Genomic DNA, 144,179 nt, shown 5'->3' on the forward strand with positions numbered 1-144,179 from the left:
CAATTGGTGGACTTGGCTCTTTCTATAGGGCCACCCTCAAACTTTTTGCCTTCACCCTCTTATTTTCTCGACCTGTTTTTGTAGACTTTAAGGACTCTCTGCACTTTACCATTGCTAACCAGTGCTGAAGTTCTCTCTCCTTTAAACATGGCAACATTGGCTTACACCCAATTGGCACATTTCATTTACTTGTAAGTCCCTAGTAATATGGCAAAACATGTGCAGGGGCTGTCAATTAAATGCTGCAGGTGGGCCTGCAGCACTAATTGCGCAACTCACTTAAGTAGCATTTTAAGCATGTTGCAGTCCATCCATTGCAGTCTGTAGCGCAGTTTTAAGCTGCCATTTGGATTCGGCAAAATAAACCTTTTGACAGTCCCAAGCCTTCCTTGTTAATACATATAAGTCACTCTTTTAAGTTAGGCAATAAGCAGCCCATAGCGAAGGGTGCACTGGATTTAAAAAGTGGGCATTACAGAAATGGGGTTACCCAATTGGGCCTGGACCTGGGTGTAGTCATCGATGCCTACGAGAAGCTGACAGTTGCAGCACAAGCCTTGATAATCTTAGCCTTGATGAGGAGAGTCCCATTAAATTGGACCTACCTCCCACTTTCAGATTCACCTTCCTGGGACGTACAGATACCATATCAGTGATCTACTACACTGGCCCTCCTAGAAATTGGATTCAACGTAGTCCGTGAATCACCGAGGGGGGTAATCTACAGCCCTACCAAGAATTCTGGGTGGCCCCATCTCTGTCCAGATGAAGACCCTCACGACCAAGGTCTAACCTACCCATATGGCCCTAAGACGGGTCAAAACGTCAACGCCCATGTAAACATACGGCCTGGACCCCCATCTTTCATACCTAATGTGCCACATGGGAATATATATCCCGATGTACCGAATTATGTGAAAATATCATTTAAAATGCAACTTGTGGCCAGGTCACCAAGGACGGTGATTGATAACCAGTCCGCATTTTAGAACTGTATTATCTTTTATGTCACTACTCTAAATACCCTCCTTCCCTCACTGCTACACAGCAGTGCACTTTTCTCTCCTTGCATGTTCCTCCTTTGGGGCACCTAATTTCATATGTAATAACCATTAGTGTTAAGTATTATTAATTATTACTCTTTCACCAATTGCAATGAAAATAAATTGCGGTTGGACTCGGAATCTGGTTGTTGCTTTTTCCCTTATATCTTGAATAATGTATTGAATACTCTGAGCTGACTTGTTTTCCCTCAGCATCCTCTTAACTTAATGTACTAAATGTACTAAGTATTCCGATTGATTTTGCAATTAAATAAGGTTTTGGACTATTGTTTATTGTACCGGATTTAAAACGTGAACATTTACTTTTAACCTTAACATGTCTGGGTAGTGAAAGGCTCTTAAATTCATTTTTCACGGCTTCAAGCATATCATTGGGTTACTTTACTACATTTAATAAGTGATAAGTTTCTATTGGGAGCAAGTAGAAATATTGAGTTTGGTGTCTAAAGAATTGGAATTTAAAACATCTTAAATATGGATTTTAATTCACAATTCTGAAAATGGAGTTGTTAGAAAGTTGGCATTTTCTTGTCCTAACCATTTCATGCCTGCAGCCTGCATCCTGGGTCACATGACTAAATGTAGCTGGCAGTTGGCCTTTGTGTATTGTTTCCAGACAGTGAGACAAAAGAGGAATAGGTGTTCGCAGGATGGGGCTACTCTGACTTGATGAGGGGTAGGAGCTGTCTCCAACCACACTTGCAAATCACAAAGGCTCTGCTTGAGTGTGAGGAAAAGTGTTCTTCTGATCGGCATTATTTGTACCGGGAGTCTATTGCTTTTTCATTGCCATCTCGTGTCAAACACTTCCACATGATCCACCTGGTCTTTTCTGCTGTTGCCTGAGGAAAAAGTAACTAACACGACAACAGTCATCTTGCAGCCTGCATTTCTGTCCAGGAACTGTCGCACACCCAACCCCCCCGTTCTTTGCAGTTCAACTGAAAGCCACAAGACGCTCACACCCTGAGTAAATGATTTGTTTTCCATCTCCTGCTCCCAGCCTGGTAAACATCCTTGACACCGTGATCAGGTTATCTAGACAATGGTCTGACTGCTGGGCCTTGATCAGGGTGATTAAACAATGACTTGAAAGACCAGGCTTTGATCACGGTGATTGAACAATGACCTGAAAGACTGAGCCTTGATCAAGCCAAGTGAACAATGATTTGTGTACCAAGCCTTGACCAGGTCACCATCTACAAACGTCGTCTGGATCTGGTTATCAACTGCAAACACTGCCCTGATTGAACAATGAACTAACAGCCAAAAGACTGGAATGAAAAAGTATGAAAGGCTTGTGAGCTGCGGAGTAAAGCAGCAGCCTCCTCTGTTTTGTTTCTGATTAGCTTGGGACTCTGTTCCATAGCCCGGGCTATTTGAATGATTCTGGGTTCCTCCTGCAGACGAAGATCCTGTGTCTCCTTTTACTACGTATGAAGGGTATGGAAGGCTAGGGTGGTTCCCCCGCCGCCGAGACCCAGTAAGTGGGTTATTCCGGTTCTTCAAGTGCACTCACAAAGGGTTTAACACTTGCCTTTTGTGACCACAGACCGTCTGGGACCATGGGCAGGGAGGCAGGGAATTCCAATCACTGGAAGCCTCGAGAAACTTCTCCAACCTCAAAGTGGGCACCAGTTATAACCAATGTACCTTTGGACTCAACTTTTCAGTACACCTCTAGACATGTGGAAGACTCAGAAAGACTTCTGGGCTGCTCCGCAAGAAGGGCTGCTATGCTGTTGCTCTGTTGTCCTGCTTCCTGAGTGAGAAGGACTGTACCTGCATCTTGAACCCAGGACCACCCAGGTGACTCCAAGGGCTAGGTGGATGGTTTCCTGCTCAGAGCCTCAGGGACAGAAAAGGCTCCAACCACCTTTAACTTAGCAGCAGCACTCTGTCAGCTGGGAGTCCTACCCCTCGAGTGGTGGCACCTGTGTCCTGGATCCTTGGGAGTGGGCCTGAAAGGTGCTCTGCCAGCCCAGCTGTGGTTCTGTGGGCAGAACCGACGCAGTGCAATGCATCTCCTCTCAGCTCCACTTTGGAGATGCTGCTGCATGACACATCATCAAGGCAGGGTGTCTCATTGCAGCCCACAGCTCTCATAACCACTGCTGTGCAACTCATCCTTGATGCAGGCCTTCGCATCGTATGCGCCTCGTTGGGGGCATTCTCAACAACAATGCAGAACTTCGCATCTCAGCCCTGCAGGTTCCTCGGAACCTCCGCAGCATGACACATCCTCGACTCAGGACGTTGCATTGCAAGCCCCTCGTCGATGACATCTTTGTCAACAATGCAGCACCGCAGCTCCCAAAGAACTGTCAATGCACAACTCTTCCTCAGCGCTGGATCTTGCAATGCTCATGAAACCAGGATTTAAGGGACTTACAGCCTGATTCATCAAGCTTAATTGCGCTCGCAAAGCAAAACGGGAGAATGATGAATCAGGCTGTAAGTTCAGCGGTTCTAACCTGGTCCCTTTACTCGGCCCGTGCTTCATCGTAGCCGGCCTGAACCTTTGACTTTGTGCCGGTCCAGCGCTTTGTTCTGCTAGGTATAATTTTTACTTAAAACTTTAACAGTGCATAAGTCCAGTTCTACTGATTGGATTTTTGACGTTCTTGTCTCAAATAGTTTTGTTTAATTTTACTCTATTTTTCTAAAATGTGTGGGATATTCCTTGTGTTGTGTTTTCACTTTATTACTGTTTGAAAAGCTGCATTGTTATGCTATGTTATGTGAATTTGCAGAGCACGGCTAATCACCGTGAGGGTATTCAGGCGTGGAGTAGGGCAGGTCTGAGGGGGGAGGAGGAGATCATGCTTGCTTCGTCTGGAAGTGCTATGTCTTGAGGTTCCTTCGGAAGTCCATGAGGGAGGAGAGGTTCAGAGGTGTTTCGGGAACTTGTTCCAGGTCTTGGCTGAAAGTTATGAGAAGGAGCGATATCCACTTCTTGTCTTCTTGATGCAAGGGAGGTGTAATCTTGCCTGGGACGCAGATCGAATGTATATAGTGGGTTGGTAGAAGTTGAAGCGGTGGTTGAGGTAAGCTGATAAACTGTCTTCAACTGTATCTGTGAGTGCTGCACTGAACCATTTCTTGTTTGATTGAAAACTATTGATTTCTTTAGTGGAGCATACAGAGTTATTTGTTGAAGTTGCTTTGGGCTTTGTTTTGCATGTTTATTCCTGGGAAAAGTGTGTTTGTGAAATTGGTAAAGGAAGCTGAACTGCTGAGAGAAGTGAGGTTGACGAGACAGGGTGCTGCGCTGGGATTAGTCGGTTGGTGTTGGGACACGGTGAGATTGGTTGTCCACATCATAGAGTGCCACACTGGTATTGCCTGTTGACGCCGAATGAGAACGGTGGGTAAAGAAATGATATTCCTAAAGGTTTTACAAGATTGAAAATACCTATTTGAAAGGGAGAAGAGGCACCACCTGAAGACACGCTTGGCGAAGAACGTGGGCCTTCACACATGTATTTCGCTTAACCATTGGCATAAGATCTCTGAGAAAGAAGGTGCATTAATGTTTCCATGATATGGCACATTTAATTTAAGAATGATTTAAAATCTGAGAAAGATACTATATGAAATGAAGCCACTTCCTAGACCCGCACAGTACGAATCACGTAATGCTTGGGAGCTAGACGATCATGATAGGCAGAAGGAGAAATATCAGGGACGAGCAAGAAAGACAGTGCATACTTGGGCCGATGCTAGGTAGCATTCAGAACAAAAGAAGTGGAGAACTGATATGATAGAGGGAGCTAAGCTGTACCCTGTATTGACAAGCAAAAAAGGAGAGAAAGGAAAGGAAGAGAAGGAGAAAAAGAAAAAGGGGGAAAGGGCAGAAAATGTAGAGAGTGAAGATGTAGCATGTAATAGCTATTTTAGTGACTATCATTTGAGTGTGCTTTTCCCAGAGAGTCCACCTCCATACAATGAGGCGCAAGTAGAGCGAGTGATTGGTGGGGGCATCAGTGTAAACCTTGGAGTAGCTACCGCACCAGTTAACACAAATCCTAATCAGATGGGAGAAAGCACAGGGATGAATACTATTTACCCTATTGTTTTGAATGTCACAGATGCATTTACGGTACCAGTTACTATTGGCCACAAAGTTCCCCTGTATAAACCTGGATCGACTGGAAACACATCACATACTTTGGATGTTCCTACTGAAATGGGTACCACAGGTAACACTCCTGTGGACCCGAGAATGGGAAGATATCCTCAATTTCCTCTAGTCCTGGCTCAAGAGAGCACGAAATTCTGACATGTCTATTTGAACTTCTTCTATGAGTGTTAGTTACTGAACTCCCAGAGAAGGGATAACGTTTAATGCCCCTGTAGCGCAGACGGGTCTTGTTGCTCAAGGATTTGAAATTTGGCTTAAGGATTTAGTATGAACCGCAAGAGAAGGTGCAAGTTCAGGACAAAGCAAAGAGCTAATTGTGTCCCCAGTGAGAGAAAATGCAGCGGATGTGGCAAATGTAAAACTAGAACTGGATGAAATGATAATTGGAAAGTTTGATTTGTCCCAATTAGATAGCTACCAAGAGAGTGAACTTGTGTACATGTGTAAAGATGTTAGTAGATGTGAAGGACAGACTCATGAAAGGTTATTAGAATTAGCTCAGAAGTATGAGGTCGATTTGAGTAGGTTTAGGAATTTGCAGAAGAGTAACTATGTATACTTTGACGTGAATAATATCACTAGTCTGAGAACACCAGGAATAAGCTTGCTGATTAAGGAGCTAATTAGTACCTTATGAAAATGTAGTGAGCTAGATAAATGGGAAGGCAGTGGGTGAAAAAGAAAGAGCAAAAGATACTTAGAGGAGAACTATCTCTCTCCACAGTGGAGGGAGAGGGCTGTACAACATATCTGTTAAGAGAAGTGCCTGGTGGAAGTTATGTCTATGTACCTTGGAGTAAAAGTGATCTTGCATTAATTCACAAAAGATTTCCCCAAATTAAGAGAGAAACCAGTGGAATGGTATATGCAGGTTGAGCGATTTATGAAGATTTTAACGGCCTATTCTTCTACTACCCTTGATCCCATAGCTGCAGTGCTGCTTGGATGCCTTAAGGCAGTGGCCACCACCAGTGTCAGTATTGAGAGGTGTGAAAGCATTATAATGGGTCATTCCTTGAATGTCTTTGTGACAAATTTGGTAGAAATATTGTTGACCCATACCCAGACAAAGGGGCATATTATCAAGGGGGTTTATCTCCGCTTTTTTGGCTTTAAAAGCCAAGAAAGCGGAGATAAAATTATCTCCCTATTACCTAGCTGTCGCTAACACCAGTTAGCGACAGCTAGTAGGAGATAGTGACCATCTTGGGCCCCACTTTGCATGTCAGTGATATTTATCACTAATGACATGCAAAGTGGGCGTGCCAAGATGTTAGCGACTGGAAACAGTCGCTAACATCGCTATCTCCTATTACCAACTTTTGGAGATATTCACGCTAAGCGCGAATATCTCCAAAAGCTAACACCTGCCCTGAGCAGTTCTTAGCCATGTTATCCAATGGGAGGTGGATAACATGGCTAAGAGCATTAGCTCGGTAATGCATGAATATCGCTGACTTTTCAGCGATATTCATGCATTGCGGCCGTTTTTTATCGCATTTGCGATAAACCTTGGTAATACCAAGGTTTATCTGCGATAAACCTTGGTAATACCAAGGTTTATCTGCGATAAAAATCGCCGCAGCTCAGCGGTAAAATTTTGTCTCTAACCAAGCAATAGCGATAATTATCGCTATTGCTTGGTAATATGCCCCAGAGTACCTTGCAAATAGCCGTTTCACCAGATATGAGCATATTATTCTGGCAGTGGATAACATGATATTAGCGCATTGTGCCACTCTAAGCATGACTGTCTCGATGTTTCTGAAGTAACCACCAAGCTGAGACCAGATATTGAAGATGAGCCACTGCCTGAGTCTGATTTGTGCTGTTTGGTGAAGGATCTTGTCTTCGAGACAATGCAGGAAATTTGAGAGCTGCATATGCAGTTTGCACAGTATCAGGTATGATTGAAGCTATCAGGCTTCAAGGAGTAACTTCAGCTCAAGTGGCTACATTTATCGCTCTTACTAGGGCGTGCTGTGTTTCTGCATAGTCGAGAGTAACAATTGTCACTGATCGTCAGTATGGCTTTGGTGTCGTTCATGATTTCAGACAGTTATAGTCACAGAAAGTTTTCATGACCTCTTCAGGTTCCCCCATAAGAAATTGAGAAGATGTAAAAAGGCTACTTGAAGCTCTACAGCTGCCTGCCTAGATTGCGGTCGTGAATTGTTCTGCACAACGTAGTTGAGATGACTATGTGACGGTCGGTAACAGTTACACTGACGAATTTGGATATTACTGTGCCCATGGTGCTTGTACATTCAATGGCGAGTACTGCAACAAATCAGCAGATGAGACCAATCACAACCTTTTGTTAACCACAGCTAATACATGGGAGGAGGTTAAGAGATTACATGGAAAAGTGACAGAGTCAGAACAGCAAAGTTGGGTCAGAGTAGGTTGTGTTCAAAGAGATGATGACATTTGGGTTTCGGCAGATGGAAGACCTGTGTTTTCAGATATGCTATTGCCCCCAATGGCTAGACATTACCATGGCCCTGCTCTCATAGGGAGGAATGCCATGATGGGCTTGTTCTGGCAGGCATGGTTTAATTCCAGGTTAAGGTTGATGGCTGAAGGTCTGTGTCACAGATGTGTTGTCTGTCAACTGATAAACGTAGGGAAGAGAACTGCAGTATCACTGAGTCACATAGGGAGATCAGAAGGTCCATTCAAAAGGATGCTGTTAGACTTTATTGGGATACCTGTGTGCAATGTGCTGGGGATTGTATGCATCTTTTCACGTTGGGCCAAAGCTTACCCGACCAGAAGAAATGACAGTCTCAGAGTAACAACGTTTTCGTTGAGGGAGTCAATACACAGATTCCGGTTCCCGACTTCTCTGGAGTCAGACTGAGGAACTCATATTAATAAGGAGGTTCTGAGAATGTTGTGCACTGCATTGCAAGTAGAGCAGAGACTACATTGTAGCTACTGTTCTGAGGCTTCAGGAATTTTAGAACATGTGAATGGCACACTGATATCCAGACCAGTCAATATGTGTGTGTTGTGAAGAGAGGCACAAGGGTCTAATTCATGTTTCTTTATTGGTTAGTAAATCACATCAGAAAGCCGTCAGCTTGTTAACCAGGACGCCGGTCCGCTCTGTCAACATTCCAGAGCGGGCGCCTGGCTGTCAGAATGGAATGTACCAACATGCAAAGAGGAAGGAGGGAGGGGTGAAAGGGGAAACAGGGAATAGGGTGAACAATGACCATGGTTACAACACATCATCCTCCTTAAGGGAGAAAACTGAAAAATGCTGGGTATATAATGATGGGGGTCCTGTGCTCCTATGACTTAAGTACTTGTGTCTATCTCATTATGTACTGTTTGTGCCACTGGGGAGAGGTCCTAAATCTGTCACTCCTTCTGTCTAATCTGATGTTTTCCCTGATGTCATCACCTCCCCCTCTTCTCATTGCTGTCCTGGGCTCTCCCCTTTCTGCTGGAACCACTCGATCATGACTCCACAGTCTACCATCATCCACCACCACAGAGTTTCTATTTGGTTGCTGGATGGTCTTGGGAGCAAAGAACTTGTTGCCTCCACTCCACAGTCTCTCTGGTTTCTTTACATAAACTCCTTGTCCTTCCTGAAATTCTCTCTCCTTCACCCCCCACTTCTTATCGTACCATTCCTTGTATTTCTGCTGACTGTCTACAATTCTCCTCTTGATCTCTTTGTGATCGGTCTCCTTTATTTGTTTTCTCCCCATCCAACTGGGAGTGAGTTTCGTGCCAGCTTTTCTTCCCCTCAACAACTCAAAGGGTGTGCATCCTGTAGTGGACTTCGGTGTGGTGTGGTATGCCCACAACATGTCCCTTATGGCTTCCTCAATGTTTTCCCCTGCTTGGTTGGCCAATTGTATGCACTCTTTCAGCATACGATTCACTCTTTCCACTTTCCCATTTGCTTTGGGACAATACAGCGGCGTGCGAACATGGGTCACCGAACAGTCTTTGAGGAAGTCCTTCATCTCTTCCGAGATCAGTTGTACGCCATTGTCTGTCACCAGTGTTGAGGGTATGCCTTCTAGTGTGAACACCTCTTTCAAGAAATCCACTATGACTTTGGTGCTCACATTGTGAACAGTCTTGCAGGTAATCCAGCTTGAAAAGTAGTCAACTAGGACCAATAAGTACTTGTCTTGAGGCCCTTTGCCATGGATAGGACCCGCTATGTCGAAGCCTAACTTGCTCCAAGGAACCTCCGGAACTTCAACTGGTGACAAAGGTGCCCTCCTCGTGATCTTGGATTTGTCACTCAGGGCACACGCATAACAGTCACGCACCTTGTCCTCCATTTCTCTGTCCATGGTAGGAAACCAGTAGTCAGCACGAAGTCTGGCTTTGCACAAGCTTCTGCCTAGATGTCCCTCGTGAGCCAGCTCCACTACCTTACTTCTTAAAGCTTCTGGTGGGACCACTTTCCCTGATTTCAGTATTAGGTCACCTTCCACAGATAGATCCTCCCTCACGTTCCAATACGGCTGGATCTCTGTCTCCATGTCTTTGCATTTCTTGGGCCATCCAGATAGTATATACCTCTTCACCTTCTTCATGACATCATCTCGTTCCATCTGGGTTTCCCTTGACGCTTTTTCCACTGCCGCTAGTCGCACTTCCAAGATTGAGCTACTCTTCATTTCCTCAACCACCTCTCCGTCTGCAGGTGCTCTTGATAGGAAGTCAGCAACTCTATTTTGTTGTCCAGGTATATAGGAGACCTTGAAGTTGTAAGCTTGTAGTCCCACTGCCCATTTAGCTATCCTAGGTGTCATGCTTTCCATATCCTTCTTGGTGAACAGTGAGACCAGGGGTTTATGGTCGGTTTGCACTTCAAACGGAATACCCCAAATGAAAAACTTGTAGTGACAGATGGCCCAATAGACAGCTAGGGCCTCTTTCTCTATGGTGGAGTAATTCTTCTCCGATACTGTGAGGGTTCTTGATGCGAAGGCTACCACGTTCATCTGGTTGCCCTCTCTCTGTGCAAGCGTTGCCCCTATGCCTTTGTTGCTGGCGTCCGTAGATATGATGGTTACACCATTGGGATCAAACTTCCCTATATACGGGGCTTCAATGATAGCCTTCTTTATGCTCTTCATGGACACCTCCTGGTCTTTTCCCCATTCAAAAACACTGTCCTTCTTTATCAAGTCTCTTAATGGTTGCGACACCATAGCAAAATCCTTAATAAATTTAGCCATGTATTCTGCAAGACCTAGGAAGGACAGTATGTCCTCTTTACTCTTGGGAATGGGAGCATCCTCCACTGCCTTCACTAAGTCATGTTTGGGTTTGATGCCATCTTCAGATAGAGTGTGTCCCAGGTAATCCACCGAACTTACTCCTAGTTTGCATTTTGAAGGCTTCGTGGTGAAGCCCACCTCTTTCAACTTTTCCAACACTCTCCTAGCCATTTCATTGTGTTCCTCTTCGCAACCTCCAAAAATCAGGATGTCATCCTGGAAACAGATGGTGTTCCTACAGTCTTTTAACACATGTTGCATGACTCTTTGGAAAGCAGCAGCTGCCGATGCCAATCCGAAAGGCATTCTCTGAAACTTGAAATTTCCAAATGGGGTGGTGAACGCTGTCAGTATCTGGGAGTCCGGGTGAAGCTTGATTTGGTAATAGGCGGAGGATAGGTCCAGCACGCTAAAATACTTGGCACCCCTGATCGTGCTTAGCATTTCCCCTATCCTGGGAAGAGGGAACCTGTCCACAAGAATATTCGCATTGAGGTCCCTCAGGTCTACACAGAGTCTTATGCTGTTCCCTTTATCTTTGGCCATGATAACAATCGGGGCCAACCAGGCTGAACTCTCAATTTCTGTGATGACTCCCTCCTTAACCAGCCTCAGAAGTTCCTGCTGGAGAGGGTCTCTCATGCGCAAAGGTATAGACCTGGTCTTGTGCACTACAGGCACCGCCCCCTCCTTTAGCACAATCTTATGCATGTAGTTCTTAAATACCCCCAATCCATCACTGAACACTTCCTTAAACTCATCGGTGAGATTTTCTGATATACCTTCTGGGTCAATTAACAATACCTGCTCTTTGTTGTTTGGATCAAGTATGATTCCCAACTGCCTCTGATGTTTCCAGCTCAATAGGGTCGAGCCTCTCGTGGAAACATACACCTTTCCTACTGTGTGCCTATCTTTAAATGAGATTCTCATGGTTACCATTCCCTCAAGGGAGATCTTCCCTTTGTTGTAACCTTTGGGACTAATGTCTGGTGGCAACAATTTTACAGGATGATTAGCAAACTTATCTTCAAACACTTTCTTATCTACTAAAGTATAAGGGGAGCACGAATCAGCATACATACTAAACATCACTCCGTCAAGTAAGACATCACATTTGGGGTAAACATCATCATTATTATCTTCCTCATCCCCCACTTGAAAAATGTACGATTTTTCTCTTCCCTCTTCCTGGGGTGTCTCCTCGATAACATGCACTGCTCTGCCAGGTGCCTTACATACTTTGGAAAAATGCCCCCACCTGTTGCACTTTCTGCACTGTACATTCCTTGCAGGACACTTCCAGTTATTTGCCAAATGATTTGGACTGCCACATTTATAACACACAGTGGTACTGGGCTTGCTTCGATTAACCTCTTTACTCTTGTCCCCTACTTTACAAACCGTTTCACCCTCAGTACTAACCTTGCTCTCCCTGTTTGTACCCTCTGTAACTCTCATTTCCTTCATGCAACGTGCTGTGTGCTCTAAACCTTTAGCTATGTTTATTGCTTCCTCAAGATTGGGGTTCTTGGTAAGTAATTCCTCTTGTATCTTGGTTTCATTGGTGCACCTCACCAACTGGTCTCTTATTAGAGAGTCTGTGAGTTGACCAAACTCACATGTGGCTGACAAACCTCTCAACACAGCTACATAATTACTCACTTTCTCCTCCCTCTTCTGAACTCTCTTAAAAAACTTATGTCTTTCCATAACCACATTTATCTTCTCCTTAAAATGAGCCGCTAATTCTCTTAGCGTACTCTCATATACATTGACACCTTCCTCCACTTCCTCTTGCTCATCCTCAATAAATCTCCCAGTTATATCTTCATATATTTTCCTCCCATGTGTGCCCAAATTATGCAGCAATATGTGTTGTTTGCGTATATTTGTGTAGTTGCTGCCTCCAATTGCTATTAAGTAAGATTTGAAGATACCCTCCCACCTTCTCCAAGGGATTACTGGTTCCCCTAATTCATTAAGAAAAGGTGGGGGTTGGCTCATTCCTGCGCCTGCCATTGCCATAAAGTTCTTAAAATGCTTGTATTTCTAACTTTTCTCAATGAAGAAAAAACAAACAACAATACACAAAAAACGTGAAAATGACTCTATGCTACCAGTTGCTGTGTTTCTAAGCTGAATAACACACTTGTTTCCGCCTAAAAACATAAGAAAAAACCACACTTTCCTATATATTGCCACTGAATATGTGTACACTGGGGGAATGCAATTAACACAGAGGTTTATGCAGTCCTCTTTCTGCTTCCAAGGTCGATAAGTTTAGTCCAATGAGGTTGCCTGCTTTCCCTCCAACTGGCGGGAACTTCCTGTAGCGAAGCTTCCCCTCGAAATAATCCCTGTCAGGAAGAGGCCGCTCTGGAGCTGAGGTATACGGGCGTGCACTCCAATAGCTGCTGCCTCTCTCAACTCCACAACACTGCCCTTCCAAGTTCCCACATGAGAGCGAGAGACGAACAAGAGTCCACTGAGTCACCACGTATCCCTGAGTGAAGATACCGGTAAGCGCTCTGCCTCGCGCTATGTTTCAGTAAGCGCTCTGCCTCGCGCTATGTTTCAGTCAGCGCCGTTGGTTAATGCGCGCTTGAAAGCTTCCTGTAAAACCGATGATTCCCCCAAATCCTTTCAGAGCGTCGGTAGTTTAAATGCGCCGGAGAGCAATTCCCGGTGATGAATACAGGGCGCCTCACAGCAGGATCGCAGTAAAGATGGTTCCGCTAATCGCCCCTCAAACAACTTGAAAGTTAGCTGGTTTCAGTGAAGCTGCATGACGTGAGCTCTCCCTTCAAGTTCGCGGTATATGCCCGACCCGGCACACCAGTACTAACGATGACACACCACCCCTGACGCTTCAGTTTCGTTCACAGGCAACGCGATGCCCGACCTGGCAACCGATAATGTAACCAACCCTTCAAAGTTAATATCTCGCAAATGTCACTCCTAACCTCCTTACTTGTGAGGCTTAAACAGCAGTTGGTGACACCCAGCATCGGTCACTCGCTTCATCCTTAGTTTCACCGGCTCCGTTTAACTTCCTCCGTCAACAAGCATAAATCAATTCCAGGGAAACGGCAATGACTGTCCCTGGCCCAGTTTCCTTCTCCTCGTCGCCAAGAAATGTTGTGAAGAGAGGCACAAGGGTCTAATTCATGTTTCTTTATTGGTTAGTAAATCACATCAGAAAGCCGTCAGCTTGTTAACCAGGACGCCGGTCCGCTCTGTCAACATTCCAGAGCGGGCGCCTGGCTGTCAGAATGGAATGTACCAACATGCAAAGAGGAAGGAGGGAGGGGTGAAAGGGGAAACAGGGAATAGGGTGAACAATGACCATGGTTACAACAGTGTGTTTCAATGTCTTTGAAATGGCCTGATACGTTGCCTCTTGTATTGATGAGTCTTTGCAGTGTTCCTGATCGGAGGACAGGAATGTCTCCTCATGAAATAATCATGGGCAGAGCGATGAGAATGCCAGCTGTACCTGAGAATGCACATGTGAACATTACAGACAACATGATTCTTGATTACTGCAAAGGACTAGCTGACGTGGTGCATTCTGTGACTCATCAGGTTGGAGCCGCCACAGCCCTGCCACATCAGAAGCAGTGCCAACACCTCAGTCCCAGAAACTGGGTTCTGGTGAAGAAGCACGTCAGAAAAATGTGCTTAGAACCTCATGGTCTCCACTGAGACATTTTGGGGACAATGACCACCATTAAGTGTGGAGGTCTCCCCAACTGGGTGCACACTGCCCACATTTGCAGAGTTGTGTACCCCCTTGATGAAGTGACAGCATCTCTCCCATAAGTACCAGTTGTGACTGAAAGGAATCAGAAGCAGGTTAGACAAGCTGTGGAGGACCAACACGAGCTTGAAACAGCACACGTTCGGTCTGAGCAGGGGTCTTGATGATTCAACAGTTGACGCTGAGGCAGGAGGGTCTTGTCCTGTGATGTTGAATGAGCCAGATTCAAACCCTGACAAAAGATCTAGTTCTGTGGTAATGCGAGTGAGAACTGAAGAACTTTTTTCACATAGGCAAGAGAGAGAGAGAGCGGATCTGCCTGAGGAACATGTGCCATACACTATTCCAGAGGAAACTGAGGACTCTGACCGGAGTGACAGTGATGGAGGGCTGCACTCAGGAAATCAAAGAGAGCTAGAGCACCCTGTCAAAGTACTCTTTCCCTGAACGGACCTTCCTTACAATAACTGACCAAGAGAAAGAGTTTTTGGACCTGGAGGATAAAAGTGCAATTCCAACTGAACCTCCATGAATATCCACTCGTGGGAAACTGTGTTTTGACTTTACTTTGCCAAGGAATAGATTGACATGAATTATAATTAGTTTGACTTCTAGACTAAACTTTGAAATGTTCTTCTGACAATATAAATAGACTTTGTTGAAAATGACTAAAAAGAGTACTGTGGCCCAAGGCTACTGAAGGAGTGTAAGTTTGTCACTTAAAGTGTGTTCTGATAACTTTTTAAAAATTTTGAGAGTCACTTATTGTGTGTTGAATTACTTACCCCACTCCCCCTCCTGGCACTTGATTCTGGGCACTAGCCTGATCTTGGTCAGGCCGCGCAGCGGAGTTCAACGCTGCCGCGGAAGAATCACTTCTAACTATTGCCGCCATTCCGGCGTTCATTGAGGCCACGCCCCCTTCCTGAGGCCACGCCCATCGCCGAGCACACATAAGACGCTGAGTACAAGCGCCGGTTGATTCATTTTTAGTTCTCCTGAGGCGGACGCCGGGAGTGTGTTCTGATAACTTTTTAAAAATTTTGAGAGTCACTTATTGTGTGTTGTATTACTTACCCCTCTCCCCCTCCTGGCACTTGATTCTGGGCACTAGCCTGATCCTGGTCAGGCCGCGCAGCGGAGTTCAGCGCTGCCGCGGAAGAATCACTTCTAACTATTGCCGCCATTCCGGCGTTCATTGAGGCCACGCCCCCTTACCTCCGTCGTCCATAACTACAAATCATGTGCTTCTTCCGGAAGCGCAGCGGACGCGCCATTTGCGCGCCGAAGGCGCGCCTAAGGCAAGCCCGTCTGCGTCCGTCCGGGCCAAGGTAGCGCCGTGCGCCAGCTACGCTGCCTGTTTCGGTTTATCCGATCCTGAACAGCTACCTTCTGGACCCCCTTACTCAAGAGAGGCGCTTCTTCTTATTGGTAAGCACCATGCGGATAAAGGACAATTGCTTTGTCACACACGGCACTTCCACGAGTCGACTTTCTGAGTAATGATCTTTTAAAATGTGGGCTTCTGAATGTGAGGTCCTTACCTAGGCACAGCACAGAGATCCAGCTCCTGATTGAAACTCATGAATTAGATATTCTTTTCATGACGGAAACATGGACTCGTCCTGACTGTGCGGTGGACCCTGGATTTGCTTGTCCTCCTGGGTTTAAATTTCTCCACACTCCTAGACCGAGTGGAAGAGGCGGGGGGGTAGGTGTTATCTTCAGAGCAGCCTGCAGTATTAAAGTTGTGGTTTTAGGCCCCATTGCGGGCACAGAGCTTCTCGGCTTATCAATTCATGCCCACTCTGGTACTACGGTTACTGGGGTATTGTGCTATCGCCCGCCAGGGGCGTTTAGCCTCCAACAGCAACAAGCTTTACTGACTACCCTCACCGACATTGCCTTCTCTCACCATAAGCTGATTATCCTTGGGGACTTTAATCTCTGGCGCAACGGCGCCCTTGACTCAGGTCTCGGCAATTTATTCCAAACTTGTGAAAGTTTCGGCCTTCACCAGCTGGTGACCGGGGCAACCCACAAAGCTGGACACCTCTTAGATTTGTTATTCGCCGCTCCTCATCTGGTGATGATGGATGAAGCCTTACCTATGGAATGGACAGACCACTCACTGGTTTTATACACATGAACGGTGGTCTCCACAAGGTCCCTGCAACTACTAGGGATTTTAAGTGCAGAGATTGGAGGGTTCTCGCACGTCTGCACTCCCTTGGTAGGGTTTTCCACACTGACCAGTTTTTCAATGGGGAAAAGCAAATAGAAGACAATTATTCCTCTCTCTGTAGTGGCATCACAACTATCCTTGAGGCACATGCTCCGCTAAAAATACGTAGCTGTAAAGGTAAAGACTCTTCCCCCTGGTTTAATGACAACCTAAGATACCTAAAACTGGGATGTAAACAAGCGGAGAGAAGATGGAGACGGGATTACAACGAAACTTCTAAGGAGGTGTGGAAAAACAAGGTCATGATTTATAAGAATCAGATTAACAAATCTAAGGCAGAACACTACTCTTCTGTGATCTGCAATTCCACCAACGATTCTAGGAGCATTTTCAACATACTCAACAGTGTTACTAATCCTGAGTGCCCCAGAAACGCTATCGTCCCTTCCCAAGATCTGTGCGACAATCTTGCTGTATTTTTTAAGGATAAAATTGACCTTATCCTTAAGGACTTGAATACTCCAGATGGTGCTCTGTCCTCTGATACAGGATCTGGGCCTCCCGTGGCATGGGCGACTGGCCCAGTCATGGCAACAAAAGATTTGTTATGTGAGTTCCAGCCCCTGACATACGAGGCCTTTACGAAGCTAGCCAGAGGGATTTCCTCTGGGTCTCCTTTGGATCCTGTACCTCCTAAAATCTGGAAGGAATTCGAGGAAGAATTATTCCCCTCACTCCACCTTATATGTAACCAGTCTCTGGTGACTGGTACTGTTCCAGCTCAATGGAAACGGGTGTTAGTCTCTCCTTTGCTAAAAAAGCCCTCCCTGGATCCAGACTGCTCAAAAAATTATAGGCCCATTTCCCTTTTACCCTTCCCGGCCAAGATCGTCGAGCGTTTGGTTAGTAACACTCTTTCTAACCATCTGGAATGTCATCAACTACTGGATGGGGATCAATTCGGTTTCCGGCCTGCCCACGGAACCGAAACAGCTCTAATCACCGCTATGGACGAGCTTCAAAGGCGGGCAGACAGAAGGCAGGCAGCGTTTTTGATCCTGCTTGATATGTCTGCCGCCTTTGATACGGTGAATCATAAGATTCTGCTTAGGCGGCTGTCTGAGGCAGGAGTGAGAGGAACAGCGCTGCAGTGGTTCCAATCATTCCTGCAGGATAGGCAGCAGGCAGTATCCATGCCACCTTTTCAGTCAGCCTTTTCTTTAATATCACACGGGGTGCCCCAGGGCTCGGCAATTAGCCCGATTCTTTTTAATCTGTATCTCAGACCTTTGATCTCTCTTATTAAAAGCTTTAATATCAGGATTGTCAACTATGCTGACGACACGCAGATGATCCTCTCCTTAGAAGGGGAGGAATCTATATCTGTGGAGGTGCTCCACAACTGCCTGCGTGTCACGTCTCGGTGGCTAAAGGACAACTCCCTCCAATTTAATGCAGGGAAGACGGAGGTGCTCTTTAGCGCCGGAACCAAGATTTCCCGGCCATTCCCAAACAACTTTTGGCCCCCGGAAAATGGGTCCATAGTACGGCCGGTGGAATCAGTCCGCAATCTTGGGGTCATGATGGACCAAAGGCTCAGTATGGAGACGCACGTGCAAAAGGCGTCTGCCTGCTGCTTTGCCATTCTTCGATCCCTGAGGAAAGTCCTGCCTCTCCTACCTATCCATGCCCGTGCCCAAGTGGTAAGGTGTACCATCCTCAGCAGGTTGGACTATTGTAATGCCCTTCTGCTTGGTTCTCCTGGGTTCTTGTTGGATAGGCTCCAAAGGGTCCAATCCGCGGCGGCCAAATTGGCCTTAGGGCTTCCGCGAAGATCTCACGGGCCGTCCGCCCTGGGCAAACTTCACTGGCTGCCGGTCAGACAGAGGATACAATTCAAGGCCAATACAATTCAATTCATAGTCTTCAGGGCTCTCCATGGATCTGGCCCAGCCCCCTTGCAATCGAAGTTTGCCTGGTATTCTCCAACCAGACGACTTCGATCCTCAGATGCTAAGCTGGTAGTGGTCCCCAGATTCAGGAAGGTCCGAGCTGGTGGCAGATCCTTTGAGGTGGCAGCTGCTATACTTTGGAATACTCTCCCGGTTGAGATTAGACACATCACTGAACTCCTTCCTTTTAGAAAAATGATTAAAACCTGGCTATTTCCCAAGGTAACTGCCTGAAGCTGGCACTCCCTGTGTTCTTTTCCGCCTCCTCAGACCTTATCAGCGCCAGGATGCCTGCAATGGTGACAGCCGCGCTTTATAAGTTTGTTAAATAAATAATTAAATAATAAATAATAAAAGAACACAGAGAAGGGCTAAGCAAGACTTTGCAAATAATTCATCGCACATTATTCAAACTTTGTTTTGCCATTTGCACAGGTGGAAACTGATAGATAAGACTTTCCTGCTGTTCTTCTCTACCCAAAGGTCTGATTTCAGAAAAATTATGGAACCTAGTAATAACAATAGTAGACGTAGGTATATATTCAGAGGTGTGTTAATAGCTGTCATTTTTATACTGATTCTGCTGCTTGTAGGATTATACTCACCCATGTCCCCTAGTTTAACCGAGATTAGATCTAGAGTTAATGAGTCTTTTCATATGGACAAATATATGACATTAAAATGCAATCAATTGCAATGCATGGTTTTACATTGCAGTTTTTACAACGCATTTTTGAAAACTACCATTACAACGCATTCCATTACAATGCATACCATTACAACGCATAATATTTTTAGTGCAACAATAGAGTAACAGTTGGATAGCGTAGGGGTAACATTTACTATTCCCCCTCCAGTGAATGCAACAGTAGGGAAAGTGTTGGCTAGCGTAGGGGTAACAATAACTATTCCCACTCCAATGAGTGCAACAGTAGGGAAAGTGTTGGATTGCGTAGGGTTACAAATTACTATGCCCAACTACCCCAAAACCTATACCCACCCAAAAACTTAAAAATCTCCATTACTAACCTTATAATGCATTGTGATGGCATGCGTTGTAATGGCATGCATTGTATTGACATGCGTTGTAGTGGCATGCATTGTAATGGCATGCGATGTAAAGACACCTGTGTTGTAAAAGTTGCGTTGTAAAGGCATTGCGATGTAATGCCGACGTTGTAATGGACCTTTCCCATATGGACACTTTCAGTATAATTTTTGAATTATGATTTAATCTTTTTAGAAGTTCCCACAGTTGAGCATTTAAATCATCAACCCGAGTCAAAAAATATAGAGAGAGTTGAAAGATTCCTCAAAGCCATCATGAGACTAGACACTTTTACTGCTCATCAAAATAATTTGACTTGGTTCTTAACAGATGTAGGGAAAAATCTTTATAAATTCAGTTAAGGACAGAAGGAGCAGGATGGAATCTAAATCAAAGAAGATTAAAGTTGAATATCAGTGGGCTAGAAAGAAAGCTGAGCATCAAGTAGCCAGAAATCAAGCCACATTGAATCTAGATTGGAGTCACAAAGGTAAATGATTCATATTTAGGGAAAAGTCTACAGCTGACACAAAATTTCTGGGAAAGAGTGAATATGAACACTCCTTCAAAGCTAAAGGTCATTAGGAATCATCATTGGCAGGTAAAGATCCTGCTATTCCTGGAGTTTATTATGTCTGTGGAGTACATGCAAATTTTTGGTTGCCCAAAGGATTGTATAATACATGTTCTTTAGGTTTTCCCGAAAATTTAGTACGTGGAACATTTTGAGGACCCTGTGTGAGAGCAGAAGGATAGACCCAAAAGAGGAGCTAGTGCTGGAGAAGTAGTAGGAGATATTTTTGGTGCAATGACTACATCTGAAGGTGTGATTTTGAAATGACATCAAAATTAGAAAGTTGTCCACCATAGTAAATAAACCTTCCACCAGTACAGCAAGAGCTTTATTAGTTGTACATACTGAAATGTTTGCTGTAAGATCTGTGGTTTTGTAGAATCCTCTTGCTGTAGACATCCTCCTCGCAAAAGAGGGCAGAGTCTGTCAGCTGTTAAAGGTCAAACAATGTTGTATTTTCATCCCTAACAAAAGAAAAGATTTGAAGAAGTTTATCAAAAACATCTTAGATCTGAAGGGAGATTTGAAGGAGTTAGAAGCGACAGGTGCTTGGGAAGCAATCGAAAATGGATTTGATTCAGTAGGTAGATGGTTTGGAGATTTGGGAAGTGGATTAGTGGGATTCATCTTGAAGCCCCTAGTGATAATTGCTGTTTGTGCAATATTCCTGGTTTTGATCTTTAAGGGATATAAGAGCATACAAGCTAAGAGGGGAGCGAAAAGGAAGGGAGCAGATGTAGACTTAGAATAGAGCAAGAGTAAATACTACAATGGCCTTAAACATCTGGAGGAATCCAAACGAAAATGTATGAAGCCCATTAGGTTTTGATTGGTCTGTATCTGATTGTGATGTCTTGATTCGCCATCAGGGGGGAGATTGGAGCATCGTAATTTTAGCTCCTACCTTACACGTCTCTGAAGTGCAATATTTATGTTTACTTCGCACCATATATTCTGTGTGCCTAACTTTATTAATGACAAGAGAAATATTCAACTATATTACTGAAATGCATTCACTGTAGAAATTAGAGAATCATAAACTTGTGCACATTAATGTTTGATCTAACCACAAACTAAATGTTGTTATCATACATATTTACACTTATGTTTCAAATGATGTTGCTTTTTTAAAATTCATATTGAATCATTTATCTAAGTTACATTATACTGCTGCATTTATGATGAAGCTTTATGTGGCGATATAATTATGTGATTGATGTACTTATTTTAGTGTTCACCTAAGCTAATTTGACTAGGCCTGAATTTCGAAATCTATTTTTTCTTTGCTTTGCAAGGTTTCTCCTCCGCAGATGCTGCTACAAGGCTTTGTTAGCTAGAGAAAGGAGTAACATGATTTAGTGATAGTGAGGCCTGAGAAGAAAATCTTGGCAGAGATGTGAAGAACTAATATGTTGGACTATGTCGGACCGGGTTTGAGCTACTGGCGGTCCTTCCTGGAGCATTTGGAGTGCGCTTGTTGATACATGGGGGGGGGGGGGTGTTTTAGGGGGATAAAAGCAGATACTAAAATGTGATGCTGGTCGAATCCTGGGACAGGGGTACACAGAGCTATCTTCCTGGGAAGGAGGGTTCTGCAGCGCCGCCCAACCTCCGGGATGTGGGCTAAATGGCTGTGTATGGTGCCTCTGTTGTCTTTCAGGCTGTGTTGCAGCATGTGTAATGACTGGCCTCTGATGTGGTCTTGTTTCTAATTCTGCAATAAAAACACATTTAAAAAAAAAAAAATGAACTAATATGTTGGAGAAAGGTGTCTATTCATTATGTATCAGGAATGGTGTACTGTCCAAGGTCAAGTGAATGTTCAGGTTTCGTGGGATGGGAAGATTTGGGAATGTTGTCACTATGTAATGAATGAAATTAAATGGAATGAAGGATTTCTAAAGCGCGACATAACCCGGAGGTATCTAGGCGCTGAAAACACTAGAAGACAGTTATTTCAAGAGTAGAGTTACTGGTAGAGCCAGGTCTTTAGGCGCTTCCTAAATTGGAGCAGGTTGCATTAGTTTTTCAGGGAGGTGGGCAAGAAGTTCCAGAGTTTAGTGGTGCTATAGGAGAAGCTTTTGCCTCCCCATTTTGCTTTTGAAATCTTGGGGATGGCGAGGTTGCCAAAGTTAGCCGATCTTAGTGATCTGCCTGGGATGTAGGGTCTGAGGAGTTGTGATAGTTGTTGTGGACCCTTGCCGTGTAAGGCCTTAAATGTAATGCACAAGGCCTTAAACTGGATGCGCTTGCCGATGTGCAGCCAGTGTAGCTCTGCAAGAGCCTTAGAGGCTGAGGGAAAACGAGAGAGCCCAAGCAAAACTTTAGCTGCAGCATTTTGGGTAGTCTGCAATTTTTGTAGGCTACGTTTGCTTGCACTGGTCAGAAGGGTGTTGCAGTAGTCCAGTCTATAACCAATCAAGGCTGTGACCACTGTTTTCTTGAGCTGTAGTGGGATGAGCGGTAGTATCCTCCTCAAAATCTTGAGGATGAAAAAACATGTTGCTGTCGTATGGGTGAACTGGGGCTCGAAGGAGAACATGGATGGGTTGCCAAAAAGCATGACTTCTGTTTTTCAGGTGTTGAGTTTAAGACAGTTTGTCTGCATCCACTTCCCAGTATGACTTATACAGTTTTTAAACCAAGACACAGTCTCTACGGACAAACTATTAATAGACACTATGATTTGCGTGTCGTCCGCATAAAACACCAGCGTAAATCCAATTCTTTTTACAAATTTGGCCAATGGAGTGACATAAAGATTGAAAAGGGTGGGGCCCAGTGACGAGCCCTGAAGCACTCCATAGGGCAGTGTGAAGTCTGGGGAGACAAACGAGTCAAGTGCTATGGATTGTGTCCATGTTTGACAGGAAAGATCTGAGTAGGAGGAGTGCTTTATCCCTTATTCCCTGTGAGGCACAACGATCGACCAGTACGTCATGATTGACAGTATCGAAAGCCGCCGAGAGGTCTAAAAGTATCAGGGCAGCACTCCCACCTTTGTCAAGGGTTAGCCTAAGTTCCATACTGTGGTGGGCCCGGAAGCCAAATTGTGAATGATCTAGGATATCGCCTTCCATGAGGAAGGCGGAAAGTTCCTCATTTAGATATTTTTCTATGGTTTTAGCCGGGAACGGTATTTTAGAGATCGGTCTATATATAAATTTGGCTTTTTCAAGAGGGGCAATATGGAGGCTTTTTTCCAGTCAGTAGGAAAAGCCCCTGAAGAGATCATGGTGTTAAAAATGGGCCAAAGGGCAGGTCCCATGATTTCCGGGACTAGATTTTAGGAGGACAGGGTTCAAAGGGGGATCCTGACTTTATTAGGGAGATTAATTCAATAGTGCAATCAAGGGTGATTGGTGAAAACAGATAGGATGGTGATTGGAGGACTGGCTATGTTGGTTTGGTGGGATCTACTGTCCCAATAATTTGTATCAATAAGTGCAGGTGATTTGACTTGGGGGGTAAAGCTGTTGAAGACTTGGTTGACTTTAAGTTGAAAGGCATTTGCTAGCCTGTTACAAAAATTGCTGACTATTGCCCTGGCTTTGAATTTCAGGGAGCTTGGAGAGTTTTGTTTACCGTAGCAAACAATTCTTTTGCACAGACATTAGATGCTTCAATATTTTCTTTAATAAAGTCCGATTTGGCTTTAAGAATGAGCTGTTTATAGATGTGCATGGCCAGTTTGTGCTGTATGATCATTGTTGGCTAGTCTCCATTTCCTTTCTAGTTTTCTGCAGGTCTGCTTTTGCTCTTTTAGGGATTTATTGAACCAAGCTCCTGGTTAGGTACCATGTGGTTGAGGGGGCTAATTGTTGCACCACATGGTACATCCAGGAACGATAGTTTATAACTGCCTCATCTAGGTTTACCGGGGTACATTTATGTGAGCCTAGTAGTGTCTTACTAAGTTCATCTCTCTTAATTTTATGCCAAGGCCGGAAGCTAAAAGCTTTGTTTGATAAACCTGTGGATTCTTTGAGAGGTAGACAGATTTTAAACAGCACTTCTCTGTGATCTGACCAGATAAGTGGTAGGGTTTTATTCCATAGAAGGTTGGGATGGTCTGAAAAGATTCCATCCAGGCAGTGCCCTGACGAGTGGGTTGTTTCCTTAACCAGTTGATTGAGCCCTACACTGGCCATATGGTCTGGGAGGGCCTCTGTATCTATATCTGTAAAGTTTTTGATAGAGATCGCAGGTCACCCGACCAATAATTACAACTCTTAGGTTTCGGGCCCATATACTTCAATACACTATATACATTGATCAGATGACCTTACAATCTACTACCAATAATCATGGGTCCCTTTCGATTATTTCCAGTGTACCCGACTTACCATCCACTGTTACGGGTACCTATGACCACGATGGGTCAGGGAGCTAGCTGTAAAAGGAAAGGCAGGAGAAATACAAACCCAACATTAAATAACTTTGATATTTATCAAATGACCACGGACAACTGGGAAGTTTTAAGAATTTTATCTAGAAATCAGTTTCGGAAATTATAAGGTTTACAGTTAACAGGCAGTCAATAATCAAGATGACGGAAATCACATATCCATAAAGGAACAAAGTAAGGGCCAACATTTAGGTTTTCTAAATGATAGTGCGACAGGGAACACGCTAAAAATGGAACTTAAGAATAGACATCTTTAAAGGGGCAAGTTTATGCAATTATACATTTATACTACGGAAAACATATTTCAGAAATATGAAAGGGAAATTAGGAATCCTAAACAGCTATAATAAGAGTGAAAAGTGGAATACGCTATTACTCTAGAAAATTACTTCAGTCAGTTTTATATGAGAAAATTATAGACCACATCAGAAAATTGCAAACTGCAATGGAGAAAATGATTTCTAACAGGTAGGGTAACATAGGAACACGCTATGAAGTTAAATGCAAATGACTTTATGATAGGCAATGGTTGCGGAAAGCATGGAAAATTATCAAATGCAAAGGTATGTCTTTATTGAAGCAGAGACAGAAAATAGAAAGGTGCAGTTTAGAGTTTTCGGCAAGATATTTACCTAGACTGGTGTGAAAACCAACCCTGGCCACGGGTCAGTTAAGGGCAGGAAATACCCCCAGGAAGGTCAGTCATCAACGGGACAGCAGGTGCAGAATGGACACCCCAGGACAGGACAGGAAACCTAGATTAGGATCAGGACAGGACCTCCAAGGCACGACCAGCACCCGCAGTTCGGAAGCAACGCCTGCGCTCCACCCTCTCTGCGCTATCAGTCAGAACCCCGATTGGGTTAGCGAACTCCCCAGCAAAGTGCTCCGCCAGCACTTAAGGTTTAGTAAAACCTTTGAGTCTATGGTCAAATTCAGACAGAGTGCTCCGCAGCGCTCTGTATTCAGTCACCTATTGAGTGCGTTGGGTCAGTGACAGGTCAGCTATTCGGACAAGTCGGACAATTTCTCTAGCTGAACCTAGGCTAGATATACTATTTTGGGTCAGTGTACCACCCCCAAATGTTGCAAAGTGTCAGAATCCCCAATTTCGATTGGTCCTTTCGATTGGTCCTAAGGTAGGATGGGTTAACACACCAATCAGAACAGACTTTTCTAAGGCCCTATTTACATTTTTGGGTACCGCCTAGCGAGATTGGGGTTCCCATGAGAAGTCGCACAGAATACAATAGAAAATTATCATTGTAACAGTTTCAGAACAGTTAACTCCATCTTGCTGGGTCAGAGGTGGCTTTCACATGAGCATCTTGACTGTGGCTGCCAGCTGGCTGAGTTCCACTGTCCAAGGTTATTTCTTCCTTGGCGACGCGCACATGCGCGGAAGGGACCTTCAAGATGGCTCTCAGTACATTCAGACCCCCATTTCCCGCGATACATGAAAAGTAAGCGAAAACAAATTAAAACATAGAAATAAATGAATGTATTACATGTCATGATTTCACACTTCAGGTTTATCATCATAAAAATATACTATGCGATTAAGGGTAAGTGCTACACATAACGACACGATGAGCAACAGCACGAGCTTCACCTCGTTATCACATTAAGCAGCCATTTTATGGCTATTACGCATGCGCACCCTTTCCCTCCAGAACTACATCTACGTAAAGTCACGTGAGTATGACTAACGCATGCGCAGAAGCGAAAATTCAAGCAGCGGCCATTTTAGGTACAAGGGTTATTTGTATTAGTAGAACACATAGGCAAGCTTCACTAATACACACGCATATCAAAAATAAAGGAGATTAGTAAATGTACAGGAATTTATATAGCGCAAATCACCAAGCGGTTTCTAAGCGCTTGCTTAGGGAACCCGTCCTGGTATTCCCCTGTGAGATAACCCCGGCAGGGTATCCGCAAGGTGAAAGCCAGGCATCCCGCCGCGAGGGGCCGTTGTGGAGATTAAGCAAGCTATTGCCCAGAGTCGCAGAGTGTGAACCCGTGAATCGAGTAGGCACCGGAGCGAGAATTGTCGAGTCCATGGACATTTTACGACTCAAGACCCCGCCGAGCCGGGAATTGAACCCTGGTCCCGGGCTGACCTCTGCTTCCAGGTCTGCCTCCTCTAACCAGTGAGCCACACTTCTCCACGTACAATTTGTTTATAGGATTACAACAGATTCGAGGTTCATGACTCGAGCAAGTCGCGATGCGAAATCTTGCTCTATCAATCCCCTCTTTGATGATATTTACTATCATCACAAAATAACGGACCCAGATGCCAACTTTCTTTCACACTTTGTACAACTCTATCTCCTCCAACAGGCGATTCAGTTTCTCTTTCTCATTTTTGGTAGGGTGAGAATTTTTCACCTTTTTGTAAATCTGATTATTCATTTCTTCCAGTTCAAGCTCATCCGCACTCCGTTTCACACCTCTCGCATTCACTTGGTACTTCTTGTTGTGTTTGCGACATTTGCAACAGACTAATATGAGAAATAGGATAAAACCTATCACTCCAATTGGCATCAGTACCTTAAACAATAAGCTTTTACCTAAGCTAGCAAACCAATGACCTACATTGGAGAGACCATCAACCAGTCTCTTCCAGGCACTGTCAACCTCGAGTGGTTTGAGTTCCTTTTCCAAATTAGTAATATTTTTCACATATCTTTTGAGCTGTACACTTTTGTCCGGAATGTAAGTGCAACAATGTTGCGCCTTCAACATCCGGCAGACTCCGCCCTCTTTTGCTGATAAAGTGTCAAGAGCAAGTCTGTTCTGCAAAACCATTGATCTGATCGCAACCATTTCGGTATTGACCAGCAGAAATCCATGAGCCGTGTCAGTAGACAACACATCCACTATTGTGGATAATTTGCAAATTCTGTGAGTGTTCAGAACCACTCCCACTCCAGGTATCAGTGCACTAAAAATACTACCCATTATTTCACCTACGCTTTCTCTTTTGCTACGCACTAAGCCATTAGTATTTTCATTGCTTCCAGCAATTTCGTTCACATGGTATATTTTCGGGAAGACAATGCCAAAGTAGCAGCTTCCATACCAGTGATCCGGCAATTTGAAATAAGCCTTGTTTCCACATATATAATAAATTCCGGGAAACACAGGTTCTGACCCATTTTTGAAACCCCAACCTCCAATTACCTTGTAATTGTGTTCACATTGACTGGAACCAATGAAAATGTTATTATAATAACTAGTCTTCTCGCGATGAAGACAGAGTTTCCCTTTCTTTTCGAAATCCAGCAACAAAGCAGGCCCTGCCCCGCCATTTGAGGTGCTTTCCATGTCCTCAGCCCATTTTGGGGTTTTCTGTCTTTTGTCATTTGCCTTTCTTTGGAAACTCTCCCTTCTTTTCTCTGCCATGTTCAAAAATATTTTCTCTTGTTCATGTAATGAACAGGTCAAGTTGTCCCTGTGTGCGTCATTTAGGTCTATGGTACCTATAGTCAGAAAGTATTCTCCCATATAACGTGTAACGTCACTTTTAGTATGTACAGGATTCAGATTTCCACGTATAGGAAGTTCAGAAAATATCACGTCATTGTTAGAGTAATAGTACTGTAACGGTCCTCTTTTGTAAAATAAGCTTGCCAAAATACTACAGGAAATTCCATATGTCAGGGGCAGGTGATGGTAAGTCACGCCTTCAGCTACAGAAGTAGGTAGCTTCATGCAGACATAGCAATCTTCTATCTCCATAGTTTCTACATAATGTACTAACAGGTTTACGAAAACATTTAAATGAGTCTGGTTCTTAACTCCATGATAATGTAGTCCTCCTCATCTGATGCTTCTAAGTCTCGTTTTGTCTGTCTGAGTGCTTTTTCACGTCTTTCTACACTTCGTGTTGTCAGCTCTTCAGTGTCGGTAATCTGAGTAGAGTCAATATTAGTATTTTTGCTTACCATAAAAGGAATGAAAACTGTTAGTCCTATCCAAACTAATATAACTATAACTATACTACATATACATACTTTGCAGTATGTTTTGCAACAACTGCGGCTAGGTCTACCACTCACGTTTGAATCAGACATTTTGGCTCAGAAGAAGTTTTCAACCCCTCGTTGTGGCCTTGTCCAGGTATCTTTATGCTGTGCAATTTCACGGAGGTTCGTCCTCTTCCTCTGCAGAGTAATCAGCAATCGGTTCCCCGTCGCTTTCGTCAGTAATATCAAGTTCTTCAAAATTTTCCAAAACTAGGTATGTCCATTCAGGATCCTGGTATTTTTCGTTCAGTCTTTTTATTCGATCACTCCTTCTTTTGGAGCTTTCTCCAGCTTGCTCTGCTATTCGTATACTTTTTCTTCTGTCAGCAAGTTTCTCTTCTACTGTTTTTATTCTCAGCCTTAGTCTCTTAATGTATTTTGGTTCGATATTTTTCTTTTTCTTGAGTCTTTTGGCTGACACTGTGAGTTGACTTTCTTCTAATGCTCTTTTATTTTCATTGGTTTGTGGCACTTCTTCTGTCTCTTCCCTTCCTGTCTGACTAGTCCCAGGTCTTGTATCTATTTCTTCTGCCTGGTTTCTAAGCTGGCCTGGTTCAGGTGAATTTTGGGTTTGGCTTTCGAATGTCTCTGTTTCTGTGTCCTGAACACTTTCTTCTAATTCTATCTGATCCTGTTCAAGCACTTCGATCCCTTGATTTTCTTCTGCTCAAACTTTTACACTAGTCCTAGTCTGTCCCTTTTCGATTTCAGGAGTTAGTGGAGGTGTGTCAATCACCTGTTCTGTCCCTGTCTGACCTTCTTCTTCGTCCTCGGACTTGACGTGAATCTCAATGATCTGAGGGTCTTCGCCTGTGCCTATCTCGACCTCTCTATTCCACTCCCTATCTTCGTAGATTCGCTCTCTTGTTCTGATTGGGTCTTCAATGAGATCGATTATGGGCATCCAATCATCTTGGCTGGTGCTCGGTTGCTCATCATCAGCTACCTCCGGACCAACGTCTGCAGGACCCTCAGCTGGACTGGTGCTTGGCTGTACGTCATCAGCTACTTCAGGACCAACGTCTGCAGACCCCTCAGCCGGACAACCTTCAGCTCCAGGCTTCTTGTCTGGTATCACCTTCTGGGTATGGCTGGCATGGATGCACTTGGGAACGCCTGCACACTTCACCGCTGTCGTGGTCACCAGTATTATTTGGCGTTTTTCTCCCCACCTCGGTGCAAGGCAACTCGAACGAGTGTGCTTCTTGATTCTAACCCAGTCACCAGGAACCAATTTGTGAACTGGAGTTGTCGGGTTGGCGACGGCGTCTTCCCCAATCTGGCGAGAGATAGAACGCACTTGGTCACCCAGTTGCTTGCAGTACTCAAGTACCAAATCATCAGTAATGCTTAACAGTTTGTATCCTGGTACCCATGCTTGTCTCATCACTCTTCCCATTAGGATTTCATGGGGGCTCAGGCCTGTTTTCCGATCTGGAATACTTCTGAGTCCCATCAGAACAAGAGGCAAGGCAGTAATCCAATTCATTCCAGTTGAGTCACACATTTTTGCCAATCTTGATTTTATTGTGCCATTTATTTGCTCTACTACTCCAGAAGCCTCTGGACGATATGCACAGTGCAGCTTTTGTGTGATTCCGAATGCTTTACAGAGCTGATCGATTACCTCATTCTGAAAATGTTTGCCTCTATCTGATTCAATAGTGACTGGAACCCCGAACCTAGGTATCAATTCTCGCAGTAACAATTTGGCTACTGTTAAGGCATCACTCTGTGGGACAGGGTAAGCTTCCACCCATTTTGAAAATAGGCAGACAATGACAAGGACATATCTTTTTCCCTCGCAACGAGGCATGGTGATGAAGTCAATTTGTATTCTCACAAAGGGACCCCCTGATTTCCCAATTTTTCCCAGTTCAACTACTGTTCTCTTGCCAGCGTTAAACTGTTGACACGTCAAGCACCTCTGGCAAAGAGATTCTGCTACCTTCCTGAATTTCGGGTTGTACCAGGTCTGTTGAAATACCAGAACCATGGCATCCCTACCAATGTGTGATCCTTCATGTATCAATCTGGCCATAGGGGCAAGCAGGTGTCTAGGTGACACAGGCATACCATCTGGGCTCACAATGACACCATCCTCACGTCTTGGTCGACAACCAAGTTCCTTCCACTTCTCTTTCTCTTCCCAGGGCACAGCATGCTGCCATTCTCTCACTTCATCCCAGGTAGGCACTTCTTCAAACACCATAAGTTGGCAGCTGTTTCCAATCCCTCCCAGTCTGATATTTATTGACATGCGATCCTTAGCACATTGTTTTGCCACTCGATCAGCAAAATCATTTCCCAAAGATACAGGGTCAATGCCCTTTTTATGAGCAACACATTTGACCACTGCCAATTCTTTCGGTAATTGGATTGCCTCTAGAAGGTCTTGTATAACCTTTCCATTTCGAATGGGGGTACCTGATGAAGTCAGGAATTCTCTTTGTAGCCATAATTGGCCAAAGTCATGCACAACCCCATAACAGTACTGACTGTCAGTATACACTGTTATTTTTTTGTCTTTTCCCAATTTACAGGCTCTTATCAGAGCAATCAATTCGGCTATTTGTGCAGACTTTATTCCAAATAAACATGATGCTTCTTTAATGCTGTCTAAATTGACCACAGCATATGCAGCACTTAGGCCTACAAGTTCGTGTCTCATACATGAACCATCCACAAACCATTCTTCATCATGTTTGGGCAAAGGTGTTTCTTTAATGTCTGGACGTGGTTTAGTACTGAACTCTGTCAGGTTAATGCAGTCATGCTCATTTTCTCCCCCATCTTCCATAATCATTGAGTCAGGGAGTAGTGTGGCTGGGTTCAAAATATTACACTGAGTAATGGCCACATTTGCAGCACCCACGAGAATCCTCTCGTATTTAGTCAGCCGACTAGGGGTGAGATACTGAGTCTTGGTTCGGGTCAGTAAAATCACAACTGCATGCGGAACATACACAGTTACAGGATGTCCCATGACAATAGATTCACTCTGTTCTAAACTCGTGCAAGTTGCAGCTACTGCTTTCAGACACCCAGGTAATCCAGCAGCCACTGGATCCAAAGTGGCAGAAAAATATGCCACGGGTCGTCTGGTCAAGCCATGCTCCTGAGTTAGGACGGACAAAGCACAATTATCACGGGTGTCAAGAACAAGGCAAACTCCTTAGAGTAGTCAGGCATCCCTAAAGCAGGGGCTGTACACAGACAATCCCGTAATATAGTGAATGCTGTTAAGCTTTCATCATCCCATTCCACAGGGTCCGGTGCTCCTTTCTTTGTCATTTTTATCAAAGGCTTTGCATGGACTGCGAACCCCACAATCCATTGCCTGCAGTAACCTACTACTCCAAGGAACATTCTGACTTCTTTCTGAGTACGGGGTAACTGCATCTTTTGAATTATTCTGACTCTCTCTGATGTGACTTTTCTGATTCCCTTTTCTATCTGGTGCCCCAGGTATTTCACTGATTTTGAACAGAACTGCAATTTCTCAGGGGCCACTTTATGTCCCTTTTCACTTAGGTGATTCAGTAGGGCAATGGTGTCAATCACGCAATCCCTATGACTTTTGGACGCCACCAAGAGGTCGTCAATGTATTGCACCAAAACAGACTTTCTGGGTAAGACTAAAGATTCAAGGCATTTTTTCAAGATCTGATTAAAGATAGAGGGGCTTTCTGTGTACCCCTGGGGGACACGATTCCAGACATACACGTGACTGTTGAAAGCAAATGAGAAAAGAAATTTGCTGTCTGGATGTAATGGGATCGAAAAGAATGCGTGACATAGGTCTATCACAGTGAACCACTCAGCATCCCAGGGAATCTGATACAGGATCACTGCGGGGTTCGGGACAATAGGACAGCAAGGAACCACAATTTTGTTTACCTTTCTCAGGTCCTGCACTACTCTGTACTTGCCACTAGGTTTCTTGATTCCAATTATGGGGGAATTACACGGGCTACTCATCACTTCTTGTATGATGTTTGCTTCTAGCAATTTCTGTATTTCAATGGCAACTCCTGCTCTCACTTCAGCACTCATTCTGTAAGGCTTAGTATTTGGGTAAACTGCATTTTCCTTCATGGCTATTTGTATTGGGTCTACATTGGCTATTAATCCTATATCCTTTCCTGTAAAGTCCCATACTTCTGGTTTCACTGTCTGTTGGAGTTCTTCAGGTAAGTCCTGTATAGTCATTCGTTTAATTTCTGAGTCAGCTCTGACTAACATTAATTTGTAGATACCATCTTCATCTGGGGTCTGAATTTCGACGCCCTTTGGTGTGCAAAAGATAGTGCAGTTCATTTTGCACAGCAAATCACGTCCCAGTAAGTTCACTGGACTGGTATCACAGACGACAAATCGGTGCATTTCTTTGAAGTTCCCTATTGAGATCTCCATGGGCTCAGTAACTGGGGTACTAATCAATTGATTAGATACACCTACTACCTGGATTGCTTCTCCCGAGAGGGGTAGGTTTGGAACGTCCGCTGTTCTCACAGTAGAACGGGTAGCACCAGTGTCCAACAGAAAGGTGACATCATTTCCATCAACCTTTCCTTCAATGTATGGTCCTGACTGGTCTACCGGCAAGGAGGCGCCAAGTACACACTCCTTGTCCTCCCCTCTCAGGCCCCGTCAGTACTCGTCGTCACAGAAAAAAGTGTCATTTAACAAATATTGCGAAGTTGCTGCATTTCTGTTCTCATTGCCCCCCCAGATCTCTACGTCATCACCCTGCGGTGATTTTCCCTTAAAAGTTGGCTTTGGCGCTTGGGGTACTTGAATCGTTTTTACCTGCTGCTGGGTCTTTCTTGGCTTTTCATTCTGCGTCTGTGGAGTTAAATCAGGGGTTTGGGTATTATCAGGCTGTAAATACGGACACTCGTCTCTCCAATGTCCAACTTCCCCGCATTGGTGGCAGGGAAATTTCTTTTTGGCTTCCTCTCTGCTCATTTTCGCTCGTGGCTTTCCTCCACCCCCACCCCCAGGGCCTTGGTTCTGAGTAGTTTTATTTAACTTTTTCAATTGCTTCTCCTGCAGTTCAGCTAATTTTACCTGTGCCCACGTAACTTTCTCCTTCAGAGCCTTCTTCTTTTCTGCCATCTCGTCATCACAGTACTTTGCGTACCGTAGGACCTCGTCCATTTTCTTGGACTGCCAACAGATTTTGTTATCTTTTATCCACTGGCAAATTTCGGGTCTTAAACCGTTTACAAACCTGTAAATAAAATGCGTCATGTCCTTCATTTCAATGTTATCTATACCACTGTATGTTTTGAACACCTGCAACAGCCTTTCATAAAAGGAATGCACAGTCTCGTCCCTTTCCTGCGTGGTTCTATCTATCTTGGTCCAATCAGTTTCCTTTGCGGGCACTTTTAGCTTCAGATGCTGAATTACCTGATCATATTTTCTCATCACTTCTTTAGAGGGTTCTCCTGTTCTAGAATCCCTCGGGTATTCCTCACTAGGCCAAGCTATGGCTATTTTACACTCGGTCCACAAGTCTACCGGTACCACAATATCGAAGAACCCATCCAGATCCTTCCACAAGCATTTTTGCACTTTTACAAACCTCTCCACCTGTCTGTACCAATCCACAGGCTTCTCTCGTAATTTCGGGAAGTCATTAGTAAAGGACACAATATCCTGTCTGGACCATGGAACGTGCACATATTTTCCACCTGGCACTTCGCGCATAGGGTATAACTGTTCTGGGTTGTCAGCCTCTTTTAGAACGAATTCTGGGGTCGCCTGTTTGGATCTAGCCTCTTCTTTCTTTTTGGCCCACCTGGCTTTCCATCTTTCTACATCTCCCCATTTCTGCAACACTGTCAATAGTTCCTTGACCTGTGCCTTTTTCCCTGACACATTCAGGCTTTCCAAATCTTTGTCTGAAAAATCTGCTCTGTACGGTTTCTGCAAGGGTTTTGATTTAGAAATATCTATTCCCATGCTAGCAGCAGTGTCTGTCAATTTCTCATGAAGTACTCGGGCATTTCGGGTAAGACTTTTGCAAATTAACAACAGTTCTTCCTCAGAGTAAGTATTTAATCTGTCTAATCCTACATTTCCTTCCATTAATTCTTCTATTTCTACTCTCAATTTGTAGAGATCTAAAGGTTTAGTCTGCGGAGTTTGTTTTTCTAATTCTTGACTCCATCTTTCGATTTCCTCCGGAGTCATCGGAGTGACACTCTTAATACCCGAAGTCAATTCCATTTGAATCTCCCTCGTATTGAAAGGATTATGTATTTTTTGCATCCTTTTCCCTGTATTTCTAATGGGCAGATCCAATAGTGAGACTTCAGATTCGCACTCACTCGTCTGTTCATCTACGATTAAGGGTTCTGGTCTAGGTTGTGCTATGACTGGGGTAATGACTGGAGGTTTTGGACTCTCTTGCCGGTCCCCATACAACGGAACCACTGGTCCGATAGTTACTGGGATAGTCAAGGCTTCAGGGCTTGTATTCAACTGGGAGATTCTCTGAACTATCTCTGCTCTCTGTTTTGCTAGAGCTTCTCGCTCTTTTTCTTCCAATATTCTCTCTAAAGATTTGTCATGTAACACCTGCGGGGTCAGAGTGGGAGCATAACTCGGGGCAGTGGGATGCGTCTCACTTGGTCCTTCACCATAATTAGGTCTTGGGAACAAACTTCCTGTACCTAGGGATCTTGGTTCCCTTTCGTATGGAGGCTGTAAGAACGGTATTCCTGAACCTGAGGGTCTCGCCTCTCCTTCGTAGGGAGGTCTCGGGAAAAAGTCGCTTTCACGGGAGTATCTTGCATCCCCACTAGCTGGTATCCTTGGATAAATATCTCTTGAATCTACGGGACCTAAACTCTCGGTATAGGGAGGTATGAGGCAACCCCCTCCTACACTGGCAGATCTGGCCTCATCCCGGAGATGAAGTCTTCGGGAATTATCCCCCTCACTGGAAGGTCTATTTCTTTCATTATAAGGAGGCGGACTTCTCATAAATAGGTCATCTAACAATTCATCATCCGACTCCCCAATGGGCACCCAATGTTTGCACTTTTCTGTTTTCTTCTCCCCCTCAGGAGGACCACATGCGGGCATCATTGGAAACAGTCCCTCTACAATCATATTCTGTCTCCACTGTTTCATCTTTTTAGCTCAAGCTTCCTGCTTCAGCTTTGGATAAAATTTAGTTAACCCTTTATCCATTCGGGGCTTATCCCTTTCAAAAGGCTCGATTTCCCATTCCTCTAGTGCTTCGTACTGCGTTAATCTAGGTCTGGGATGTAAATCATTCATTCGGGTTCCCAGATTGAATAGAATCCTGCTGTTAAATGTACCTTCTAACGGAAAAGCCAATACTCCGTCATCTTTCGTGTATTCCGCCCAGTTCTCCAACCATACACATGTGTTGTACCCTTTATCGAACACCATGAAAGATGCGGGAGTGTTGGGTGGCAGTATGACAACACCTTCTCTAGTTTTAATCGGCTTGTCCTTTTTGAAATAATTCTTCACTTTGTTTACAAGAGACAATTTTCTCTTATTTCCGTACATAATGTCGTTTTTAACGCCTTTCCACTGATCGTTCTCAAATCCCATATGCCGTGGATCAGGTCTGGTATGCCGTCTATACGAATGCCACATACGATTTCTACGAGTGACTTTGTTTACAAAATCACTTCCAATCCAAGTGCGTCTTTTATTTTCGTGCGACCAATGGTCGCACAAATTCAAATAATTTCGACCAATGGGTGCGCGGCCTTTTCGCGAGACAGTTCTCACGCTTCGGCACTCACCCCTCCTTTACAATTCCAGCTCCGCTACACACCCGCTGCGTCTACCAATCCCAGCGCGGCACGGAGTGACGTCAGAGCCGCTTCGCGACTGACTCCCTCCTTTACAAGGTAACGGAAACTTTCTTTCTTTCTAAAGTGCTAGTGCTTGGTTATTTTACAACGAATACACATTCGCCACTGTGCTCAAGTGTCTAGACAGGAAAGAGTTTGTTTCACTGCAAGTAAACTACTTCCATTTACTTTTCACACACTACGGATAGATCCCTTCTGCCTATCCTTCACACAAGCATTGGAGAACCTGCTACTTCCCTAGACTCATCCACGTCTTTTCGGGATATATACTAAGTCTAAAGTTTCACCAGCGAACCCCTTTGCTTTCACCTAAGCTCCGATGAACCTGCTATTTTTCCGGAGTGACCCTTACTAGGTTATGTCACAAAAGGAATTTTGCCAATGAACCTCGTTGCTAACATTTATTCAATCATACATTCAGAAACCCTAGTTAGTGCTTCCAGTTCTGCCTAACCTGCACCAACTTTCCTTGAAAGCCAGTGACCTCAAAGCAAGTGGATTCAATTCACCACTCGCTATTCAATTTCCGACAACACAAAAAACGTTTTACAAACGAATGGATTAATACATATAATAGTATAATAACAAGAATAACGATTTTAAAACATTTCATAATTTTTCAAAGCAAACATTTCAAGTGAGTGATCAGATCACCCGAATTGCTTACTCTCGTTAGCAGCATCCAACTTAACTAGTCTAACTAGTCCTACCTATCCTCTAACTATTCCCTAACCATCCTCTGTGCTACCAGAAAATTACTGATAGAGATCGCAGGTCACCCGACCAATAATTACAACTCTTAGGTTTCGGGCCCATATACTTCAATACACTATATACATTGATCAGATGACCTTACAATCTACTACCAATAATCATGGGTCCCTTTCGATTATTTCCAGTGTACCCGACTTACCATCCACTGTTACGGGTACCTATGACCACGATGGGTCAGGGAGCTAGCTGTAAAAGGAAAGGCAGGAGAAATACAAACCCAACATTAAATAACTTTGATATTTATCAAATGACCACGGACAACTGGGAAGTTTTAAGAATTTTATCTAGAAATCAGTTTCGGAAATTATAAGGTTTACAGTTAACAGGCAGTCAATAATCAAGATGACGGAAATCACATATCCATAAAGGAACAAAGTAAGGGCCAACATTTAGGTTTTCCAAATGATAGTGCGACAGGGAACACGCTAAAAATGGAACTTAAGAATAGACATCTTTAAAGGGGCAAGTTTATGCAATTATACATTTATACTACGGAAAACATATTTCAGAAATATGAAAGGGAAATTAGGAATCCTAAACAGCTATAATAAGAGTGAAAAGTGGAATACGCTATAACTCTAGAAAATTACTTCAGTCAGTTTTATATGAGAAAATTATAGACCACATCAGAAAATTGCAAACTGCAATGGAGAAAATGATTTCTAAAAGGTAGGGTAACATAGGAACACGCTATGAAGTTAAATGCAAATGACTTTATGATAGGCAATGGTTGCGGAAAGCATGGAAAATTTATCATATGCAGAGGTATGTCTTTTATGAAGCAAAGACAGAAAATAGAAAGGTGCAGTTTAGAGTTTTCGGCAAGATATTTACCTAGACTGGTGTGAAAACCAACCCTGGCCACGGGTCAGTTAAGGGCAGGAAATACCCCCAGGAAGGACAGTCATCAACGGGACAGCAGGTGCAGAATGGACACCCCAGGACAGGACAGGAAACCCAGATTAGGATCAGGACAGGACCTCCAAGGCACGACCAGCACCCGCAGTTCGGAAGCAACGCCTGCGCTCCACCCTCTCTGCATCTATCAGTCAGAACCCCGATTGGGTTAGCGAACTCCCCAGCAAAGTGCTCCGCCAGCACTTAAGGTTTAGTAAAACCTTTGAGTCTATGGTCAAATTCAGACAGAGTGCTCCGCAGCGCTCTGTATTCAGTCACCTATTGAGTGCGTTGGGTCAGTGACAGGTCAGCTATTCGGACAAGTCGGACAATTTCTCTAGCTGAACCTAGGCTAGATATACTATTTTGGGTCAGTGTACCACCCCCAAATGTTGCAAAGTGTAAGAATCCCCAATTTCGATTGGTCCTAAGGTAGGATGGGTTAACACACCAATCAGAACAGACTTTTCTAAGGCCCTATTTAAATTTTTTGGTACCACCTAGCGAGATTGGGGTTCCCATGAGAAGTCGCACAGAATACAATAGAAAATTATCATTGTAACAGTTTCAGAACAGTTAACTCCATCTTGCTGGGGCAGAGGTGGCTTTCACATGAGCATCTTGACTGTGGCTGCCAGCTGGCTGAGTTCCACTGTCCAAGGTTATTTCTTCCTTGGCGACGCGCACATGCGCGGAAGGGACCTTCAAGATGGCTCTCAGTACATTCAGACCCCCATTTCCCGCGATACATGAAAAGTAAGCGAAAACAAATTAAAACATAGAAATAAATGAATGTATTACATGTCATGATTTCACACTTCAGGTTTATCATCATAAAAATATACTATGCGATTAAGGGTAAGTGCTACACATAACAACACTATGAGCAACAGCACGAGCTGCACCTCGTTATCACATTAAGCAGCCATTTTATGGCTATTACGCATGCGCACCCTTTCCCTCCAGAACTACATCTACGTAAAGTCACGGGAGTATGACTAACGCATGCGCAGAAGCGAAAATTCAAGCAGCGGCCATTTTAGGTACAAGGGTTATTTGTATTAGTAAAACACATAGGCAAGCTTCACTAATACACACGCATATCAAAAATAAAGGAGATTAGTAAAACGTACAATTTGTTTATAGGATTACAACAGATTCGAGGTTCATGACTCGAGCAAGTCGCGATGCGAAATCTTGCTCTATCATTTTCAAGATGAAAATTAAAATCACCAAGAAGGGTATAGTTGGGTAGTTTTGTTTTGGATTCTAGGACCTGGCCTATGGAGTTTAAAAAATTGGCTTTGGCTAGTGGTGGATAATAGATGAGAGTGCCATTAAAAGTGTTGTGGTTGTTGAGTTTGATTTTGAAGCTGGCTACTTCCCCTTCAGTAAAGTCGGAGATTGCATTAAACTTATTATTAAGAGTATTTATGGCTATGAGTGCTATCCCTCGCCCCCCGGCCTCTTTTCCCAGGTCTGTCTTTCCTATAGATATTAAAGCCGTTTGGGAGGGCTCTCAAGAGATCAGGTTCAGATGAGGAGTCGGCCCAGGTTTCTGTAATAAAGGCTATGTCAATAGCATGCTCCTCCATGAGGTCATGGAATGCTAGAGCATTTTTGATGAGAGATCTCTATTAATGAGTAAGCAGTGAGTTGTGTTCTGATTATTGTTAGGGTTTATGTACTATAAACGGGAAGGTCAATTCTGTTGTTTCCTGGAAAGGTGACATGATGACCAAGTACCGAAAATGTATCTGTGTGTTTTAATGAAAGAATACACTGTTAAAGTTTGGAGCAGATCCCTTTTGACTTTGAGAGGTACAGACATCTCTGCTTACCCTATTCTTGTGAGTGTAAAGCTATATGCAAAACATTTGTTTCCCTTTTAGAGGTTTTCTACCAAAATCCTCGCATTGCTGACACCTTCCTGCTTTACCTTCCTATTTCCTGAATACTCTTTTAGATTTCTGTTTGAACCATCCTCAATCTAAACTTAGAGCCCCGGATAGATGACTTTAAGTCTTTCGCCATTATACTTATGTGACTGTACTTGTCACACATTGATGCTATTGAGCAGGATTTACTTTGTCGACTAACGCTTCCTTTTGAATTCTGTATCTGAAAGATGCTCAATTTCTATTGATTTGAATTGATTACTAATTTGTAATAAACTAGGCTTGGGCATAAAACTCTGCTCTGCATGTGGAGATTGCAGAATCTGGGCATTCCGCGCTCCGCGGAGAAGCCCAGAGTTTCTGAATTCTGTCTTTCGAGCCCGAAGCGCATTTATTTTTCCGTTCACATGCTCAAGGTTAGTTTTGGCACCCATTCATGAGCGCCACAATACTGTCGGACTGCTTGGGAGCATGCACAAGACTTCGTGCTCCCTTGCTCTGTCAGCGATCTCCCCTGAGACTTTGCACTCACTCGCACGGCTTTCACCCACGATGATGCCAATCTAGTGCCGATCGCAAATGGAGCGCTTAAGCAGCGTTTGGGCTCAAGAGGCAGCTGGGAGGCTTTTGAAGTGGATTTGGAGTTTTTTTTGGGTGTGAGAAGCCTTTTTAAACTTTCTTTTCCAACAGGAAAGAAGTTCCCCAAAAACTTCAATTACCTGTTCCTCTCAAGCAGGCTCCTCCCAGTGCTATGTCCCTCTCCTGTTCACTTTTCGTTGAGATTTGGAGCTGGAAGGATCACTCTCTTTGGCTGCTGCAAACATACCATTAGATTTAAGGACTTTATATTTGAGATTTCACAATCAAAACTGGTGTTTAAGGGTGTTGTTTGATTGAGGGCATGTACCAGGATTTAGTTGTACTTTTATTTGATTTTTAAAATTCTTTTTTTTTTTTTATTGAGAAAATAAGGTGTAATTCCATTAAGATCCAATACATATTCACTTCATACATCTTAAAAAGATATAAAATTCATAATGTGCAATAAATTAGTCAACATTATACAATAACGATATAAATACAATCATTGCTCATAGAAAATTCATACTTCTATTATAAAAACATAGTTCAGCTTTAAAAACCTCCTTAATGATATGATCATACATCTTAGCTTTTCATTGGTTCCTCCATTTCTTCAGTGGTGCCCAGATTTTCCTACCGAATTCTTGCGCCCTCCTCCCCTTAAATTCATATAGACATGCCTCTAGATTATGCATACCTAACAACCTGGAGAGCCACATATAAGACGTGGGAGCGATGGTATCCTTCCACCCAGCAGATATAAGGATTCGTAATACCGCTACTGCAATAAACAATACTGCTTGGGTGTCATTCCCAACCTTGAGTTTATCATCTGTCCCTGTGAGAACCAAGGTAGGGGATAGGTCGATGTTAATACCTAGCAGCCCCCCAAAAACAGGGTTATCTCACTGCGTATTAAGGCCAAATTGGGACAATGATAAAACATATGCAGTAAATCTGCTGGACCTGTGTTACATTTAGGGCAATTATCGTCTTCTCTTAGCCCCCACCCATATAATTTTGCCGGGGTATAATAGAGGTTAAACAAAGTCTTATAATGTTGGGCCCTCAGATTTCACGCTCGAAATACTTTCTTACTTAGGAGTAGGGCTAGGTCTATGTCTACATCAGGGTCCCCCAATTTTTGCGCCCATGTGGCCTCTATTTTCTCCAGATAATCTGGAAGGCCAGGCAGCAAAAGATTGTAGGCTATACCTATCTTCTTTCCCCCTCTTTTTAAATATTCAACCAGTTGACTGTCTGGAGACAGCAGAATCTTTGGTCTAAGGGCCAATAGGGTTTGAACAATTTGTCCATATAAAAACCAGTGACTATCTGGGATCCCATATTTCTGCTGTATTTCACCAAAGCTGAGGATGACATCGGCTGTCATGATATCGCCCAGGCATATTATCCCCTGATCGCTCCATACAGTACAATACGCACTTCGGTTTTTAGAATTCATTGCGGTGGGTGGCCCAGAGTTTTAGTAGGGGCTTAGCTATTTTTTTGCATGTCATTTTTCTTCTTTTGTAAAGGAAAAATGCTGCACAGTTCAGTGCATTTTCTTAAATTTTTAATAAGTTTGCAATATTCATTTAATTCTCTATGCAGACTAGTCTGCCAATGGGCCTTCCAGCCAGTAGGCCCAGTACTAGTCATGGGTGCATGGAACAACTGTTTCTGTGGTGTCTGTTGACTTGAAACATCATTTAGGCCATGGATGACATTGGGTTACATTACAAAATGTGTTTTTATGGGCTATTTCAATTCTTTTCTGCAAACTGTGTATAGGTGGGCTAATTATATTTGATGCCTTTGGAGGGCATGTGTTGTTGTAAAATTACTTAGCCCCGTTAATTTTTGTTTTTGGTATTGCTGAATTAATGCTCTTCTTTCTGTATTATCAATCAATGCCTACTTTGTCTGGCCAGTGTGTGAGAGTGTTTGCCATAGACCGCCATTTGTCTTTGTTCTCCATGCCATGTGGCCAATGACCATTTTATATAGTCAGTGTCCATTGGCCTGCATGTATTCTTTGTTTGTGGCCATTGCCAGCTCCCATATTTGCAAAGTTCCAGCTCAGGAGAAGCAGAGAGGCAATTGATGACACACCCACCTACCTCTAGTTCTTCTTCAGGCATTGACAGTGGCGCAGTAAAAAAGTACTCCTCTCCAGTTTGGGACTTTTGTACAGTTAGCAAAGAGAGGGAGCACATTGCAGTATGCACTATTTGCCACACAAATGTTCATAGAGGTAAGCCTAATTCACATTATGGTACTGGAGGACAAACAACCCATATGAAAAATCACCACACAATCAAGTGGGAGGAGCTCCTTAAATAAATTGCTGAGCATGACCGTTGTGGAGAGGAGAGCCAGGGAACATCAGCTAAAGGTTCAATCATGGTGGAAGGTAATGATGAGGAAGAAGAAGGTGACATCTTCACACAGAGCAGCCCTGTTCCCAGCAGTGCACCAGTAGATACACCAACCTCTGTGACTTCACAATAGCACACGATTTTGCATGCCCACCACGACGCACATTGAGTGTACCACCACTACCACCTACTTCTTGAAAGACGCATATGTCAGTGACCTGAGAAAAGAAGACAATCCAGTCTACTATTACAGGTCTGTTTTGGCAGGAGAGGTCCTTTTAGCGGAACCACCCAACCGCATGTTTGTACAATGTCAAGCTGGCAAAAATGTTAGTGCTGGACCTCCTCTCTTCTTCTTTAGTGGAAGGACTGGTATTCTTAGAATTTTTGCCAGCCATCTGCCTGAAATGGAAGGCACCAAGTTGGACCTATTTTGCCAGATTTGCCTTTCCAGAGATGCATCACAATGTGCTGCGGTTGGATGACAAGCTTTGCAGCAAAGTGTTGTTCACGCCATCCACCTGAGGACAGACTTGTGGACCAATTGTCAGGTGACTGATTACACGTGCATCACTGCATGCACCATGGATCGCTTTTGCGGGTGTAAAGCAAAAGATATCTGCAAGTCTTGGCCTTGAAGAAAGCTTTAAGAGCATTCAATGGCATTCAACATTGCCGATGTTCACCATGGAGAAATCACATATAGCTGTAAACTTCTTGGAGGAATATGACAGCAAGGTGTATGAATAGCTGTGTCCCAGAGGAGTCAGAATTATATTTGTTGCCACGGACAATGGCAGTATTATAGTCAATGTCATTTCAGACGGAGGCTATTACAGGGTCCTGTGTTTGGCCCATTGTTTCAACCTGGTGGTGCAAAACTTCCTCAAAGAAGAAAACATAGTCAGCAACATACTGACCACCTGCAGATGAAATCTGCACTCATTTCAGCCAATCTTTTAAAGCCCGGAAGCAGTTGCAGATTATGCAGCATAATAATAGAGCACCAGTTAAAGTTGCACTAGAAAAATAGTGCTGCCTCCTCCTACTAAACAAAGATCACCTGGGTGGTGGCTCAGCAATGTAGCTGCCCAGCCTCTGCCATGGCGCTGGGTAGGTTACAAAAAAAAGGAAAAGGAAGGTAAAGGAAAGAAGAAAGAAATAAAGAAATAAAGGGGAATAAATAAAAAGTCACGAAAAACACAATTTGTTTTTCCAAAAATGCCAAATTAACAAACACAAAGACACAAACTAATATAGCAAATAAAAATAAGGGGTAGATTAGTTTTGAAGGTGGAGGATTACACAGATGAAAGAAAGATTAAATTTTAGGCCCAGCACCATAACAGAGAATAAGATGGCCGAGCCCATGCAGACTGTGTGGTGCCGTTCGTACGTGATTTGGAATGTGAGAGCGCACATGAGAACTGCGTGGTCCCATTCCCGTGTGATTTGGAACGCGAGAATCCACTCTGTGTGCGCATTGCAATGAAATGGGCGCTCTGGCAAGCTTCACCCACCAGCAGGGCTCTGAGTTGCGTGGCAGAGTTTTTTTGCAACTTCACAGAGTTCTGCATAGCGCAACTCTGCAAACTCCACCCAGGTTTTCTTTCGAACTGACCCCATAGCAGTGACCAACAACATCAGGATGACACTGGATGGTGGGGGGTTGATGATTCTGGTGCTGTTGGACTTATCCGCTGCCTTCGATACGGTGTCACATGAGGTGCTTCTCGGTCGTCTGAGGGATGTGGGATTAGGGGGTGTGGCTCTGTCATGGGTGGAGAGCTTTCTTTCAGGCCGCTCGCAAGAAGTCAGGTTGGGCTCCCACAAGTCCATCTCTAGGGAGCTCACCAAGGGAGTGCCACAGGGCTCGTGCCTAAGCCCCACATTATTTAATGTGTACGTGGCCCCCCTGGCTGACTTAGCGAGATCCTTTGGGTTCACCCCGGTGTCATATGCCGACGACACCCAACTTCTGTTCCCATTCCAAACCTTTACACCTGCACTAAAAAAATCGTTTGCAGATGGAATGAGGGCAGTATCAGAATGGATGGCCAAGAATTGCCTGCAGTGTAATGTAGGAAAAACGGAGGTAATGTTATTCGGGGAAGCAACGACACTATGGTCCCCCGAATGGTGGCCCCTGGAGTTGGGACCTGTTCCCAACCCTAAACAAACCGTTAAAAACTTGGGAGTGCTATTAGATCAAGCACTAACATTGAAAGATCATGTAAACCAAGTTGCCGGCACCTGTTTCCGTGCCATTGGACTGCTGAGAAGGGTATTTCCATACTTACCTGACAGCCACAGGAAGACACTGGTCCAGGCGTTAGTCATTAGCAGATTGGACTATTGTAACGGTCTTCTCCTATCATCTAATGAAGAACAACTTAACAAACTACAAATAGTCCAAAACACTGCGGCGAGGCTAGTCCTTAATGCCCCACCTAGGACTCCCTCCCGCCCTCTGCTGGCTAGACTCCACTGGCTTCCAGTACGGCAACGTGTTAAGTTTAAGATCCTCTACACCATTCACAAATGTCTGACAGGTACTGGACCCAAGTACCTTACAAAAGCATTTACACCTTATGTCCCTGGACGTTCCTTACGCTCCAGTAACCTCCAGCTACTACAGATACCCAGGATAAAAAAATCCAGGCAGGGCGGTCGCGCACTTGCTTACACCGGACCTGTCCTCTGGAACTCACTGCCCCAGACATTGAAACAAATTATTAATCATCTAAGCTTCCGAAAATCCCTTAAAACCCACTTATTCATAAACATCTAAAAAAACAATACCTATCCAACCAATAAAACACCCTTCTGACTATGGCTTCAGCACAAGTAGTATTCACTATGGCAAAAGCGCAGAGATACCCCTTCGGGGGTCGAGTCATGCGCTCTACAAGAATATAAAATAAATAAATAAATAAATAGGTGGCTTTGCAACTGACTCTACATTTTCTGTCAGGCTGTTAGCATCTCTGTTTGCATTGTCTCCTGGTGTACTGAAGGTCTTCTATGTACCAGCTTGCTTGCTCATTGAATCTTTTCTGTTTGTTGAATTTAGTGGGTGTGAGGGAGACGTCACAGTTGTTGATCAAATTGCTGAAGTTGCCAATGCCCTTGTTGATGCTGTCTTTGGGTTGGGTTGGTCTGCGCTGAGGGCCTTAAGCCAGGCAGCTTTTGATATTTTGCCCCAGCTGCCATTGGGTAGGCTGACATGGGTGGGCATGTTGGTTTGCAGTTTGTTGAAATAGAAGAGGATTATAGAGTGATTAGTGACTGGTGGAATTGAGTTGCACTTGATGCTGTTGGAGGTGGTGAAGATGGCGCTCAGCAATGTCCAGAAATATGTATGAGTTCTGTGACAACCTGGGTTAGTCCGATGTTGTATAGTCTTTCAAGGACTGCTGTGGAGCATTGGTCAGTTCTGTTTTCCAGTTGGAAGTTGAGGTCCCCAAGGAGTATGAAGGCTTTGTAGTCGATGGTGAGGGGGTGATTAAGTCCATGATGAGGTTGGTGAAGGTAGCTTGAGGGTTCCATTTAGGTGAAGTTGTTGGATATTTGTAGATTGAAGTGCAGATGTTCCAAGAAAGGAGTAGTGTTCTCCATGATTCGATTTCGAGCACAGACGCGGCAACAAGGAAACTGATCACCCGTGGATCGAAGGATCTAAAAGAACTAATCATATAGACTTGAATCTTACCTGCCAAACATTTGGAAGTACCCTATGAGTGGATCATTTACTCACCACAATCCACTATTGAGAACCACTAGATGGAGGGACCTACAGGCTCCTACTACTACCCCCAGCCCTGAAAGTGAATCTACTCGAGCTGATTTCCGGTGAGCTCGCCTGGGCTCCGCTGAGGCTGTTTTCCCCTCACACAGTCCTGATGAAGACCCGCCGATGAAGACCCACCTTGACCTTCTAACAGTGCAGACCTAGGGTTGAAATGTCGACAGCATAAACAATTGGACCAGTTGTAAAGATTTATGCAACGAGGCTTATTCATTTAGTCCGCAGATTTACTTGATAAACTCATTGCATCTCTGGCCAAAATTATCTCCCTTTTTTCCCCCAAATCTCTGTTGTATATATTACACTTTCACATTGTCACTGAGCACAAAATGTCACCTTTCGCACTTACTTTGTGTCACTATATGCCTTTAATAACAGCCTTGCAAATATTGAAATGAGGGTATTTATAAATTATGCAAATTTATAAAAGCTTGTGAAATCCCTCATATGGTTTGGTTTTGGATTTCTTGCGAATACTTTATTGTTTGTGAATAGCTCATTTAATAATCAAAACCTAAAGAAATAGTACGCACCCAACAGAACCAATTGTGAATTTTTTCATTACTGCCCAGGTTTTGAGGGATACTGGTTACCCCATTGTATTAGATTTACTCCATGGTTATTGAGTAGGTGATGAAGTCTTTGTAGACAATTGTGAGTCTCAATCCTGGCTTTTGAAAGCAGTCCTGTCATACAATCTTGTAGCCTGCCGGGACTGCAGTGGTGATGTTGGGTGCTGATGATGGAATGAGCCAGGTTTCCATGAGGAAGAGGAGGTTTGGTGCACTAAGCACCCTAGGAGAAGACAAGTTTCATTACCCTGGTACTCGGCCAAGCTCAGATAAATTAAAGTCAAATGTAGATGTCAGAAACATATTTGGAGATCCAACTACAGCATGGAACATAAGATAGATTACAACGCAGCCTTAGAGGAATATAAGACTGCTATAAAACAAGCTAAAACTGTATACTTCACCTCCAAAATTCAGGAGGCCTCCAAGGAATTGTTTAAAACTGTAACTGCCTTATCCAAGTGCCCGCGGGATACTGTGTTTGCACTGGACCAAAATTTTGTGGACAAAATGGCTGTTTTTTTCTACATAAAGTTCAGACATTGTACAATACACTCTTGAACACAGTTACAGTGCCTGAGGTGAACTGCATAGAAGGACAGGTAGATACTGCTCCTCAATGTAGTCTATCACGGTTCTCAATGTTAGGGGAGAAACAAGTTGCAGACCTGTTTCAAGACTGGACTATGTAAACTCTCTTTACTTGGACCTCCCTAAATACTTACTAGGCCGATTGCAGGTGATCCAGAATGTGACAGCTAGGGCCATCTTTTTGACAGGACCCAGGACCTAGGACTCACATGACGCATCTGTTGTCCTCCCTGCATTGGCTTCCGGTACGGAAAAGAATTCATTTCAAGGCATTAGTCTTGGTCTTTAAAGCTTTTCATAAGATTGGAGACCTCTACCTCAGGGAAAGATTTCAACCATATATACCTCAACGCACCCTGAGGTCCTCTGCTCACCTTAAGAAGGAGGTGAACCATCTCATTACAGTGCCTCCAATACCGCCCTTCTTGAGTCTTTGCAATAATCTATTGTGGAGCACGGTATCGAAGGCCGCGGAGAGGTCCAACAGCACTAAAACCGCATTGCCTCCTCTATTCAGCGTGGTTTTTATCATTTCAGCAACTTCAAGCAAGGCCATTTCGGTGCTGAAATTGTCTCTAAAGCCCGACTGGCTTGAGTGCAGAAGATGGTTGTCCTCCATATAATTCGTGGTGACAGTATTGACATAATTCTCCAAAACCTTGGAGAAGAAAGGCAGGAGGGAAATGGGCCTGTAGTTGCTGGCGACCTCAGGGTCTGCTGTAGGTTTCTTTTTTAAGAGCAGTAGAATATTAGCGTGTTTCCAGGTTTGTGGCATATGCCCCTCCCACAGAGCGGTGTTCAAAACCGAGTTTACTACAGGGTTAATCCCCTCTGCAATAGAAGCCAGCACTTTTGCTGGGCAGGGATCTGAGGGTGAGCCGGACTTAAGAGATTTCATAAGTGCCAGGGATTGCTCCAGAGTGATAGCAGGAAATTTCAAAAGAGACATCCATCTTACAACCGGTATCAGGGGGCAGGCCAATTTCTGCCTTTAGCGCTGGCGACTATACTTCAAAGAAGTCCTGGATGATTTTGATTTTATCATAGAAAAAATGGCCATTCGACTAGTCCAATTGCTTGTGGGAACGAACGGACCAGCAATTGCCGTGGTAGAGGAGAAACTCTTTACAATATTAAAATGTTCCTTACTTTGAGTGCCTGCTTGATTGATTTTCATGGAAAAGAAGAGTTTCTCACCCTCGCGGACTTACCTGTAATGGTCTTTCAGGGTCTGTTTGTAAATGGATTGATCAGTAGGTCTATAATTCTTCCGCCACACTCTTTCAAGGCGTTTACACACATTTTTACTTTTTCTTAGGGCTTCTGTAAACCAAGGGACAGAAACTCGGTTTGATTTAGTGGCCCTCGAGGTGGGGGGGGGGGCTAGGTCCAGAGCCCGGAGGTGTAGCCAATGCACCAGGGAGTACACATCCCTCTAGAGATTGCCACTAAGAGAAACAGGGAGGCGATTCACAGCACATTGAATTGCCTCTGGCGAGATCAAGTGGAAGGGCCTGAAACTGCTAACACCAGTTTTTCCCTTTGGTTGGGGTCTATCTGGCTCCCTACATACTTTAAAGCCTATCAGACAATGATCCAACCAAGTTAGGGCAAGGGGGACATCTATATCGATCCGATTCGATGAGAAGGTCTGATCCAGTGTGTGCCCTTTATCGTGAGTGGGAACACAGACATACAGAGTTAGATTAAGTATGTTGAGGGATTCAAGCAATCTCATAGGCTCAGGTGCCAAGGGGTAATGCATGTGGATATTAAAATCACCAAGGATCAGGCAGTGACTGTATTTAGCAGCTATAGAGGAGATAGCGTGGGTGATAGATTCCTGAAATGTAACCGCCGGCCCCGGAGGGTGGTAAATTACCACCCCCACGATAGACTGATGAGCAGAAATGTTCAGAAGGAAACCCAGACTCTCAGCCCCCTCAATCTCCATGATCCGTAGAGAAATGCCGCTGAGGGGGCTCTTAAAAATTAAGGCCACACTTCCTCCTCTCCCCGAAGGACGATCCTTCCATAGGTTCTGATAGCCCAGGGTAATCACGTTAGTGATAGTGGGGTTAGAGGCGGTAGTTATCCATGTTTCGGTTAGAAACAACAGATCGGGGGTAGAGTCCACCAACAGGTCATGGATTTGGAGTTCATGTTTTTTTTACTGAACATCTGTTTAGAAGGAAAGTCTTCAGGTAATTACCTGCACCACCCAGTTAAGTACTACGTTGTATCAGTGCTTGGTGTTTCATAGATTTCTTCCAAATTGGGAAGAGCTGTCCAATTGCAGTGTTTACACACAAGGGGTCCGTTTTTCAACCAACGAGTGGATGTGCGGCCTACAGTTCACCCGACTGCCAATATCCAGGAGGCAATCTCTACTGTACCTTATCAACATGGGCAGCTCTGGGGGTGAGCCTGAAGCGGCTCTGGCCCTGGCCGCCTACGGGACGCTGACGGGCGCAGAAGGGCATTCCTTAATCGCGCCCGCAGCGCGCGAGCGCAGCATCCCATTTTGAACAGCCCCGCATGCAACAACTAGACCGCACCGTCTTGAAAAAAGACGGGAGTGTCGGCATGCAACAACTAGACCACACCGTCGTGAAAAAAGAAGGCAGTGTCGGTCCAAAAGCCCCCCAGAGTCAGGGTTCGATTCCCCCACCCTCTCCGAAAAATTCCCCAAATTCCCAGTTCCAAACGCAATTAAAATTCAAACAAGAGGGCTGAACAGGTAGTTAAAAGTATCAGAACATGTGCAAAATAGGCAAAGTTAGTAGCAAGTTCAGCGTGGGGCAGTGGGGCATACAATAATTGCTCAATTACCTGTCGTAGCAGCTTCTTTCTTTAATTTCTCCAAGATATGTTCTGGCTTCTTTGGTGTTAAAATTGTTACCACTTTTTCACTAGATTTTCCACCCTTATCCGAAACCATGTCCATGTTGCTCTTCTTCACTTCTTGAACTTTAGGTAGGCAGCAGCACAGTTCTGCATTTGCTTCACCCATAGAGGCGGTGTGGTGCTAACTACACCTACAGCTTCACTGCTCACATCTGTAATGGCATTTAAATCTGAGCCGGGCTTAGCAAAAATAGCTATGGTGATGGAGCCGTCTTTATCAACCCCAACTAGGTTTATTCACTGGATCTTTGCTTTGCTCTTTTAACAGCTTTTTGCCTTTCTTAGGCATTGCCGGTTTTACGAGCCAGGAGCAGTACACGTGAGCGAGAGTCTCACTGAGGAAATACAACAGAATTGAAGGGAGCAGGAATCCAGGCAGTTAGGACCAGCAGGTAACTTTGTCGCAATAATGGGTGTAGATAGTAATGATAATCTGAAAGTATGGGAGAACTTGTCAGCCAGCCAGTCAGCCAGTCATGTACATTTATTTTGGCAGCAATAACCTGTTTTTCAGTACATCTAAAACAACTACATGGGATATAATGTAAACAACAAGAAGGCATGTTGTAAGCAATGAGAATAAAATGAAGATTTCTAACATGGTTAAAATGACATCTAAAACCTAGCATCCTAAAATCTTCTTCTATGCGCAACACTGAGCGAATATGAAAAGCAGAGCAACTTGCAGCTGCAAACCTTGTTGACAGCAAGAGCTGTTATTAACTCTGGAATCATGAAGACAGTACTCCTTGTGATGGGCAAACACAGGTTGCGGTAGGCGCCTTCCTCAGGAACTTGAGTTTATAAGAACTGAGTGAGATGCAGCATCTTCGAAGTGTGCCAGCAGTAGGTGAGACCGCCTTCGGGCAGAATCTTGGGCGATAATCTGGGTGAAGTACCTACTTCACTTAAGTGGTAAAATGGCAGTCCTTATATACTGAAGCGTGTCAGAGATTGGAATTTCTGTCATAAGAGAATGTCCATTCAGGCTACACTATTATGACTAAATGTCTGTACTTGCTCTTATTTGACCGCGACACAGTGATGAGTAGACACCTGACCCAGACTGATGTCGCATCAGGTGTTATATCTTTCACAGCACTTAGAAAGATAAGGTCCGATCACATCTGCATCAAATGACAGATATGACAATGATTGTGAATAAATTAAGAAAAATAGCGACACCTATGTTCTAATGGCAACCTCCATTATTTAAAATGGCGATGTCCATTGTATAAAATGGGGATGGGGCCTGCTTAAAATAGAGTTAGATGAGTTGGCTCTTAAGGGTTTTGCATTAAGAACTTCAGAAAAGGCCTAAAAGGGGGTAACAGAGAAAGAGTTTCAGAAAAGGAAGCAAACGGGGTGAAAAGAGAAAGGAGCTTCAGTAAAGGTTGAAGCTGGGTGAAGACAAAACTGAGTGGAGGTGATTAAATAGGATGGAAAGGAGGCGAGCTCAAGCAAGGACCAACTGCCTGTGTCAAAAAGGACTTAGAAAAGAAGAGGCACAGCATGTGAGAGAGAAAACATTGACCAGGAGATGAGAGAGAGATAAAGGGAGAGGTGAAAGGTGCGAGAGAGAACGGGTGATCCAAAGAAGCGAAGGGGACCCTCGAGGAAAGTGAGTAGGATCCGAAAAGGCCTTGGACTGGTCAAAGAACCGTTCCCAGGTGAGTGAGGGGCTGTACCTAGGCACTTTGGCGAATCTCTCAAGCCTGTCTGCACCCGTCCATGCCAGTCTGTTGCAAGACGCCTAACATGCTGCCAATTTAGATCAAATCAGGTACACCTACGCTCGGAGTGAGCTGCTCGCTATCAGGATGGGGTGGGCAGGTGCACACATTCTAGTCTGTATGGTCTAGAGGGTCCCTTTGGCTGCAAATGCTGTGGCTTTGTGTCTGTCATCCCGGGTAAGCTTAGCAGCCCCCCTCTTAGTAATTCCACAACCGTTTTCCACATTAACTGCCGCTCCCTAGCCAAACACTTCGTCGATGTCCATGATCTTCTGGAAGCTGAGTCCCTCAACATCCTGTTTCTCACAGAGACCTGGCTCTCGGAGGACATGGTCGTGGAGCAAGAACTGGCACTCCCAGAAGGCCATAAGATACATACCCTCAACAGGGTAACGAGAGGCTGGGGTATTGCGGTTATTCTTAAAACCGGATACCTTTGCACATTTATAAAGCAAACCGTTGCGGGTGCGAATGAGCCCATTTAAAAATCACCCTCAATCCCTACTACAATATGACAGGTCTACTAATCTACTGACCCCGGGGTCCCTCAAAAGTGTTTAGGGAAGCTCTTATCGAGGCAGTCAGTGCCCTGGTGGTCAATGCCTCTAATTGCACAGTCACAGGAGATCTTAACCTGCATCTGGACAATCACTCTGACCCCAAAGTGACTAATTTTTTGGCTGATCTTGCAGTGTGTCAGTTTGATCAACGGGTCTCAGGTCCAACGCACTCAGCTGGCCACCTATTGGACCCAGTGTTTACAACTATATCTTCCCTCACTGTCGGACTCCCTGTCCCGATGGGTTGGTCGGATCATTTTCTAGTTCCCATGTCCATTCAGGGCGTCACATCCGCACGTAATTTAGTGAAAACTTTTTCTCTCAAACGCCCCTGGCATAAACTGAATTGGGACCAATTTCAAACCCACCTATCCACCACCTCCCCAGCGTTCCAAGCTGACCCCAATGAGGCTAACTCGGTCTTCACCAACTGGATCAGTCAGCCTTTGGATAGCCTAATTCCAGCCAAATTGTCCATGAACCATCAATCCAAATCAAACCCTTGGTACAACACTAAATTAGCTGCTTTGTGTAAAGTCTGTAAAAAGCTGGAGAGAACCTGGAGAAGGTATTATGATCCTACCTCTAAGGACCACTATGGGTTGCCGTAAAGAGATACCACAGGGCTATCCAAGTTGAGAGCGCAGCATATTGGGCCAGATGTAGGTAGGCGAATACCGGTCGGTAACGGCCCAAAATCGGTAAAATCGGCCGTTACCGACCGGTATTTAGAAAATGAGATGTAGGTGTCAAAAATGTACCGAATCGGAAAATATGAATCGGTAAAATACCGATTCTGTATTTACCGATTACATATTTTCCGAATCGGTATTTACCGATACCTTATTTACCGAGTTCTTATTTACCGATTCGGTAAATAAGAAATCGGAAAAAATGCCCATCGAGATGTAGGAAAGGAAAAAAATACTGAATCAATGAAATTCGGTATTTAAGAGTCGGTATTTACCATGGACTGAAAGCAGGTGGTAACCAGGTGCAGGCTATAAAAAAGGGCCCAAAATGCAACAGTGTTGCAAGAATGGCGGCTTTCTATGTGATTGCGAGGAGGCAAAGGCTACAGGCTGCAGGTGAGAGGGTATGGAGAAGGGAGGAGCAGGTGTACAGGCAGAGGATCACCCTGTTCCAATTGACTGAGCCTGAGATACTTCAGAGGTACAGGCTACACCCCAGAACCATCATGGACTTAATTAGGGACATCCACCCATACCTGGATCACCCAACACCCAGGGCCCACGCCATCCCACCCGATGTGCAGGTGCTGTGTAGCTTACACCTGCTTGCCTCTGGGAGCTATCAGAGTGTGATAGCTGCAGTAGGTGGTGTATCCCAGAGCTGTCTGTCCTGTTTTTTCAGGAAGTTTCTGGATGCCATGACGCAGAGAATGGATCATTACATCCGGTTCCCTGACACACCTGCGGAACTTGCCAAAACAAAAACTGACTTCTATGGACTGGCACACTACCCGCATGTGATAGGCTGCATAGATGGAACCCACATTCCACTATGCCCACCTGCAGCCACTGAACACATCTACAGAAATCGTAAGTCAACGCACTCCATCAATGTGCAGGTGATATGCAATGCTGGCAACATCATCACAGACATAGTGGCCAAATTTCCTGGGAGCACGCACGACTCCTACATTTTCCAGAACAGCGGAATTTACACACGGCTTGTTGCTGGAGATTTTGGAGATGGATATCTGCTAGGTAAATAAGTGTAACACACCCTGAAATTAATGTCAGATGAATGTGTCATGTGAATGTAACTCATGTACCTCTCATTCCCTCCTAGGCGATAGTGCATATGCCCTGCGTTCCTTTGTGCTCACACCGTACCTCAACCGAACTAACAGAGGCGAAAGGCGATACAATGTGGCACACAGGTCAACTCGCAACGTAGTGGAGCGAACATTTGGACTCCTCAAGAGCAGCTTCCGCTGCCACCACAAGAGTGGAGGTGCTCGACAGTACACCCCCATCCTGTGTTGCAAGATAATAGTGACCTGTGCCATTTTGCAAAATCTTGCCACCAAAGAAGGCACAGAGGTGGAGGTGACACATCACGAGGACATTGATGATGACCAAGAACATGCAGACCCCCAAGCAACAGGACCAGCAGCAACAGATGGATGATTGAGACGGACAGAAATTACACGTCGATATTTCTAGGTAATGTATGACACATAGACAGGTATAGTGTTTGACGAGTGTAGTTTAATAGTCACTACTTCATCATCACATAGGAAAAGCCATTGTCCATCAAAGTCTATGTCCATGACGGCTTGTGCTCAGTTGCCGTCACTGTGTGCAGTCGTGTGGATCTTCGGCTTTGGTCAGTGCTTACGTCCACGCACTACATTGCGCGATTGATGTGCCTGGGTATCAATATCTCGGCTGGGGCCTGACTCAGCATGGCTGCGCCTGCCGCTCCTGTGCACCTCTGGTACAGGTGTGCTGGAGCCACTCCTGCTGGTTGACCCCTCTGTCTCCTCCACACCCGTGTCACCAGCATTGCCTGTGTTAGTGGTTAGCATCTGCTCTATCGCAGAGGTCACTCTTCCCATGCCCCGTGTCAAGTCTGTGCAGCAGTGCATAATTGCATCCTGCATGGATATAGAGCGTCGGCACAGTAGTGACGTAGCTGACGCAAATCTGTTCATTGCCTTTTTCTGCTGCCGCATATACTGCCGCTCCCTGCCACGCTGTAGTTGATCCCTGTCCAAATTATCCGACAGTACACCCATGTATGTGGAGATGTCTGTTATCCCCTTTGATATTGCCTCCAAACTACATGCTATGTGGCCTATTCCCTTGTCCATGTTGGTCATTTTATTGTTCATGCAGCGAACCTGCCTATGCACGGCTAACAGTGCTTTGGCCTGCATGCGCTTTACTTTGACCATTGTGGCCTCCAGGCCACAGAAGATGCTCTCTCCTTCCTGCCCCTCGCCACCCTCACGTGCCCTCCTGCCAAGGACACTGGTGCGCGCAGCGCCTGCTGTAATCTGTGGTCTAGCCTTGTCAGCCACAGGTGCAATTGTTTGAGGTGCAACATTCTCATCCTCCGAATCAGAGGTTTGCAGGATCCTCTGAGGGGGCACATCAGGCCTACTTGCCCTTCCCTGCATGGCCAACCTGGACGTTGCTATGGGTGTAAGCGGTGTGCTTAACAATTCAGGAGATCCAAACAACAACGGTGATAGCGGGACAAGTGTTGTAGCTCGCTCTGGTGATGAGGCTTCCTGGGTGGTGTTATTGCCTCCTTCTACAGCGCTGTGACCTGTTCTTTTCTTTTCTTTTTCCCTTCTCTTAGTTGCTGGTGCCCTCTCCTCGCTTGCTGGTGCTGGAGTGCGTGGGGACTCTCCTGTGGAATCAAATTGACATAGGGTCAATGTTGTTGTTCACCTGTGTGTATTTCTTAAGTAAATCGTTTACACACCTTTGCACAGTGTACATTGTGTGTTTGGTGATATGTGTGGCATGCCTTGCGGAGTCTTGTGGTGTATGCATTGCATCTATGTACTCATGTCTACGTCTACCATGATGCATTGCTGGCACCAAGTATGAGCTGTACTGCAGTGTAATGAATCTACACAGTAGGGTATGGGTTCAGGTTAATTGTTGTGGATTAGGGTACATGCCTCTTACCTTGTTTCTTGGTTGCTTTTGCTGTACTGTCCAGGTCTCCAATCCCATGGATGTATTCTGGCTCCATGGTGGTTTCAACAAGCTCCTCCATCTCAGTCAGCTTTGGTGCTTTGCTCCTGCCACCTCCTGTCACTCCAGCATCCTTTTTTTGCGCAGCAATCTTCTTCTTGGTTATGATGCGCAGGTCATACCATCGCTTTTTGATGTCCTCGATCTCCCAGTGGGTCACACCAATGGCATTCACTTTGCCCTGTATGCCAAGCGATATGTTCCTCTTCACAGTCTCTGCAACATGCAGAGAGTGTCTCCCGAATATTTGGTGGTAGTGACTTACTATTTCTTCTACTGCCACCTGAAGTTCTTCTTGGCTGAACTTTATCTTTCTTCTGCGCTCCCCACCATCCTTTAGCCCTTCATGAGACTCCATTCTGTAGCACTGCTTGGCTGTGGATGCTCAGCTCCTCTCACCTCAGCTCAATTGTTTGTTCAGTTGGTTTGCACCTGCATGGGTGTGGCCACTCACAGGTACTGGGGAGGGATGCTTCATTCTGATTGGTTGGATTCTCTGGGCCTTGGTTGTGGGGTGTGTAGGGTGTCCCTGATTTGTTGGCAGGCTCACATGTCGTTTTTAAAGCTTCCGATTCGGCATTTACCGAATCGGTAAATTCCGAATCGGTAAATTCCGAATTGGTAAAACCCATGCATCCCGGCCCATAGGAATGCATGGGTTTTACCGATTCAGCATTTACCGATTCGGAACTTACCGATTCGGTAAATACCGAAATGAGATACCGAGTCATTCCGAATCGGTAAGTTTTAACGAATTTTTACCTACATACCATTTTCCGATTCTGAAATACCGATTCGGTATGAATCGGTATTTAAGAATCATAAAATGAAAATTACCTACATCTGGCCCATTATGCTGAGCAAATCAGAAAGAGTACTAACACGGCGAAGCGTATCTTCTCGATAGTCTCAGGCCTTAAAACTCAGAAAGACGCCGCAAGACCACTGATCACCTCTGATCAGCAGTGTGAAAAGCTTGCCGACCAATTTCTGAAAATTCTACCCACTATTCTATGTCCTTTGGAATAAGCATGGGCGGATTTTGCGGATTCGCAATCCGCGAATTTGCGGATTTGCGGATTGCGACAATACGCAAAATCCGCGAATTCTCGCGGATTTGCGTATTTTTTTTTGGGGTGTGTGTTCGCACGGGTTTCTGCAAGTTCGCGAGGGTTTTGTACAATTTCTCAAATTGCGAACTTACTTGTCGGGTCGCCAGTTTTGCGAACTTGTTGTTTCTACGTGCCCAGCCTGTTTGCAAGGCTTTCTTCATCACTGCCACCCTTTGTCACCACTGGCACTCTCTTTGGTCACCCATGCCACCCTCTGGCTCACCCATGTCACCCTCTGTGTCATCACAGCACCCTCTGGTTCACCAGTGTACATTATTGGGGCAAAACAAATCACTGCCATCCTCTGTCAACACTGGCACTCTGGTTCACCCATGCCACCCTCTGGCTGGCACACCCATGCCACCCTCGGTGTCATCACAGCACCCTCTGATTGACCAGTGAGTGTACATTATTGTGGCAAAGCCAAGCACACCTGCTAAGTGCTTTAAGTTTTGCAAACAACAACACCTGCCCTGCCCCAACTGACATTAATGAAGGCTGGCACCTGCTTGTCTGCTCCCTTTCCTTTTTGTTGCAATAACAGGATGCAATGGCATACTTGTAACTATTCTGTGACTGTCAGAGCAGGGTCACACAATAGTTGCAAGTAGGCAACCGGGTTCTGGAGGGCCCCTTCAGGAAGCACTACAGGTAAATGGTTACAAATGATGAGCTCGAACTTTTGCACCTGCTCGTTGGTTTTGCTTTTGCAAAACTCGTTTTTCGGTAATTTCGCCCTGTTCGCGAGGTGCGGCGTCGTGCGAAATCGACCGTGGAAGCCGTGAACCTGTGCGAGTTACCCCAAGGTTGAGTATGGGCGCCGCCATTTTGTTTGCGTGACGTATTTCCGTTTCCGCCCGCTATGTGTAATCTCGCGCAATGAGCGCCTTGCGAATGCAAGTTCGCACGAGTTCGCGAGAGAAATCGCGTGCGAACTTACTTACGCGCACGTGTTCGGGCCGCCATCTTGTTTTTCATTCATTCCTATGTGTCTGGGCATGGTGTTTCTATCCTCTATGTATCTCTGCCATCCTTTGCTTGTTTTAATATTTTTTTGATCTATTTAACTTTTTTTCTATCCCTCTAGTTTTCTAGGTCTATATTTTTGTGTTTTAGGCTACTTTTGTTTACTTTTCTACTACTTTTTTAAACTTTTATTTCCTTCTTCCCTACTCTTATTCTTTTTCATTTTGTCTCCTTACTGCTAACACCTGCCCAGAACATGGTGAAGACAGCTGTCAAGCTGCCCAAGACGGGCACCGCAGCCCGTGCCTGGCTCCCGTGTGGCCGTTTGAGGGCGGAAATGGTGGTGCCCAGGGAGATCTTCAGCCCTGAGGAGGTGGGCTCACTCATTTTTTATGTGCAGCGCCGTCTCCCCAGGACCATCGCTGCTGGTTATACCAACAGCCAGGAGCGACGGAAGCGGTGGGGGCAGGTGTGCCGGGCCCTTTTTGACATCACGGGGGTCCAGCGCACCTACAATCAAGTGACCCACCGCTGGACCGATATCCTGTACCGGGAGCGCGACCTGCTAGACCTGCTGGGAGTGGAGGTCCCCGGGCTTGGTGAGTAGTAGTAGCAATTTTTTCATCACTCACTACTCTGTTTTTTCTCCTGCTCTGTGTGACTGTGTTATATTGCAAATATTTGCTTTAACTTTTTTACAAAGAGCAATAATGCTGCTGATTACATTGATAGGAGAGGTAAATTAATATTTCAAAATCTTCTGTGCATTTCAGGTGCACTGTTCTCCTTCTCTGTGGCGGTGCCACTGCTTATTTGTTTTCTATTTTGTGTTCATTTAATTGGGCTGAGTAATGTATGAGTGTACTTTACAGAACTGCGTAATGCTAGACACAAAGGGGCAGATTTACAAGCCCCTTGCGCCACGTTTATGCTGCCTTACCTGACGCACAGCGACGTAAACGTGGCGAATCCATGGGAGTCATGTACAACGAGATGCATCTAAGGAGATACGCCACCTTAAGGCCTGGGCCTGCGCCACAATGGGTGCGTTCCCACGCAGGGGGGTAGGGGTGGGGGGTGGCGGTAAGGCAGCTGTGCGCCTCGCAAAAGTGCCTGCGTGAAATCTACAAGATTTAACGCAGGCACTTCCGCGACGTTGCTACGTCAATTCTTTATGCCTGCTTGCTTGAAGCAGGCGTAAGGACTGATGCGGTATGTTGAGTATTGGGCAGCCCTGAGCATTGCTATAGTTGCATCGCGCCTGCGACGCGACTCTAGAGATGCGCCCCTCTTTCGTCACGAGATGCGTCACGCATCTGCCTACCCTTGCGCCAGGGTTTGCCGCATTGTAATTGCGGCGCATCTGCCGTGACACAAGGTTAGTTTTGCGTTACGCATTTGTTCTGGTGCACATCTGGAGGTGTCCAGCTCAGAACTCGTAAGTATGCCCCTAAGTGTCAGATTAGCAATTACCTGCGCATCCCTGCAAAGTGTGCGGCACGCCAGCACCACCCATGGTGCGCCGTATTTACAATGCGGCACACCATGGTCCCAAAATGTCACCGAAGCGTTACGCATCGGTGCCGTAAAGGCGGCTCATTGATGGAGTTGCGTTGCAACGATGGCGCAGCTCCAGCAATGCTGCGTCAAGCCGTAAGTCTGCTTCATGCAGGCGCAGGGTTTCAGTGACGCATCATTGTCCTAAATGACTGATTGAAATTTTATATATTCCCCATAGCCACTTTTAGCAAGCGTTCCTGCGCAGGAACGCCCTCCCTTGCGCTGGAACGCTCCCTTATGGCGCAGGGCTTTAGAATGGGATGCATCTCCCATATGCATCACGTTGTTAATATACGCCACACCATGGCGCCTCTCTTGTTGTGGCGCTGCACCACAAAAGTGACGCAAGAACGGAGCAAAAGAGCTGCAAGGGGCTTGTAAATCTGCCCCTAGAGTAGAGGCTCAGGTGCAGTCCTTCCTTTGTAGCCCTCTTTTTGGCTGAAATAGTTGGTTCTTGTTCTTTCTAAATGTTTGATTTGGTTGACAAGGACATCGACAAGCAGCAATCATCAATGTTTTCTGTTCATTCTTTCATGTTGTACGTCAGGTCCGCCCAGGGGCAAGCGGACAGAAAAAGCGGATGCAGTGGCTCCAAAGGAGGAGGATGCAGGCCAGGGCAGCGAGTGCTCCTTTGCTGGCCCCAGTAAGTTTTCATTTAAATATAGAGGACCTATTGTTGTCCAAGCGTTCCTAATTTAATTTTTTCGAAATAGTGTTTAGATAGGAGCAAAATCAATAATACTACTGTTGCAGGGACAATTCTCCACAAACCTAACTATGGACACCAAAGACCAGAGTAATAATATTTCAGAGTGGCGTGTTTGGCACACTGTATAAACCTGGTAGTGTCAGCGGCACGGACTCCTCCTTGCAAAAATTGCAAAACCTTTCGCTCAGTCACTCTAGTCTGGAGGACCAAAAACCACAGAGTCTATTCAAGTTTAAAAGCTTTATCAAAAGTAAAAGTAAACACATATATTAAAATAAAGTTAGTTGGAAATGGAAAAGTGCTTGGTGCTGAGTTGTTGAGTAATGGAACACATTTCTTTTGGTCGAGCCGAGCTTTCACCTGGTTTGAAGTTGATGTTGCTCTTGTCCTTAGAAGTCCAGTTTCTGTCTGTTCAGAGAAAAATGATGTGTGTTAAAATTAATCAAGCATTCATCAATTATGACAAAAAAATGCAGCAAGACAACAGCCTTCCCTGGAAGGAGGGACATTTTTACTTTAGACTAGAGTAGACAGTCAATAACTTTTTCTGTTGTTTTCACATTCTTCATTCATAGACCAAATACTAGTGAGTGGTGTAATCTAACATTCTTAAATCTACTTTGTAGGTGGAACATCTGGTGGCGGGGCCAGCTCGGATGTGGTAATAGTGATCGACTCCGAGTCCGAGGATCACTCTGGGGAGGAGGCGGCGCAAGAGGACCAAGAAGTACAGACTGTGAGGAAGGAGACAGTGGTGGTGGCGGTACAGGTAAGCTGGATCATGGTACTATCTGACTCTTAGATAGCATATGATGTGTATCTACAGAGAGTAGACGGTCACTGGATGAACTACGAACATACTATGAAATGTTTCCGGGGGGGGGTGCAACATCATCCCCATCTCCTGAGTCCTACTCCTGACATGATTGATAGTGTGGTTTGTGGCCAAGGGCCGCACCGAAGGGGGCAGGGTCAGTGGGGGAGGGGGGTGGATCTAGAGCAACAAAAAAAAATATGACCATGAAATTGAAATCATGCCCCTGCAGCGGATGCCTTCGTCCACTGAGCCACCAGACCTGGCATACACATTACACACATCTTTCTTTCTCTCTCCCCCTCCCTCTCTCTCTGTCTCCCTCCCTCATCCTCCCTCTCTCCCTCCCTCATCCTCCCTCTGTCACCCTCTGGCTCCCTCCCTCTCTCTCTCTCTCCTTCTGTCTTCCTCTCTCTCTGTCTCTGTCTCTATCTGTCTGTCGGTCCCAGCTTGCTGTAATTACCATATTGTAATTTGTCACTGGGCCAGCACTGGATGGACCTGCGATCCAGGGGGGGGCAATCGCGCCCTCTCTTGCCCATCCCTGCGGATGCCCATGATATTGGCCTGAATAGTTTCTTTTGTACTGCGCTGGCTAGTTGCTAGTTGTACTGTGACACAACTTCCTGCTGAATCATTTTGTGTTAATCATATTCTTAAAGAGCATTGGTTACAGATTATGTCTTTCTTTCTTCATATAGTTGGTCATACTAAAACAAAACCAACAAGGAGTATGCAGGCTGTACTGGCCCGGCAACGGAGGCTGGATGCAACTGTTGCCCAATATCGGCAGCTGGTGGAACTGGAGGGGGACGACACGCAGTCCAGTACTTCCAATGTGACATCTGCATCCTCCTCCGTGACCCCACGTTCTGCCGGTCAGCGCAGTGCTCCAGCCAAACGGAGGCGTGCTGGCAGACGCCACCGCCGAGCAGCAAAGGCTGCACCTCACAGTACTGTAAAGGCTCGCTTGCGCCGAGCAATACGCAGAGTGTCGGACCTGGAGGCGGAGGTCCGGAAATGGAAAGAGTACCAAAATTTGGTGGAGGGCCTCCGTTTAGATCACGCCACCCTCCGGGAGCAATACGATGCCCTGGCCCTAAGGCATGATGCCCTGGAGGCCAAAGTTAACAACACCATGCATCCCTAGAGTGTCCCTTGCCCCTTTTTTAGAGACTTTTGGGGGGTGGGAATTGGGAGTTGGGTTTTTTGGGGACTTTTGAGGGACTATTTATTTGTTGGGGTTAGGGAGGGTCTTGCGGGAGATTATTTTGTTAGGGATATAAAAATATACTTTTTCAAACTTTATCTGAGCATATCTTTTTTTTTACTACTTTTGAGCCTGGTGGGTGGTGGTTTTGCAGTAAGTTAGTTTTACTGAACACGAGTTCTCGCCATATTTTTCTTTTCCCATGCCAATACGCCAATGGGTCCTCAGTAATATTGACCGCTGTTGAGTCATCCAGATAGGCCTGCACCATTGAAAGAATGTCCTCCCGGATTCCTGTACTTTGCACTTCTGTGTCCTTTCTGGGACAAGGAAACCCTAGGTCACTTAGCCAATCCGCTTCAGACATATCGCCTGGGCCTGGTGCAGATGATACGGTTGCTGGTGTGGTTAACGGCTCAGAGGAAAAGTCACTCACTTCTGCCACAGGCACAGATGCAGAAGTGCTTTTTTGGGACGCCTGATGGCCTGCTGATTCACTAGTAGTACTGTCTTCTACAGTTTCCTTCCGCTCTCTTTCAAAACGAATGGCTGACTGAGCTAGCCAACCTTTGTACTCTGTAACATCTGATGTTTCAAAAGGAATTATTACTTCGCCAAACAATGGCTTTTTGTAACGTGGATCCAGAATAGTAGCACAAATGTAGTGCTGTTGTTTCTTGATATTTACAAGCCGTTTATTGCTAACTAGGCGTTGTAATAATCTCTGCGCCAACTCATATGCTTCATTCTTTCCAGCATCTTTCAATTCTGAAGACACCACCTTGACTTGGTGCTCGAGCTTCAGCAACAATGGGATAGCTTTGCTCAAAGAACAGTCCTCCCTGCTAACGTCACGCGTGAAGACCTCAAAAGGACGAAGCATGTCTGTCAGGCTTTTAACTAGCTGCCATTGCTCCACCGCTAGCATCATTTCTGTCGTATCACCACCCAGGTTGTAGAAATACTCATTGACTACTGGAAACAGCTCATGCAGACGCTCAAGCATGTAGAAGGTTGAGTTCCAACGTGTTGCCACCTCCTGGATAAGTGCTTTCACTGGCATTCTACGTACATTTTGCTGGCGCCTCAGCTCCTTCCGGGCCTTAAAAGAATGGTTGAAATGTGTGCATATTCTTCTGCAGATGGTAAGTATTTTGTCGACTGCAATTTCTTTTTTCAAGAACTTTTGCACGACAAGGTTCATACAGTGCGCCAAACACGGCACTCTGAAATAGTAACCGTCCTCCATGGCCCTAACTACATTGCTGCCATTATCAGTAGAAACATAACCAACCTTGCAATTTCTTGGGGGCAGCCATTGCGAGACCTTTTCGTTAAAGTCATCCAAAATGTTGGCTGCAGTATGACTTTTCTCCATGCCAAACATGGCTAATGTTGCATGTTTACGAGCACCCTTAAAAATCTCGACCAAGTCACCACCTGCATTTATCTTTTTTGTAACCCGTGAAAAAGAGACCCAGTGTGCAGTGATGCACATGTAATCAAGGGCTTGGCAACTGGTCCACATGTCTGTTGTCAGGTGTATAGTGTGAACAGCACTCTTCTGCAAAGCTGCCCCAACCAACTCAAGCACCTCTTTATGTAGTGCTGGAACAGCAACCCTGCAAAATAGTACCGGCTAGGAACCTTCCATTTAGGGGCCAATGTTGCCACGAGTTCAAGAAAACCCACACCTTCGACAAACGAAAAAGGGAGAAGGTCCACCGCTAGCATTTTTGCCAGCTTAGTGTTATACAGGCGTACAATTGGGTGGTTGCGTTGAAATTGCGCATCTGAGGAGAACATGGCTGAAATGGTGCGCTGGACAAATTTACTGGCTGATGCTGATGCCTTCTTCGACCCACTTCTGCTCAGTGTTGACATTTTCCGCATTGGTGTGTCTCCCAGACTCTCAGTGTGCCTCCTATGTGTTCCAGAGGGTGTGGTGCTGCCAGGGGTACTGGGTGCAACCGGACAAATGTCTAACGCTTCTTCTACCTCCCCGTCATCTTCAGATGAAACACCTAGTATGGGTATATTTTGGCCACTTGCCCTTTGGGATTGCTTTCCCTTGATGTTTGCTAGGTGCGCAAACCATTCGACAGCGTGCCTTCTTTTAAGATGACCTGTCTGGCCTCTGGTTCCATAGTTGGTACCAGTCTTACCACGACTAACTCTAGTCTTACAAATGCAACAAACGACTAGGTTATCATACTTTGCATGGACACTAAAAAAGTTCCAAACTGGGGACTGGAAACTTCGGGTTTTGCCGCACGAGATGAAACTGCCAATGCCAGATGAAGCAGTGGCGGATGAGCCTTGCAGACATCTACTGGGTTGTGCAATTATTGCAGCAACCCTACTTGAGGGAGTCGAGCTGGATGGAGTCCCCCTCTGGGGAGAAAATATGGGAGCTGTAGGTTTTGTTGAACTTGTTGTACTACTTGACTGCGTTGGTGGTGCTACCAGTGCCACGTCGCCAGGGTCACTCTCAGCATGACGTCGGGATAGGGTATAAATGTCTGTCTGCTGCATGGCCGGTGTGGCTGGAATAACGTGTGTGATGACTAGGTCATTGCTGTCATCCTGTTCAACAACATCAGAATGCACCACTTCATCAAGTCCAACGTTCGGATCCATAAGTATGAGCTTTACGTGGCCCTTCCTTTTAACATTTGATACCTTTCGCAGCTCATGGTGTGCCTCCCTCTCAGACGTCGGAGATGGGTGCCAATCTAGATCCAGATCATCATCTGATGGAGCGGGGCTTGAAGAGGAACTTCTACACACACTCCTTGATCTTTTCCTTGGTGGGGAGCTGGGAGAAAATGAATCATCAGGAGGAGTGCCTTCGTCTTCCTGACATGATACCCCGGCTCCAAAGTCAATTTCCTCCTGTGCCCCTACTTCTGGAAGAACAACCATTGTGGGCACTTGCACCGCTCCATGCGCCGCTACATGGGCCTCTTCACTGATCGCTACTTGCAACTCTCCATGGACCTCTCCTTCTCGGCCTTCTCCTTCTCGGCCAGCTCCTTCTCGGCCAGCTCCTTCTCGGCCAGCTCCTTCTCGGACAGCTCCTTCTCGGACAGCTCCTTCTCGGACAGCTCCTTCTCGGACTGCTCCTTCTCGGACAGCTCCTTGCGCATGTACTTCTACTTGTACTAGTAGCCCATGCAGTTGTTGTTGCGGCTTTGGTTGTTGAATAGTACTTGTGAGATGAGTTACAACCTGTGTTGATGGTGTGCTGCTACTTTCTTGCGATGAGCCAACATCACTGGTCGTTGGTGATTGAACCACTAAACAGGCTACCTGTGCAGCACTCATGGTGGGCCTTTGATTTTTCCACAAAAATTTAGTGGTCGAGCCACCAGTCTCCTTGGTAAGTGGTGCCACTTGCTTCTTCTTCTCCTTAGTAGAGACATCTTTCTTGCTAGAGGACCTACGGGCACCTCTTTTTGGAGCCATCTTCTTCAGATGTCGGAACAACAGGCCGCAGCAGGACTTCTTCCTGGCACTGATGCTCAACGATGATGCGGAGTTATTGACTTTATGCACCTACAAGCAAACGAAGACAGAGGAACATCAGTAAATATATGTTGCATATGTAGCACTTTGATAAATAGTTTGCAAGTAGGCATTTATGAATACACACGTGCACACCACACAATATGGAAATTTCAAAATTAAGAATTGCTAAATTTTTGGGAAACAGGAATTTAACATTGATCCAAGAGAGCACACACAGAGAGGGTTATAGTTTCATGTACCACTGACTCCCCCTGGGCACAATGGGTGAAAGCAAGGCAAAATGGGTGCAGGCCTATGGCACAAAGATCACTGCCTGCCTTCAAAATGGCCGCTTGACCCCCATCCACATGGCCAGGACCATGCCCCAAAATGGCCCCCACCAACATAGCCAGCCCCCAACCCCTACTCCAAAAAGTCAAAAAACACAACACCAATCTAATCACCACAATCCAATGCCATCCATCAAGTTTCAGAAGGTTTAGGCTGCCTGCTGGTGGTTTTCTGGTGCAGAATTGCAATGTTTGCAATTTCGCGAGTGCGAGATTGTTGCTGCACGACGCGAACGTGGCGAAAAACCAGCAAAATCCGCGAACAGACCGATTCTGGGCCCCCTGGGCATGATAAAATCACAGCACACTGGGTGCAGGCCTATGGCACAAAGCACACAAACTGGCTTAAAAATGGCCCCTAGACCCCCACCCACACGGGACCAGGCAATAAAATGGCCCCCACCCACATAGCAAGCCCCCAACACCACCCCAAAAAGTTGTAAAACACACAAAAATCACAACAATCCAATGCCATCCATGCCCTGGCCAGAATAATGTTAAAATTCAAGAAAACAGTTGTATCATACATGCACCCATAACTAAGCCTGGTAGTTTTCAATTCATGTGCAGAATTGTAATTTTTACTATTTCGCGAGTGCGAGATTGTTGCTGCGCGGGACGCGAGCAGTGTAAAAAAATTTTTTTTAAATCCGATTTTCGGGTAATCCGCTGGAGTTCTAGGCCCCCTGGGCATATCAAAGCAATCAGAGCAGACTGGGTGGCCCGATTGACCCCATCCACATGGCCAGGACCTGCAGGACCATGCCTCAAAATGGCCTCCCACCAACATAGCCAGCCCCCAAACCCACCCCAAAAAGTCGAAAAACATAAAACACACACAAAAATCACCTCAAACAAACAACATCAACTTATCAACTTACTTGTAAAATCAAATGTCGAATCAAAAAGTAATCCAAAAGGCCTCAAAGCCAAATCTCCAGCAGCATCCACAAAAAGTAATCCTTCCCAGTCAAGATCGAATTCAAAGTGGCCAGGAAATGGAGTAAGCAATGGGAGGAGCTTGCTGGACAGGAACAGGAAATTGGAGACTGGGTCACTTCCTTCACCCCTCCCCAATTGTAATTTTTGTAATTTCGTGAGTGCGAGATTGTTGCTGCCCGCGCCGCGGCCCGCGAGCAGTGCGAACACAAGCAAAAAATCCGCAACGCGCGGATCAGCGTATTTTTCGCTACATCCACGAGAGTTCGCGGATTGCGGACTCACCGAAAATCCGAAAATCCGCGAACGTAGCGGATTTTACGCCCATGCTTACTTTGGAACAGGTGATCAATGGGTCCCTCAGGTCAGCGGTCGTGCCTACAGCCTAGAAACAGGCCAGGGTGATACCGCTGCTCAAAAAACCTTCCTTAGACCCAATAGAGCCAGAAAGCTTCTGGCCAATTTCCCTTTCACCCTGGGCTGCAAAGATCACGGAGGCCTACGTTAACTCTCTCCTCTCGAAACACCTAAACTCCAACAACAGGCTCGACCCTTGGTGTTCGCCCTGGCCACAGCACAGAGTCGGCACTCTTGGCCATGACTGACCATCTCTGGAAAGCTCTAGACGCTGGGCAGACGTCGGCACTGATCCTTCTGGATCGTAGTGCCGCATTTAACACAGTGTCTCACTCCATTTTGCTACGACGCCTGGAGGAGGCTGGAGTCATTGGCTCAGCCTTAAAATGGCTGGCATCCTTCAGTGCGGACAGGGTGTTTCAGGTGATAGCTCCCTCCTTTACCTCTAACATCCTTCCTATATGTCAAGGGGTCACACAGGGCTCTTCCCTGAGCCCTCTGCTTTTCAATCTTTACGTTCCAGCTCTGGCCGGAGTAGCCAAGTGCAGCAGGCTGGCCATGGTCTCCTATGCCGACGACACACAGTTGGCGGTGGCTCTCTCGAGCGACTCCAAGCAGGACGCCATGAAATTTCAGGGTGATCTTGCGGCAGTTGCCGGGTGGATGACCGCCAACTGCCTCCAACTGAATGCCAACAATTCAGAGGTGTTGTTGGTGGGAAAGGATCATGGTCTTTGGAATAAGCTCTGGTGGCCCAAGAGCCTAGGCACTGCCCCCGCCCCCAAGCAAGCAGTGAACAATTTAGGGGTCTGGATGGATGCCTCACTTAACTTTCAGACTCAAACTAAAAAGGTGACGGGAACCTGCTTTGGTTTGTTGCAAGGACTCAAGCCCATCCTGGGCTTCTTTGATACTCCTACCAGGCAGATTATCATCCAGGCCCTGATTATGTCATTACTTAACTACACTAGGTCACTGTACCAGGGAGCGAACAAGTCAGAAATACAGAGGCTACAGAGAGTTCAGAATGCGGTCGCAAGATCTCTCCTAGGTCTTCATAGAGCCTGCTCAGTGACAAGCGCGATTTGCAGTTTCCACTGGTTACTTGTGGTCAGGCGAATTGAGTATAAGGCTCTCTGATAGCCTTCAAAACCCTGGAACTGGCATCTCTGGAAATCCTGACAGACCTGCTGCTACCCTATGTCTCTGCCCGGCAGCTTCACTCCATGGACAACACCTGGTGGTGGTCCCCTGAGTCAGGAGGGTTTGTGCCGGAGCGGCAATCCTTTGGAATTCATTGCCCGCTCACATTCGGGGGCTCAATAATTTCCTCAAATTCAGGAAAACCATAAAAACCTTTCTTTTCCCCTCTCTGTAGGTGTCCCTTGGCCCTTTCCGAGTTCGTTCACCTCACTGCTGTTCAGCGCCGGGAAGCCTCTTTGCCGGGGCAGCTGTCGCGCTCTATAAAAACTCTAACATAACATAACAAAGTGCAAATAGGATTAGGAGTGTAAGGCCATCCCCCCCTAGTTGCAAAGATATGTATCCATGGTTTGTGGCCACCACTGATCAAAAACCGACAACCAATTTGCGGTGGTGTCTGATTCGCAAAGAAGAAGCTGGCCGGAGGATTACTGCATGTCCCACAATGTCCTCCCAAACTGAAACTATTTTTTTAAGCAGCAGCAAAACAAAACGTTGGCAAAAAATGAGGCCACCATCTCCGCATTCACAGCCACGGAGGGGTTGCAGATAGACTCCTGCCTCATTAATAGTCATGATGCAGGAGGGTTTTTGCTTCCTGCAATGAGGATTTTGTAATAGGACCTAATACTACTTAAGTCACATTGCAAAATGTTGCACTGGTCACAAACCAGTCAATGTGTCCTTCATACTGACAGCTCAGATTGGTTCTGTTTTAAAGCTGACGCTCTCTTACTAATGACACGTTTACACTAACCTTTTACAAGGATGATTGTCAGCCCTCTCTATAAGTATTCCACAATCCGAACTCCTTACATGGCACTCATCAAATTACTGAAGTGCGTAAAGGAAACCCACATCCTGTTGTAGTCCTTGGGATATTGAGGGCTGTGGAGGATGTCCTGTTACAGTGGTCATGGCTCATGGGAAATAATTCTCAGAATCCTCCCTCTGAATAATTAAGGAGATAATGTATTTCCAGGGCTTATTTTAGAACTTACATTGGCAGTCATTCACTGACTGATTGGTTTGAGATCTTCTTGCTAATGTAGAAACAGATGATGTGTCGGATTATCAGCATCCAGCTTTTTGGCCTCTCTTGAAAAGACGAATGAAGTTCTAAACAGAAGGGAAAGGACTGTTCCTGCTGCATAGAGGCTGGGACAGTCAAAAAATGAATAAGGCGAGCCGAGCCAAGACTCTGGCTCGGACCTTTACCCTGTGCACGAGCTGAGCCCTGAAAATACGTGCTTTCTAAAACATACAAAAGACAATGCAAAATATAACAGAATCTATTCTAAATTTAAAAAGTGTATTTCTTTAACATGTGGAAGCTTTTACATTAATAGTGCATATTACAGCACTGCACTGAGAAGTACTTCATAAAATTGATAGTTTTGTACAACTGGTAGTCTGAACTCACATATTTGAAGCTGCTTTCGAAGGCGATAATGAAGAAAAAAGGGTTTTGGTGAAGTAAAATGTTTGCCTAAGATCACCCAGTTTCAGAGGGGAAGCCGTGATTTATCGAGGTTTTCTGGTTTCACTTTGTACCAATCAGCCAATAAAGTAGAATCTCTTTGTCTTTCCTTAAGATAAGTCTTTGTTTTTACCTTTGAGGGAACTTTATAAATATAGTGCGAACCCGACCAGACGTTATTGGAGCGGCTTACATGAGCACCAGTTACATTACACAAGGAAAAATGCATTGTTCCTAGGCACAGAGATTTAGGGGCATATTTACAATATTTGGCGTAGGGCAGCACCAAAGGCCTTCTAGCTGTGCTGCCCTATGTCGAAAGAAAATGGTAAAAAGTGACGCACTGATGTGATAAAGATCAATTCAAAACGGTCAGGCGGTTCAGTTGATGTTTCCTAAGTTAAATTTGCCCAGCGTAAAACGCCTCTAATACCATACGAAGTTATCCAATAAAGAGGCAGGCGCTGGAGACAGGAAGACAGGAAACAAGTTTTATTCCGACGGATCAGAACACGTCAGATCGGACAACAAGGTATCGTCTCGAGGTGCTCTCCCAGCCTCTCTGTGGCCTGGTCTTTTATACACTGGTTTAAGACATGTGAACGTTCTTTATTACAACAAAGACATTGTGAAGTATGAGGATGACATCCCCGGCACCCCCCCAGTTCCGGCCCATTCCAACACATGACAACAGTAGAGGCCCTTAGCCCTCATACAATGGGAGGGGGCTATCACGCAGCTGAGTGTTCTGCCGATTCCTTTGGGATGTGTGCGCCTGATCGAATCTCAGGGGTGCGGAGGTCATGATCAATAGTGGCTCCTTTCAAGAGAGGCGAGTGCATACAGTAGTGGGCAATAAACTGTATCCTCAGGCTAAGGGATGACCAGCGGTTCGTACAGGCAATCGGGCTCAGAGGAAGGGGTCATCAAAGGAGAGATATTCATGAAAGGAAGGATCGGTGTGGACAATCGAGCGTGGAGGCAGGGTTTATCCACAGAGGGGTATTCATGGAAGGAGAGGAGGTGCTGATCAGGCGCGGGGTGTGATTCATTCATGAAAGCGTCATGCAGAAGGAGAAGGGTTCATGACTTGTGCATGTGAGAGCGGGGGCGGTCAGGGTGCATGGGGGATGCTTGCAGGGTCAGGGAAGTGTGCTGACGGATGATCGTGAACAGGGAGACCATGGTACCTAAAATGGCTGTCGTGTATGTTCATACGTGAGTCTGCAAGATGGCGTAGATGATGTTCAATACACGAACTAAAATTCCACAGTCCTCCCTTTTAACATGTCTCGCCAGCTTGTCAGTTCGGATCGATCCCCATGAGACCTCGCACCTCTATCTCGTATAGGGGACTCATGTGCTCAGTTTTAAAGTCCAAAGTCTTAGGGCACATACAGTTGGAAACGAGTGAACACAGAGATGGCAAACATTGAATACCCAAGCAACACCCACATAGCATCATGATTGGTATCAATATAAACGTAAACAATCTCCATCCCCAGTCCTTTAAAGTGTCCCAGAACCAGCCTCCAAGCGACCATCCTTCCTGCTCCTGGTGAACCTCCGAGGACAGTCTGTGGAGGTGTTCGATTGCTTTGTAGACTGAAGGTGAGTTATCTGGCACGTAGGTGCAACAGCTGGAGCCGATGATGCGGCATGCACCTCCACGGTCGGCCAGAATCACATCTAGAACAAGGCGGTTTTGGAGAGCCACCAGGCGGACTGCCTGAAGCTCAGCCGTGTTGTTAGCGAGGATGCCAGCCGTGATGTTAATGGTTGTTTCTATTGCCTGAGTTAGGTGTCGGATAGCGCGGCTGTTTGCCATTGGGCCCCACAGAGGAACAAGTCCCTTTGCTGCATCTAGGAACTGTACTCCGGTGGAGTCGGCTTGTTCAACATCTCCGGCGCGCTTTTGCCGGTGGTGGTAGGCTGAGGCTACATACGTGGGAGGAAGAATGAAGGCGATGTAGCACGTACCCCTCCAACCTTTCGGGAGCCAGGTGTAAGCTTTGGTGCCACAAACAAAGTACATATTCGGCGAAGCAACAAAGGAAGGAGGATCAACTGAGACCAATGTTCTGGTGATGCGGCAGGAACTGTGACCCACCAGCTGCGTTCCCTGGCCTTCGAGGCATACGAGTCCTGTGACATTGATGACAGACAGGGCCACGGTCAGGGTGGCAGCTGTTTGCTTCATCAGGTGGGAGAAGGTGGGTCTGGCTGGATTGTGGAGCACTTGCATTTCGACTCTTTCTTTGGCCGGGATGTTCGCAAGGAAGGCTGAACCTGACAGCACAGGACAAAAGGGGGCAGACGTCTTTCCTGTTTTGTTCAGCCAGAATCCATAGTAGAAGTGTGATACTGTTTGACCTGAAGCGGCGTTGTCCTTGTGGCTTTCCTGCAAGAGGATCAACCAGGCGAGGCAGGAGCCGTGAACTGAGAAAGGAGAAGGGATGAAAGGTATAGAGTGTTCGGTGGCATGCGGGAGCAACCCGCAGATCCAGCAGTTCGTGGCATTTGTAGCAAGGTTGTGCTGGTGCAGCAGTTGCACGAAGGAATTGTTCCAGAACTCCCTACGCCTCTCTCGGAGCTGAGGCGAAAGGGGAATCAAATGATGCTCTTTCACGGTGTTTGGCTGTACAGTGGCCAGCAACATCTGGTGAGCGGGTGTGCTTTCCTCCAGGATCCAGAAGGAAGTCATGAGGAGGAGGCAAAAGAGGAAGACAATGAAGAAAGCGATTGTCTTTGATTTGTGCAAATTATCAGTCTTTGGGTTCCTGTAGTGGGTATTTCCTGTTGCTTCCGACGTCTTCTTATCTGGCGCTGTTAAAACTAAGGTCTATGGACAATCGATATTTGCCCGGCGGTATCGCCTCTTTAACCCACGAAATATTAATCAATGAAGAGGCAGGCGCTGGAGACTGGAAGGCAGGAAACAAGGTTTATTCTCTCCGGAGGAGAACACATCAGTTCAGACAGCAGGTATCGTCATGAGGTGCTCTAACCGCATCTCTGAGGCCTGGCCTCTTATACACAGTTAAATGAATTTTATTGCAGGTAACACAGTCTTGTAATGCTTTGAAGTATGAAAGGACATCCTCTGAATCTCCCCTACAGGCCCGTTCCCACACACATTTACAGTTGAAGTCCCCACCCCGGTCACAACAGGTGATGATTATCGCGCAGCTGGACATTCCGCCGATTCACGGAATGTGGGGGTTTGATCGGATCTCATGGGGTGGGGGCCTTGATCAACTCGGGGGTCCTTTGATGAGGGAAGCTTTCTACTGTACGGGGAGGGGCAATAAACAGTATCGGCACAGCTAGGTGTCGGCCTGGGAAAGAGGAAGACAAACGGGCACACAGGAAAGGGGGTTGGTATCAAAGGGCCTGGGACCATGAAAAGGAACGAAGGGAGGTGTCGCGCTGGGAACAGGATGGGGTTCTGAGGCAGAGCTGCGTTGAAGGGGGGGTTTATGACCCAAGGCATGTGAGTGTGGGGGTTGTCAGCGTGCGGTCTTTGCGAGGGCGAAGGGCCATGCTGGGGGGGGCCAGTGGTGTGCAGAGGGCGGTTCTGATCGAGGCACCTAAAATGGCGGGTGCGCACGACAAAAAGTGTGGCATCAGGGGAAAAGGCAAGATGGCGCAGATAATGTTTACCAAACCGTACTAATTTTCCACAGTCCTCCCTTTAACATATCCAAGACATCTTGCTGGCCTATTTCCTATATGTCTACTGTGGTGATCATAAGCAAAGAAATAGGAACCCAGGTGAAGGAATTATAAACATTACATTTAAAATCTTTTCGTCTTAGGAGGCGGGTCTATCGAAAAACTCGTTTGCAGGAAAGTCATAGTAATGCAATATCGGGTAAAAAATCTGTAGTGAGAGCATCGAGTACATTTCATAGATACTTATATTCATTTGGAATGTGAACTGATAGGTTATTACGTATGTAAATTCTGTTCATTTTTAGTTGGAGCATAATCAATACAATGGTGGCTGGGAGAGAAATGAGACGTAGTAAAAACAATAATCAGAGGCGCCATTGTTCGAAGGGGAGGTCCTATTGTCATGGACCGTTATTAGTGAGTTCTCAGCATTCTTTGTTGTCTTCTGTTGGCACGGTGGAGCGATGAGTCCAGCTCTCTTCTGAGCTCCGCGTTGCAGGGCATGACCTTTTCCTCGCTTTCCTGGTCAAAAAGGTCCTTTTCGCCCTGTGTCCTTTGGAGTCGATTGTCAAAAAGTTCAGGTGGAAGAAGAGTGTGCGTAAGTAGTCCATAGGGTAGGTCGGAGAAAAAGGGGGGATGGAGCAGGGCCAAATCGGGAACAGACCAGGGGGGCGGAAAATTTCAGGTAGGCGGGCTCATGACCGAATTCAGAGAGCGGGGACTTTTCGGCACACGTTGAACATTGAGCAGGGGCATCAGGTCAGCCCTTTCCTCTCATTTTGTTGGAAACAGTGCCTCGTCCTGCAACTCCTTTCTGTCGCGGTCTCGCCTTGGCCAATGTCGCAGATGTTCTACGATCTGTAGTCAGGCCACGTGCTCCCACATCCGGTCTCTCTTTCCTCCGACAGCGGTACCCTTAAATGAGTTTGAAAAGACAGTCTTTAGAGAATTGGCAGAGGAAGGTAATCACATAAGTCTATTTCTCTCCCAGCTCCAAGCAAATAAGAAACATCCGTTACATTGGGGTTCACAACCATCATATAAATAATTGATGATGGGCTTGTTGGATTTCCTATAACTTTCCTTCGTAACTATTTCTTTGGTGCTTGTTGGCGTTACATTCATTGTCGTGGTACGAAATCTGGTACCTATTCATCGCATTTTGTGTATTACAGTTACGTCAGTTCTTCTGACTGAGACCCACCTTCCTAGTACGAGCCTTACAAAGCTATACCGTTGTCCAGGGCTTTATATTTTTCGAAAAAAAGTGCAACGTGCTATCACCATGGTCTGATGGGTATCTTTCTGAGGGACGAACATAGGCTAAACAATTTTCCATTTTATAAATACATCCTACCTTTCAGCTAAACATTTTCCTTCACCAGGGTTCATCGTAACAATTCCTTCATTTCGGTCTAATCTTAACCTTTGCAGAACATCATTCTAATTCCTACATAGTCTCTTACAACCTGACTACTTCATAAAAGGAAAACGGGGGAGGGCTTGCGATAACTATTTGATTCCCTTTTATTTGTTTGGGCATTGAGATAGTTCAGGACGGGGAAGGTCGTGTTACCTGAGGCATTTTTATCATAGTAGCCACTGACATGTAGTTCCCTTAATATGGGCCAGATGGGGGAACCTCAGTCGTCTTACCTGTCCTTTCCCTTTCGGTCGATTTTTAGGTTTCATCAATATTTAGTAGAAAGGAGAGGTAGTAACATGGCATCAAAGTGAATTTATCTGAGACAAATTTGTGCAAATACTTGTGGTATTTGGAGCCAATTGGGTGGTGGTTTGCCAATTTGGAGTCAGTCGTTAGGGAGAGTGAGAGTGTGGGAGAGAGAGAGAGAGAGAGAGAGAGAGAGTGAGAGTGAGAGAGAGAGAGAGAGAGAGAGAGAGAGAGAGAGAGAGAGAGAGAGAGAGAGAGAGAGAGAGAGAGAGAGAGAGAGAGAGAGAGAGAGAGAGAGAGAGATGTGCCACAATAGGCTAAATAGTACACGTGCGACATGGGGGGGTGGCCGTGTATTAAGATAGGCTATTCAGCGCATTACACAACATAAGACATTACGGGTCCGTGTTAGAATTTCGAAAACATGCAGTTTGGGACGGACGAGCATTAGGCAGGGTAGAGGGGACATGCTTTGAGTAAAAGACACCATTGTATCGCACTTCTCGCACTCTCGGTCCTCCGATCAGTCAAGTCAGCGTCTCAGTCGCCCAAAAACATTTTCTCATAGATTCAGACATACGTGACACGTGCCCATTCACGCAACACGGCATAGGTTCAGACATACGTGACACGTGCCCATTCACGCAACACGGATTAGGGGTGACCGTGTTTTATCATATTATACAACTTTTTAGCTCTTTCGTTACAAGAGCAGCTTGTGGGTGTGCTGAGGTGCCATCTGGCAACGTTAGTCCCCTTCGTGTATCAGACATGGCGGAGCTTCAGATCTTCACCGTACCTTGGTCGTGATCCCCAGTGTAACCTGTAGGGGGAGGAAAAGAGGGGAAGGGAGGGGGACAACATTCGCGCATTTCAAATGCATGGGCACGAAAGTTCTTTACTTACCTCATACTCGTCTTGTCTCCTCGGGATAGAATCCCTGGGGTCTTGGTTTCTGAAGCCAGGGGGGGGGGGGGAAAGGGGCAGTGTGTCCTTATAGGTCGCGTGTAGGGAAACGTTAAAAAAATCAGGGGCTCTTAGTGCGGGGTATCTAGTTGGTAGATGTATCTAGCTATCGGGGCCCTTAAATCTTTTCCAATGCTGTGATGGTCTAAGGCATACCAGCTCTTCGGCCAACTCTGTTCCCTAGTACCTTTGAGTGTCGTACCTTCATAACGTTCTATCATTTACACCGCTTCACTTTACCCGTCCTCAGAAGTCGAGGTCCTTCTCCGTGCGTTAGTTCCTGAGCCAGTCGCATACTTAGAGGCAGGGTATCGTGTCGTAGATTCGATCCTTCATCCGGGGCTGGGCACCCATCTTTCGATAACCTTAAAAAGAGAACAAAGCAGGGTGCACAAAAAAACTCTCCCGCTGATCCCACATTTTACAAAAAGCATGCAATACCCATTTCATAGTTTGGAAAACCTTTATTTGCACAATCGTTCAGCATGTTGATATGACAGTGTGATCTCGGTTGGCCGGACACGGTAATGGCTAAAGTGCGTACAGTAGGGGGCTATTTTGCAGTATTGGGAATATTAAGAATATTAAAAAGGTTTATTCATTCATTTGCAGGGGACTAAAACGTCTATCGATTAGTTGAGGGATCAAGGGGCATTCATTTCATAGTTGGCAGTACAGTTGGACTAGTTGCAATCAAATTTCCTATATGTATACCGTGTGCGTGTGTCGTAAGCGAGGTTATGTATCGGCTACAATAAACATCATAATAAATTGTACGTTTGAAAAAAACATTTTTCACGGGGCCCTTTTACATGTTCGTCGAGTGAACCCTCCCTCTTTTTCGTCAAGTGTACAAAGGATCATATACATATTTCAGAACATCGAGTCTTTTTAGCTAAAAACACCACGAGGCGTTCGCAAGTTCTCATTGATTCCGGCGCCATTTTGGGCGGGGCCGGGTTAGTCCGGAAGTAGCATCAGGGAAAAAATGTTTCCTACAACCGGCAGTTGGACCAGAGTCCTTTTCGGCAGTTCAAGAATTCATGCTAACAGAAGGAGTGGCTATATCATGCTTATTTCGTTAGCGATCAAGGCAGTTGTTCCTCACTGGGAGCCTGTAGGAGCCGAGGGCTCCTGGGACTTTTGTAGAATCTTCAACGCTGTGGAGATGCTGTCGGAGGTGGGGGCTCGTGCCCCGGTGGGCAAGCGTCCGAGTTACGTTGCTGGTCAAAGTTACTCTAGCGGCCTAGACCCGCCTTCCAGGGGGCCCAGACGCCATTTTGAGGCCCTGCAGCAGCCGCCCTTCGTCGAGTCTGCAAGAGTGGAGGAGACCCTTTGGAGTGAAAAGAAATGGAACTCTGTGTCGTTGGAGCAGGACATTTGGCTAGGGTGCAGCTGTGGCGTCCCCACCTGGGGGGGCGAGGGAGACTCGTTCGCGCCGTCTCCCTCTCCCGGTGCACCCCACGCTGCTCTCTTTCATGGGCATGCATGATGGCCACTCCACATCCCGTGTTCCTCAAGTCCCATGTCCAGTGCTGCGGAAGTATGGCCACCTGCGGTGCATGTTCGGTGCTGTGCAAGTATTGGCGCAGCCGTTGTGTGTTCGGTGCTGCGCAAGTATGGGCACCGTTGCATGTTCGGTGCTGCGCAAGTATTGGCACCGTTGCATGTTCAGTGCTGCGCTAGTATTGGCGCCGCCCGGCTGGAGGATTTCGGCGCCGGGCCGGGGGCTGGGAGGCCTCCTATCCGTGGAGGTGGGAGAGGCTCGTCCGCGTCGCCTCTCCCTCCCAGCCCAACCTGGACAAATTTCTGCAGAGGTATTTGTGATGGCCGGACTGGGGCTGGGAAGCCTCCTACCTGTGGAGGTGGGAGAGGCTCGTCCGCGTCGCCTCTCCCTCCCAGCCCAACCTGGACTAATTTTCGCGGAGGTATGTACAAGACATCCCCCCCCCCAGAGTTGTCGCAGCCATTATTCAAGAAAGAAGTGGCGCCTGGCGTGTTGCTGCTGCCATTACGGAGGAGAAAAGAAAGAGGTGTCCCGTCCGTCTCTGGGCCGGGCTTCCGGTGGATGTCGGCCGGACGCCCCTTGCTCTGGCCCCATGAACGGGTTCCTTGGCTCATCGGCTGCAGCCGGATCCAGTTGGCCCTAGTCCCCGGCCATTGGTGGCCGGACCGGGAGAGTATGTGGCGGGACTATCTGCAACTCTCACGTGCCACCTGTCTCTTCTCCGGCTCCACCCTATGTTACGATTTCCTGGCCGACTGTTGGCAGCAGGACCCGCCTTATATGGGTTGCTGCCGGCTGGGCGTAGCCGCAACCCTGCCCCACCTTGGAAGTTTCCAGAGTGGGGGGGGCTGATGTTCTGCTGACTTTCATTTTCTACAGTTTACCGTTCTTGTTTCTAACGTTTCCTGTTGTTAGGGCATTAATAGGTGTTATTATTACGTATTGTTATTGTTTCTTGCTCGTTATGTTAAATAAAAGTTCGTGTTCATCAGTGGCCTACTGATTTCGTTTTCCCATTCCTTTCTTTCCAGGTTGTTTCATGCTAAAGTTTCTGTTAACACAAGTTAAGTAACACGGAAACACAGGCAGAGGGATGACGTAGATTCATGCATCACGTACACACAAACTCAGACGGGGAGACAGTACAAGTATTATATACAAAGACCCAAGACAAACATAAAACAGTTATTGGCCATAATTATCTTTTTCTGTATGCGGCGCATACTTATTGTTCTGAGTTCTTTTTACCTGTTTCTTATCTTTTACAGAGTGGGGGGGGGCAGCCGAAAGTAATCAGTCCCATTGCACTCGAAGTTTGAGTTCGTTAATGGAATGTATACAAATCTGCCGAGACTACTCTGTGTATTGCTTCTATAGGTTCTCCGAAAAGGGTGGCTTTCTTTCTTTTTTTTTTTTGTTGGGGAACAGTAGTGGTAGTACGGGGCTCGTCGCCTGTTAATTTAGAGCTAGACTGGGTTTCCCGTCTTAGCGTTGTTTGATCTATGAGGACTCGAACATGTCGCTGAAATCGGCCTGGCGAAATCTGTGCCATCGGGCATAATCGAACGTGGTGGTTCTATCTGGCCTGTCCATGTCAGTCTGATTCATCTTTGTCTCGCGCCTTTTCCCTTTCTGCCGGCCTGTTATTCCTGTCGGCCCTCTGCTCCTACTCTCGTTCAGTAGAGTCGGACATTGGGCTTTCCAGTGCCTGGCATATTTACAAAAAGCACATTGGTTTTGCCCTAAGTCTGGTCGCCCTGTGCGCAGTGTCGGGGGATTACTTTCGGGTCGTTGTGTCCTGGGGTTGTCCTGTCGATATATTCCTTTACCTACTCTGTCCTCGTCTCTTTTCTTTCGTTGCATTGCTTCTTTGCGCCACATACCGAGACTGTCGAGCATAATAGGCGTTGTCTTATTATTACGAAGGGCTATTTCTAACGTTTCTATTTTATCAAGATCGAAGGATCCTATCAGTGGCCACTGTTTCTCTTGATTTTCTTTGGTATACCTGTGCCACAGTTTACTATAGGCTATGGTAACTAATCCATAGTTTATGAACATGTCTTTATTAGGGGTGCCTTCCAGCGGAGCTAGATGATCCACCTCTAATAAACGGTCCGGGCTGAACCAATTATCGACCAGTGGGGAGAAGACAGACATGACGGCTCGCGAAGAGGACAAAAAGTCAGCACTGCCTATCTTATCACTGCGTGCAAAGACTAGACAGAATATTTCTATTCTACGTTGTTTGCAGGCAGTGAATACCTCATGAACCAATATCAAAACAATAAATAAACGACCAGTGGGGAGAATAAGTAGATCCGCAAAAGTCTGCGTCCTCTACCCTTTCACTATCTGCAAAGGGGAACCTGTTCTTTCCTGTTTGTAGACAGAGAATCTCCAGAAAACAATCCACGAACAGTAGCTCGGGGTCAAAAAACAGTTAATCAGTGTGGGAGAGGGAATCTCCCGAAAACAATTCGTAAATAAATAATTAATCAGTGGGGGAGAAAGATAGGCACGCTGGCTGCGTTACTTATCCTTCACTGTTTGCAAAGAGAAAGAGCCTACTGTTTCTCCGTTTGCAGACAGTGAATCTCCAAATAGGTCAACAAAGAGTAATACTAGTATTTTCTGAACAATTAAACAACTGTTTCGCAATTCGTCGTGTCTACACGACCTTACCCGGACCGTATGGACAGTTTCTTATCTTCCGAATCCAGCGCCCGATCGTCCTCCTTTCCTTGTATTCCTCGCGGCACTCCTGATGGTTCCCAGTCAGGACCGTAGATCACTCGAGAGAGGTCTGTTCGGAGCCAGTGAAGTTCGGATGATCGGCTGCCAGACGAGGGTCTATTGGGCAAGAGCTCTCCCGATCGTTGCAGTCGTTCACTCTGTCGTCAGGACCTCTCCCACTGGATCCACGAGTCACTGATGGGCCCCACGCTTGGGACGCCAATTGTTAAAACTAAGGTCTATGGACAATCGATATTTGCCCGGCGGTATCGCCTCTTTAACCCACGAAATATTAATCAATGAAGAGGCAGGCGCTGGAGACTGGAAGGCAGGAAACAAGGTTTATTCTCTCCGGAGGAGAACACATCAGTTCAGACAGCAGGTGTCGTCATGAGGTGCTCTAACCGCATCTCTGAGGCCTGGCCTCTTATACACAGTTAAATGAATTTTATTGCAGGTAACACAGTCTTGTAATGCTTTGAAGTATGAAAGGACATCCTCTGAATCTCCCCTACAGGCCCATTCCCACACACATTTACAGTTGAAGTCCCCACCCCGGTCACAACAGGTGATGATTATCGCGCAGCTGGACATTCCGCCGATTCACGGAATGTGGGGGTTTGATCGGATCTCATGGGGTGGGGGCCTTGATCAACTCGGGGGTCCTTTGATGAGGGAAGCTTTCTACTGTACGGGGAGGGGCAATAAACAGTATCGGCACAGCTAGGTGTCGGCCTGGGAAAGAGGAAGACAAACGGGCACACAGGAAAGGGGGTTGGTATCAAAGGGCCTGGGACCATGAAAAGGAATGAAGGGAGGTGTCGCGCTGGGAACAGGATGGGGTTCTGAGGCAGAGCTGCGTTGAAGGGGGGGTTTATGAGCCAAGGCATGTGAGTGTGGGGGTTGTCAGCGTGCGGGCTTTGCGAGGGCGAAGGGCCATGCTGGGGGGGCCAGTGGTGTGCAGAGGGCGGTTCTGATCGAGGCACCTAAAATGGCGGGTGCGCACGACAAAAAGTGTGGCATCAGGGGAAAAGGCAAGATGGCGCAGATAATGTTTACCAAACCGTACTAATTTTCCACAGCGCTTCCATCATCTTCTTATCTGGCGCTTCCATCATCTTCATCTTCAAGGTGCTCGGTAGTGGGCAGAACAACAGACCTTGTTTAGCTTCTCTCCGGGTAACCCTTGGTTGCTTTGGGTCACCGTTCTGAGATTTTTAACTTAGTCAGTGGCCTACTTAGCCGAAGCTCCCTCCTTTCGACGCAGGAAATACCCTTCTCGGGATGGCACAGTGGGATCAGAGTGTTTTGCAAGTTCAAGTGCCTCAGTATCAGGATAACAGTTCAGTGATGGTCGGTCTTTGTTCAGGAGCTCCTCTTGGGTGCTGACGTTGTCTGTCGTGGCCAGGGTCGAGGAAACCTTCTTGCAGTGGTGTGCGTGCAGCCAGTGCTTCTTCCCCTCCACTCGAAGAGCCGTCCGAGTGGTGATCAGTACTTGCCAGGGGCCCGTCCACCGGGGTTCCAGACTCTTTGCCCGTTGAAAATTCCGGACTAGGACATACTCTCCCGGTTGGATATCGTGACCGGGACCCCTGGAAGCATCGGGGATGGCCTGCTGCACCTGTTGATGAATGACAGACAATGTTTTAGTCAACTTGTATAAATAATCTGACAGCAGGACGTCGGGGACGTCGTGAATGGAGGTCGGCTTGGGGGCAGTCCAGAGGTTCATTGGTCGCCCAAACACAACCTCGTAGGGGGTCAGGTGGTGCTTAGTGGGAGTGGAGCGCATCGATAGTAATGCCAGTGGGAGGGCATCTGGCCACTTAAGTCCTGTGGTGGCCACTATCTTTGACAGTTTCAGGTTCAGTGTAGCGTTGTGTCGCTCAACCAGGCCAGCGGATTGGGGGTGGAAGACTGCATGGAATCTCTGTTTTACCCCCAACCCCTTTAGGATCAGTTGGATAACTTCAGCTATGAAGTGGGGGCCATTGTCGCTCCATAAAATTCGACAAAGGCCGTAGCGAGGGAAAAACTCTTTCAGTAGTACTTTGGCAGTAGTCATGGCAGTGTTATCTCGGGTCGGATAGGCTTCCACCCGGATGTACGACATTACAACGCATGCTTTTACCACGCATGCTTTTACATCGCAAGTTTTACAACGCATACCATTACAACGCATAGTGCTTTGGGGCGCTGGATAGTGAATTATTTAATTTACTATTCCAACTCCAGTCCCCGTGGATAGTAGGGAAGGTGTTGGATAGTAAATTAAATATATTCCCTATCCTAGAGCGCCCCCCAGCGCAATGCGTTGTAATGGTTTGCGTTGTAAAAGTTGCGATGTAAAAGCATCGCGTGGTAAAAGTTGCGTTGTAAGTGATGTTTCCCCTTCCACCCATTTGCTGAAGGCACATACAATGACTAATACGTACTTCAAGCCTTGGCACCTCTCTAGCTGGATGTAATCCATCTGGAGGACCTCAAAGGGGTGGTCGGGGATCCCAAACCCTCCCCGGGGTACCACAGTTCCTTTCCCGGGGTTGTGTTGTAAGCAGATAAGGCACTGCTGGACTAGGCGTTTGGCCGAGTCGGGGATCTTGTTGTTGTGCCAGACTTTGGAAATGAGTTCAGTCATGGGGGCAGAGCCTATGTGTGCAGGGGAGTGTGCCATTGTCAGTATGGGGATCAAGTATGCATCAGGCAGCAACCATTTGTTTGTATCTTTTGTCCGCCAACAGCCTTCATCGTCCCTTAGACCCACCCGTGCCCACTCAGTCAGTTCGTGAGGTGTGCTGGCCGACTGGATGTCCTTAATCGTTTCCCTAGCGTCAGTCCATTTTTCTGCTTGTGACCTAGTCACATACATGCGTGTCGTTGCCCTATTCTCTGCTGTGGTTCGGGCAGTGATGTCGGCCAGTGCGTTTCCCTGTCCAACTAAGTCCGTCACCTTCTTGTGTGCCTGGCATTTGATTACTGCTAATCGTTTGGGGAGGAGAACTGCTTCAATTAGGGCGGAGACTAGCTCTCCATGAAGGATGGGCGTGCCGTGGGACGTCAGGAATCCCCTTTCCCTCCACAAGAGCCCAAAATGATGAACCACCCCGAAGGCATACTGGCTGTCCGTGTAAATGTTTGCCGTGGTTCCTGCTGCTATGATACATGCTCGTGTGAGGGCAATTAGTTCTGCTGCCTGTGCGGATCGTTGTGTGATGCGAGCTGTTTCAACTACTGTTCGAGCTGTCGTCACCGCATAGGCAGCAGAAGTGGTGCCGTTTGGGAGTTTGATACAAGAGCCATCTACCCATAGTTCTCCATCAGGGTCTGTAAAAGCAACGTCTCGGTGGTCAATTCTACTACTGGTCTGTTCGTCCGTGAGGGTCACACAGTCGTGTATAGGGGGCACATCGGGGTCATTTTCAGGCAAGGGCAACAGTGTAGCAGGATTCAATGTCGTGCATCTCTTCAGGGTGATGTGGGGTGCAAGTAGAGTCAATTCGTACCCTGTCAGTCGTGCACTAGTCAGGTGTTGAGTCTTGGTCTGGTTCAAAAGGGTGTCAACTGCATGGGGTACTAATACCGTGAGAGAGTTCGAAAGTACAATACCCTCACTCTGGCGGATAGAGACAGCAGCAGCGGCTACTGCTCAAAGGCAGGCAGGTAGAGCTCTGGCGACTGGATCAAGAGTGGCAGAAAAATAGGCACAAGGGCGTTGTCTGGTGCCGATGGGCTGAGTTAGAACAGACAATGCGCATCCCTCCCTTTCGTGAGTGAAGAGGGAGAAGGGCTTGGAGTAATCTGGTGTTCCTAGAACGGGTGCCGAGCAAAGGGCATCTCGCAACTCCTTAAAGGATGCTTGGCATTCGGGAGTCCAAGGGAGTGGGAAAGGGACATCTTTGGCCAACAGGGAAATTAGGGGTTTTATGATGAGACTGAAATTCGGTAACCATTGTCGGCAGAAAGAGGTAAGACCCACTAATGAACGGACTTGCTTCTGTGTTTTTGGAATGGGGGTGTCTAGGATGGTCTGGATTCGGTCGGGCGTAAGTTTCCTCCCTTCTTTGGACAGGAGATGGCCTAGGTATGTTACTTGGGGCTGGCAGAACTGCAGTTTCTTTTTAGAGACTTTGTGGCCATTCTCCGCGAGAAAGTGCAAGAGTTGGATAGTGGCTGTGATTGCAAGTGGAGTGGTGTCGGCCGCCAAAAGGATATCATCGACATATTGGATCAACACCACTCCATCTGGTAGCTGGACGGCGTCCAGCTGTCTTTTGAGGGCCTGACTGTAAATGCTGGGACTTTCAGTGTAGCCCTGGGGAGCTCTACAAAATCGGTATGAACGGTTTTTTAAAGTGAAGCCGAAGAGATAGCGGCTGTCTGGATGGATGGGGATAGAGAAAAATGCATTTTTAAGATCAATAACGGTGAAGGTGGTGGCGGTGGACGGGATGAGAGTCAGAATGGTGGCGATGTCTGAGACTACGGGGTACTGTGGTACCACCACTTTGTTGACTTCTCGCAGATCGATGATGAAGCGGTATGCTTTCTCATCTCCCTCACCTTGCTTCTTAACAATGGGTAGGATAGGGCTATTGCAGACATTACTAACCACTTCCTTACCACTCCTGCATCTACCAAGGACTGAATAATCGCTACCAATGCCTTCTCGCCTTCGGCGATATCCGGTACTGTGGGAGTTTCGGGAGTATTGCATCTGGTCGAGCAGTTATGTGTACTGGATCGATCATCATTCGTCCTACATCCGAGTCGTTTCTGGCCCATAGGTACAGGGGTAGGGTATCGAGCGAGGATAGGTCAGCATCTGTTATGGTGTACATATGTCTTGCAGGGTAGGATCTGGGCATGCTCGAGTTGTCGTACAGGATGACTCGGATTCCATCCGGGGAACACCTAATAGTGGCTCGGAAATGTTTCAGTAAATCAATACCCATAATGGCGTCAGGGGAGTTGGAGGAGAGCAGAAATGTTGTGTCAGTGGGGTTGTCTCCTAGGTCAAAGGAGATAGGTACAGACAGGGGGTTAGTGGAGGGCGTTCCATCGAAACCTATCGATGTAATGTGTGAGCCAGACAAGGGTGCCCTTGGAATCAGTCGCTTTGATAATACACTACGTGTCGCTCCAGTGTCTACCAAGAATGGAGACTTTGTACCCAGGACCTTAGCAGTGACGTAAGGACCTTGCTGGTCAACACAGAGCTCGACTGGATCCCTCCCTTGCCCCTGGCAGTCCTATGCAGAGTCGTGAGCATTGTTGTAGTCGGACTGTTGGCACTGATTCTGTCGGGGGCTGTCAAATGTGTTTGGTCTGCCAGGTCGGTCATTGATGGTGTTGTGGGCCTGCCCTCGCCCCTGCCCTCCAGTTTTGGGGCCATTTGTCATGTCCCTTGTCTCTTTATTTTTAATCATTTCCCGAAGGGCCGGGCATTGGGACTTCCAATGTCCAAATTCTTTGCAAAATGCACACTGGTTCTCATCGAGGTCAGTTCGTGGAGCACCGGGTGTGGGGTTACGGTCTCTAGTGGGTGGATTCCTAGGAGCATTCGACTGGTAGTTTCCCCTATACCGTTCCCTTCCTGTAGTCACTCCATGTAATTGAGCAATCATCACTCGTTCCTTTAAGTCCTTTTTCTTTCTCTCAGTCGCCCTCTCGTTCTCGTTCTTTTGGTGTTCGTAATACTGAGCCATCTGAAGGATAGCTGCAGGTTTGGAGGCTCCCCAACTACTCTCACTCGTCTGTAACTTCTGGGAGACCTCTTGCGATAGCCCTTTTACGTAGTTTTGCACGAATAGGTGTTGTCCGGTTGCGGTGGTCATGTCTTGGCCACTGTAGTCGGAGACCACCGTTTCAAATCGGGAGAAATATTCTGATACGTCTTCCTGGGGTTTCTGGCGGCAAGCCGTGACTACCGACCAGTCTACCTTCTTCTCTGGGATTAATGTCTTTAGTTTCTGCACTATTTTGTCCAGGAGTTCTAGTATGTCTTTTACAGGTTTCTTTCCGGGCTCTCGCTGCCCATCTAGTTCATTGAGTTGTTTCCAGGTGTGTCCGAACAGATCTGTGTGGTCGGCTTTCCGGATTTGCTTCCACACATCGGCCGGCAGACGCAACCCGAAAAACAAATCAATGTCCGATAGAGTCATTATAGTTGAGCCCAAGGCTGTGCCTAGTTCGGTATAAAATGCTGTAGGGTTCTTCCTTAAATCGGGCAGGGTTTGCCTAAAAGTTAAAATGTCTTGCCGATCCCATGGTTTGGTATACCCAATTATACACAACCCTCCCCTTTGCATCTGCGTGGTTGATATCATCGTTTGTTCCCTGACCTCTTGGGGGAACCCAATAGGGGGCAGCTTCTCTGATAGGCATCATAGTGTTGGCTGCTTCTAATGAAGGCTCAATCGTCTCAGGGACTGTGATCTTGACCTCTGGTTTCTGTTCCGCGAGGTGGCGGAAGACCTCAAGCGTTTGCATGAAGAGGTCCGTCACATCGCTCTCAGTCCCATCTCCAACATCGACCCTTCTATATAGAGTCGTTAGTTTTGCAGGACCCTTATTCTGGTACCTATCCTCATATGCGTTCAGGGTGTGGTAGCTGAACCGCAGAACGAAATGCCGTCTGTGACTACCGGCATGTGAGTTGTGCATATTCATCGTATATTCTTCGCTCTCCTTCCGTTCTACCAATGTTTTTGCTATCTTGTCGATTCCATCCCGCTCATCTTTGCACAACCTATTTGGTCTGGCTGTTAGCTGGTTGTCAGTCTTGAGTTCATCTGGTGTTGTTACCAATGCGTCCGGTGTGAAGGCCTTAAGAGTCGGGGCACTAGCGCTAGGGTTACCCTCGACTGCACTCTGAACTAGTGAGTGTTGTGCTAGAGGCTGGCAGGGAGCATAAGGAGGGGGCATGTAGATAATTGGAGGACCGAGCAGTAACTCGTCATTTGCCCGCTGTTTGGAGGGCATCTCCGGGTAGAACGTAGGGGGGTGCCTGACAGGGCATTGGCCTGCCAGTCCTGATTCTTGTGTTTGTTTAACTTCCTCTCTTCTTCTTATTTCTTCATCTAGTTCTTTTGCGGCCAGATGGGCTGCTTTTCGTAACTCTTTCACTATTTTTGCTTCTTCTCTTTTCCTTCGCTGTTCTGCTTCTTTGCGCCACATGCCAATACTATCGAGCATAGTGGGCGTTGCCTTATTTATTTTTACAGCTGCTTCTAATGTTTTATTTTATTTTCATCAAAAGAACCTATCAGTGGCCACTGACCTTCGGGATTCTTTTTTGTATATTTATGCCATAACTTACTATAAGCTATAGCGACTAGTCCTTGCTTAGTAAACATGTCCTTATTAGGGGTGCCTTCCAATGGAGCTGGATGGTTCATCTCTAATAAGCGGTCCGGGTTGACCCAACTACTAACCAATGGGGAGAAGATAGGCATGACGGATTACAATGGGGGCAAAAGCCTGCACTACCTATCTTTTCACTACTTGCAAAGACTGGACAGAATATTCTATTCTACGCTGTTTGCAAACAGAGAATACCTCCAGAAAGAACCAATTCCAAACAGTCAATGTTTGGATAAACAATCAATCAATGAGGAATGAAGTAGGCACGACGGGTTACAATGGGGGCAAAAGCCTGCGTTACCTACCCTTCACTTTCTACAAAGGGAGAGAGAATATTCCTATTCTTCCCCGTTTGTAAGCAGAGAAGATCCTTAAGAGAACCAACTTCGAACAACTCAATGCTCGATTCAAACAATCAATCAATGGGGAGAAAAATAGGCACGGCAGATTACAATGGGGGACAAAAGTCCGCGTTACCTATCCTTCACTATCTGCAAAGACTAAACAGAGTATGGCGACTCTGTGCTTGTTTGCAAATAGAGAATCTCTCAGAGACAATAAAGTGAGTAATACTAGTATTTTCAAACAATCAAACAATCAATTTCGCAATTTGTCGTATGTCACGACCTTACCCGGACCGCGTGGACAGTTTCTCGTCTTCCGCTTCCAGCGCCCGATCGTCCTCTATTCTCTGTTGCTATCGCCGCACTCCTGGTGGTTCCCAGTCAGGACCGTAGATCACTCGGGAGAGGTCTGCTCGGAATCAGTGAAGTTCAGATGATCGGCTGTCAGACGAGGGTTTATCGGACAGGAGCTCTCCCGATCGTTGCAGTCGTTCACTCTGTCGTCGGGACCTCTCCCACTGGATCCACGTGTCGCTGATGGGCCCCGCGTTTGGGACGCCAATTGATAAAGATCAATTCAAAACGGTCAGGCGGTTCAGTTGATGTTTCCTAAGTTAAATTTGCCCGGCGTAAAACGCCTCTAATACCATACGAAGTTATCCAATAAAGAGGCAGGTGCTGGAGACAGGAAGACAGGAAACAAGTTTTATTCAGACGGATCAGAACACGTCAGATCGGACAACAAGGTATCGTCTCGAGGTGCTCTCCCAGCCTCTCTGGGGCCTGGTCTTTTATACACTGGTTTAAGACATGTGAACGTTCTTTATTACAACAAAGACATTGTGAAGTATGAGGATGACATCCCCGGCACCCCCCCAGTTCCGGCCAATTCCAACACATGACAACAGTAGAGGCCCTTACCCCTCATACAATGGGAGGGGGCTATCACGCAGCTGAGTGTTCTGCCGATTCCTTTGGGATGTGTGCGCCTGATCGAATCTCAGGGGGTGGGGAGGTCATGATCAATAGTGGCTCCTTTCAAGAGAGGCGAGTGCATACAGTAGTGGGCAATAAACTGTATCCTCAGGCTAAGGGATGACCAGCGGTTCGTACAGGCAATCGGGCTCAGAGGAAGGGGTCATCAAAGGAGAGATATTCATGAAAGGAAGGATCGGTGTGGACAATCGAGCGTGGAGGAAGGGTTTATCCACAGAGGGGTATTCATGGAAGGAGAGGAGGTGCTGGTCAGGCGCGGGGTGTGATTCATTCATGAAAGCGTCATGCAGAAGGAGAAGGGTTCATGACTTGTGCATGTGAGAGCGGGGGCGGTCAGGGTGCATGGGGGATGCTTGCAGGGTCAGGGAAGTGTGCTGACGGGTGATCGTGAACAGGGAGACCATGGTACCTAAAATGGCTGTCGTGTATGTTCATACGTGAGTCTGCAAGATGGCGTAGATGATGTTCAATACACAAACTAAAATTCCACAGTTGGCGTAAAAGTGCAGCGGGTCATTATAAAGATGCCCCTAACAACACTTTATCGCAGCCAAAGTGGTGATAGATTTATCGCCCCATTCAAAAGCTGGTGCCAACAGCCCATATCACCAGTTTTCCTACAATAGCAGCCGCAAAAAACATCGCCACAGATGACCCCAGCAACTATCGCTAATGAGATGCAGAGTAGGCGTTCCCGTGCAAAAAGCCGCGACAACACCACTCCGCAACATTCTCAACGACCAGCCAGATCGGCGATATGATTCCAAAACAGGCGATAAGGCGCGTTAGCAGCAGGAAATTAATACCTGCTCTGACCTGGTGTAAAGTCGGACGACAGCCTGCACCAGAAAAGGGAGCCCAGCCCAGAGCCACAGATGCCATGGAGCCTCTGATCATGCAGCCTGGACACACAAGAGGGCCACAACACCCACCGCCACCACCCCCCACCCCCGGACCTCTACCGCCCCACTCCCCGGAAAAACACTGAGGCTGCGCAGACAAAGACAGCGACCCTCTGAAGACGCACCAACCTCACAGACCCAACACCAGAGAATGCCATTGCCCACTACAGGCTCAAAGGGACAACCATCATTCGCATCTGGACCACCATTGCCTACAGGCTGATGGTACCAACACAGTGGACAACAAACATACCACCTCAGACAAGGCTGCTGGCCGTGCTGCATCTGTGTGCCACTGGTACCCTCCAACCAACAACCGCCAGAGTCAGAGGAGTATCACAGCCAGCCCAATCTAAGTTCCACACAACGGTTGTGGATGACATCATCAGCCTGGTACACCACTATCTAAACTTCCCCCACACTGCACAGGAACATCTGGAGACCAAGCAAGGTGTCTATGCCATAGCTGGCTTCCCGCACATGTGAGGGGGCAGTTGACTGCACAAATGTCCTACTTGTGCCCCCTGGCAACACTGCACACAATAACCGCAACAGAAAGCACACGTATTCCTTCAATGTGCAGGCAATAGTTGCCCACCCAGGAATCTCCACCAACGTCGACGCCAGGCACCCTGGCAGTGTGCATGATTCCTACATCTTCCGACAGTACATCATCAACCAGCGCTACCAGGATGTCACCTACGGAAAAGCCCTGCTTGTTGGCAAGTACCAAATGAACACACCACACACCTCAACTCCACAATCATGCAACGCACACCCCTGGGAATGCACATGTTACAAACTTACATACAACATGCTCACCCACCAGAAACAATAGCACAACTCACTGTGGGAACCTGGGCCAGCCATGTACATAAGCCATCCACGGCATGGCATCTCAGCCACACAATAACAGAAAGTGGGTAGAGGTGGGAACCAGGCATGTGCGTAGGAGGCAACTGACCCATGAATGAGAGCGTACACAATACCAAGTGTGGTCTGGATGTGATGGCCAGACTGCAGTATGCAGACAACACACATATTCATGTCGACACACACTGCTGGTTTTTGGAGTGTAGTGGACAGTGGACGAAATCTAGCCAGTGGGGAAGCTCGTGAGCAGAGTGGGCTGGCCCAGCGTACGGCAGGCCAGTGTATGGGTGTGAATAAAAGGCACGTAACTCTGGGCATGGTCCTCTTCTGGAATGCCCAAGGTCTCTGCCAGGACGGCACCTCTCAACCCACCACGAGGCCGACTCCGTCGCCGTGAGCGGAGTTGCCTGCCATCCTGTGCACCTGCTGCACCCAGGCCTCAATGCCCACCTGCCGACACCGGCGTGTGTCGAAGAGGGCCCACCACGTGCCGGTGCAAGCTCCAATCCCTAGGCCCACAACCATGGCATCCGCCTCCAGACCCTCACGGCCTGCGCAACACAGGCCCACAATACTCCTTTCTCATTGACGTACTCCACTGGCAGACACAGTGGAAGAGTAGGTCACACATTTGGAACTGAGTCTTGATTACACAATTGCAGAGAACATTAATTATGGCTTAGTTTATATCACTATACTCACTTTGATGTGGTGCCACCAAGTCTGTGCATAGCAGTACAACCACACGTGTATGTGGGGCCATGCAGATGACGGACATCGGCTTACACTGCACTCGAGTAGGTCACACAATTGGAACTGAGTATCCATTTTTCAAAGGCAGAGTACATATTATTGCATGCAAGGAGAGGTGTAAGAGGATGACGCATTGCAGTCTGGAGGAAAGAAGGATCATCGTTACGGAGGTGATTGAACACTACCGACAACTGCCCTGGTGTCACTAACTCTGTGCATCGTGATCCAACAACACGTGGTTGTATGCCACTGCTGACCGCTGCCTCCGGCCTACACTGCGGTCGAGTAGGTCACACAGTTGGGACTGAGTCTTGACTCAGCAATGGTGGAGTTCATATCATTGTACCTGCATCATCGCAGACTACATCCCCTCTCAGCCCCGTTGCCACTAAGTCTGTTCCCGACATTCATGGACACTCTCTGGTAGAACTTTGTTGGCGTCTGAGTATATGGACTAGGGGGTTGTCTTCATCCTCATGTAACTGAAACTGAAATGGTGGTGGTAACGAGGCAGTAGCATTCCACTCCTCCATTTGCTGCTTCCGGACGGCTACTACCCTCTGCATCATGCCCTGGAGGACACCTACCACTGTCCCCCGTGACCCTCCTCCACAGTCCCCATGGACATCATCGAGGACCCGCTCAGTCTGCGTGGCCCTACCTCAGTGGAATGCAAGTCACTGTCCCGTTGTGGTGTGCCTGTGGCGGGCGCTGTGCATCCGGGGCCACTAAGCCTGTGCAGCTCAAGTCAGGGACCCGATCTGATTGAATATTGGATGGCCTCTGCGACGACGGCCTTGGGGTCTTCAAAGCCATGTGTCTGTGGCCCTGGACTGTCCGCTGCCTCTAGCCTCAACTGTGGTCCACCAGGCTCATACATTCAATCGAGTCCTGACCGGCCCGGACATCGCATCACCGCAGGAGGCACACACCACTATCGCCAGGACCATCTCCAACCGCCATCTGCCAGAGTCAAAGCAGTGGTACTGGCAGACTAAATGAGTTTCTCACACCTGTCGTGGATCCCATCATCTGCCTGATACCCTCCTCAGCATTCCAGGTGCCACTGACTCAGTGCACCGCAACCAATGGATTGTTACAGATTGAGTTTTGTGCTGTGGAGAGGTTGTGCAGCAATGTCACCTCAGGCAGTGAGGGAGACCTGGGACGACGATGAGGGAGATTATACAGATGTAACACACCCCACTGCAGCTGCATTAGGGTATATCCCAAAGGGACACAATACAAGACAATTTCATCACATCAGCGCGCTCAGCTCTAGTGCCCCAACCTCAGTGCACTGCAACTCACGGACACTTATGTTTGCATATTGGGTGACCTCTGTACTTGCTCCGGCTACCTCCATGTTGCTCAGCAGTTGTCTCTGTTATGATGGTGTTTTCAGTTTCCGTTTTAATGGTGTTCACTGTTCAAGTTGTTGCCAGCACCAACCACTCTGTGCGGGCTGGCTTACACTCACCCCACACACATCCAGCACAGGCATCACTGTACATGTGACCCTGCCACTAAAGGGGCCAGGCGCACGTGCCTGTAGCCAGTTCCACATACAATCTGCGTGTGTCCCTCTGATCATGTTGTATGCATGAGGGCCCTGGGCCCTACGCCATTACATTGTGCTGTGTACAGCGGATGCAGTCACCGGGTTAGAGCTTAGACATGTAGCTTTGTCATCACCCACTCAATACGTAAGAGGAGTGGACTGGGCCTTCATACGCTGAGCCAAAGTGGGTGTGTGATGGATAATTGCGTGCCTCTGGGCATGGTTCTGTACTGGAAATGAGCATAAGCATGTGTCTCTGTGGCAGTGTGGGTCTCCTTTGTGGGTTGTAGGTGGTCCATGAAGGATCATAGACACCAACATATGTGATCTAGTTCGTCTTCCATGGGTTTGGACCCCACCAGTACCTGTTCGCCCACCTCCTTTTGGCATTCTGACACCTGGCATTGGGATGCCATGTGTGGGTCGGTGAAGTGTTGGGAGCCAGCAGTGCTTGCGGGTGCTTCCTGCTGTGTGGTCTGTTTCAGGGACTGTGTTCTCCTCTATGTAGCTTGGCTGCCCCGGTCCTGGTGGTGGGTTGCCTGGCATGTCCATGGGCTGTTGTAGGGCGTCGTTGTCGAAGGTGTGGTAGTCCTCTCTGGCATCACTGATGAGTAGTCTGCTCTGCTCTGATGGAGGTGTTGTGTGTCCCTCTGCAATGTGAAGGGGAGATGCATGTTGACATTGTGTTAACATGTATGTTGGCGCATTGTTCTTGTTTACATGCAGACTGTATGACAATGTACATTGTGACTGTTTTGGAGGTGCTGGATTTAGATGCGGGACAGTGGACATTTGGACTACATGACGGATGTGAGGTTGTATGCGTACATTTCCATCTCACAGTTTCCAGCTCTGTCAGATGTAGTTGGCCTGTTTCTGCGCATGTGCGGAGCCAGTTGTTTCCTCTGTTCTTCAGTGTCAGGGTTGCACATTGTACCACATTGTTGTCAGTGTGGATGTGCTGTTATTGCTATGTGTGTATGCTGCAGTGTGCCACGGGGATCAGGGACATGATCCAGGGTCATTGTGGGTGTGCAGTGTGCTACACATCATTGTGCATGTGTGCCATTGTACCCATCTCCCCCCGTGCCCCCAGTCCCTGGTCATTACACACCCTGTTGATATTGTTTCAGGTCCTCCCGAGCTTTGTCCGGACTCCCAACTCCTTGCACCATCTCCACACTGATGACTGTGGCCTCTGTTTCCTCCAGCTCCTTCTGTGGCGCTAGACTCCCACCTCCTGTCGCCGTTGCTGCCTTCCTGTTGGCAGCAGCTTTGTGCCTGGTTTAGATTTTTACATCATGCCAGCACCTCTTGGCCTCCTCGATTGACCTCCTCGACACTCCGACTGCAATCATTGTAGTCTAATTGTGGGTCAGTTGATAGTACTGTACTGTCACCTCCGTGATGCTGATCTGGTTTGCCTGCGGACTGCACCCTGTCTTCCTCTCTCTCTTCTCCTTGGCCTTCCCCGAACCCGTTGTTTCTTGCTGGTGGTCTGTGGGGCTTGTGGGGTTCGCGTTGGCCTCTGAACGCAGTCCGGGTGTATCCATGTTGCTACGCACTTTGGATTGTTTTTATTGTGTTCCTTTTGTTGTTTTTATAGTGCATTTTCCCGCTAGATGTGTGGGATTTGCATGCCTGTTGCTGGTTTTCGCTGCTTTTTGTATCACGATTGGCCTCATCGCAACTTTTTTGCGTTCATGTTTTGCATTTTGGGGGCATCAAGTTGACTTTATCACGTACATTTGAAGCATTGTCAGGGGCCTATCGCATGGTGCCTCCGTGTTGTGAATACTTAGTTAACAAAGCGTAATTTTCTGGCGATAGACTGCGATGTTGATAGTTGCATTAAGTTACTTTTGCAATGGTTATCACACGTTGTTGAGAATATCCCCCCAAGTGTTTTGCCCATGTGCTGACATTGAGACTCAAACCTGTTGCCCCACTTCCACGTTCGCCTCTGACCATAACGCCATATCCTAGTTAGAGGGGGCGGGGGGGGGGGGCAGGCAGAAGCCATGTGAAAGCTCAGCTTGTTATGGGCTCAAGGTTCCATCAGGACCTTGAGTGGTGCCCGAGCCAGGCTTCAGGCTTGAGCTTTCAGTGGCACGCTCACCTCTGTTGCTGCATGGTGCTGTCTCAGTGCTGATGTTGTGGACCGTATGGCCAACTGCAAAGGAGCAGGGTTGCTGTGCTACCACCAATCCATGGTTTTACCTACAGGGTGGTAGGATGTGTAGAAGCACATCTAGGGACGGATATACCTTTTCCGGGATTCGCTTCTGCACTGTTCTATATATTGATTACCAGGCAGCCGGCAAGAAGTGGGCAGTCCATGCACCTCCTATATGTTCTGTTTCAGCAATTCTGATTGACCACCATTCAACCAATAAGAATACGTCCCTAGATTAGGACCGATCTGATTGGATGTTGACAGCTATTCATAATAGCTGTAAGCTGCCACTGAAACTTGTTTTATGCTTGAGGGATGCTTAGCCATAGTGAATATAACCCAGCTGCTTGCAAACATAAAAAAGGATGATGGCAGATTTTGAAAATAAATCAAGGGAGTGAATTTTCCTCACTGACTTCGGTTGAAGCAGAGGCAACTTCACGTGGGAGAGAAAAAAAAGAAAGCAATGTTTGGCCTCGAAAATTGGGAGTCTCCATTCTGAATAGGGTCTATTGGCATGTGTGCAGCTGGGGTGTAGCTTCCCAACACACCCTTCCAGTGAAGACATACAGCCAAAGGCTTAAATTTAGATCCAAAGGAGTCCTCATACAGAGGACTGGTAATGCCTACTCCATAGAGGGAATAGTCTAAATCATTTTTAAAACCATTAACTATTCAATTTAAAAGCATTGAGTTTTTAGCATGAGGTCCCACGGGAAATTCCTGTGTGTGAAACGCATGAAAATGGGGAATGACCTGGGAATCATGGCCTGGAGTCTCATTTACTGCAGTAGTATTTGTAGTTTCTTAGGACACTGTTATATTCTACTATGGCATATTTCTATGCATGCCTTTATCCACTTCAGAAAAGGGGGTGGTGATGAACAGAGTGTCTGAATTAAGCAGACCACTCTTACCCAGTCCAAAGATCAGGGCTTGATCCATCACCGTTATTTAGCTCACTGCCCCATCCCAGCTCAGAACCTGGCTATATGCAAATTAGTCTGTCCCTGGCCCAGTGCATCATGGGAACAGGGCAGACCAAACTACCAAGCCAATTCTTCACCAGAAAGGAGACAAGCTTCCGGGGACCGGTTTCTGCCATTTCAGGCGTCGTCGGCCCGGCTTGCTTGAATCCTGATGGAGCAGTGAGCAAGGGACTCATGTCTGAGTATACCCTTCCACGCTTATGGTGGACAAAATGATTCAGAAAAGGGGGTGGTGATGAACAGAGTGTCTGAATTAAGCAGACCACTCTTACCCAGTCCAAAGATCAGGGCTTGATCCATCACCGTTATTTAGCTCACTGCCCCATCCCAGCTCAGAACCTGTAATTGAGCAATCATCACTCGTTCCTTTAAGTCCTTTTTCTTTCTCTCAGTCGCCCTCTCGTTCTCGTTCTTTTGGTGTTCGTAATACTGAGCCATCTGAAGGATAGCTGCAGGTTTGGAGGCTCCCCAACTACTCTCACTCGTCTGTAACTTCTGGGAGACCTCTTGCGATAGCCCTTTTACGTAGTTTTGCACGAATAGGTGTTGTCCGGTTGCGGTGGTCATGTCTTGGCCACTGTAGTCGGAGACCACCGTTTCAAATCGGGAGAAATATTCTGATACGTCTTCCTGGGGTTTCTGGCGGCAAGCCGTGACTACCGACCAGTCTACCTTCTTCTCTGGGATTAATGTCTTTAGTTTCTGCACTATTTTGTCCAGGAGTTCTAGTATGTCTTTTACAGGTTTCTTTCCGGGCTCTCGCTGCCCATCTAGTTCATTGAGTTGTTTCCAGGTGTGTCCGAACAGATCTGTGTGGTCGGCTTTCCGGATTTGCTTCCACACATCGGCCGGCAGACGCAACCCGAAAAACAAATCAATGTCCGATAGAGTCATTATAGTTGAGCCCAAGGCTGTGCCTAGTTCGGTATAAAATGCTGTAGGGTTCTTCCTTAAATCGGGCAGGGTTTGCCTAAAAGTTAAAATGTCTTGCCGATCCCATGGTTTGGTATACCCAATTATACACAACCCTCCCCTTTGCATCTGCGTGGTTGATATCATCGTTTGTTCCCTGACCTCTTGGGGGAACCCAATAGGGGGCAGCTTCTCTGATAGGCATCATAGTGTTGGCTGCTTCTAATGAAGGCTCAATCGTCTCAGGGACTGTGATCTTGACCTCTGGTTTCTGTTCCGCGAGGTGGCGGAAGACCTCAAGCGTTTGCATGAAGAGGTCCGTCACATCGCTCTCAGTCCCATCTCCAACATCGACCCTTCTATATAGAGTCGTTAGTTTTGCAGGACCCTTATTCTGGTACCTATCCTCATATGCGTTCAGGGTGTGGTAGCTGAACCGCAGAACGAAATGCCGTCTGTGACTACCGGCATGTGAGTTGTGCATATTCATCGTATATTCTTCGCTCTCCTTCCGTTCTACCAATGTTTTTGCTATCTTGTCGATTCCATCCCGCTCATCTTTGCACAACCTATTTGGTCTGGCTGTTAGCTGGTTGTCAGTCTTGAGTTCATCTGGTGTTGTTACCAATGCGTCCGGTGTGAAGGCCTTAAGAGTCGGGGCACTAGCGCTAGGGTTACCCTCGACTGCACTCTGAACTAGTGAGTGTTGTGCTAGAGGCTGGCAGGGAGCATAAGGAGGGGGCATGTAGATAATTGGAGGACCGAGCAGTAACTCGTCATTTGCCCGCTGTTTGGAGGGCATCTCCGGGTAGAACGTAGGGGGGTGCCTGACAGGGCATTGGCCTGCCAGTCCTGATTCTTGTGTTTGTTTAACTTCCTCTCTTCTTCTTATTTCTTCATCTAGTTCTTTTGCGGCCAGATGGGCTGCTTTTCGTAACTCTTTCACTATTTTTGCTTCTTCTCTTTTCCTTCGCTGTTCTGCTTCTTTGCGCCACATGCCAATACTATCGAGCATAGTGGGCGTTGCCTTATTTATTTTTACAGCTGCTTCTAATGTTTTATTTTATTTTCATCAAAAGAACCTATCAGTGGCCACTGACCTTCGGGATTCTTTTTTGTATATTTATGCCATAACTTACTATAAGCTATAGCGACTAGTCCTTGCTTAGTAAACATGTCCTTATTAGGGGTGCCTTCCAATGGAGCTGGATGGTTCATCTCTAATAAGCGGTCCGGGTTGACCCAACTACTAACCAATGGGGAGAAGATAGGCATGACGGATTACAATGGGGGCAAAAGCCTGCACTACCTATCTTTTCACTACTTGCAAAGACTGGACAGAATATTCTATTCTACGCTGTTTGCAAACAGAGAATACCTCCAGAAAGAACCAATTCCAAACAGTCAATGTTTGGATAAACAATCAATCAATGAGGAATGAAGTAGGCACGACGGGTTACAATGGGGGCAAAAGCCTGCGTTACCTACCCTTCACTTTCTACAAAGGGAGAGAGAATATTCCTATTCTTCCCCGTTTGTAAGCAGAGAAGATCCTTAAGAGAACCAACTTCGAACAACTCAATGCTCGATTCAAACAATCAATCAATGGGGAGAAAAATAGGCACGGCAGATTACAATGGGGGACAAAAGTCCGCGTTACCTATCCTTCACTATCTGCAAAGACTAAACAGAGTATGGCGACTCTGTGCTTGTTTGCAAATAGAGAATCTCTCAGAGACAATAAAGTGAGTAATACTAGTATTTTCAAACAATCAAACAATCAATTTCGCAATTTGTCGTATGTCACGACCTTACCCGGACCGCGTGGACAGTTTCTCGTCTTCCGCTTCCAGCGCCCGATCGTCCTCTATTCTCTGTTGCTATCGCCGCACTCCTGGTGGTTCCCAGTCAGGACCGTAGATCACTCGGGAGAGGTCTGCTCGGAATCAGTGAAGTTCAGATGATCGGCTGTCAGACGAGGGTTTATCGGACAGGAGCTCTCCCGATCGTTGCAGTCGTTCACTCTGTCGTCGGGACCTCTCCCACTGGATCCACGTGTCGCTGATGGGCCCCGCGTTTGGGACGCCAATTGATAAAGATCAATTCAAAACGGTCAGGCGGTTCAGTTGATGTTTCCTAAGTTAAATTTGCCCGGCGTAAAACGCCTCTAATACCATACGAAGTTATCCAATAAAGAGGCAGGTGCTGGAGACAGGAAGACAGGAAACAAGTTTTATTCAGACGGATCAGAACACGTCAGATCGGACAACAAGGTATCGTCTCGAGGTGCTCTCCCAGCCTCTCTGGGGCCTGGTCTTTTATACACTGGTTTAAGACATGTGAACGTTCTTTATTACAACAAAGACATTGTGAAGTATGAGGATGACATCCCCGGCACCCCCCCAGTTCCGGCCAATTCCAACACATGACAACAGTAGAGGCCCTTACCCCTCATACAATGGGAGGGGGCTATCACGCAGCTGAGTGTTCTGCCGATTCCTTTGGGATGTGTGCGCCTGATCGAATCTCAGGGGGTGGGGAGGTCATGATCAATAGTGGCTCCTTTCAAGAGAGGCGAGTGCATACAGTAGTGGGCAATAAACTGTATCCTCAGGCTAAGGGATGACCAGCGGTTCGTACAGGCAATCGGGCTCAGAGGAAGGGGTCATCAAAGGAGAGATATTCATGAAAGGAAGGATCGGTGTGGACAATCGAGCGTGGAGGAAGGGTTTATCCACAGAGGGGTATTCATGGAAGGAGAGGAGGTGCTGGTCAGGCGCGGGGTGTGATTCATTCATGAAAGCGTCATGCAGAAGGAGAAGGGTTCATGACTTGTGCATGTGAGAGCGGGGGCGGTCAGGGTGCATGGGGGATGCTTGCAGGGTCAGGGAAGTGTGCTGACGGGTGATCGTGAACAGGGAGACCATGGTACCTAAAATGGCTGTCGTGTATGTTCATACGTGAGTCTGCAAGATGGCGTAGATGATGTTCAATACACAAACTAAAATTCCACAGTTGGCGTAAAAGTGCAGCGGGTCATTATAAAGATGCCCCTAACAACACTTTATCGCAGCCAAAGTGGTGATAGATTTATCGCCCCATTCAAAAGCTGGTGCCAACAGCCCATATCACCAGTTTTCCTACAATAGCAGCCGCAAAAAACATCGCCACAGATGACCCCAGCAACTATCGCTAATGAGATGCAGAGTAGGCGTTCCCGTGCAAAAAGCCGCGACAACACCACTCCGCAACATTCTCAACGACCAGCCAGATCGGCGATATGATTCCAAAACAGGCGATAAGGCGCGTTAGCAGCAGGAAATTAATACCTGCTCTGACCTGGTGTAAAGTCGGACGACAGCCTGCACCAGAAAAGGGAGCCCAGCCCAGAGCCACAGATGCCATGGAGCCTCTGATCATGCAGCCTGGACACACAAGAGGGCCACAACACCCACCGCCACCACCCCCCACCCCCGGACCTCTACCGCCCCACTCCCCGGAAAAACACTGAGGCTGCGCAGACAAAGACAGCGACCCTCTGAAGACGCACCAACCTCACAGACCCAACACCAGAGAATGCCATTGCCCACTACAGGCTCAAAGGGACAACCATCATTCGCATCTGGACCACCATTGCCTACAGGCTGATGGTACCAACACAGTGGACAACAAACATACCACCTCAGACAAGGCTGCTGGCCGTGCTGCATCTGTGTGCCACTGGTACCCTCCAACCAACAACCGCCAGAGTCAGAGGAGTATCACAGCCAGCCCAATCTAAGTTCCACACAACGGTTGTGGATGACATCATCAGCCTGGTACACCACTATCTAAACTTCCCCCACACTGCACAGGAACATCTGGAGACCAAGCAAGGTGTCTATGCCATAGCTGGCTTCCCGCACATGTGAGGGGGCAGTTGACTGCACAAATGTCCTACTTGTGCCCCCTGGCAACACTGCACACAATAACCGCAACAGAAAGCACACGTATTCCTTCAATGTGCAGGCAATAGTTGCCCACCCAGGAATCTCCACCAACGTCGACGCCAGGCACCCTGGCAGTGTGCATGATTCCTACATCTTCCGACAGTACATCATCAACCAGCGCTACCAGGATGTCACCTACGGAAAAGCCCTGCTTGTTGGCAAGTACCAAATGAACACACCACACACCTCAACTCCACAATCATGCAACGCACACCCCTGGGAATGCACATGTTACAAACTTACATACAACATGCTCACCCACCAGAAACAATAGCACAACTCACTGTGGGAACCTGGGCCAGCCATGTACATAAGCCATCCACGGCATGGCATCTCAGCCACACAATAACAGAAAGTGGGTAGAGGTGGGAACCAGGCATGTGCGTAGGAGGCAACTGACCCATGAATGAGAGCGTACACAATACCAAGTGTGGTCTGGATGTGATGGCCAGACTGCAGTATGCAGACAACACACATATTCATGTCGACACACACTGCTGGTTTTTGGAGTGTAGTGGACAGTGGACGAAATCTAGCCAGTGGGGAAGCTCGTGAGCAGAGTGGGCTGGCCCAGCGTACGGCAGGCCAGTGTATGGGTGTGAATAAAAGGCACGTAACTCTGGGCATGGTCCTCTTCTGGAATGCCCAAGGTCTCTGCCAGGACGGCACCTCTCAACCCACCACGAGGCCGACTCCGTCGCCGTGAGCGGAGTTGCCTGCCATCCTGTGCACCTGCTGCACCCAGGCCTCAATGCCCACCTGCCGACACCGGCGTGTGTCGAAGAGGGCCCACCACGTGCCGGTGCAAGCTCCAATCCCTAGGCCCACAACCATGGCATCCGCCTCCAGACCCTCACGGCCTGCGCAACACAGGCCCACAATACTCCTTTCTCATTGACGTACTCCACTGGCAGACACAGTGGAAGAGTAGGTCACACATTTGGAACTGAGTCTTGATTACACAATTGCAGAGAACATTAATTATGGCTTAGTTTATATCACTATACTCACTTTGATGTGGTGCCACCAAGTCTGTGCATAGCAGTACAACCACACGTGTATGTGGGGCCATGCAGATGACGGACATCGGCTTACACTGCACTCGAGTAGGTCACACAATTGGAACTGAGTATCCATTTTTCAAAGGCAGAGTACATATTATTGCATGCAAGGAGAGGTGTAAGAGGATGACGCATTGCAGTCTGGAGGAAAGAAGGATCATCGTTACGGAGGTGATTGAACACTACCGACAACTGCCCTGGTGTCACTAACTCTGTGCATCGTGATCCAACAACACGTGGTTGTATGCCACTGCTGACCGCTGCCTCCGGCCTACACTGCGGTCGAGTAGGTCACACAGTTGGGACTGAGTCTTGACTCAGCAATGGTGGAGTTCATATCATTGTACCTGCATCATCGCAGACTACATCCCCTCTCAGCCCCGTTGCCACTAAGTCTGTTCCCGACATTCATGGACACTCTCTGGTAGAACTTTGTTGGCGTCTGAGTATATGGACTAGGGGGTTGTCTTCATCCTCATGTAACTGAAACTGAAATGGTGGTGGTAACGAGGCAGTAGCATTCCACTCCTCCATTTGCTGCTTCCGGACGGCTACTACCCTCTGCATCATGCCCTGGAGGACACCTACCACTGTCCCCCGTGACCCTCCTCCACAGTCCCCATGGACATCATCGAGGACCCGCTCAGTCTGCGTGGCCCTACCTCAGTGGAATGCAAGTCACTGTCCCGTTGTGGTGTGCCTGTGGCGGGCGCTGTGCATCCGGGGCCACTAAGCCTGTGCAGCTCAAGTCAGGGACCCGATCTGATTGAATATTGGATGGCCTCTGCGACGACGGCCTTGGGGTCTTCAAAGCCATGTGTCTGTGGCCCTGGACTGTCCGCTGCCTCTAGCCTCAACTGTGGTCCACCAGGCTCATACATTCAATCGAGTCCTGACCGGCCCGGACATCGCATCACCGCAGGAGGCACACACCACTATCGCCAGGACCATCTCCAACCGCCATCTGCCAGAGTCAAAGCAGTGGTACTGGCAGACTAAATGAGTTTCTCACACCTGTCGTGGATCCCATCATCTGCCTGATACCCTCCTCAGCATTCCAGGTGCCACTGACTCAGTGCACCGCAACCAATGGATTGTTACAGATTGAGTTTTGTGCTGTGGAGAGGTTGTGCAGCAATGTCACCTCAGGCAGTGAGGGAGACCTGGGACGACGATGAGGGAGATTATACAGATGTAACACACCCCACTGCAGCTGCATTAGGGTATATCCCAAAGGGACACAATACAAGACAATTTCATCACATCAGCGCGCTCAGCTCTAGTGCCCCAACCTCAGTGCACTGCAACTCACGGACACTTATGTTTGCATATTGGGTGACCTCTGTACTTGCTCCGGCTACCTCCATGTTGCTCAGCAGTTGTCTCTGTTATGATGGTGTTTTCAGTTTCCGTTTTAATGGTGTTCACTGTTCAAGTTGTTGCCAGCACCAACCACTCTGTGCGGGCTGGCTTACACTCACCCCACACACATCCAGCACAGGCATCACTGTACATGTGACCCTGCCACTAAAGGGGCCAGGCGCACGTGCCTGTAGCCAGTTCCACATACAATCTGCGTGTGTCCCTCTGATCATGTTGTATGCATGAGGGCCCTGGGCCCTACGCCATTACATTGTGCTGTGTACAGCGGATGCAGTCACCGGGTTAGAGCTTAGACATGTAGCTTTGTCATCACCCACTCAATACGTAAGAGGAGTGGACTGGGCCTTCATACGCTGAGCCAAAGTGGGTGTGTGATGGATAATTGCGTGCCTCTGGGCATGGTTCTGTACTGGAAATGAGCATAAGCATGTGTCTCTGTGGCAGTGTGGGTCTCCTTTGTGGGTTGTAGGTGGTCCATGAAGGATCATAGACACCAACATATGTGATCTAGTTCGTCTTCCATGGGTTTGGACCCCACCAGTACCTGTTCGCCCACCTCCTTTTGGCATTCTGACACCTGGCATTGGGATGCCATGTGTGGGTCGGTGAAGTGTTGGGAGCCAGCAGTGCTTGCGGGTGCTTCCTGCTGTGTGGTCTGTTTCAGGGACTGTGTTCTCCTCTATGTAGCTTGGCTGCCCCGGTCCTGGTGGTGGGTTGCCTGGCATGTCCATGGGCTGTTGTAGGGCGTCGTTGTCGAAGGTGTGGTAGTCCTCTCTGGCATCACTGATGAGTAGTCTGCTCTGCTCTGATGGAGGTGTTGTGTGTCCCTCTGCAATGTGAAGGGGAGATGCATGTTGACATTGTGTTAACATGTATGTTGGCGCATTGTTCTTGTTTACATGCAGACTGTATGACAATGTACATTGTGACTGTTTTGGAGGTGCTGGATTTAGATGCGGGACAGTGGACATTTGGACTACATGACGGATGTGAGGTTGTATGCGTACATTTCCATCTCACAGTTTCCAGCTCTGTCAGATGTAGTTGGCCTGTTTCTGCGCATGTGCGGAGCCAGTTGTTTCCTCTGTTCTTCAGTGTCAGGGTTGCACATTGTACCACATTGTTGTCAGTGTGGATGTGCTGTTATTGCTATGTGTGTATGCTGCAGTGTGCCACGGGGATCAGGGACATGATCCAGGGTCATTGTGGGTGTGCAGTGTGCTACACATCATTGTGCATGTGTGCCATTGTACCCATCTCCCCCCGTGCCCCCAGTCCCTGGTCATTACACACCCTGTTGATATTGTTTCAGGTCCTCCCGAGCTTTGTCCGGACTCCCAACTCCTTGCACCATCTCCACACTGATGACTGTGGCCTCTGTTTCCTCCAGCTCCTTCTGTGGCGCTAGACTCCCACCTCCTGTCGCCGTTGCTGCCTTCCTGTTGGCAGCAGCTTTGTGCCTGGTTTAGATTTTTACATCATGCCAGCACCTCTTGGCCTCCTCGATTGACCTCCTCGACACTCCGACTGCAATCATTGTAGTCTAATTGTGGGTCAGTTGATAGTACTGTACTGTCACCTCCGTGATGCTGATCTGGTTTGCCTGCGGACTGCACCCTGTCTTCCTCTCTCTCTTCTCCTTGGCCTTCCCCGAACCCGTTGTTTCTTGCTGGTGGTCTGTGGGGCTTGTGGGGTTCGCGTTGGCCTCTGAACGCAGTCCGGGTGTATCCATGTTGCTACGCACTTTGGATTGTTTTTATTGTGTTCCTTTTGTTGTTTTTATAGTGCATTTTCCCGCTAGATGTGTGGGATTTGCATGCCTGTTGCTGGTTTTCGCTGCTTTTTGTATCACGATTGGCCTCATCGCAACTTTTTTGCGTTCATGTTTTGCATTTTGGGGGCATCAAGTTGACTTTATCACGTACATTTGAAGCATTGTCAGGGGCCTATCGCATGGTGCCTCCGTGTTGTGAATACTTAGTTAACAAAGCGTAATTTTCTGGCGATAGACTGCGATGTTGATAGTTGCATTAAGTTACTTTTGCAATGGTTATCACACGTTGTTGAGAATATCCCCCCAAGTGTTTTGCCCATGTGCTGACATTGAGACTCAAACCTGTTGCCCCACTTCCACGTTCGCCTCTGACCATAACGCCATATCCTAGTTAGAGGGGGCGGGGGGGGGGGCAGGCAGAAGCCATGTGAAAGCTCAGCTTGTTATGGGCTCAAGGTTCCATCAGGACCTTGAGTGGTGCCCGAGCCAGGCTTCAGGCTTGAGCTTTCAGTGGCACGCTCACCTCTGTTGCTGCATGGTGCTGTCTCAGTGCTGATGTTGTGGACCGTATGGCCAACTGCAAAGGAGCAGGGTTGCTGTGCTACCACCAATCCATGGTTTTACCTACAGGGTGGTAGGATGTGTAGAAGCACATCTAGGGACGGATATACCTTTTCCGGGATTCGCTTCTGCACTGTTCTATATATTGATTACCAGGCAGCCGGCAAGAAGTGGGCAGTCCATGCACCTCCTATATGTTCTGTTTCAGCAATTCTGATTGACCACCATTCAACCAATAAGAATACGTCCCTAGATTAGGACCGATCTGATTGGATGTTGACAGCTATTCATAATAGCTGTAAGCTGCCACTGAAACTTGTTTTATGCTTGAGGGATGCTTAGCCATAGTGAATATAACCCAGCTGCTTGCAAACATAAAAAAGGATGATGGCAGATTTTGAAAATAAATCAAGGGAGTGAATTTTCCTCACTGACTTCGGTTGAAGCAGAGGCAACTTCACGTGGGAGAGAAAAAAAAGAAAGCAATGTTTGGCCTCGAAAATTGGGAGTCTCCATTCTGAATAGGGTCTATTGGCATGTGTGCAGCTGGGGTGTAGCTTCCCAACACACCCTTCCAGTGAAGACATACAGCCAAAGGCTTAAATTTAGATCCAAAGGAGTCCTCATACAGAGGACTGGTAATGCCTACTCCATAGAGGGAATAGTCTAAATCATTTTTAAAACCATTAACTATTCAATTTAAAAGCATTGAGTTTTTAGCATGAGGTCCCACGGGAAATTCCTGTGTGTGAAACGCATGAAAATGGGGAATGACCTGGGAATCATGGCCTGGAGTCTCATTTACTGCAGTAGTATTTGTAGTTTCTTAGGACACTGTTATATTCTACTATGGCATATTTCTATGCATGCCTTTATCCACTTCAGAAAAGGGGGTGGTGATGAACAGAGTGTCTGAATTAAGCAGACCACTCTTACCCAGTCCAAAGATCAGGGCTTGATCCATCACCGTTATTTAGCTCACTGCCCCATCCCAGCTCAGAACCTGGCTATATGCAAATTAGTCTGTCCCTGGCCCAGTGCATCATGGGAACAGGGCAGACCAAACTACCAAGCCAATTCTTCACCAGAAAGGAGACAAGCTTCCGGGGACCGGTTTCTGCCATTTCAGGCGTCGTCGGCCCGGCTTGCTTGAATCCTGATGGAGCAGTGAGCAAGGGACTCATGTCTGAGTATACCCTTCCACGCTTATGGTGGACAAAATGATTCAGAAAAGGGGGTGGTGATGAACAGAGTGTCTGAATTAAGCAGACCACTCTTACCCAGTCCAAAGATCAGGGCTTGATCCATCACCGTTATTTAGCTCACTGCCCCATCCCAGCTCAGAACCTGGCTATATGCAAATTAGTCTGTCCCTGGCCCAGTGCATCATGGGAACAGGGCAGACCAAACTACCAAGCCAATTCTTCACCAGAAAGGAGACGAGCTTCCGGGGACCGGTTTCTGCCATTTCAGGCGTCGTCGGCCCGGCTTGCTTGAATCCTGATGGAGCAGTGAGCAAGGGACTCATGTCTGAGTATACCCTTCCACGCTTATGGTGGACAAAATGATTCAGAAAAGGGGGTGGTGATGAACAGAGTGTCTGAATTAAGCAGACCACTCTTACCCAGTCCAAAGATCAGGGCTTGATCCATCACCGTTATTTAGCTCACTGCCCCATCCCAGCTCAGAACCTGGCAATATGCAAATTAGTCTGTCCCTGGCCCAGTGCATCATGGGAACAGGGCAGACCAAACTACCAAGCCAATTCTTCACCAGAAAGGAGACAAGCTTCCGGGGACCGGTTTCTGCCATTTCAGGCGTCGTCGGCCCGGCTTGCTTGAATCCTGATGGAGCAGTGAGCAAGGGACTCATGTCTGAGTATACCCTTCCACGCTTATGGTGGACAAAATGATGCTTTCTAGTGGAATGCCTTTGGAATGCCTCTGCACTGTGATTCATCATAGGATGTTGAGTGAAGGTTGAAAGAAACACACAGTTATGATGGGGCTGAGCTGCCTGCTGGTGGCTCCTGGTGGGTCTTGTTCTTGACTTATTCCTGATTACTTAACATCTCAATAAATACCTCTTGAAATACCTCAACTCGGCTGGACTTAATTACTACATTTTGATGGCGACGAGGATGGGATATACTCATTGTTTCACTTTTTCGTACCCTTCTTAGCTGTGGGTGTGTCTTGAGTGATTATTGGGTTGTTTTTTTTTTATTCTCTTTCTCGTTATTTTCTGTAGAGGAGAATGGAAGCTCTTACTTTTCTTGTGTTCCACTCTTACTACCTGTATGTTCCACGTTTATGTATTCGTTGAGAAGAAAGGGAAGTATAGTTCCTATTTATGTCCTTCTGCTTTTCTGTCTCAATTAACTTTCTCAGTTCCTATTTGTGTCCTTTTGCTTTTCTGTCTCACTCCTCTAATCTGGGTGTTCTTTCGCCTTTTGCTTTGTCTTGTATTTACAGAGTGGGAATGTATCTGATTTATTTTCATTCATATCTTCTCTGTAGTTTCTATGCTTCTTTCTGTTCATTCCTTCCTGTCACATCTGTCTGGCCAGTGGGTGTATCAGCTCGTAATGATCGATGCGCTTTTTCTTAATTTCATGTTCTATGTTCCTATGTTCTCTATTTTGTTGTCGAAGAAAAGGAGGTATGTTATATTCTACTATGGCATATTTCTATGCATGCCTTTATCCACTTCATGCTTTCTAGTGGAATGCCTTTGGAATGCCTCTGCACTGTGATTCATCATAGAATGTTGAGTGAAGGTTGAAAGAAACACACAGTTATGATGGGGCTGAGCTGCCTGCTGGTGGCTCCTGGTGGGTCTTGTTCTTGACTTATTCCTGATTACTTAACATCTCAATAAATACCTCTTGAAATACCTCAACTCGGCTGGACTTAATTACTACAGACACCATCGGTGGACATTTTAGAAGACAGAGTTAGTCCCCCATTCTGCGGTAACTGTAATTTCCAAAGTTGGAATACCACTTTGATGTTAAAGTCCGAGCTGATTTATAGACCTGTGTATTAGAACTAATTACATTAAACAGTTTACAATCTGAAAGCGCCCTTTAGAAAATCATTGCAAGTGCTGAGGCCAAGGAAACCATATTGTTTCTTAATTCTTTGTTCTTATTTTCAAAGGGTGATTTCCAATACCTCCCACTTTTGAAATATATTCAAAATGGTACTGAGTGAGTGATAAAAGCAAGCCCAAGACTCTCATCTCCATTCTTCCTTCTAACGTTTTCCATCCATCCATCCATTCATCCACCCACCCAACTCCATCCATCTGTGGTAAATAAATAATTTATTACCGGATCTATTTTTCAGAATAATCAATAAACAGGTAGCTCAATAAATAAGAGTCAGGATTCGAGGTAGCTGGAGTTTACAGGCTTTTAATCAGGCATAAAGGACAGGGACAGGACAGCCTGCATGGGAATAGGATGGCAGCTGCCGGGGGCCAGGGAAAATGGCAGGATCGCTGTATCATATTAACAGTACATGATATATATACATTTCATTTACAATAGCATTCAATACAGTAGGCGTAGCAGTAGGCGTGGTTCGTAGCAGTCGCGAAAGATAAGGGCAAAATGATGTAACAAGAAGGCGTGTACAGGGCGTATACATAGACGTGATGTAGACGTAACAGAATATGTCATAAATGGGGCGGAAACATGGAGGGGGCTACCTGAGCAGCTGGGACCTCTAACCTAGTGGTGCGCGCAAACGGGCAATGACGTGTTACCAGGGAGAACTGGGGGCTATGACTTCTGCGCTAGAAGAGGAGACTAAAGTCTGGAGTGTCAGAGCGACATGTACCCAGGCATATCTAGTATCTGATGTTTAGAGTACATGTTGATAGAATCCAAAAGTTATCAGGGCAAAGGCTAATAGACTCTAAGACTGGTGCATGCATAATTCTATATGTAGTGCGTGTGCGAGGAATATTCTATGAATATTAATACAGCATTTCTCTTACATGGAGACATAAAGGCTAGACCATGACGGAAACTATTGATGCGATTCAGTAGCTTAGGAATGCAGAGAAGGAGGGCTGAACTGATAACTAGAAACATAACATACTCTTGGCAGACTGGGAGGCAGAGCCAGGCCGGGCCGGGCACTGCGTAGCAAGAAGTAAGCTAAGGGTCAGGGATACAGGTGGGGGCTGTATCGCTCCTCGGAGAGGGTTCAGGAGACAGGAGCTGAATCTGAGTCCGGGCCCTTTTGAGGCCTAGAAACGGGGACAATTCAATGAATTAACGTGCACACTGTAAAATGTGGCAACGTAGGTTTACATAGGCCTAATATTCGTTGTTTTCACGAACACTGGAAACTGGCATACTAGAGATGGACACAACTATAATTGCGTCTTTAATCGATCAGAAGGGAATACATGCATATCGATCATGCACATATAACAAAATATGGGGAACACGTAGGCACATACAACATGGCAAAATTTACTTTTCCACATTCCCTCCTTGTGCCCTACGTTTCCATCAGGAAACATCAATATTCATGATACGATCTATCATTTCATATAGCATCATTTGCTCGTCTTGAATTGTCTTGGAACGGGACTTAGGACTAGGAATACAAGAGGTAGCACAAATGCCGCAAAGCGCAGGGCCACATTGTATACAGAGGCAGCAGCTGAATATGATCATTACTGCAATACCTAGGAATGACAATACTTTCCATCCCCAGGCAGATATGATACTCCAGAGCCAACCGGACCATGTCCAGGTGCCTGGATTCTGGTGTAACTGATGGGCAATTTTATGAAGTCTGGTTATAGCTGAATAAACAGACGGCGCGTTATTAGGAATGAAAATGCAGCAACTAGATCCGATGACTCTACATGCTCCTCCTCTATCGGCCAGTATGACGTCAAGAACGAGACGATTTTGGAGCACGACAAATCTCATAGCAGATTGCTCTTCGGTTAAGTTACCTAGAGCAGAAGTAGTCTCATTCACTACTGCTTCAAGGGTTCTGGTTAACCTACGTATTAATTTACTATTCTGGACAGGTCCTATAAAGAAGAAGAAACCTTTGTTGAAGTCTTGATATTGTTCTAGAGTAGTTTCAGTTTGATCGACAATTGGGGACTCGATCTCCCTTCTATGTCTGAGGTGTACTAGATGTGTATTTCTGTGATAATCGGATGGGGCTAGAAAAACTGGTGGCAGTGGGAAGGCAATGTAACATGTTCCATCCCAATCGAGGGGCAGACGTACATATGCGGTCTGACCACAAACAAAATAAGAATGACGTGAGGCTTTGAAAATAGATTTCCCACTGTCACTATACTCGACAATAGTAGTACAATCACTATGTCCTACATGTGCGGAACCATTCTTTCTGACACATAATTCGCCTTTGACTGGTAGTACTGAAATAGCGGGCAAATCTGGAGTAGTATCAGACTGAACATTCAGGACCATAAAATTCGAAGAATAATTACCCAAATCATATACTTCATTTTCTAGATCTAACCCTGTTCTATGGGAGAGACCTTGCTTGTCTGGGAAACATGTTCTATTCAGAAGGGACATATCATTTACGGATGACGTTAACGTGGACCATGCTCCACACGAACCATTATGTGAAAACGGATAAGGAAAGAGTGGTAGAACTCCTTTCGGTGTCTGGAAAGGGGGGAGTCGACCACACACCCAACAATTAGTGGCATTGCTGGTCTGGTGTGAATAGTGTAACATTCTGATAAATGTATTATTTCTCATAGCAAGACGATAAGATAGCTCGTGAGGAGGCAGATCAATAAATGTGTGCTCTACTGTAGCATTAGGAAACATATTTACATGTGAAATTGGAAAACATAAATGTAAAGCATAACTTGTGCAGGTAACCATTAGACTTACATATAACAAAAAACTTAGAATGATGATACATCGTATAGAGTTTTGACTAACTCTCTCACTATGGGGGTCTATCTCATACATGTCAGGGACCTGTCTAACCGTTTCACCCGAGAGGGACTTAGACAATTAAACTGGCTGACTTAATTTACTAGACCTTAATTTCTTTTTATACTCCTGTTGCGGAGTTTCCTCTAACAGGGGAGGCTTGAGTTCAGAATCAAGTTCAGAGTCTGTTTTTAGGCAGTCTTTAGTAATGGAACAGTCCTTTGCAAAAGAATTTTCACGAAGTCCATGGAATTTTTTGACGTGGGACAGGTGGACCCATCCCTTCCTGCCCTCCAACTTCACGGCGGTCCTTGTAGTCAATAAAACAAGTCGAGGCTCCTTCCAACGGGGCTCCAGCGGACTCGACCGATCAAAATTCCGCACCAACACGAGGCTTCCTGGAATGACTTCATGCGGTTTCACCTCGGTGTTGTCTGGAAATGCGGCGGCAACCTGTGAACGACAAGAGTGTAGGGCAGACATCAAGGAAGCTAGGTAATCTGTCAGCATATTACTGGAAACATCTGTAATACTGCAGGGTCTAGGTGTACCCCACATGTTTGGGGGGCGGCCGAATACGACCTCATACGGGGACAGACCTGATCTGGAATGTGCAACCATCCGCATATAAAATAGGGCAACTGGCAGGGCAACTAGCCAGTCTACACCTTTCTCCTTACATATCTTGGCAATACGGATTTTCAGGGTCTGATTATGTCTCTCTACGAGACCGGCTGCTTCAGGATGGCGCACACAATGGAACTTCCACTGGTACCCTAACAGAAGGGAAACATGTTTCATGAGCTCAGATGAGAATGGCTGGCCGTTATCAGAATACACGACTCTAGGGAGTCCATAGCGGGGAAAGAATTCACGAACCAACTGCCTGGCAGTGGTCGCGGCTGTGTAATCTGGAACTGGATATGCTTCTGTCCACCTGGACAAAGCGCATACAACTACGAGGACTTACTTGAAACCTCGACATCGCTCCATCTGGATATAATCCATCTGGAGGACTTCAAAAGGGTGGTCAGGAGGTTGGAATCCACCTTGTTCCACCGGGACACTTTTACCTGGATTGAACTGGCAACATATCATACAGGTACGGACTTTCTGCTTGGCTGCAGCTCGTAAGTGCTTGTTGAACCATAGGTTCTGAATACTGTCTAACATAGCTTTTTCTCCTAGATGTGCTGGACTATGTGCGGTATTAATAATGACTTGAACCATAGAGTCGGGGAGAAACCATGTGGCTTTTCCCTTCGTCACCCATCCTTGATCTGTCTGGACCCCTCCTTGTTCAGACCATTTCTTGATTTCTTCGGGAGTAGCATGTAACTGTATGTCTATGACATCTTGTGTAGGGTCCTTGACTGTCATACAAGTAGTCGGATCTAGAGTGAGTGTCTGTGTCGTGTTAACTGGAATGTCTGGAGTCTGAGCTGTAAGCTTGGCTGTTCGATCTGCTAGATCGTTACCTTGGGAAATGATGTCAGTAACTTTCGTATGTGCCTTGCACTTCATGATAGCAATAGCTGTCGGTAAATGTATTGCATCTAACAGAGCTTGAATGAGGAGACCATGCTGAATCTTGGTTCCATGAGAAGTCGTGAAACCTCTCTCCTGCCAGAGCACTCCAAAGTCATGTACGACTCCGAATGCGTAACGTGAATCTGTATATATGTTTACTTTCTGGTTCTTGGCACGTATGCAGGCTTGGGTCAGAGCGACTAGCTCTGCTGCTTGAGCAGACAGGGTGTCAATACGATGTGTTTCTATAACTTCGGTGTCAGTAGTCACTTCATACGCGGCTACTAGTTCTCCTGTACTTGTTCTCATACATGAACCATCCACATAGAGTGTCAGGTCGGGGTTAGGTAATGCAATATCTGTCAGGTCTTGTCTTGGCTTTGTCATAGTGTTAACAACTTCCACACAGTCGTGTGTGGCAGGATTTGAAGTAACTGACGGTAACAGTGTAGCAGGATTTAGAATGTTGCAGCGTCTGATTTCTATGTGTGGCTGGAACAGTGTCAGTTCATAACCTGTTAAACGTGCAATTGTCAAGTGCTGAGTCTGTGTACGGTTTAGAAGAACTTCTACGGAGTGTGGAACTTGTACTGTCAGGGAGTGTCCTAACACTATGGAATCACTTTGTCTGATAGCTAGAGCTGTGGCTGCAACTGACTTGAGGCACGCAGGCAGAGCCTGGGCTACTGGATCTAATGTGCTCGAAAAATAAGCACAGGGCTTGTACTGTCCTGCTTGATCTTGTGTGAGAACAGATAATGCAGTACCATCACGTTCTGTGACAAAAAGTGTAAAAGGCTTACTGTAGTTCGGTGTTGCTAGAACAGGTGCTTGACATAAGGCTTTCTTTAATTCATTGAAAACAAGTGTATGTTCCTGGGTCCAAGGGAGGACAGTCGATACGGCTGCCTCCTGTGTCGTTAACTGTATCAGTGGCTTAGCTAGAAATGCATACTGAGGAATCCATTGTCTGCAATAAGAAGTAAGGCCAATAAAAGCTCGTACCTCCTTCTGTGTCTTGGGCTGTGGAAGACTCGCTATTAACTGGATACGGTCTGGTGTCAACTGCCTACCCCACTTGGACAGTAAGTGGCCTAAGTAGATCACTTGCTGGACACAGAATTGTAATTTGGAAGGGGACACCTTGTGCCCCTGCTCGGCCAGGAAATACAGAACCGTAAGTGACGCATGCTCGCAATCACGTTCAGAACGGGCTGTGATCAGTAGATCATCGACATACTGGAGCAGGGCAGTGTCAGTTGGCATGTGAATATTGTCTAGTTGTCTCTTAAGTGCTTGACTGTAAATACTAGGACTTTCTGTGAAACCTTGAGGAGCTCGTGTGAATTTATAGCTCCTTCCATTTAAACAAAAACCAAAAAGGTACTGGCTGTCTGGATGAATGGGAACACTGAAAAACGCATTCTTGAGGTCGATGACAGTGAAAAATGTAGCTTCAGAATCAATGGCTGTTAATAGGGATAAAATATCTGGGACTACTGGATACTGAGGTATGATACATTTATTAAGCTCTCGAAGGTCAATCACTAATCGATATACTGGAGGTGCATTTGGATCAGTACGTTTCAGGACCGGAATGATAGGAGAATTACATACATTGGAGTCAGTTTCTACAACTACTCCTTGAGCAATGAGCTCGTCAATAATTTTCGATAAGGCTGCTACAGCCTCAGGTGGCAATCTGTACTGTCTGATTCGTGGCAAGACTATACCTTGCTTGAGAGTCACACGATGGGGTGTGATGTGCATACATCCTACATCAGTTGGACCTTGCGCCCATAAATGCTGCGGTACATTCATTAATCTGGGATCAAAATCACGTAATACATAGTGACCTTTAAAGTCACGCAAAAACAATCGGACTCCTTCTGGGGAGCAGCAAATTACTGCACCTAATTCTTTCAGTGTTTTAATACCTAACAAATTTTCTGGACATGATTTCGTGAGTAACAAATCAGTAGTTCGGGACAATGGACCAATTTCTAGGGAAACTGGTTTTGAAATCTCGTTAACAATAGGCTTTCCTGAAAATCCAAGGGAAACATTTTTAGAGCCTGAGAGCGGAGCCCCTGGAACCTCGTCATGACTGGTAGTAGTCCTACTTGCCCCTGTATCAATCAGAAACTTTCTGTCTTTCCCTAATACTTGACTGTGTACATAGGGACCCTCTTGATCTACAGGTATCTCGATGAGAGGCAAGCCTACCTCCCTCTCTCGGCTGTTTCATGAATACTGTTGATACTCTGGATACTCTGTCTGGGCATACTGGTACATTTGCTGTGTAACATGCTGTGTTGCAGCGATAGGCTGCGGTGCTGGAACTGTCTGTTGTGCATTCTGGGGTGACTGAGAAGTCTGTAAAACTTTTTCTGGTCTAGGCGGACGTGGTCTTTCTTTAGTCTTACCAGTAGCTATGTTGTGTTTCAGAACTGCACACTCGTTTATAAAATGACCTGGCTGTTTACAATAATTGCAAGTACCTTTAACGGGAGTTGCAGGATGACTGGTTTGATTCGGACCCCTCTTCTGACTGTCTTGTGGAACAGATTGTGCAACTAATACTTTCATTTTTGTGTCTTTCATACGTCTCCTTTCGTGTTCTTGCTCTTCCCTGATTCTATTCTGGTGATACTGGAGCATCTGTAACATTTGGGACGGAGTATTAGCTTGCCAACTACTTTCGACTTTCAAAACTCGATTTTTAACTTGTGGGCTTGAATTCTCGACTAGTTTGGTAACAAAAAGATGAGGGTACGACTCGCTACTTGTCTTCAAACCACTGTTAATAATAAAACATTTTTCAAATCTAGAATAAAAATCACTAATGTCTTCATCCTGTTTCTGTTTACATGCTGAGATTGCATCCCAATCTTCCTTTTTCGTGGCTAGTAACCTTGGCAAGACCTGTATCAATAACTCGGGCAATTCTTTAACTTTAGCCCCTAGACCGGTACCTGGTACTCGTGAAGTATCTTCAGCTTCTAGAGCTGTCCAATCTATCTTTTTCTCTCCCACCTCCCATTCCTTTTCCTTGAGTTTTTCATATACCCCTGCGGGCAACAGAACCTTTAACATTTTAATGATATCAGGATATGTGTATTCTCCCATACGGAGCATGTCTTTTAATTCTCGATGGAACCCTGCTGGATCTTTGTCGTGACAGGGAATTAACTTTTTCATCTCTAAGAGTTCCATCTTTGTGATAGGGGTGTAAACAAATACTCGTTCTAGATCACCACCCGTTGTCCTAACTGGGTGTACTTCTCGTAACGGATTCTGTCTATCTATGTAAAATGATTTACTTTCTGGAGGTGAGACATGAACAAAATGCGGATTCAGAAACGTTCGGTATTTGTGGCGCTGTTCTAGAATGATACTAATTAAATCAGTACCTAGACCTTTCCATCTATACTGGAGTAACTCGTTCAGAACATCATGTAACGGACCTGGATCAGAATGCTGTCCCTCATACAGTGTAATGAGGTGCTGGATCATATACGTACCCACCAGTCGCTGCTCGGCTGGGGGCAGTTTCAGAAACATTTGTGCCACTATTTCGTCTGGAAAAGTGGTAGAATCAGTAGTCCATCGGACTGCTGATCGGGCTAGTTCTTGTTCGTGCATGGTACTAAGTTCACTATAACCGATTCGTGATTTCAGAATGTGATCGGTAGCTTGAAATACTTGCTCAAGAGAACCTTGTTCTGGTAATGGAGAAGGAAAAACTTTCTTGTGTTCTAGGCGTGAATGTCGGTCAGGAAGTCTAGTTCTACCTACATACGCTATTCTGGTGGTATTCTCGTCGTCTACCTCTTCGGTGGCAGAGTCGTCTTCTTTCTCGCTTACTTGTGCTGCTTTTCGTTTCTCGTGTAACTTTATTATTTCCTTACGAATTTTCTTGTACATACTCTCTATACTACCTAGTGTCTTGTGTCTTCCCTCGGCTATATGATCACTCCACCGGGTCAGGACTTTCATTTCGGTCGGATCTTTATCTGGATAATCTTGTTCCCTTATTAAACAATTAATTAGAAACTTTAAAAGCATGAGCTGAGTCTCAGCTTTCCTTTGAGACATGGCTTCGCCAACACTTTCTGGATCTACTCCTGTACGGATGAAACGATACATTCTGTCTAGATCTTCTTTCATATTCGGTAGGGTGTCCAAATACTCAGTTACCCGTCTTACACGTAATGAATATATGACCATATTATCATCGCCTGGGACTGGATCATAACGGCATTCGGTAAGGGCTCGCTTGATATCTGCAAGGGACTGGGGTCTGGGCGTACGCTGTAACGCACGTTCATGTAACTCGAGGAATGACGGACGTTTGTGTTGCGGCGGGGTTCCAGGAGGACTTCCCCCCGAGGCCCCTAAACTAGAATCGTCGACGGGTATCGTACGGGCTGGGAGAGTAACTGATGTAGCTGGTACATGTACTGTAGGCTGGACCGGGGGTACCGTAACAGATGCTGTAACGGGTGCCCCGGTGGCTGGAGGAACAGGAATTACATTATTTGCTGGAGCTGGCGGAACAGGATTTGCATATTCTGGGACTGTGTCGTCCAAATAGGACGAGAGAAAAATATCAGCTGCGGTCGGTTTGTGACGTAGCTTAATCGGAACTAATGGCGGCGGAAAATTACATGGTGCTTCCGGGGTTGCTTTCGGCAAGCCCTCGGCAAGAAGAGGATACATACCCTTAATGAGGGCATTTCTCTGTCTGTCTGACTGTTCGGCTTTAACTCGTTCACCTATTTCGATTAATTCCCTTTCTTGGGCTCTTTCTGAGGATTCCCTACTTAATTCTGTCTTTCTGATTTCTTTTTCGGTTCTTCTATGAGATTCTTTGCGCCATAACTCGATGGCATCTTTCTGGGACTGTCTGGATTTCTTTTTCCATAATGCTTCTTCTACTCGCATGATGCACTCGGCATCCCATGTACCTGACATGGGCCATCTATATTTCTCTTCTAATTCCTTGGTGTACTCCACCCATAAGTCTAGATATAATATGGCACTTATGCCATGCTTATGATACATGAAATGACCTGGACTGTCCCTAGGCGGGACAGGAACTGCTTCCTCTAGCAGACCTTTTCTGGTTTTTAACTGACGTAATTTCGAGAATAATGGCATGACTTAGACTGGAATCTGAACACAAATACAATACACGATAAACACAATAATAACTGAAAGACGAATCACTCATACCACGACATTAAAAACACATGAAATAACATTAAAAATAACAGTTCGGACAAAATACTACCTGGAATATTGAGAACAGAAACACATGAATTTCTCGAGAACAGAACTTACTAGAATGACTAGATGCACTGCTAAAACAGCACGAGACTTACCGGTCCCATAAAGAGACACGTCAGGACCCGCGTCCACCTAGGTGAACACTTCGTGTTGGATCTGTGTACCCAAACCCACGGACCAGAGACAAATTAATTGACCCTGTCTAGATACTACCCCAGCAACGGTACTCACCGGGCAGCAAGAACGGAAGGCCTCGGACTGGACTGGACTGCTACGACGACGGACTACGAACTTCGGACTTCAGTTACAGGTGGGCCTCCGGATACCTCGGACCTTGGACTCTCGGCTTGGGCTCTGGTCGGGACTCGCCGCGTTCCTCCACCGCCTCGTCTGGATGCTGGACCGCAACCTCCGTCTCCTCCGTGGGCCTGAGGGATACTTGAAGCAGAAATATCTGCACGTGCACGGTATGGTTCCGTCACGGCTGCAGAGGATCAGGGGGCCTGCGTGGCTTCTCCGGCGCGTGGGGAAAGGGCAAGTCCCTGTTCGGGCGCCATTATGTGGTAAATAAATAATTTATTACCGGATCTATTTTTCAGAATAATCAATAAACAGGTAGCTCAATAAATAAGAGTCAGGATTCGAGGTAGCTGGAGTTTAAAGGCTTTTAATCAGGCATAAAGGACAGGAACAGGACAGCCTGCATGGGAATAGGATGGCAGCTGCCGGGGGCCAGGGAAAATGGCAGGATCGCTGTATCATATTAACAGTACATGATATATATACATTTCATTTACAATAGCATTCAATACAGTAGGCGTAGCAGTAGGCGTGGTTCGTAGCAGTCGCGAAAGATAAGGGCAAAATGATGTAACAAGAAGGCGTGTACAGGGCGTATACATAGACATGTGATGTAGACGTAACAGAATATGTCATAAATGGGGCGGAAACATGGAGGGGGCTACCTGAGCAGCTGGGACCTCTAACCTAGTGGTGCGCGCAAACGGGCAATGACGTGTTACCAGGGAGAACTGGGGGCTATGACTTCTGCGCTAGAAGAGGAGACTAAAGTCTGGAGTGTCAGAGCGACATGTACCCAGGCATATCTAGTATCTGATGTTTAGAGTACATGTTGATAGAATCCAAAAGTTATCAGGGCAAAGGCTAATAGACTCTAAGACTGGTGCATGCATAATTCTATATGTAGTGCGTGTGCGAGGAATATTCTATGAATATTAATACAGTATTTCTCTTACATGGAGACATAAAGGCTAGACCATGACGGAAACTATTGATGCGATTCAGTAGCTTAGGAATGCAGAGAAGGAGGGCTGAACTGATAACTAGAAACATAACATACTCTTGGCAGACTGGGAGGCAGAGCCAGGCCGGGCCGGGCACTGCGTAGCAAGAAGTAAGCTAAGGGTCAGGGATACAGGTGGGGGCTGTATCGCTCCTCGGAGAGGGTTCAGGAGACAGGAGCTGAATCTGAGTCCGGGCCCTTTTGAGGCCTAGAAACGGGGACAATTCAATGAATTAACGTGCACACTGTAAAATGTGGCAACGTAGGTTTACATAGGCCTAATATTCGTTGTTTTCACGAACACTGGAAACTGGCATACTAGAGATGGACACAACTATAATTGCGTCTTTAATCGATCAGAAGGGAATACATGCATATCGATCATGCACATATAACAAAATATGGGGAACACGTAGGCACATACAACATGGCAAAATTTACTTTTCCACACATCCATTCATCCATCCACCCATGCATCCATCCATCCATCCACCTATACATCCATCCACCCATCCATCTAATCACCCACCCACCCATCCATGCATCCGTCCACCCACCCACCCACCCATCCATCCATCCCTCTTTCCTTCTTTCTCTTTTTCTATTCATCCTTCTCTAATTTTATCCAATTTCTGTCTGTCTTTTTACACCTACATTCTTCCCTCCATCTTTCCCTCCAGCCAACCATCCCCCACTCATTCCTACATTTAGAATGTTAAAACTGTATTAGGGAAAACGTTTAGAGACAATCCTTACATCACTTGACAATGTAGTGCTGAGGGCAGGATACTTGGTGGCAGATGCACCCAATGCAGCAACCAAAATTGTTGCGCTGCCTTGCGTGACAGGGAGAGAGCAGTAGAGCACCATATTTAAGGAGCTATGCCACTGCTCGCATGCTCCTTCTGGTTCCCCGATGGCAATCTGCAAAACCAGCACTAAGGAGCCTCCATTGGAGATCCAGTTTAAGGCCATGTGCCTGACTCACAGGGCCTTCTGGAAGAAGGGCCCAGTAACAATCCAATCCATGAGTACCCCTATCAACCTCCCAGAGATCTCCGCTCTATGTCTTCCTTCCTAGTCACCACACACAGAATAAGGAAATTGAGATGTGGCGGGTGCTCCTTCTCTTATAATGCTGCCAATTCCTCGAACACCCTCCCACTATAGCTGCGGAAGGAGCAAAACCTGCTGGCATTTCAAAAGCTCCTAAAAACCATTCTTTTCAATTAGTGCACCTAATCCTCTCCTTTCCTGTCTTTCTGTGTTAGTACGCAGCGCTGGGAGGCCTCAGGGTATCCATTGCGCTATACGAATTCTATTTCATTCATCTCATTCACTCTCCTCCCCTCTCCCTAGCACCAGTGCAGAATTTTCTACCAAGTGCCACGCACACACCTTTGCACCATAGTGCAAGGGTGCGTGCATGAGTCTAGCATAGGCTTTGTACTGGAAGGGTTCCCTTCCAGTACACAATACTATTATTAGATCAGGTTTAAAAGTGTTCCTACTTTGGATGTGCGCTGTACAGAGCAGCACACATGCAAAGTCGGCAAAAAAGGAGAAATGAAAAAAAATAGCATTTTAACGCCAGCTTTCAAGTGTCATTCATTTTTAACACAAAACCCTGCCTACTATTGTTAGTAGATAGGATTTTGCATACAAAAGGATGCGTAGTTGTATGGGAATGCCTATGTATCACCCATGTAGTGCCCCCTGGCGCTAAGTAACATAAAACAGTTCTTTGAGCTATTCTGGAGAGCGACTCCCAGGGCTATCTGCCGGCCTTTTCGCAACTTAAGCGGGAAGGGGAGAGCGTTGGGCAAACGCAGCAGCCGGAAAGGAAGGGAGCTGAGTGTCAAAATGAGCGTCAATGTCATCCAACACCTTTGACCAGTAGCTAGAGCCATCTATCATGCTCTCCCATAATAAATGAGTTAGTGTACCAGGTGAGCGGCAGGCCCTCCAGCACAGGGGACTCCAAGCTGGATTTCCCCTGTGGAGTCTTTGAGGGATCAGATACCAATAAGTGAAAGTTTTTGTTTCAGTTTCCTTGCTGGTGACATTATGCATAGTGTGATGAACTCCGTAGTGTATGTCTTCCAACTCTTTTCGCGTGAGTGGTCTCCCCAGTTTCCTTTCCCCATCTCTTTTGACCCTGGGTCCCTGGGGGCTCTTCTGAGCAGGCCGTAAAGTTCTGTTATGAGGCGTGAGTCTGAGTGTTTAGTCATCAAGCACTTCTCGAACGGGGTGAGGTGTCTCTATGCTTTGTTGCGAATCCCTGATTGCAGTACCCAGTGTCTGATTTAGTGATAGCAAAAGCAATCCATTCGGGGAGGTTCTGTTGTGTGTGTAAATCTTTGAACACCAGAGGACTATCCACATCAAACTAGTTTTGAGGTAAGTATGATTATGTGTTCCTTTTGTATATGTGTATATATTTGAGGCTGAATCCTTTTTCCTTGGGTGCAAAGTGTCGTTCAACCGTAAAAAATTAATTCCATTTTCATTGCAGTTTTTCCAAACAAATCCTTTATTGATTCAAAACTGAGCACAAACAGCCGACACGTGTATCGGATAGTGTGTCCGCGCTCTCAGTTAAGATGTATCCAAAGTAGAAATAGGTAAAAATGTTCAGAGATTCTGACAGGTAGGTATCAAGGATATGTAAATTCAATCAGTGTCGTTCACAGCAATTATGCTCCAAAAGGCAAGTGGAAAATTATAAGCCAGCATCCTTGATACGATAAGTCCCCCGCAGGCACTCTCACTTTCCTGAAATACGTATTTCGGGAAAGTGAGAGTGCCTGAGGGCGCGGACACACTATACCTCGCCCTGATATATGAGGAATCTTGGATGCTTTCAATGACTTCTATTTGGATACAAATTGACTTTGAGTGTGGATATATTGTACCATGATCATCATATGAGAATTAAATCTTGGGAAACCATCTTTATTGATCACACACAACGACGTAAACTGAAGAAACTTAAAGAATGTCTAAATGAAATTGAAATAGCCTTGAGAAAGCCCTGGCGCCACCTGCCACACAGGGCGAAACATGTGTCGGCTGTTTGTGCTCAGTTTTGAATCAATAAAGGATTTGTTTAGAAAAACTGCAATGAAAATGGAATTAATTTTTTACGTTTGAAGGACACTTTGCATCCAAGGAAGAAGGATTCAGCCTCAAATATATGCACATATACAAAAGGAACACATAATCATACTTACCTCAAAACTTTGCAATTTCGAAGCTCATAGGTCCAGAACTTTGAGTATGTTTCCCTCGTCCCTATAAAAATTGCGAAAACAGATATAGGCCTGGATTCCTTGGACCTACTGTTTCTGTTGAAAACATCAAACTAAAGGCCAATAGACCTGCAGCCCCCTCGAGACCATTGCTTGTAAGACTCCATCGCCAGCCCTGGTCTGAAAGCAGGGTTATTCCCAATGGGGGTCAGCGGCAAGAGAAAAGTTGTTAACTCTCAGGGCATGGCTACTCTATTCTAGACACTTAGGGGGGCACGAGTGACCAGCGTGAGATGGAGGTTGCGGGGACGAGCTTCCTTGGGAAGGAAAAGGGATTCCCCCCAGGGACTCGCCAGCTATGGCCCTGTCAATAAAAAGCCAGTGTTTCACCAATTCAGGGCGCAACCACTCCACAGGTTCTCTCAACTGCACCGCCCAGTATAACTCCTGCAGATTTTAGACTCCCAGGCCACCCTCTTTTGGATATCTATAGAATAATCCCCTGTGAAGTCGGGGTCTCTTATTGAGCCATATAAAGTGTTCCAAATCGCACTGTAAAGAGTGCAAAACTCCGGGGTTGTTCTAACGGGAGTGTCTGGAAGAGAAATAACATTTTTGGCAGGACTGTTATCTTAACTACTCCTATGCGGCCTAGCCAGGACAATGTGTGTGGCCTCCACCATCGCAAATTTTCCTGTATGTGCTGGAGTAGTGCGGTACAGTTCAATGTAGTAGTGTGTTGTATACTTGCAGTGAGCTGGAGGCCTAAGTAGGGTATTGCGTCTTGGGATTATTGTATTTGGTAGTCGTGCTTCAGTTCCTCTAACGTACCATTAGTTAGGGATAGGTTAAGGGCTTGGGATTTGTGGACATTGACCCTAAAACCTGCTGCTTCAGAAAATTGTTCCAGTTCAGCCATAAAGGCAGGGAGAGAGACTTTGGTATTTTCCAGCGTTACCACTACATCATCTGCATGTGAACTAATTTCGGGATCTTCACCTACGAAGCTCACCACGGTTATTAGAAGGTTTTTGCGAATCTTATTGGCCATTGGCTTTATGTAAAGAGCGAAGAGAAGTGGGGAAAGAGGACATCCCTTCCTTGTACCTTGCTGAATGGGGAAGGGAGCAGAAGTGTACCCGTTTACTCAGAGCAATGATTTGGTGTAACTGCTTAGAACGCAGCTCAGGAATCACTCTGGGATGCCAAAGTGTCTCAGGGTTGCCTCTAAGTATGGCCAGTGTACCCTCTCAAACGATTTTTCTGCATCGATGGAGAGGATCAGGCGTTCGGTGTCAAAGCGATGCGCCTTATCGATGATGTGTAGGTGGCGCTTTGTATAATCAGGGCACTGGCGATTGGGCACAAAATCTGCTCGGTCTGGGTCTTTCAAACCTGGGAAAAGGGAGGACAGACGTTGCGCTAGGATCCCTGTAAACAGTTTAAAGTCTATATTAAGGAGGGAGATTGTCCTGTAGGACGCGCAGTTTGTCTTTACCCGGCTTAGGTAACACTATGACCGATGCCTCGAGCATTGTTGATTGGAGTGGGGAAGAGATCCCAATGGAATTATATTCTCTTTTGAATATTTGTGCCAATATGGGGCAAAACATTTTATAAAAATGGGCGGGAAATCCGTTTCCGCCATGGGACTTGAGCAATTTCTGTCTGAAAATGATTGAAATCACTTCTTCTATTTTAATTGGGGAATTGAGTGACTCGGCTTAGTCGGGCGCTAGTTTGGTGATATTTACTTCCTGCGCGTATTGGGTCGAGGTTTTGGAGGGAAGACGTTGTGCTTCATAGAGTTCTGTATAATCTTGGCAGAATATTTCCGCGATGCCCTGGTCTGAGGTATGTTCCTGCCCTAGCTGGTTGACCACTGATGAGATACCAAAAGCCTACCTCTGAGCTCTATGTCTGTTGGGTAATAGTCTCCCCCATTTGTCCCCCCGGTATAGAAGGTGTGTCAAAGTTATAGTGCTGCGTACTCTGCCCTATTCAGGTCTAGGCATGCTAATTGAGCTCGGGCTGCCTCTAGCTGTCTCCAAATGTGGCGGCTGTCTGTTCTCTGTTGAATACGCTCTAGCTCCTGTACTTTTCACATGAGGTGATCTCTCTTTTCTCTGCGTATCTTATTATCCGACAAGTCGATAGCGATAAATTGCCCCCTGACAACCGCTTTTTAGGGTATCCCATAGGATATGGGAGTTTCAGTATTGCCATTCACAGCTAAATAATCAGTAAGCACTCTTATAATTTGCTCTACTACCTCCGGGCGGTACAGCATAGTGTCTTTAAGGTGCCAGGATCCGGGCGAGGGACAAGTGCCTGGGAGGGCAAGAGTCAAGCACACTGTGGAGTGGTCTGATAGTGAGCGGGCTAGTATGTCTGTCTGTTGAACCTGGGATATGACCTTTTCAATGGCCAAGAAGTAATCTATCTTAGCATAGGTCTTGTAGGAGTGGGAATCAATGGTGTACTCTATCTGTGGGGTGGAATGTCTTCCATACATTGATCAGTCCAGTCTCACAGAGCGTCCGTTTACCCTCTTCCGTGAGAGCTCCCGACTGACCCTGCCTTTCGGCTGAGCTGATCTGTCTGTCTCGTTATTGTCGGCCAGATTAAGGTCTTCCCCGATTAACAGCATCTGATCAGGTTCTCTGGATATCTCTAAACCCGCCCGGTGTAGGAACCCCTCCTGCGCCTCATTTGGAGCATACACTAAGCCTATGGTGAGATTGTGGGAACCTTTTTCAAAGGTGTGGGGCAGCAATCTTTCCTTGAGATCTGCCTGTTTGGGGCCAATCCTGTGAACTTAGATGAAATAAGGATGGCCACCCCAGCCATTTTAGTTGTATGTGAGGAAAATAGATGTTCAGGGAATGCCTTGGAGTGCAGTCTGTGTGTGTCCCCAGCGACAAGATGTGTCTCCTGGAGGAGACACATATGTACCTCTGTATTTTTGAGATATGGGAGTATAGCCTGCCTTTTGACTAGGTTGTTGAGGCCCTCTACATTCAATGTGACTATCTTGAGAGGTTGGGCCGTCTCGTAGGCCTGTAGGGGTAGCGGTGCAGAGCTTGCCTGTGGGGTAAAACAGCAGGGACTAGGGGTGCTGAGGGCTGGTGACACAGCATTGAGGGGGTTAGAATCATGTGTATCTGGGGAGGGAGGAGGACTTTACAACCCCATTACACTACTACAAACAAGTAACAGTGATTGGAAAACGGTTTTGTCAATGTCCTGGGTGTTGTGACCCTTGAGAGAGGGTGAAAAGATGTCAGCAGGTCCCATCCCGCCGCCCGGGCCCCTCCCCTCCAAAAGGATGAGGAGATCAAAATAAATAAATAAAAGGACCACCAGGAAAGCCAGGACTGCCCTCCTCTCTCTTGCCATTGTCTCCTGGTCCGGGAGAAGGCAGGCTGGCGAGCGACCCGCTGTCTGCCATCTACGAAATTTGGGATCTCTGTCCATCGTGACAGCCGAGGAGGAGTCCCCGGGGAAGTCTTCATCAGATTCAGCAGTTGCCGGGCCTCCTTTAATGAGCTGATCTGATGGATCTTTCCTTCCAATTGGAATATCAGCCGGAAGGGATGAACCCAGGAATATGGGACCTTGATAGACAGTAGATGGGTTGTAATTGGCCTGAACTCTCTCCTTTTTTGCAAAGTAGAGGCTGCAAGGTCCTGATAAAGAAGGGACCGGCGACCGCAGGTCTCGATTGGATGATTGTCTCTTGCTTTGAGGAGGAGACATTTCTTGAGCTGGGAATCTGGTACACATGTGAGGATATGGGCTGGGGGAGCTGGAAGGGGTCTTCTCGGTCCTGCTCAATCTGTGCGGTCCAGTTTGATTATCTAGTCTGGTGAAGCTCCTAGGATAGAGCGAAAGAGTCCCTCCACAAACCCAGCGATATCTTGTCCCTCTGCTCCATGCAGGATACCTTGAGTTCGTATGTTGTTCCTCCGGGAGCGGTTTTCTAAATCCTCGGCATGTGCCTGTGGGTCTCGGTGTTGGTCTCTGAGTCCAAGAATCGCTTGTTGGAGTTAAACCTTCTCCTCATCACGGGTTGTGCTTTGCGTTTCCAGCGTGTCCACCCTGTCTCCGAGCGGGTCTAAGTCTTGGCGCACCTCTCTGAGTTCTCGTGTCAGCTCCTTTTTGATTGTTTGTAAATCATCTTTTAAGGAGACAAACAGTGTTTCCAGAAAGGAGCGGTGAGTGGGCAAGAATGCAGCGCCCTCGGGCTAGGCTCTACCTGATGTCTCTGATAGGATCCCCGCCTGGGTGGCTTAGCACCCAGGTGCCAGCTCCTGCCCCAGTTACAGGTGATGGGGGAAAGTCCTAGCCCACTCTGAAGGCGATGGGGTGCTCGATAGGCCGGTCAGTTGATCACATCAGCGTGGAGGAGGCCCAGTGGTATCTTTGTATGGGGCCTCTTGTTTCGTGCTAGGTCCGATTAGAGGCCCCTCACCTCTCTGTATTGCAGCGAACAGAGATCTGGTAATTACCTTGTGGGAGCGGGCCACCAGTCTGTAGCTCCCTCAACACCCTCGCTTATCTCCTCAGTGCCTCGTGTCTCACTTTCTGAGGGCAGCCCCCACCGCCGACTTGTCTCTTTGAAATGTCTGATCCAGTCGGGGTGTTGGCCACCCCCCATTTCTTCACCACGCAACTCCCGGGGGGGATGCCACTAGCCTCTCCCCTTAAAGCTGCTCACAGGGGGTGGGGGAGCTGCCTGCAGGGGCCACACAGCCAGCGGCCAGAGGAACACTCACTCCTCTGGATGAGGGGCTTGTGCACTCCTCGGGTCAGATGCCCAGAATGTCAGGCTGGGGAGTGCTGCACCAGCCTCTCCTCAGCTTATCCGCAGGGACGGGACTCGGATCACAGACGATCTCAGCCACGTCCTCTGGCTACTCCTCACTGCTGCAGGACGCTCTCCCGCCTAGGGCTCACGCCCGGGGCCTGTAGTAGACGGCCACACCTCCTCTCTCAGCTCTGTAGGCGGGCGGCCAGCCAGGACACAAGAACCCTGGCCGTGACCCCTCTTCTCCTAGTTGCACCGGCTCCGGGGCGCCGCCAGATCTTCAGAAGGAAAGGCAGAGGCCTAGGACCCCTTTCAGTCCAGATAGTCGATGCTTAGGCTACAGGCCTTGTCGGCGGGATGGAGCGACGAGCAGGTACGTCCTACTCGGTAGCCATCTTGGCCACACACCCCTGATATTTTTAAGCTGCACAGTGCAACTCAAGCAAGTCGCCAGAAAAATAAAATAACCCCCCCCCATTTTCAAACCGTGTTCAAAATAGTACTGAGTGATGCAAACAAGCCCAGCATTTGTTCTAGTGGTTTCCATTTTTCTTTTCTTCCTTTCTTCAAAGTGAATTCTTTCTTCTTCCTTCTAATGTTTGTCATCCATCCATCCTTCCTTTCCTTCTTTCTATCATTTTCTATTCATCTTTCCATCCTTCTTGCAATTTATAATTTTTCCTGTCTATCTTTTTACACCTTTCTTCTTCCCTCTTTTCCCCATCACCCACCCACCGGCCATCACAATATCATCATTTTCTTCATCATTCATTCATCATACTCGCCATCTTTTTTTCATTTATCCAGCTATCTACCACTCTCTCAATCAATCCAGCCAGCAGCCACCCATCCATCCATCTTTCACTCCACCCATCTGTCTAGCCTCCTCTCCCTCCCAAAGCTGGTCTCTTGCTCTAAAAAACCCGAGCTCCATCATACTGTTCCTCTACTGTGGATTTTATGAGGTTCTAGTCAGTAAACTGCTTGGCTAAGTAAAGTCATAGGTCATCAGAGTAAACATCAATTTAAGTGATGTATGTTACACAGAACTGTCCAGGGGCGCCCACCCCCACTCAGGCTGCTAAAGGGGGGGATGACGCCTCTTGACCGCTCTTTCAGTGAATCTGAAAACGATGTTTTCATACCCTTGTATTTATCCCCAGCCCTGACATTCAAACTCACCCACTTCCGGAGTTCTCCGGGCTGTATGCAGGCGTTGCAAGGAGCAGACACGTGGGGGGTTCAGCCTCTTGGTAGCAGCGAAGACCCCTCTTGCGTCATGAAAGGACACTGTGATGAGCGACCCATTGAATGAACATGTCACATCCCACTGTTGTGCCTGGAATGTTTTATTACATGAGGCATCATACATGTGATGCGGTACTTGCATTTAATGTATTAGTATGTGCAGCACCATGGAAACAATTCTGTGAGGGGAGTGAGAGTGCTGTAGATAGTGTGAGACTGCTAATGTGCGAGGGTTGTGAATGTGCTGACAGATAGCAGGGAGTGCTGTTGGTTTCCGTGAGATGGCTAATGTGCAAGAAGTGTGAAAGTGCTGACAGATAGGTGGGAGTGCTGTTATAGTATGAAATGGGTAATGTGCCAGCAGTGTGAAAGTGCTGACAGATAGCTGGGATGTAGGAGAGTAGGATCTGCTTCTTAAAATTACCCCCACTTTTTGCTGTTGTATCACTGTTTTTCGACTCTGGCTGGGGCCCTGCTAGCCAGGACATCAGCCTACCTGCTTCCTCTCTAAAATGATTGCATGTACTTTAAGTACACCACAGATTGGTTTCTGGGGTACCCTAGTATATGGTATCCTATGTACCCAGGGCATAGGTACCCCAGAGGCCTCTCCCGGGCTGCAGCATATATTGTGCCACCCCTGAGAGACCATTCAAAATGACACAACAGGTCTGCTACAGCAGCCTGTGTAAGGTGGTGTATGCACCCCTTACTTAGATATAGGCTCCCTAAATCACTGCACATATAAACCTATCAGTCACCCCTATGGCAGGCCTTATCAATCCTGAAGGCAGGGTGCTGGATTTTGTGTGAGAGGGTGCCCATGCATGAGCAGGGCCCCTCTGCAACCTTCGGAATCTATCCTTCAAGGTTGTTCTGTGATGCAGCCATACCATATATTCTTAAGTGCATTATAACCTCGCTAACTTTGAAATGGCTGCAAGGAAACATGTTGTGTTTGGTATCAAACACCTTGGAATCATACCAGCCACAGACACGCATCTACCCTCCTGCTGCTGGACTAAACTCCGACAGGGGAAGCTGGACAATATGTTTCCTGTCACATGGATGTGTAACCACCTCCCAGACATGCTTTAGTGTATTAGGGCTGGGTGGGTGCACTCCAAGTGTGCTTTGATGTCTGCACTGGGGGCACATTTGGTGTCCCTGTGCATAGTCCAGCTCAAACCAGTTGCAGGGGCTACCAGCCCCTGCTCTGGCACGAAACTGGACAAAGGATATGGGTGTAGCCACCCCTCTATCCTGATCCTCCCATAGGTGGCCCCCCATGGTTTGTCCCACCCCTTCCTTGGGTATAAAGAAGGAACCCCTGGCTACAGGACTTTAGATTTTCCTGGACAAAACTCTGCTACAGAATCGCAGAACTTCAACTATCTACACTTCGTTGGATGACTGAAGAATCTCCCTTGTAAATGTAAATTTACAAGGGAGCGCACTACTCACCCGCAAGGGTCTCAAGGCGCTTTTACGAATACCGCTGTGGAACCGATCCTGGCTTTCCCTGTGAGGTGTCCACTCCTGGGCACCCCCAAGGTGGAGGCCAGGCATCCTTAGCGTTGTGGGGGCTGTTGTGGAGATTAAGCAAGCTTTTGCCCAGAGTTGCAGAGTGGGACTCCATGATTGGAATAGGCACCGAGGCGAGAATTATCAGGTCCGTGGAAATTTTTGAGCCCAAGACCCGCCAAGGCGGGGAATTGAACCCTGGTCCCGGGCTAGACCTCTGCATCAGGGTCTGCCACTCTAACCAGTGAGCCACACTTCTCCCTTGGAGTAAAGTAGTTACTTCCTTGCAAGGCAGGCACCAAAGATGCATCTGTCCGGTTTGCAACTACGCAGCTCCTGAAGGCCTCCGAAGACTTTGCAATACAGAAGGTGGGTTTCCAAGCTTCCCCGAGGTTGATCCATGCTCTCAGCAAACCTGAGATCCAAAGCCCTCGTGGGGACCGTGCAACCCGAAACCCTGGACACATGCACATTTGCAGCAGCATATGCTTCTTGGCGATCCCTGAGGCTGTGCTTTGGGCTACTTGTAGTCCAGACCCCGAGCAGTGATCCCACGGAAGATTACTGACTTACACTCCTCGAGTGTAGGGCTGGGATTTAGGAATTCCCCTCGAGGTCCCTTCGCGATCCCTTGTCCATCGACTTGTGGGTCCCTTAGAAGGGTACTGTAACTTTTAGCAGGATTTCCTGGCTGCTCCAGACGTGCCCTGACTCTCCATCACTTGGGGAGTCACCAGGAACATGCTGGTCCACCTGAAACCTTTTTACTCTCACCGCGTGGTATGCTGTTGCCAAGGCTTGTTGGTCTCCGATCCGGACACCGACCACCCAGCACCCGGCATCCTTCATGGGTCAGCTCGCCTGCAGACTCTAGTCATCGTCGATGTCTCCTGGTCCCCGTGGCAGCGGAGTCAAGCTTCACCTCATCGCACCTGAAACACCCGACATTTGTAGGCATTGGTCTACTGTGCCCCTGGTCACCCTGAAGTGACCCAGACTCTGTCCCCTCTGCTTTCAGGTTCTTTACATCTCCGATCCAGGCTTGGATCACACCGGACACTTTTCCTTTCCACGGCAGCAGCGCTTTGCAGCAACTCACCATGAAAACAGCGAAAATTCCTGACACCATTTGGCACCTATGCACCCGGGTGAGGAAACACGAGTACCTCGGTGCTCACCTAGGTGCTGGCCTTAGAACCTTCTAAGCCTAAAAGGGTTTGCTCCAAGTCCTCTCCGAAGTGCCCCTAATCTTTAACATTTCAATCACGACTTTCCCATAGGATTGTACGGAGCTCGCGGCTGTGTTCTCACACTGCACGCGTCCCCCGTGGGTCCCCTTATGTCACTACCTTGGGTGGTTCCTTGGGATCACAGTGATTCTACGTGCTCTAGGCACTGTGTCTAGTCAAGTTGTGGTTCTTATACCACTTTCTTAATACATGGTTTGGTCTCCCCCTGGAGTCCATTGTATATTGTGTTATTTACTTACGTTCTAGTGTGTTGACATTGTGTATCTTGCTCTTTAATCTCATAAAGAGGTTAGTAGAGAGTGTTTAGTAATAAATACATATATTTTGTATATACCTTGTGTGGTTCCCCTTTCATTTGGTCATTCAAGAGGTTATAATAAGGTATACCAAGCTGCTTTACACTCCTTCAAGACTTGGCCTGAAGGCTGCTCTCCATAGCTACCACTAGGATAGCTTTCAATAAAGGTTGTCTTAAACCTAATCATCAATAAGGGTTGTTTGGACTGGTGCAAGGTGCCCACTATAACTATATAACAGGCCAACTTCTCACATGGGAGTGCTGTTGGTAGCGTGAGATGGCTTATGTGCGAGAAGTGTGAAAGCGCTGACAGATACCTGGGAATGCTATTGGTGGTGTGAGATGGCTAATGTGTGAGGGGTGTGAAAGTACTTACAAATAGCAGGGAGTGCTTTTGGTAGTGTGAGACAGCTAATGTGTGAGGGGTGTGAAAGTGCTAACAGATAGTGGGGAGTGCTGTAGATAGTGTGAGACAGCTAATATGTGAGGGGTTGAAAGCGCTGACAGATAGCTGGGTGCGCTGTTGGTGGCGTTAGACACTAATATGTGGGGGGGGGTGAACGTGCAGACAGATAGCTGGGAGTGCTGTGAGATGGCTAATGTGCGAGGGGTGTGACAGTGCTGACAGATAGGTGGGAGTGCTGTTGTAGTGTGAGATGGGTAATATGCAAGGGTCTGAAAGTGCTGACAGATGGCTGGGAGTGTTGTTAGCATGAGACGTCTAATGTGCGAGGGGTATGAAAGTGTTTAATGATACCTTGGAGTACTGTTGGTAGCGTGAGATGGCTAATGTTCGAGGGGTTTGAAAGTGCTGACAGATAGCAGGGAGTGCAGTAGATAGTGTGAGACAACTAATGTGTGAGGGTTTGAAAGCGCTGACAGATAGCTGGGTGCGCTTTTGGTGGCATTAGACACTAATGTGTCGGGGGTAAGCGTGCAGACAGATTGCTGGGAGTGTTGGTGGTACCGTGAGGTGGCTAATGTGTGAGGGGTGTGACAGTGCTGGCAGATAGGTGGGAGTGTTGTTTTTGGTGTTAGACTTGGTAGTGTGTAATTACAATTTTTCGTGGGGGTGAAAGTGCTGTCAGTATTTGGGGCATTTCTCTTCATCTTCATAAGAGATTTACCCAATTCTCCCCACGAATTCCTCTTGCTCAGCATGTGACCCCTGGTGTTCTAGGCTCCCTCATGATGGTGTCTAAAGATTCAGTGGCATTATTGACCCAGGCAGTACATGTATTTGCTTTTGAAAACCCGTTCACGGTGATTGTTGGCTGGCCGTGCCCAGCCACCAATCCTCCAGCATGGGTCGTTCCCCTCCCCCACGTCATATGCCCAGCCATTTGGGTTTACTGCCTCACCAGGCACCAGTTACACCAGTGAACAGACTCTCTGTCCCCTCCTACCATTGAAAAGTACATAACACAGTCTCCATTGGGGGAGAGGAGGGAACACACATTTATGGCTTAGACTTTGTTTCATACTGTAACATGCCGTCTCTACATCATTATGTTTGGATGCAGCCGCCATCTTGGGAGTATGGAATTCACACCACACCATGTTGCGTTGTGCTATCTCTGGCACACACAGAATGACATGTGTATTTGGTTGACTAAAAAGTAAGTGGCTCATACAAGTGAATTGTTTTACCTTCACTCATAGGGAAAATGATGGAGGAAATAAATGCCCGTCCAGGCCAACTTGCGGTGCCCATTTTAATACCCAGATGTGTTGCCTCTAAAGTGAAGCCTCAGGTGGAAAGAAACTTTCAAATGTAAGCGAAACACCAAATGCATAACTTTGACAGATACCTGGGAGTTACAGTGGTGGTCTTGATAGAGATCGTGGGTCACCCGACCAACAAATTCACCATATAGGTTCCGGGCCCATAGATTTCAAATTACCATATACATTAATCAGGTGACCTCATAAACCTACCATCAGTAACCCTGATTCCTTCCTATTGTATTCTAATGTACCCGACTTACCATCCACCGTTACTGGTACCTATAACCACAATAGATCAGGGAGCTAGCTGTGAAGAAAGGTAGACAAAATACAAAACCCAACTTTAAATATCTTTGATATTCATAAAATGACCACGGACAACTGAGAAGTTTTAAAGATTTTATCTAGAAATCAGTTTCTGAGAGCATTAGGCTTACAGTTAAAAGGCAATCAATAATCAAGATAACGAAAAGAACATAACCATAGAGGAACAGTGTCAGGGCAACCATTTATAAGTCTATAAAAAGGTTATAACAATGTAGTCTACTAAATAGATTTTAGAACTTGAATCACGAACTAGTCTCTACAGGTTGGGAAAAATACTCTAAGGTAAGGATTGGAAATCCTATACATCTATAGGAGGGGGAAAAAGTGGAACACGCTATAGTTCTAGTATCTTAACGCAAAATTAGATTCAGGAGAAATTTATATACCACAGTTATGTTTCATAAAACAATATGGAGAGAAAATGTTTTCTAAAAGGTAGGGAAACATAGGAACATGCTAAGAAAATATATACTTAATGACTTTCATAATAGGTTGCGGAAAGCATGGAAATTAACATATGCAAAGGAATGTCTTTATTTAAGCAAAGACGGAAAAATAGAAGATGCAGTGAAGAGTTTTCGCACTATATTTACCTAGAAAGGTGTGCAGACCAACCCTGGCCACGGATCAGTCAAGGACAGGAAATACCCCAAGGAAGGACAGTCATCTATGGGACAGCAGATGCAGATTGGACAACCCAGGACAGGACAGGAAAACCAGATTAGGATCAGGACAGGACCACCAGGACACGACCAGCACCCGCAGTTTGGAAGCAACGCCTGCGCTCCACCCTCTCTGCAGCTATCAATCAGTACCCCGATTGGGTTAGCGAATTCCCCAGCAAAGTGCTCCGCCAGCACTTAAGGTTTAGTAAAACCTTTGAGTCTATGGTCAAATTCGGACAGAGTGCTCCGCAGCGCTCTGTAAATTCAGTCACCTATTGAGTGCGTTGGGTCAGTGACAGGTCAGCTATTCAGACAAGTCGGACAATTTCTGTAGCTGAACCTAGGCTAGATATACTGTTTTCGGGTCAGTGTACCACCCCCAAATGTTGCAAAGTGTCAGAATCCCCAATTTCGATTGGTCCCAAGGTAGGATAGGCTAACACACCAATCAGAACAGACTACTGTAAGCCTAAATTTACATTCTAGGGATCCGCCTATCAAGATTGGGGTTCACACGAAAAGTTTCACAGAATACAATAGAGAAATACAATTGTTACAAATGAAGAACAAATTCTGCTCCATCCTGCTAGGTCAGAGGTGGCTTTCGCAGGAGCATCTTGACTGTGGCTGCCAGCTGGCTGAGTTCCACTGCTCAAGGACATTTCTCCCTGGCTGCGTGTTCATGCGCAGAAGGGACCTTCAAGATGGTTCTCGTATCGTTCGGACCCCCCCAATTAACGCGGTACATGAAAAGTAAGCGAAAACAAATTAAAACATAGAAATAAATGAATATACTACATATCATGAATGTGTACTTATGATTTATCACTATAAAAATATACTATGCGGTTTTATATTAGTGCAATACACAATAACACAAGAGCATCTGCACAAGCTTCACCACGTTAATACATAAGCAGCCATCTTGTGGCTATTACGCATGCACACCCTTTCCCTCCAGAATTACAACTACGTCACGTCACATGAGTATGACTAACGCATGCGCAGAAGCAAATTTCTAAACAGCGGCCATATTATGGACAAGGATTATTCTTATTAATAAAACACATAGGCAAGCATCACTAAGACACACGGACATTCAAAAAATAAAGGAAAATTAGTACAACATACAATTTTGTTACCAGGTTATAACAGATTCGAGGTTCATGACTCAAGCAAGTCGCGTAATATGCGAAATGTTATGTTATGCTATGTTAAGGCCGTACTTTTAGAGCGCACGGCTACCCCAAGGGGTGTCCCGGCGCTTTAGCAAAGAGACCTGAAACCTAAAAACACAAAGGCAGCAACACCACAGTCGCAGTGATTACGCGGAAAAGAGCATGGTCTTCAGCTCTTTCCTAAAAGCTAAGAGACTCTTAGCTTTGCGGAGGGAGAGAGGGAGCTCGTTCCAAAGGCGAGCTGCCACAAATTGAAAGGACCGTCCTCCCATCCGAACTCGTTTGGCAGTAGGCACCTCCATTTTAGCCAAATCGGCTGACCGCAACATCCTCCGCGGCACATAGAAAGCAATACGCTTTCTGATATAATTAGGACCGACAGAGTGAAGGGCTTTGAAAGCCAGCGTGAGGATTTTAAACCTGATTCTTTTGGAAATAGGTAGCCAATGCAACCTGTTTAGAAGCAGTTGGGCGCTGGCTCTCCTAGGCAGGCCAAATATAGCCCTGGCCGCCGAGTTTTGGACAATTTGCAGTCTGGCCAGGAGGTACCTGGGCAGACCAGCAAAAAGCGCATTAGCGTAATCTAACCTAGATCCCACTAGCGCCTGAACTACTGTCTTCCGATATTGTAGGGAGAGCAAAGGAAGAAACTTCCTCAGCATCTTGAGGATACCGAAGCATTTCCCGGATATCCCCATAATGTGGGGACGAAAGGAGAGGTCATCATCAAATACCACTCCAAGATTTTTCACTTGGGAAGATGATTTCTCAGGGGGGAACATATCCTGGGGCCACCAGGACTTCCAACCCGGATCAGGGGCACAGCCAAAGAAAAGCAACTCAGACTTATCCGAGTTGCATTTCAGGCTGTGCCGCTGAAACCACGCAAAGACTGCACTCAGACAGTCTTTGATCCTGTCGCCGTCAAAAGCCTCTCCTTTGCTGCATGTAAACAAAAGCTGGGTGTCATCAGCGTATGAGATGACCCGGGCCCCATAAGCCTCCGCCACCACCGCCAGAGGGGCCATATAGATGTTAAAAATGGTGGGACTCAGAATGGACCCTTGGGGAACCCCAACCTCTAGCGATGGCATTTCAGCGGAGAACGGAGGAGCCCAGATCACCCGTCGGCGGCCCGATAAGAAGGATTGAAACCAATCCAACACCGTCCCCCGCAGTCCGATCTCCCTGAGTCTTAAAAGGAGACCAGCATGAGGGACGGTGTCGAAAGCCGCCGACAAATCCAGCATGACTAACATAGCCTTTCCCCCTAGATCGAGCGTCTCCCTGATGGCGTCGGTCACCTCCACGAGGGCAGTCTCCGTGCTATAATTAGCACGGAAACCGGATTGAGAATCATGGAGAATGTTGTTATTCTCAATAAAGGTGGTAAGTGTGTACTGAACATGCTTCTCAACCACCTTCGCCAGAGCAGGGAGGAGGGAGATCGGTCTATAGTTAGCCAGCAGCAAAGGATCTAACTGAGGCTTTTTGATCAGCGGCAGAATGAGTGCGTGTTTCCAATCCCGAGGCACCACTCCGGAGCTCAAAGACAAGTTGAGCAGGGGGTTCAGCAAGCTGTTTACTGCCGGTGCCACCCTGCCCAAGCACCTTGCTTGACATGCATCCAGGGGTGAGCCAGATTGAAGCCGGGACAGTACCTCCAGCGATGTTACACAGGACAGCTGCGGAAAAACCGATAGTGTGGGTTCAGGTTCTGCCTCTAAAGATGGTACCGGCCCGTTGCTGGCGAAATCGTCGGCAACCCCGGAAGATTCCACGGGAGGAAAGGAATCCTGAATAGTTGTAATCTTTGTGACAAAAAAGTCAGCAAGCTGCCTAATCCACCCTTCGGTATGAGAGTGTGAGAGGGCACCTGCAGCAGGATCCACAAACTCCTTTACAATTCTAAAGAGTTCCCTACTCGTATTATCCGCTCGATCTATCCTGTGCTCAAGATATTCCTTTTTGGCTTCGGCAATACCTTTATGGTAATGTTTTATGGCATCACGATACATTATTTTCTCCACTGGATCGTATTTACGACGCCAGAGTCTTTCCGCCTTTTTGCAATCTTGGCGCATTATACGTAGTGTGGAGGTAAACCAAGGAGCGGAATCATGACAGGGAGCAGTTCTAGTTGACTTCACTGGGGCTAGCTCCTCGAATCTTGTTTGCAGCCATTTCTGAACCAAAATCAGATCAGTATCTAAGTTCCCTGTAAGTTTGCATGGGTGTTGACAGAGAGCAGCCGATAGCATATCTGCTGTCACTAAATGGAATGCTCTGGATTGACGAGTCACCTCATTCTGTGTTCTTTGCCTGGGCCTAGTCTCATATGAGATAACAAACTTTATTAAAAAATGGTCAGACCAAAGGACTGGGAGCGGCGAGGACACTTCAATCGACACCGTAGAAAAAATTAAATCTAACGTGTGTCCTTTAACATGGGTAGGGCTATCAATAAAAGGGGCGAGCCCCAGCAGTGCAGTAATATCCCGCAGCTTCGACGCATTGGCATCTGATATTGAGTCCATATGTAAATTTAAATCACCCAGCAACATACAATGTGCTGAACGCATGCAGAGTACAGAGAGAGCCGCCTGCATGTCTTCAATAAAGGAACCAATGGGACCAGGTGGTCTATATACAAGAATCCCTGTGCATGTCTGAGAAGCCGAGAAACTGAGTGAAAAGCCTAAAGTTCACATCCTGCGATGTTCTCCACGGGAAAAGAGGAACAACCCAAGGCCTTGTCCACTATCAAGGCCACTCCTCCTCCTCTACCCCCAATTCTGTCTTTCCTTAAGATGGTATAATTAGACGGAAGGGCACAGGCAACATCCGGTTCAGAGCCTGCCCCCAACCATGTCTCAGTTAGGAATAGACATGATATATCGGAGTCTGCAAGCAAATTCCAGATGTCCGTCGAGTGACAAGCCAGGGACCTGGTATTCAATAGAGCACAATGATAGTGCTGGGTGGGAGATGGAAGAACAGGATTTGGCGAAGCCGTTGGGCGCCAACCACAAACGGGACAGCCTTTTCCCAGAAGGCGACCTCCGGGGAAAAGACATTTGCAACCCAAAGGATGAGCGCGCAGGGATATCAAAACATCCGCGCTGTAAGAAAACACCCCGGAAGGTCGTGAGCGGCACATACCTTAGGGCCAATGGTGTGCCCCTGCTAGATATGAGACGTAGCCCAGAGTCCCGCCCCGTACGCCTCCGAGACGCGGACGAGCGCAGACGGGCAGGACTCTGGCACGACTCAGGCGCAGGGAGGGCGCGACCGCTGCGCGTCACCGCTGCGCTCTACAGGCGAGCTTTAAATAGCGTCGTCTCGGCGTCCCAGGTCACCTGGACGCTCCAAGATGGCGCTCGCGCTTCTAGCCCTAGCCAAGATGGCGCTGACAGCCACAACCTCCCAGTAACCCGGACCCGCCAAACAGCGGTGATGATTCCTCAAATTACAGTGCAGGTAAGGGGCAGCCCACAGTTAAGACCAGGGGAGAAGGCAGAAATTAAAATTAAAAATAAATCCAAAAACGGGGATTTTTAAAATTTGCACTAAGCAGACGAGCGCGCGACCAGCGTGACCAGCAGCAAGGCGCCGAAGTAATTCTCGGCGTCAGGAACCTAAACAGGCTCACCTCCCAGCCAGCTCGCCCTAAATAGCGTCGACTCGGCGTCCCAGGTCACCTGGACGCTCCAAGATGGCGCTCGCGCTTCTAGCCCTAGCCAAGATGGCGCTGACAGCCACAACCTCCCAGTAACCCGGACCCGCCAAACAGCGGTGATGATTCCTCAAATTACAGTGCAGGTAAGGGGCAGCCCACAGTTAAGACCAGGGGAGAAGGCAGAAATTAAAATTAAAAATAAATCCAAAAACGGGGATTTTTAAAATTTGCACTAAGCAGACGAGCGCGCGACCAGCGCGACCAGCAGCAAGGCGCCGAAGTAATTCTCGGCGTCAGGAACCTAAAATCTTGCTCTATCAATCCCCTCTTTGATGATATTTACTATCATCACAAACAAAATGGAACCAGATGCCAACTTTTCTCACACCTTATGCACCTCAATCTCTTCCAACAAGCGATTCAATTTCTCTTTCACATCTTTGCTAGGGTGAGAATTTTTCACCTTCTTGTAAATCTGATTATTCATTTCTTCCAATTCAAGCTCATCCACACTCCGTTTCACACCTCTTCTATTCACAGTGTATTTCTTTGTGTGTTTGCGACATTTACAACAGACAAATATGAGGAAAATGATGAAACCTATCACTCCAATTGGCATCAGTACCTTAAACAATAAACTTTTACCTAAATTAGCAAACCAATGTCCTACATTGGAGAGACCATCAACCAGCCTCTTCCAGGCACTGTCAACCTCTAGTGGTTTAAGTTCCTTTTCCAAATTAGTAATATTTTTCACATATCTTTTGATCTGTACACTTTTATCCGGTATGTAAGTGCAACAATGTTGCGTTTTCAGCATCCGGCAGACTCCGCCCTCTTTTGCTAATAGGGTGTCAAGCGCAAGTCTGTTCTGCAAAACCATTGATCTGATCGCAACCATTTCGGTATTGACCAGCAAAAATCCATGAGCTGTGTCAGTGGTCAGCACATCCACTATAGTGGATAATTTGCAAATTCTGTGTGTGTTCAGAACCACTCCCACTCCAGGTATCAGTGCGCTAAAAATACTACCCATTATTTCACCTACGCTTTCTCTTTTACTACGCACTAAGCCATTAGTGTTTTCATTGCTTCCAGCAATTTCATTCACATGGTATATTTTCGGGAAGACAATGCCAAAGTAGCAGCTTCCATACCAGTGATCCGGCAATTTGAAATAAGCCTTGTTTCCACATATATAATAAATTCCGGGAAACACAGGTTCTGACCCATTTTTGAAACCCCAACCTCCAATTACCTTGTAATTGTGCTCACATTGACTGGAACCAATGAAAATGTTATTATAATAACTAGTCTTCTCGCGATGAAGACAGAGTTTCCCTTTCTTTTCGAAATCCAGCAACAAAGCAGGACCAGCCCCACCATTTGAGGTGCTTTCCATGTTTTCAGCCCATTTAGGAGTTTTCTGTCTTTTGTCATTAGCCTTTCTTTGGAAACTCTCCCTTCTTTTCTCTGCCATGTTTAAAAATATTTTCTCTTGTTCATGTAATGAACAGGTCAAGTTGTCTCTGTGTGCTTCATTTAAGTCTATGGTACCTATAGTCAGAAAGTATTCTCCCATATAACAGGTAACGTCACTTTTGGTATGTACAGGATTCAGATTTCCACGTATAGGAAGTTCAGAAAATATCACGTCTGAATTAGAGTAGTAGTACTGTAATGGTCCTCTTTTGTAAAATAAACTAGCTAAAATGCTACAGGAAATTCCATAGGTCAAAGGTAGGTGATGATAAGTCACGCCTTCAGCTACAGAAGTAGGTAGCTTCATGCAGACATAGCAGTCTTCTATCTCCATAGTTTCTACATAGTGTACTAACAGGTTTGCGAAAACATTTAAATGAGTCTGGTTCTTTACTCCATGATAATGTAGTCCTTCCTCATCTGATGCTTCTATGTCTCGTTTTGTTTGTCTGGGTGCCTTTTCACGTCTTTCTACACTTCTTGTTGTCAGTTCTTCAGTGTCAGTAGTCACAGTCTGAGTAGGGTCAATATTAGTATTTTTTCTCACCATATAAGGAATGAAAACTGTTAGTCCTATCCAAATTATTATCACTATAGCTATACTACATATACATACTTTGCAGCATGTTTTGCAACAACTGCGTCTAGGCCTTCCATTCACGTTTGAATCAGACATTTTGCTCAGAAGAAGTTTTTCAACCCCTCTTTGTAACTTTGCACAGGTAGCTTACTCTGCGCAACTTCAGGTTAATTCGTCTTCTTCTTCTGTAGACTGATCAGCAATCGGTACTCCGTCACTTTCGTCAGTTATATCAAGATCCTCAAAATCCTCCAAAATTAAAAATGTCCATTCAGGATCTTGGTATTTTTCGTTCAGTCTTTTTATTCGATCACTCCTTCTTTTGGAGCTTTCTCCAGCTTGTTCTGCAATTCGAGGACTTTTCCTTCTTTCTGCAAATTTTTCTTCTACTGTTTTTATTCTCAGTCTCAGTCTTTTAATGTATCTTGGTTCGATATGTTTCTTTTTCTTGAGTCGTTTAGTTGGCACTGTGATTTGGCTTTCTTCTAACGCTCTTTTATTCTCGTTTGTCTGTGGCACTTCTGCTTCTATCTCTTCCCTTCCTGTTTGACTAGTCCTAGGTCTTGTATCTATTTCTTCTGCCTGGTTACTAAGCTGGCCTGGTTCAGGTGAATTTTGGGTTTGGCTTTTGAGTGTCTCTGTTTCAGTGTCCTGAACACGTTCTTCTAATTCTATCTGATCCTGTTCGAGCACTTCGATCTCTTGATTTTCTTCTGCTCGAACTTTTGTACTAGTTCTAGTCTGTCCCTTTTCAGTGTCAGGAGTTTGTGGAGGTGTATCAATCACCTGTTCTGTCCCTGTCTGACCTTCCTCTTCTTCCTCAGATTTGACGTGAATCTCAATAATCTGAGGGGCTTCGCCTGTGCCTATCTCTTCCTCTCTATTCCACTCTCTATCTTCTTGGGTTCGCTCTCTTGTTCTGATTG

General features: G+C 46.7%; 1 pseudogene; it reads right to left on the minus strand.

Moving 5' to 3' along the window:
- Positions 1–13,924: 13,924 nt before the first annotated feature.
- Positions 13,925–57,105, minus strand: LOC144820089 (UPF0235 protein C15orf40 homolog pseudogene; annotated as a pseudogene).
- Positions 57,106–144,179: the final 87,074 nt, after the last annotated feature.

The sequence above is a fragment of the Lissotriton helveticus genome, chromosome 2_1 (assembly GCF_964261635.1).
Source record: "Lissotriton helveticus chromosome 2_1, aLisHel1.1, whole genome shotgun sequence".
Classification (NCBI taxonomy): Eukaryota; Metazoa; Chordata; class Amphibia; order Caudata; family Salamandridae; genus Lissotriton; species Lissotriton helveticus.